Here is a 144,179-nt window from a genome sequence, read left to right on the forward strand (position 1 = left end):
TACAGTGTTCTGCAGTGAAACAAATAAAGGAGCTTTCTGCACAAAGTATTTTATACTTCATAAAGAAAGTCCCCCTTATTTGTTCCAATGGTCAATCCTAGTGTTTCACAAATGCTAGGATTGACTTTCGGCTAGATTTGGAGTTTTGTCGGTAACGACCCAAAAAACTAACGCCGGCTTTTTTCTGGCCGCACCATAAAAATAACTCTGGTATTGAGAGTCCACATAAAGGCTGCGTTAGGCTCCAAAAAAGGAGCGTAGAGCATTTTTAACGCAGCTTCAACTCTCGATACCAGAGTTGCTTACGGACGCGGCCAGCCTCAAAAACGTGCTCGTGCACGATTCTCCCATAGGAAACAATGGGGCTGTTTGAGCTGAAAAAAAACCTAACACCTGCAAAAAAGCCGCGTTCAGCTCCTAACGCAGCCCCATTGTTTGCTATGCGGTAACACTTCCTACGTCTGCACCTAACACTCTAACATGTACCCCGAGTCTAAACACCCCTAACCTTACACTTATTAACCCCTAATCTGCCACCCCCACTATCGCCGACCCCTGCATATTATTATTAACCCCTAATCTGCCGCTCCGTAAACCGCCGCTACTTACATTATCCCTATGTACCCCTAATCTGCTGCCCTAACATCGCCGACCCCTATATTATATTTATTAACCCCTAATCTGCCCCCCACAACGTCGCCTCCACCTGCCTACACTTATTAACCCCTAATCTGCCGACCGGACCTGAGCGCTACTATAATAAAGTTATTAACCCCTAATCCGCCTCACTAACCGTATAATAAATAGTATTACCCCTAATCTGCCCTCCCTAACATCGCCGACACCTAACTTCAATTATTAACCCCTAATCTGCCGACTAGAGCTCACCGCTATTCTAATAAATGTATTAACCCCTAAAGCTAAGTCTAACCCTAACACTAACACCCCCCTAAATTAAATATAATTTTAATCTAACGAAATTAATTAACTCTTATTAAATAAATTATTCCTAATTAAAGCTAAATACTTACCTGTAAAATAAATCCTAATATAGCCACAATATAAATTATAATTATATTATAGCTATTTTAGGATTAATATTTATTTTACAGGTAACTTTGTATTTATTTTAACCAGGTACAATAGCTAAAATAGTTAAAATAATTACAAATTTACCTGTAAAAGAAATCCTAACCTAAGTTACAATTAAACCTAACACTATACTATCAATAAATTAATTAAATAAACTACCTACAATTAACCTAACACTACACTATCAATAAATTAATTAAATACAATTCCTACAAATAAATACAATTAAATAAACTTGCTAAAGTACAAAAAATAAAAAAGAACTAAGTTACAAAAAAAAAAAAATATTTACAAACATAAGAAAAATATTACAACAATTTTAAACTAATTACACCTACTCTAAGCCCCCTAATAAAATAACAAATCCCCCCAAAATAAAAAAATGCCCTACCCTATTCTAAAAAACTAAAGTTCAAAGCTCTTTTACCTTACCAGCCCTGAACAGGGCCCTTTGCGGGGCATGCCCCAAGAAGTTCAGCTCTTTTGCCTGTAAAAAAAACCATACAAGACCCAAGCCCCCCAACATTACAACCCACCACCCACATACCCCTAATCTAACCCAAACCCCCCTTAAATAAACCTAACACTAAGCCCCCGAAGATCTTCCTACCTTATCTTCACCATACCAGGTTCACCGATCCGTCCTGAAGAGCTCCTCCGATGTCCTGATCCAAGCCCAAGCGGGGGGCTGAAGAGGTCCATGATCCGGATGAAGTCTTCATCCAAGCGGGAGCTGAAGAGGTCCATGATCCGGATGAAGTCTTCTATCAACGGCATCTTCAATCTTTTTTCTTTTTAATCCATCTTGCAGACCTCCGACGCGGAACATCCTGCTGGCCCGACGGACTAACGACGAATTACGGTTCCTTTAAGGGAAGTCATCCAAGATGGCGTCCCTCGAATTCCGATTGGCTGATAGGATTCTATCAGCCAATCGGAATTAAGGTAGGAAAATTCTGATTGGCTGATGGAATCAGCCAATCAGATTCAAGTTCAATCCGATTGACTGATTCAATCAGCCAATCAGATTGAGCTCGCAATCTATTGGCTGTTCCGATCAGCCAATAGAATGTGAGCTCAATCTGATTGGCTGATTGGATCAGCCAATCGGATTGAACTTGATTCTGATTGGCTGATTCCATCAGCCAATCAGAATATTCCTACCTTAATTCCGATTGGCTGAGGTCTGCAAGATGGATCCGGAAGAAAGAAGATTGAAGATGCCGTTGATAGAAGACTTAATCCGGATCATGGACCTCTTCAGCTCCCGCTTGGATGAAGACTTCATCCGGATCATGGACCTCTTCAGCCCCCCGCTTGGGCTTGGATCAGTACATCGGAGGAGCTCTTCAGGACGGATCTGTGAACCTGGTATGGTGAAGATAAGGTAGGAAGATCTTCAGGGGCTTAGTGTTAGGTTTATTTAAGGGGGGTTTGGGTTAGATTAGGGGTATGTGGGTGGTGGGTTGTAATGTTGGGGGGCTTGGGTATTGTATGTTCTTTTTTACAGGCAAAAGAGCTGAACTTCTTGGGGCATGCCCCGCAAAGGGCCCTGTTCAGGGCTGGTAAGGTAAAAGAGCTTTGAACTTTAGTTATTTAGAATAGGGTAGGGCATTTTTTTATTTTGGGGGGCTTTGTTATTTTATTAGGGGGCTTAGAGTAGGTGTAATTAGTTTAAAATTGTTGTAATATTTTTCTTATGTTTGTAAATATTTTTTTATTTTTTGTAACTTAGTTCTTTTTTATTTTTTGTACTTTAGCAAGTTTATTTAATTGTATTTATTTGTAGGAATTGTATTTAATTAATTTATTGATAGTGTAGTGTTAGGTTAATTGTAGGTAATTGTAGGTAGTTTATTTAATTAATTTATTGATAGTATAGTGTTAGGTTTAATTGTAACTTAGGTTAGGATTTCTTTTACAGGTAAATTTGTAATTATTTTAACTATTTTAGCTATTGTACCTGGTTAAAATAAATACAAAGTTACCTGTAAAATAAATATTAATCCTAAAATAGCTATAATATAATTATAATTTATATTGTAGCTATATTAGGATTTATTTTACAGGTAAGTATTTAGCTTTAATTAGGAATAATTTATTTAATGAGTTAATTAATTTCGTTAGATTAAAATTATATTTAACTTAGGGGGGTGTTAGTGTTAGGGTTAGACTTAGCTTTAGGGGTTAATACATTTATTAGAATAGCGGTGAGCTGTAGTCGGCAGATTAGGGGTTAATAATTGAAGTTAGGTGTCGGCGATGTTAGGGAGGGCAGATTAGGGGTTAATACTATTTATTATAGGGTTAGTGAGGCGGATTAGGGGTTAATAACTTTATTATAGTAGCGCTCAGGTCCGGTCGGCAGATTAGGGGTTAATAAGTGTAGGCAGGTGGAGGCGACGTTGAGGGGGGCAGATTAGGGGTTAATAAATATAATACAGGGGTCGGCGGTGTTAGGGGCAGCAGATTAGGGGTACATAAGGATAACGTAGGTGGCGGCGCTTTGCGGTCAGCAGATTAGGGGTTAATAAGTGTAGGTAGGTGGAGGCGACGTTGTGGGGGGCAGGTTAGGGGTTAATAAATATAATACAGGGGTCGGCGGTGTTAGGGGCAGCAGATTAGGGGTATATAAGGATAACGTAGGTGGCGGTCGGCAGATTAGGGGTTAAAAAAAATATTCGAGTGTCGGCGATGTGGGGGGACCTTGGTTTAGGGGTACATAGGTAGTTTATGGGTGTTAGTGTACTTTAGAGCACAGTAGTTAAGAGCTTTATAAACCGGCGTTAGCCAGAAAGCTACAGACTTTTTTCCTGCGGCTGGAGTTTTGTCGTTAGATGTCTAACGCTCACTTCAGAAACGACTCTAAATACCGGAGTTAGAAAAATCTCATTGAAAAGATAGGATACGCAATTGACGTAAGGGGATCTGCGGTATGGAAAAGTCGCGGCTAAAAAGTGAGCGTTAGACCCTATTTTGAGTGACTCCAAATACCGGCGGTAGCCTAAAACCAGCATTAGGAGCCTCTAACGCTGGTTTTCACGGCTAACGCCAAACTCCAAATCTAGGCCTTTAACTTTAATACAATAGTTTTTGGCTTTATATAAAATCCTGATTTAAATACATAAATATTATATGTAAAATATATGTTTATTATTGAAATAAATGTATAAAAAAGTGTTTTAAAACAATATGGTATATGACAAAGTGTTTGACTGGGAAGGGTTCAAAGGTGAGTATAATATGTGTGTATATTTTTTGTGTATAATGTATATATGTGTATGCATGTGCACGCATCCATACATACACGTACATACTCATAAAAAGAGACACTAAAGTCAAAATTAAAGTTTCATGATTCAAAAAATACTTTCCAATATACTTTCATTATTAAAATGTGCACATTCTTTTTAATTTGCACACTTTTTGAGGCTCCAGCTTCTATTGAGTATTTGCAAAAGTGCACAGTATAAATATATATGTATTTTGTGATTGGCTAATTGCTGTCACATGCACAGGGGATGGGAAAATTGGTAAATAAGTGCCATTGCATTGTCTGTTTATTATGTATCTGTCAATTAGTAACTGCAACTGTATTTAGTGGTCATTTAATTTCCCTGTAACTGGCCATTCTAAATTAACTTAACATTTAAAAGGGGCTCTTCACTGGGCAAGATGACAACTAGTTTTGAAAGTTTTATAATTACGCACACACGATAAATATCATTTGTATTTCATTCCCACAATAAAAACAGCTGCACTTCTTTCAGATAATTTTCCTCCCAGTACACAGAACACAGAAATAACTCAGTGAAAAGGTAGAAAGCTCTTACTTGTTTTTACGTAAGTTTATAAAGCCTAATTTCTGCTTCTATACAATAATACACTAATTAATAAAGTAATAATTTCTAGATTAATTTGAGCAGGTATTTCTGCAATATAAGAAAACTCATGAATCAATGCATTACTGCTAGACATTATTTTGACAATCCTGTGATTGATGAAAGATTCAAAGCAGAGACATGAGTTCAATATCTGAACGATAAAGGAGCTAGCGCACTTGTACAATTTAGAACATATAAATTTGTACAGAAAATGTACACACCAACTGATTGGTCAATTTATCACTTCCTTATGACAGCTGACTCATACTAACTAAAAGTTAACTTTTAGAAATAAAAATTTTTTTTATATGTATAGGTCTACCAAATGGTTTTGTTATTTAAAAAGATATATATATATATATAAGTTTTCTTCTGTGAAAAGCACACTGGTCTAAAAGAGGCTGCTTCCGGGTGGTAAATCGCCATAGAACAAGCCACTGAGCTGTTGTTCGTTCCTGGTAGAGCGCTTCTCTCTTTGTATGCATATATATATATATATAAATTTTTTATTAACAATATGGTTAATATGAAACCTTTTATTTTTTATGACATCATCATTATGTAAATTAATTAAATAAAATAATATTTGTATGCTATATATTTTAGATTATAAATTGCTAACCTTGTGTTTTAATGGTTTTCACTATTCTTTTTTTTCCAGGTAAGAACATGCCAATTCTGAAAAATCTGTTCTTTTGTTACCGCCAAAGCTGTCAGACAAACATTACATTTACTAAATAAACATTCTTTTATATGTATTACATTGATGAGACAAAAGCAAAGATTTTCATGTTACATATTTTTTTGACAATTCTTAAATCGATATGTTGAAAAAGCTGGAAAGAAAAGCGGTACACAAAGACAATGTAGGGCTTTGTAGCTAAAATGTTCCTGTTTTATTACCTATTCAATAAAAATGCAGGTTTTTTTCAAAGTAACAGAAAATAAACATTTTATTTAAACATTGCACAAAAATTTCATTGATTTATTCAAAATTTTATTTGCTTTGTAAAAGATTTAAAATGTGTTCTACAAAACATTTGCAATCAAAATGTATATAATTAATTTTTATAAATTAATATTTATATCACTATTATGTGGCAAGCAACCTTGTAAACTTTTCCTGACAGAGCTGTCATTATGAAAGAAACAATGGACTGTGTGATTATGATTGGAAAAGGAAGAAGGGGTGTACTCAGTTACCTCAGCTTCGACACGTAAAAAAAAAAGGTCATCTAATTCAGGGCTAGATTACAAGTGGAGCGCTAATTTATCGCACACACGCAGACAAATGCGACCCTTTACAGGCGCGCGATAAATAACTAGCGCTCCTAAAATTTACCAGAGGTCAGATTTCTGGTTAATTTCCTAAATGTCCCCCAATTGCCCCCAAATTTCAGTGTAGTGTTCTTTATTAAAAAAAAAAATAGTAGCATCTTTATTTTTTTAATAAAGTAACTGCACAAAGCAGTTATAAAGGGTTAAATAAAACATGCCTTTACATTGCGGTCTATGGGAACCTGAGCGTTCTCTATAAATATGTATGCATATGCTTATATATTTATGTGCTAATATGTATATATACACATATAAACAAATAAATATACATGTATATAAGCATAAACATATATATTAAAAATTGCTGCCCATTGCTGTGCGACTTACCACCTTTGCTGAGCTAGGTTCTCATGAAACCGAGGCATGGAAGCGCACCCTCGCGAAAGCAATATTTTGCACTCCACTTGTAATCTGGCCCTAAATTGGGAAGACTGAGGCACCAATCTGTGTGTGGAAACAAAAGATTTATTAGGATGGCGCTAAAAAGCTAAGGAAACCACATCAGTATATATATACAGATGTAGCCTCCTCCCTTTTTTGCAAGTTAGGGAAACATTTATTAATTATTATTTATACTTACAAGTAAAAATTAACACAAAATTAAAAGTTTGTTTATTGATATGACTATTACAAATGTAAGAAAATAGATATTACTCACATTAGTTTATGTGTACCAACTATTTTGAAGGAGATATATTAGCACAATTAGTAACAAAAATGCTAAAAATATTTGTAGAAGATTATCTATCTATCTATCTATCTATCATCTATCTATCTATCTATCTATTCTAACAATTTTCTAAATAGATACACTGGATAATATAAGGCTTTGCTGTCAAAATGGAGGGCATTACATAGCATTTTTATGATCTGGGGGTCTCTATTTAGTTTTTTTGTTTTTTAAATGCTGGAGCTGTTGAGAATTACTTGACCCCACATTGTCAAGTCCTTCTTAACCTAACAATAATTACACAACTCTAAAATTGGGTATGAAAAGGCCGTAGCTCAATTTATTAAATACAACATTAACCAACATAGCACATTAACTCAACCAACCATGGTGCTTGCCCATATCCACTGCATAAACCCCGCCCCCCCGTCCTGGGAGGGGGGTGTCCCATCTTCCATAAATCCTCCCCTTTTTACCAACCGGGGGGTACCACAATTCCTCCCAGGCGTAAGCCTCTAGAGGTTAAACACAAGCACCCCGCCAAGCTACGACTTCGAACCACCTCCAAACCAATCTCTTTTAGGGAGAGAGGGCGGGAACTTATCCTGCTGTGCTGTCCTGATCCTAAGAGGCCACCTGACTTCCTGTCTAGGGCTTATAAGCCCCCCTTCTAACCCCACCTCTTGCCCTGAGTTTCACCCTCATCCCTTCATAATGGGGTCAATTGCTCCTCCCTTCCATTATGTCATCCGGATCTTCCTTGACCCCACATTGTCAAGTCCTTCTTAACCTAACAATAAATACACAACTCCAAAATTGGGTATGAAAAGGCCGTAGCTCAATTTATTAAATACAAAATTAACCAACATAGCACATTAATTTAACCAACCATGGTGCTTGCCCATATACACTGTATAATCCCCACCCCCCCGTCCTGGGGGGGGTTGTCCCATCTTCCATAACTCCTCCCCTTTTAACCAACCGGGGGTACCACAATTCCTCCCAGGCGTAAGCCTCTAGAGGTGAAACACAAGCACCCCGCCATAGCTCGGCCCCCAGCCGAGCACCGCCCCAGGCCTTTTCGATACCCTCCTTCAACGTATAGTTAAACAAGTGCAGCCCCACTTCATTGAGGTGCACCCCGTCCTGTAAGTAAAAACACCTCCCCGACTCACCCTCAAATTCTACATGCCGGAGCCCATAACCCCCTAGTCTCCTCACATATCCTGATATTGTCCTGTTTATCTTCCGTCTGGAAGCCTCCAATTTCTTCGAATCCCAAGCCGCCCTCCAAACCAATCTACACTCGATCTCTGACCATATTATCAACAACTCTGGGAATAGCTGCTTTAGTCTCTCCAGACCCCCTTTAATCCTGTCGACTAGCTCTTTTTGTGACACATATCCCAAATCATTGCCCCCTGCATGAATCAACAATATGTGAGGCGGGGAGAAAAACCTTGCATAATCCACAACCTTACCCACAACTTGGTCCCACTCCAGGCCTCCTGATACCCAACCATGTCAGTGCAATCTTGTCCCTAGGCAACCCCAACTGAATGCCATTCTTCTTCACCATTGCCCCCTTTCTCGCCCAGTAAATATAGGAGTGTCCCAAAATCCAACATCTAACAGGACCTGCCAAGACAAAACAAATTACCTAGTACCCTTCATACTCTCAATTCAGGCCGCACATACCCCTTAAACCGGTCAGACCTCCACCTCCCGATCCTCTTTATCACCCCCACATCCAGCCCCAAGCATGCCGCCTCAGTCGCTGCCCCAATGCAGAATGAATAGGACCCAAATTCCGCTCCCCGCAGACCCAGCCTCTCCACCGCCTTCCTAAACACTGCCACAAATTGGAATTTTGACAAGATCGATCTGTCCCTATGGGTCAGGAACTGCCCCTCGCCCCCTGGCCTAACCTGCATGAACTCCCGCACTGCCGTTACCGGGCAGCAAGACCCCGATATCGCCCTTATCCAGATCACCGTCCCTCTGCCCCCCTGATCCGTTTTGGATCTCCTTAGCCATACCTCCAACTCATCCCTCTTTACCAACACATCCATACTCAATAGACCTCCCGCCACTCGTTTACTCTGACCCACCAACTCCGATATTTGAAAAGCCCCAAAGAAGGCCAGCACAAAAGCCACTCGGAACAACAAGCCCTCATACTCCGAAAGGCATATCCTCGGCAAACACCTCACCACCTCTTCCAGCAGCAAGAACGTGACCGGCCTTCTACTATCCCCTTGCCTCTTCCCTCTGCATAAGCCCCTCACTGCCATTCGTATTAAAAATACTTTTGTCACATCCTCCCAGCCTATGAGCTGGAACAAAAAAGCTAACGCTGCCATCCTTTTCCTCACCTCTGATGGCGAAAGCCCCTGCCTACCCCATGAACCAACCCACTGCACCAATTTGTCCAAGTTCTCCCCAGTGTCTCCCAGCTGCCCCGTCCCTCTCCAATGAAACCATTGCTTCCAGACCCGGGCGTACGCCCGCCACGTGTTCGGAGCCACCGCTCCTTGTACCAGACTGATTATCCTTGACAAGTGTTGGGAAGGATAAGACTCTTAAGCGCTACTGCTTAATTACCCGATATGGAAAGATAGTCTTACTATGTAATTTGAATCAATAAATTCTGTTTATTTTGAACAAATATAAATACATACAGTTAGATATAAAAGTTTGAATAAAAAATACAGTCTAAATCACTGTTAGTTAAAACAAATAGGTTGGCCAACCTAAAAACATAAGTGGAATGAGATAATGTAATATGCTATAATCTCATAGATGTACTGAATAAGCAAGTTAATATATTTATATATATTTGGATATATTTGAGCCTAGGTGAAGATTGCAGATATTTTTTATGGATCTGATGTAGAGCAATTTATGATATAATATAGTATTCACAAAGAATATTTGCAATATCAGTTGGTATTAGCGATATTCATTTCAGTATAAAAAACTATACAAGCAATATCCATCAATAGTATCAGCCTTATTGAGAATATACACGTCTAAAAAATGACATAGAATAAAATAATCTAGTAAAATACTTGATACATATTAAAAGAATGAAAATATTTTTGTAGGGATCCTAGAAGTAACAGTATACTGCTTTAGTTGATTATCCTTGACACCCTAGCTGCCACAGCTCCTTTGGGCATGCTGCACCCTCCGCTTCCGCGTCCGGGGCCACCTCGCGGAATTGCTGCCACTGGAAACAGGATAAAGACTCAGCTATTACGTTAAGCGTCCCTGGAACGTGAACTGCCCGAAAAGAGATATTGTTGCGCAAACATTCCAATACAAACACTCTCAATAGGCGGATGACCGGGGGGGAGGATGCCGTCAGCTTGTTGATGGCCCATACCACACCGAGGTTGTCTGAGTGAAAACACACTCTCTTATTTCTCAACACATCCGGCCAAATATGCAACGCCACCATCAGGGGAAAAAAATCCAAAAATGTTAAATTTTTTGTCAGGCCCACAGCCATCCAATCCCCTGGCCATGCCTCCGTGCACCACATACCCTGCAAATATGCCCTGAAGCCATGGGCCCCCGACGCATCAGTAAATAGGCATAAACTGTCGTCCGACCAGTTTACCTCCTGGAACAATAGCCTGCCGTTGAATTGGGCCAGGAAGATCTCCTATACCCTGAGATCATCTTTGAGATCCGCCAGGATCCGCACATGATGATGCGGCCCAGGGATTCCTGCCATAGCTAACGACAGCCTCCTACAAAAAACCCACCCTATTGGAATGATTTTGCAGGCAAAATTCAGTTTGCCAATCAGTGACTGCAGCTTCCTTAGCGTGATCTTCGGTTTTGCTAGAGTCTCCTGTATGATCGTCCTCAAATCAACCAACTTGTCCTCGGGTAACCTGTACTATATCCTCTCTGTATCCAACTGGATCCCCAAAAAACATAAAGACGTTATTGGCCCTTCTGACTTCTCCTCCGCCACTGGGATCCCAAACTCCATTGCCACCTCCCTGAACGTTCTTACTAATTTTTCACAGACTCCAGACCCGGCCAGGCCCACGAACAGGAAGTTTTCCAGGTAATGCACCAGGGACGCCACTCCCACTTTCTGCTTAACAACCCAGTCCACGAAATATGCACATGAGATGGAGCATCCCATGGGGAGGCATAGATCCACAAAGAAGGAACCTTCGAAAACGCAGCCCAAGAGATGGTGGCATGTATGGTGGACAGGCAACAGCCTGAATGCTGATTCCACATCTGCCTTAGGCAACAGGGCCCCCCGCCCCGTGAGCCGGATCACCGCTACCGCCCTATCAAAAGATGCATATTTCACTGATACCAACCCCGGATCAATTCCGTCATTAACCGAAGAGCCCTTCGGATATGACAAATGGTGGATCAACCGAAATTGCCCTTTTGCCTTCTTGGGGACCACCCCCAAGGGGGAAACCCTCAAGTTCTCAAAAGGGGGGGGGGGAACTCCCTTGCCGATTTCAAGTTTCCCCCGAAACGCCCCACTTCCTGCTCCCTGAACGGAATCCGAAAACCCGAACTAAACCCCGTCAAAAGCAGCTCCACGTTCCCCCCATGCCCTTTCTTATGGCCATACAACTCTAGCCATGGGACCATCTTTACAACCCTTACTGGTGTCTTGGCCCGCAGTACCCACCTCACCTGGCTTCCTCCCGGCCTTACCCTTCTTGAAATATCTCGCCCCTGAATAAGCTCCCCCACAGTGGGAACACTCGTGCTTATATTTACACCCCTCTCCAAAACGGCACTGTCCCTCGTTAAACTGGAAAGAGAGGACTTTCTGTATTGCCGTTGCTGTACCAACTCCGGTCCCTGCACTAGCTCCGGCGTTGGCTGCCGAAAGGACTGACCCCCACGTAGGGGGGTCATGATTTCGAGCCATATTCCCATGTCTCTATCATCCCACCGCATCTCGGGCCTAACCGCCATCTGCTGACAGGACCTCTCATCGTACCGCCACCACACCATGCCCCATATGTGCGATACACACTCGAAATCTCTTCCGCATAGCAAAACAGGGCCGAACATTGCTCTGGGAATTTTTCCCCTATTACGCTGGCCATAATGTAAAACGCCTTTGCCCAATTCCCAAAAGTTTTGGGTATTTTCCGATACCGCTTCTTCCTCTCTTCCTCCTCTTTTTTCCCCTTATCTTTCTCATCTTCTTTCAGTTCCATCACCTGCTCCAAAGGTAGCAACGCGAATATTTCCATGAACTCCCTCTTCCAGATCTTCTCTTTCATCTCCATCGCAAGATGAATACCCAGTGGACCCACCAAGCACAGGCACGGCTGCCTGAGAGCATCCTCTGGGACTTTCAGCACTTCCCCGGCTCTTCCCGGAGCAGTCTCTGACCCGCCAACTCCCACTGCCATTGCTAGTCCAGTCCTCGCCTGGCTCCATGCCCCCGCCACCCCCGTTACCTGGTCCTTTCCCTCCAACGCAGCAATCAAACCCCTCAGCCCATTCAACAATGTCTCCCTCTCACCACTCACAACTCCACCTGTACCAGCCCCTGCCGCAGCAGTAATCTCATCTGAGGGCTGTACCGCCATAACCGGTCCTTCAATAGGTCCCGCTTGCACTGCCACCTCGTTCCTCAGCGGTCCTCCGACTGTCCTAGTGTTTCCCCTGCTCCTTGCTTGGTCCCTCCTGTCATCGACTGTGTCCCTCCTGTCTCCTCTCCTCCTGCTGGGCGACTGCCCTCTGTCCATTCTGCTCCTGGGTGCCGATCGTTCCACCCAAGCCCAGGTGGGCGAGATAGCCTCCCGTCCTCTGGGCCCTCTCCTCAAGGGCGAATGTGATCTCCTGACCCCGCCTGCCAGCCCAGGCCCCGTGATAGGGGCCCGGCCGTTGTCCCGACCTGCTCCAGATTCTGTAGTCTGCAGAGAAGGGGAAGAGGTGAAAACCCGTCCCCTCACCCTATCCCCCCTGCCTGGCTGTGCTAGCTCCATCCCCCTTCTTCCTTCCTCTCCCTGCTCCTCACTTCCTCCTCCCCATTGAGGTGTCAACAACTGTAATAGCTGAGTCAAGGCAGACATATCCCCTACCTGTTTCAAAAAAAGAAAAAGGGTATTTCGATCCCAGGATTGAAAATATTGTACACATAAAAAGCACATAAGGAAAAGAGGTTCTGGGTCGGAACAGGGATTCTCAGGAAGGGGAGACGGTCTTAACCATGACAAATTTAAAATTTAACCTTTATTAAGATTCTCTTTAAAATGATAGTCCACAAACAAACATATATACTACTATTAAAAACACAGATGAAGTAGGGGATTTCAAGTGCAGCGTGTGTAGTAGGGAATTACTGATGGAATAAATTCGTAAATTTAGAATGAACCATCCCTGGTTAGGGATTTATTCCCTTTGTAATAAGGTATTGTACTTTGAATACATATTAATAAAGACTATTAAGGTGTATTACCAGGAGTAGCAAGCAGAACAGTTTGCTCAGTTGCACCAAATACTTTCATTCACACCTAATAGTACTGCATAGTCTCTATCTTATTCATAGAACTTCAACAGTCTAACTCATCCACTGTATGATATGAATAAGTATCTCTATTATCCAAAATCTTACATTACTGTGTGCAAATAATCAGCCGCACAATATAAAAAAATAAAAATATAAGTATACCTAAATGTTTTTCAATCATAGAAGTCAACCTGGTATGGGGAAACATTGAGAGCATTATTATAAGTCTCAAAGAGATATTCATATAATCTAATTGCATGAGTGTGGTTATTAGCCCTAACACGTGGAATACCTACATGATGAATTACAATCTATAAGGAATACTGAATTATTCTTTTCATACAATGTAACATAAGTACAAGGAAGAATAACAGCAATTAATATATAGAATATATAGTAGCAAGAGTGACAACACAGTCACATAATAATAATTTAATCTTTACCCCAATAATACTGAGCTACCTATGCAGACTTGAACATTAATTTAAACCATATTAACTTCTTCAGTTACACATTAAGAAGTCTAATTTGATGTTCAGTCTTATTAAACACGTGTACTAATACCCTACAATACCGTATTACCAAGGGAATAAATCCCTAACCAGGGATGGTTCATTCTAAATGTACGAATTTATTCCATCAGTAATTCCCTACTACACACGCTGCACTTGATATCCCCTACTTCATCTGTGTTTTTAATAGTAGTATATATGTTTGTTTGTGGACTATCATTTTAAAGAGAATCTTAATAAAGGTTACATTTTAAATTTGTCACGGTTAAGACCGTCTCCCCTTCCTGAGAATCCCTGTTCTGACCCAGAGCCTCTTTTCTTTAAATAAGAGTGCTTTTTATGTGTACAATATTTTCAATCCTGGGATTGAAATACCCTTTTTCTTTTTTTGAAACAAAAACGTACACAGCACCTGACTCTGCTAACTATTTGTGAAGAGATATATAATCTCAATCACTAAACAGAGAATCCTAAGTATAATTCATAGTAGTGCCATTAGTTTTGTTTTTTTCTTGTATTGAATATCCCCTACCTGACTAGCCATCACCGGTCCCGCAGATGTCCCCTCCATTGGGTCCTCCTCCTCATCGAAGGTGCCGCTGGCCTCCAAGACCAGAACCGGCTCTGCCAGCTGCTCCTGAGCCACATCCCTTGAAGCCGTCCCGGCCTCCAATACCTGGCGCCCCTCCTCTTGCTCCCCTGGAAAAAATAAAAGATTAAAATCCCATTCCAATTGTCCCGCCCCCCCCCCCTCCACTGCTGCCCCCACTTGCTCCCCCCATCCCCGCTACCCCTTTTTTGCATGGGCCCCCCCTGCTATAAATAAACAGCACCCATGGGTAGATTCAAAACTTTGGCCCTCTACTTGCAAGTCAGGCATGCTAACCACTACGCTATGACCGGACATAGGGAAACCCCCCCAGAGCCCCTTCCCCCTTACTTGGCACTAACAACATACAGGGCCCTGCGCCTAGCTACCGGACCCCCTACCTGCCATTCATGCCAGGGCCCCTGCGCAGTGCCTCCACAATAGCCTGTCCCAGGGTCATAGACCCCACTTTAATTACCATTCATTTATTCCCCTTTTTTTTTTTACCTAAAGCTTCCTGCCCTTTTCCTTACCTTTTTTCTTTCTTTTTCTTTTTTATTTTATGCCCCCCCCACCTGCCATACCCTGTCTTAGCCACAGCCTTCCCTTCTAACAGACTCCCCTATATTGCATCTCCCCCCCGGCACCCCCCCTTCATGCAGGGCGACAGCCAAAACCCTCCCCCCTTCTGTGTACCTAGCTGTCTCATACTGTCCTCCTGCCGCCTATCTCACAAAATTCTTATACCGCACATCCCCTGAGCTGCGGCTGTTCAACTGCTGCAGCCGCAGCCACTCTTTGCAGGCATCCCTCCCCCCCACCTCCCGCCACTACCAGATCAACCAGGAGCTACCCCTTTGCCCCTCTCATCCACTCGCTGCCCAGCACTGTGTGTGCCCCCCCCTCAACCCCTAACACCTTAGCAGTCTCTCCCCCCCACCCCTATCACCTTTTCCCAGATGTGACATGTCCCCCCGCCTGCTCCCTGTGTTAACTCCTACCGCCACACGCTCAGCCGTCAGCTGGTCCTCCCCCTCTCTCCTCCGACACTTACTGCCATCCCCTCTCACAGGCCTGCTGCTGTGCCCGGTTCTTCTGCCTCTTCCTGCGCCCGGCCGTTCCGGATGATGCCTCCCGATGACATGATCAGCCGGGGCCGTAGTAGGCCTTGCATCCTCCTTGTTTCGATGCCGCTCTCCACCACTTGTGCCTCCACGACCCAGGGGCCCAGCCAAAGATCTCCTGGTCCTGCCTGACGGATCGCCCGGGCTGAGCCTTTCTGGGGGCCTGGACCTCCTCACAGGCCATTCCCTGGTACTGGGCCCTGCAACCGCCCCTTCTCCTGACACTGAGGGCTGCACCTGCTCTGGAATGTGTTGTTGAACTCCAGCTATGCAGTCCCTGGTCCAGGCAATGCCGTTGGTCCTGGCAGCCTGCAGCACCTGCTCTAACAACTCCTCCATGCTGAATCTGGACTGCTGGCAAGGTAAGTCAGATACTGAGACTAACTTATCCTGCCTTGCTGTCCTGATCCTAAGAGGCCACCTGAATTCCTGTCTAGGGCTTATAAGCCCCCCTTCTAACCCCACCTCTCGCCCTGAGTTTCACCCTCATCCCTTCCTAGTGGGGTCAATTGCTCCTCCCTTCCATTATGTCATCCGGATCTTCCTACAGTTGAATAATTTATATGTGAAGTTATTAAAAATAATACTTTAGTCTCTCTGTATACAATATTTTTAAATAAAATGATAATAAATATATATAAATATTTAAGTGTGAAAGAGTCTGGCCAGATGGGACAATAATTGTGGTTTCCTTGGAACTTATCATTTGTACAGTGCACATATTTCTTTCTATTCACATGTTGGATTATGTTAGAATGTGTCTATTGAGATTATTATTAATCAATATTTATACAGTAATATAATAAGGCACCAATCTGTGTGTGGAAACAGAAGATTTATTAGGAAGATGCTAAAAAGCTAAGGAAACCACATTGTAGCCTATAAAACATCACATTAAAAACATTATAGTCATAATGGGAAGTCTCCCCAATTTTGCTGCAGCATAAAAGTTGGTGATAAAATGTTCTCTCTTGTTCACCACCTTTAATGTTCAAAAAATATCTAAAAGCCTCAGTTTGTCCACCTTAAAAATCTAAACAGAAGTATACCCCAGCGGCAACTAAACCTTATATGCCCAGGGCAGTGATACCTAGCTATCACTAACGTTAAGTCAAAGGATAGAGAAAGATACCCAGGCGCCAGACAAACGGAGGCTAAGGTAAATTTAAAAGGTATATTTAATACTCAATGAATACAATAAGATTAAAACAAATCTAGGCCTAGAGAGGGCCGAAACGCGTAGACCTGCACTGGTAAGCCTTATTTCAGTTGAAGGATTCATTTTTGATTGTTCTACACATTTGTTGTATCTTTTTTTCACAGGTTTTCCCTCACAGCATTTATTATTTGGCCAAGCACCCTGTCAGTATCGCCATCACAAGGGGCAGCCATTATCTGCATTGGACACATTAACATCATATAATCCACATTTTTTGGATTTCACTTCATTTGTTTTTTGTTTTTTGATATTGTTTTTCCACACTACACTTCTTCACAGGATTGACATTATTTGTGGACACTTTGGTAATTTTTGGAAGTTTGGACTTATTTTTGGACTGTTTTTAAGCCATTGTTTTGGTTATATAATTATTATTTTTTCACCGTTATTCACACAAGCTACACGCACTCAGACACGCTTCCTTGGATTGTCACATTTGTTTTTATTGGTATCCAGCGTTGCAGAATTTATGTTACTGTCGTAAATTTTACATTTTAATTTTTTATTGTCAAGTTTTATGCCATTCTGTATTAATTTTTATGCCATTCTGTGATAATTTGTGCGTGGATCCACTGCTGTTTGTCATTTATAATTGTTATTATTGTTTTAATCTTATTGTATTCATTGAGTATTAAATATACCTTAGCCTCCATTTGTCTGGCACCTGGGTATCTTTCTCTATCCCACCTTAAAAATCTACTGCATTATGGTTGTAGATATTAGCCTTAAAGATATATTAAACAATGCTCTTTTGGTAAAAAGAAAAATGTTAAATCAAAGTAAATATATATAAAAAAAAAGATAAAGCAAATATCTTACTTGTTTTCTTTCAAAATTAGCACTTAGAAATTCTCAGTGTAGCGCCGCCCCCAGTGTTTTAAAAAAAAGATGATTTTTAAAACCTATGTATTTATTCTGTCTATCTGGGCATGAGCAAATCTGACTCCCTGTTATCTAGTCTATTCATTAGCCTAGAAGTTTTATGACATCAGGCTAAAATAAAACTTACTGCAAAGGCCTTCTCCTCTATGATGGGCTGTAACAGGAAGTAAAAATGAAGTGTAAAAAAACAAAATAAAAAGTAAAATCCATTTAAATAGATGAACAATACATATTGCAATAATTTATATTCAGTATAAGCATCTGCTTAGTGCTTTTTTATTACAACAATGAAACAGACTGTTTAACATCCCTTTAAAACTGTTCTTCTTTGGTGCACACTTAATTATGCAGAAATACAGAAGGTCATATGTAGTAAGGTACGTTACATTTTAAAGTATTCTCCTTCCCTGTCTTTAGACTCTTTCAGAACTTATTTCACTAGTACTACTGCAAGCCATGGCATTCTCCTCCTTTTCTCCGAGCAAAAATCATGTGGCACTCTCTTGCTCTCATTTGTATTATTAAGCAAAATCTTGTCTTTCTGCTCTCCATCTCATATACAGTGAATACAATGCTGGGATTTATGGATAATGGAACATTATTCAGAGCCTCTATTAGATAAGACTCCACAGTCAGCGGATTTTGTATCCAAACTTGGTAAAGTGATTTTCTGATAAGAAAGCTAATAATTAGGGGAATCAATATGTTTTAAATCAAGAGCATCCAAACAAAAATGTTTCAACATCACATTAAGGTGGTGTTCTTTAATCTTACCCACAGGTTTTTTCCTAAGGTGGTAATGAGAGAATATTTATTTAAAAAAAAATATTTATACAGACTTAACAAATTTAATTTTGAACACTATACTGTTCCACACAAAAAAGTGCAATATTTAAAAATTCCTTTTTACAATTTCAGACATCAAAATTCCAAATCTTCAGTTCACCAGCACTACAGAATTATGTGGCACTATACAAATAAATAAAAATATCTATTTTCTAATTCAGACCTAGTTTACACATGGGGGCCGAATTATCAAATGGCGGGTGGACATGATTTGCTGTAGCGAATCATGTCCGCCCAACATCGATGAATGCCGACAGCATACGCTGTTGGCATTTAACATTGCACAAGCAGTTCTGCTTTTTAACTCCTGTGGAAACAGGGGTATTCAGGGTCATTCGGCTCTTGATAATTTGGCCCCCTGGTATTCTCTGTTTATATATATAAAAGATCATTTTCTCTGCATAGAAGATTCTTTTACAAAATGACCCCCTCTCCAGCCTGGTTTTATTTTACTGATTTCCCAAAACACCAAGTTTATTGTTGTGCACCTCTCAAAAGTGTGTGTACACATGAGTATCTAGGTCTACTTTGTCTGTATTGCATAGGTGTTCTCTAATCCTATCCCTTAGGAATCTAGTCATCTCATCTAGATACTGCTGTTTACCTAAGCATTCTATCAAGTATACAAAGCCTTAACCTGTGCATTTTGTTATGTCTTTTATTTTAAAAAATCTCACTAATTCATTGGGAAGCAAATTGCTTAATTTTAGTGCTAAATTAGCACACTATACTGCAAAAAAGGGAAATAAACCACATAGTTAATTTACCTTCCAAGCAATTTATTTTGCAAGATATTTCTTACTTTCAAATTCACTCTTGGTCAAAATAAATGTTCAATTTTTCTCTCTTTTAAAAACCATTATGGGGGTAAGGTGTTATTGGATTATTTTGAACTAGATGTCAGTATTTCTTCAAAATGTTGTTTGTAGATCTGTGTTCATCATTATAATCAGTTATAAAGGGAACATCTAGTAAATCTACAGATTCTATAAATTCATTATCTTTTTTCTTTTCTACCAACAATAGATCTCTATCTTCTCGCTCTTTCCATTGCCTCCTTGGTTTCCTCAAACCACCTTTCATTGAATAGCTGTTCAGGGTTTTTAGCTTGCTCTTCATAATCAGCAACCCTGGTACATTTTTTTCTTATCCTGATACATTGTCCAAGGGCAATATTATCTTTCCAACTTAGAATGTGGTAGCTTGAAGGATTAATATAGTTTTTTGTTTCAGTATCTTTAATAGATGTTCGTTTGAAAATTCTTTATCTGTGTGTGAGCAACTGACAAATAATTTTCTTTTTTGCCATATTGTTATATATATCGGTGTATTTTGTCAAAAGGTTTGTGGATTCATGGAATAAACTTCCAATAGAGGTGGTAAACACAGGCACTGTAAAATAAATACAAAAATGTAGATTTATCAATCTTCTGAACCATTAAAAGTAATCTGAAAAAAATATATAGTAAAAAAAATGTTTTTTTTTTTAATATTGGTACAAATATGTATAGCTATTCTGTTGCAGGGTGTAAATTGATTACCTTTTTTCATTTTTGGCTAGCTTTTCTGTATTATAAGATCATTTTTTCTTAGCTTTCAGATGAAGAGCTTAAAGGATTACTTTCTGTCAAATTTTTAAGCCAAACAACTAACATATTAAAGTTAATAAACATTAATTAAAACCTACTGACCTATATTTTCTCCAAAACGAAGTTTCATAACGTTATAAAAGTTATATCTTTTATTCGTCGATGATGTTACGTTATCCTGCCCACTATTTTTGGCACTATGTGTTCAAAATACTTAAACCAATGAAATTGTTTTTATTTGCATCTCATTATCTACCTATACGTTCCCAATACGTATGCGTTTAAATGCGGCTCTAATGCGCATGCACAATATGACCTGTTGAAGACGAAGTTGCACAAACTTTTTAAAGCGCCATTTTGAAACCTAAGTATTGTAAACGGATTGGTACAGAGCAAAGGATACCCACGGAGTGGGTTTGGAAAACAATTAAATTTGCAGACAAGATTTCTGATATACGGTAGAGATATGTTAATGGAATGCTATTGATAAAAAGTGTATTTGGGGTAGTTTGTTAGTAACAGGCATAGAAAATATTTACTTACAGTGTCCCTTTAATTCCCTCCAAAAATGGATAATTCTAGAAATGTTGCACACATCTTTCGAACATCCTCTGATAAATCATTTTAGTGAAAATGTTTATGGATATCTTTTTAACTATGTTTAAGGGACATCAACTTTACTCTGGGAAACTTAAAATGTAATTCATACAAACTACAGAATAAGAAGGATAATATACCATGGACTTCTGCTAAATCAGAAATTTTGGAATCCAGTGAATATTGGAAAATCTAGTATCTTTCTTTAGGAAACAGGTTACTTTCCTGAGCATTTAAAAATAATTGTACTTTTACTGAGGTTATGAAATGTGAGTGGCATTCCATTTATCTTTATATGTGTTTTATGATTGATATTAGAATTTCTTATTACACTTTGTAATTCTCTTGCTTCTGGCACTTAGTTCTGTTTTCCAAATACATTATATATTGCTACTCAAATGGCAACAGTTCAAGTCATAACTTCCAGATAATAGAGGATATTAAAGAAATACAATGCATTTACTGTATATATCCTTTCTCTCTTTGCATTAACCACCCAATATTTTCCAATGTTGGGACATAATTCATATAATTATTCTTTATATATAAATGGTAACTATTTTACACACTCCTGTAAAAGATTGTAGTATATGTTTGAGACTATGTTAACATAGTTGTCAACATATAAAAACAAGGACACTTTGCAGCTGAGAAATTAAGTAAGATACACTAGTGGCTTTATATATCTCTGTCCATTCTGTTCTGCACCAAAACATCCAATGTAAACTGAACACATTATGCTTTATGGAAACACGGTAGTGTTACCATAGTTTAAGCTGAGAATGGCTTTCATTAAAAATTCAATTTCTAAAATGCTCATATCTTTGGAGTGGAATGACATATCTTGGCAGTTATATCTGGACTGGGAATCACTACACACGTAAATTTCAAATTATTCAGTTAAGTAGTTTTGAGATATTTGAGATTGAAAAAACAGGGGTATGAGTTTAAAATCCCATAGACTTAACATTGGAGATTTAGACTTTAGGTTTATTGGAGAATGCTGCATGGATTTGTCTGAAACTTGGTATTTGAATAGATTATGTGGTTAGGGTCTGATTAGTAGTTTTTCAGATACTTTGGGGTAGATTTATTAAAAGTCGAGCAGACATGATTCGCTGTCGGCATTTGACATTGCTCAAGAATTTCTGGTGAAATGCTTGTGCAATGATGCCCCCCCTGCTCACTGGTGACCAGCAGGGGCTGTCAATCATCCCAAGAAGATCGGATCAGGATGATTTCAGTTTATTATGACCGCTGCTTCTTAACTTCCGTTTCAGGCGAGTCTGAAATGATGGGGCTCTGAAGTAGCATCCGTTGGTTAATAATTGGAGCCCTTTGAGTTATTTTAAACTAAAATTCAAGTTACCGCCATAAGCACATTTTTGCACGTGCATGCTTTTTTGCTTTTGTGAACGCTGATTCTGTGTGCCTGGCAAGTGTAAGGTGAGAGTCGGTTTGTATTCGAAATTCAAATTTCAAAATGCTCATATCTTTGACATATAATGCTGAAATTTGACATTTTTGTACATGCATGTTTTATTGTTTTTGTAAATGATCTTCACTGTTATTACTGAATGCTGCATACAGCTCCCTGTCACTTTCTTAACCATGGCAACTTGATCTAGGAGAAGGGTGAGTGATAAGAATATAACAGTATAGTAAAAGGAATTATTAGAGTAGGATCTTACAATATAATTATTTTGTGAGAGAGGTGGGTAGGGTGATGCTAGATTATTATAGTAACAAATATATTTCTTTTTAAATTGTTTAACAAAATAAATATGTAGTGGGTATTTGTGATATTTCTGATAGAAAATTGTTTAAAGGTATGTTTAATATATTTTTTTCATTGTTACTATATTTGAAGCTCTAAACAGTGGTATATTGCTATAAAAATGACTGCAAAATTATTATTTTAATTGATTTGTTCTTTTATTTATCTAAACTTTACTTGTTGTGTTAATTATTTCCTGTTATAGATGCACAATAGGTACGACATTTCTACTGGAAGGATCTATGAAGATTTGGAGTTGGATTATTACAAAGGGAACAGACTGGTTAACAGATAACATGTATCAGCAATTCTAAGTTTTAAATGTATAATTTTTTTCAATAGAATGCTAATAGAGTGGTTTTGTGAAATTATAGAAGTTTTTTTTTAACAAAATCTTTTTCTTTTTGTCTAGTTTTTTTTTATTTCTTTTTTTATCAACACAGAATGGTTAATTATAAAAATATCTATGATAAATATGGTTTAAATATTTTTTTCAAAAATATAAAAAAAACTAGGAAATAAATTAGCAAACAACTTATATTAATGCCAAGAGTTTAAGTTGGTAATCAAACATTAAAAAGCAACAAAATTTCCAACTTAAGCTGCCCCCGCACTGGGTGCTTTGCATGACAAAAACATCACTGATTGCATCACACATGACATTGGTGATGACATCATCAATTACGTCACAAATGAAATCACCTATGACATCATAAATGGCATCAGTAGTGACATAAACCATGACATCATCCTACAGATTAGAGAATTTTAAAAGAAATCAATAATGACATTAAAAATCATCAATGCCATGTAAATAGTGTGAGCAGATTGCGTTTGAGCAATCGCATTTACTTTCAACTTGTAAAATGAGCGGACATTGCCACTCAACGGGGCCCATGTAAAATATGGAGAGCAGAAATTACTGCGTGTTTGCACAAACAAATTTAAATAGCATGCCACTTGTGATTTGGATTCTAGTGTAAAGAACATTGCATTTAAAAGCTACTCACACTAACAATAGTGCACCACTCATTATCTAGCCATTTATCTGTACTCATTTGTTCTTTTAAAGTGAATTGTATATATTTTTATATTTAGCTATTAGAGATTAGAAAGGAACATGTGGCTGTTTGTTCAAATACATTGTAACTATATTATTGCTAAGTAACTAAGACAAATCAGTGCTAAACCCCATTAAGTAAAGAGAAAAGGACAGGCTACCCCGGTCTCTTTCCTTAACAGCACATGTGCAGAGTTCATGTTATATCTGTGTATTAGTTTGTGATTGGTTAGCAATAATTTTTTTGTTCTGGGGGGCAGGGAAATTTAGTGAAATGAAAAAACATAAAACAATATGTTAATTTGACCAAATATAACTGCATTATTCATTGTAAAATTCTACTCAGATATGAAGTTACATTATCATGAAGTTTACAATTTGTGTTTAAAGCCACATCATCCTTTAAATGTGGTCTGCTAACTGTATATATAAAACATACTTTCAAAGACACAATGCTGTTATTACATCTTAAGTTTCTCAAACAGAATAAAGAGAATACATTTCATGGCATTCTTAAAATAATAAATATTTAACATGCAAAGAATAAAGACTGTCCTTGGGAAAATCTATACAGCACATTAAAGAGAGAACATCTTTATTGTTATGGTGCATTATGCCTAAGAGAATTGCACTATAGTTTGATGATTTGAAAACATTATTTTTTTAAAACTCTTCTGATTTTGTTGGAGGAACTAAGGATATGTGTAGTGATATCCTTGGGTTCACGTTTGCCTAATATAAAAATATTTCTAACAGTTGCTTTTTTTCTATTTTATGATGTGGGATTTTATAACTGCCATTTGTATCAACATGATTAAGTAATTGTGTAATTTAATTTGGTTAATGTATTATTTTCTCACTTTATCATTTTTTGAAAAACGGGCAGACAAAATAAGAGATAATAATGATGTGAAATCAATAGAGATGTAATTAGGCCTATCAAAGGCAGATGGGAGACATTTTAAAGAAACTCCACTGGACACAAAATATTTAAAAGATCAAGGTTCGCAAGTACTTGAAGATATTAAAAGCATATGATGCCAAGCAAGTATAAAATTAATGGAAATCTTTATTCACTCATGCATCTACTAAAGAAAAGGAACAAGTCAAGACCAAGGTGGAATAAAAGATTGACATAGCTTGAAGTAATTGTGCTAAGCATTGCCAAAAAAAATGTATTTGAAGATTGGAAACCCAAATTTGTGAAGATAAGCATTAAACTGTACTGTAAAATACTAAAACATTATTATTATTTTGCTTTTTTGTGCATTGTCTAGATGATATGAATATCTTTTGCGAAGATAAATGAGGTGAGCAGAATATAAATATAATTCTAATATTGGTCCCATTTATGAAATACCAGGCAGACGAGGTTCACTCCTGGGAACTTGTCAGCTCAGCATTGCAGTTATCATTGCACAAGCAAACTGTAATCCAAATGTGACACCTGCTCTCGCACAACCAAATAGGTGAGAGCAGGGCTTGTCAATCATCTTGATCAGATCTGATTGGGATGATTTAACTATGGCACCTTAGAGGCGGTGGAGAGGATAAGTAGCACTAATCTTAAAGGGATATAAACTCCATTTTTTTCATGATTCAGATAGAGCATTCAGTTTTAAACAGCCCTCCAATATATATCTATTATTACATTTTCTAATTTTCTTAGTATACTTTGTTTAAAAGCATAAAGGTAGGAATAGGAGTGTGCATGTGTGGCAGCACAATTTCCTGTTATTTTGCTAGACATGTGCACCCTACCCATCTAGATAATTATTTAACAAAGAATAACATGAGAAAAAAGCAAATTTGATAATAGAAGTAATTTGGAATTTTATTTTAAATTGTTTTCTCTATCTGAATCTAAGTGCTGCGGAATCTGTTGGTGCTCTACAAATAACCAATAATAATAATAATAATAATAATCATGAACGTAACATTTTGGGTTTCATGTCCCTTTAAGACTGCAACTACTTAACCTATGTTTTAGACTTGCTTGAGCAAGCCTTAAACATTCAGGGCTAGATTACAAGTAGAGTGCTAAATTATTGCGCTCATTTGCCCATTTGCGGGAGCGAGATAATTAACTAGCCATTACAAGTGGCTGGTTATTGCTCGCGGTAGCATTTAGTGTTTATAAAATTATATCAGATAGCTGGTTAACTTTATAAATCTGCCCCAAAAATACTGTCTAGTGTAGTTTATTAAAAAATAAAGATGGCAGCCTCTTTATTTTTTAATAAAATTACTGCACTAGGCAGTATTTTGGAGCTAAAGAAGGTAGGAGAGTTAGAATAAAAATGGCACTGAAAAGTGCCTTTACAGTGTGGTCTATAGGAACTGTGTGTTCCCAGTAAATATATATGTATATGCTTATATACATATATATTCAGGGGTCAAGTCCTTCAAAAAAAGTGTGGGAACTCACCAAGACTTTCACCCCCTCCCTTCACAATTAATATTGTTTTCTAAATATATTTACACACATACACACACTGTATTTATATGCATATAATCTATACACTTTGGTTAATGAAAGAAAATTAAATCCTATGAAGGGTTGTGTGGATGCCTTTGGACCTGAGAATCCTCCTCTGTCACAGAGTCTCACCGACTTAAAGGGACACTGAACCCAAATTTTTTCTTTTGTGATTCAGATAGAGCATGCAATTTTAAGCAACTTTCTAATTTACTCCTATTATCAAATGTTCTTCATTCTCTTTGTATCTTTATTTGAAATGCAAGAATATAAGTTTAAATGCCGGCCCATTTTTGGTGAACAACCTGGGTTGTTCTTGCTGATTGGTGGATAAATTCATCCACCAATAAAAAAGCTCTGTCCAGAGTTCTGAACAAAAAAAAAGCTTAGATGCCTTATTTTTCAAATGAAGATAGCAAGAGAATGAAGAAACATTGATAATATGAGTAAATTAGAAAGTTGCTTAAAATTGCATGCTCTATCTGAATCACAAAAGAAAAAATTTGGGTTCAGTGTCCCTTTAATATGCAATAGTCCTATTTCTGCTGAGGGGTGCTAAATAAACCCAGAGCAAGCCACACAGAAATGTAAGCACCATGTGTTACACACATTGTGGAGTGATAACACAGCAGGGCCACTGACAGTCTTACATTTAGTGTATTGTAGGAAGTGTTACTGCCCATTACTAGATGATCTCACTATCCCTCTAACCAGACTGTGATCCAGCTCCTCCCACCAGCAGCAGCAGTATTTACTGAAGTGTTTCTGTTCTCTGTCCAGAGGGAACTTAGTTTCTCCTGTAAAAATAGTGCAGGAACTCCGCTCCAATGCGTTCACGCTCGACTTGACCCCTGTATATATTTGTGTTAATATGTGTATAAACACATATTAACAAATTATTATATATATATATATATATATATATATATATATAAATCAGCATATCTATATATTTAAATTTTCTGCCATCCCTGCCGACTCACCCCCTTTAATGGTGCTGAAGTTCTGAGGGTGTCTCTGACGGCATCAACAAAGATACCATAGGAGCCTATGGAAAATCGCTCTTGTGAGCGCAATACTTCCCAGATTTAATAAAATCCAATAAAAAGCTCAAAGTATGAATATAAAAGCTCAACTTGTTTCAGCAGACACAGTTACCTTTTTCAAGAGTGGTTAACCTACCTCTTTCTTTTGCCACCTGCCGCCACCTACATTATACTTATTAACCCCTAATCTACCGCCCGACACTGCCAACACCTACATAAAGTTATTAACCCCTGTTCCGCTGCTCCTGGACCCCGCCGCCAAATACATAATGTTATGAAACCCTATCTCACCACTCCCGGAGCCCACCGCAACTAAATAAATGTATTAACCCCTAAACCCCTAGCCTCCCACATCACTAGCACTTACTAAACCTATTAACCCCTAAACCCCACATCGCCATAAACTAAATTAACCTATTAACCCCTAAACCTAACAACCTGCTAACTTTGTATTAAATATTAACTCATCCCTATCTTATAATAAATTAAAACTTACCTTTAGATTTAAATTCAACTATATTAAACTAATAATTAACCTACCCTAACTGTTATACTAAAATTACAATAAACTATATTAAATTAATAATTAATCTACCCTAACTGTTATACTAAAATTACAATAAACTACAAATTAAATTAAATATATTACATATTTAAACACCTAACCCTACTCAAATAATTTAAATCTACAATAAAAATGTACAAAGTTCCAAAAAACTAATAGCTAAGTTACAAAAAATAACAAACACTAAGTTACAAAAAAATAAACACTAAGTTGCAAAAAATAAAAAATAATTTATTAAATATTTAAACTAATTACACCTAATCTAAGAGCCCGATGAAAATAAAAAAGCCCCACCAAAATAACCCCCCCAGCCTACTACCAATGGCCCTTAAAAGGGCCTTTTGCGGGGCATTGCCCCAAAGAAATAAGCTCTTTCACCTGTAAATAAAAAATACAAATCCCCCCCAACAGTAAAACCCACCACCCACACAACCAAACCCCCCAAATAAAAACCTAACTAAAAAAACCTAAGCTCCCCATTGCCATAAAAAGGGCATTTGTATGGGCATTGCCCTTAAAAGGGCATTTAGCTCTTTTTCAAAAGTCAAAACCCTAATCTAAAATTAAAACCCACCCAATAAACCCTTAACAAAGCCTAACACTAACCCCCGAAGATCCACTTACAGTTTCTGAAGAGCCGACATCCATCCTCAACGAAGCAGCAGAAGTCCTCATCGAAGCCAGCAAAAGTCTTCATCCAAGAGGCCGAAGTCTTCATCCAGATGGCATCTTCTATCTTCATCCACCCGGCATGGAGAGGTTTATCTTCAAGACATCCGGCGTGGAGCATCCTCTTCTTCTGACATCTTCTTCCGAATGAAGGTTCCTTTAAATGACGTCATCCAAGATGGCGTCCGTTAGATTCCGATTGGCTGATAGAATTCTATCAGCCAATCGGAATTAAGGTTGAAAAAATCTTATTGGCTGTTGCAATCAGCCAATAGGATTGAGCTTTCATCCTATTGGCTGATCCAATCAGTCAATAGGATTGAGCTTGCATTCTATTGGCTGATTGGAATAGCCAATAGAATGCAAGCTCAATCCTATTGGCTGATTGGACGCCAATCAGAATCTAAGGGACGCCATCTTGGATGATGTCATTTAAAGGAACCTTCATTCGGAAGAAGACGTCAGAGGAAGAGGATGCTCTGCCCGGATGTCTTGAAGATGGAGCCGCTCCGCACCTGATGGATGAAGATAGAAGATGCTGTCTGGATGAAGACTTCTGCAGGCTTGGAAGAAGACTTCGGCCGCTTGGATGAAGACTTCTGCTGGCTTCGATGAGGACTTCTGCCGCGTCATTGAGGATGGATGTCGGCTCTTCAGAAACTGTAAGTGGATCTTCGGGGGTTAGTGTTAGGCTTTTTTAAGGGTTTATTGGGTGGGTTTTAATTTTAGGTTAGGGTTTGGGCTTTTGAAAAAGAGCTAAATGCCCTTTTAAAGGTAATGCCCATGCAAATGCCCTTTTCAGGGCAATGGGGTGCTTAGGTTTTTTTAGTTAGGTTTTTATTTGGGGGGGTTTGGTTGTGTGGGTGGTGGGTTTTACTGTTGGGGTGGTATTTGTATTTTTTATTTACAGGTAAAAGAGCTGATTTCTTTGGGGCAATGCTCCACAAAAGGCCCTTTTAAGGGCCATTGGTAGTTTATTGTAGGTTAGGGTGGGTATTTTGGAGGGGCTTTTTATTTTCATAGGGCTCTTAGATTAGGTGTAATTAGTTTAAATATTTGATAATTTCTTTTTTATTTTGTGTAACAGTGTTTATTTTTTTTGCAACTTAGTGTTTGTTATTTTTTGTAACTTAGTTGTTAGTTTTTTGTAACTTTGTAATTTTTTATTGTAGATTTAAATTATTTGAGTAGGGTTAAGTGTTTAAATATGTAATATATTTAATTTAATTTGTAGTTTACTGTAATTTTAGTATAACAGTTAGGGTAGGTTAATTATTAGTTTAATATAGTTTATTGTAATTTTAGTCTAATAGTTAGGGTAGATTAATTATTAGTTTAATATAGTTTAATATAATTTTAGTATAATAGTTAGGGTAGGTTAATTATTAGTTTAATATAGTTTAATGTAATTTTAGTATAATAGTTAGGGTAGGTTAATTATTAGTTTAATATAGTTTAATGTAATTTTAGTATAATAGTTAGGGTAGGTTAATTATTAGTTTATTATAGTTTAATTTAAATCTAAAGGTAAGTTTAAATTTATTATAAGATAGGGATGAGTCAATATTTAATATAAAGTTAGCGGGTTGTTAGGTTTAGGGGTTAATAGGTTACTTTAGTTTATGGCAATGTGGGGGGCTGGCAGTTTAGGGGTTAATAGGTTTAGTATGTGCTAGTGATGTGGGAGGCCAGAGGTTCAGGGGTTAATACAGTTAGTAAGTTGCGGCGGGGTCCGGGAGCGGCGGAATAGGGGTTAATAAGTTTATTAGAGTTGCGGTGGGCTCCTGGAGAGGCAGGATAGGGGTTAATAACTTTATTTAGTTGCGGCGGGGTCGGGTAGTGGCGGAATAGGGGTTAAACATTTTAGTATAGTGGCGGCGTTTAGTGACAGTATACAAATAAAGCTGGGAAAAAGCTGAATAAGAGCAAGATCGATGACTGTTAGTTAACAATGGTCCGCTGCTCATCACCCCGTACTTGGTGCGCGGGTTTTTGACAGTTTTTTGTTAAATTTGGAGAGTGTATTCAGGTTCACGGCCGCAATGTTAGGCGATCTTAGGTGAGCGTATTGTATGTATTGGGTACTTGTAAAGCGCGGCTAATCACCCGTAAGGGTTCAAGGCGCTGCTCATTTTATCGACCTCGAAAGGATGAAAGGCTGAGTGAACCTCGCCGGGGATCGAAACTGCAACCCTTGGGTTGCTACAGAGCTCAGCCACACTGCCTTAGCATACTGAGCTATCTGTCCTGTATTGGTGCCATCGAATGCAAGAAAGTTGACGGCTTGATAAGTAGGCCTCAATGAGTTTCTAAAACCTCTCTACTGGAATTATGGACCGCTCTTCTTTCGCCAACTGCTCCAGGTCTCTCAGATTGGAAGGGTTAATTTTCCCAACTGCTGTTTTAAGATCTCTTCACAGGTGTACTATGGGATTAAGTACTTTGTATTAAATCATTTCTGGGTGCTTTTTTGACAAGTGCTTTGGGTCATTGTCCTGCTGTAAGACACATGACCTCTGACGGAGACCCAACTTTCTGACACTGGGCCCTACATTGCACCACAAAATTCTTTGGTAGTCTTCAGATTTTGAAGCAGCAAAGCAGCCCCAAAACATCAGTGAATCTCCACAATGTTTGACAGTAGGGACTGTATTCTTTTTTCTAAAAGCCTCATTTCTTTTTCTGAAAACAGTAGAATAATGGGCTTTACCAAAAAGCTTTAATTTTGTTTTGTCTGTGCACAGCACATTCTCCCAAAATGATTTTGGCTTCCTCAGGTAAGTTTTGGCAAACTATAATCTGTTTTTTTTATGTTTCTGAGACAGCAGTAGGGTTCTCCTGGGTCTCCTACCATAGCTTTCCTTTTCATTCAGATGGCAAAGTATAGTGCAAGCTGACACATTTGTACCCTGTGCCTGAAGGTCAGTTTGAATTTGTCTGGAAGTTGTCAAGGTTCTTTATCCACCATTCGCACAATCCTTTGTTGCAATCTTTGATCCATTTTTCTCTTTCGTCCATGTCCAGGAAGATTATCTACAGTGCCATGGGCTGTAAACTTCTTGACAATGTTGCACACAGTGGACACAGGAACATTAAGATCTCTGGAGATGGACTTGTAACCTTGGGATTGTCCATGCTTTTCCACAATTTTTGTTCTCAAATCCTCAGACAGTTCTTTGCTGCTCTTTTTCTTCTCCATGCTCAGTGTGCCACACAGAGAACAACAACAGAAAGGTTGAGTCAATTTTTTTTTTTTTTTTTTAAATAATTTTTTTATTGAAGTTAAAGCATATATCATAACAACAAGGACTCGCCCTTAGGCCAAAGTTACAACAGAGAGAGTAATACATTGTCTATAGAAACGCATTATTGAGAAAGCGATATGCGCAATAAAGCAATAGAAAATACATTTCAAATCTGATTATGAAGATAGACAGTATCTTAGGCGAGATGAAACAGAACTTCATTTTATATTATAATGTCAGCGTATGAACTCCACATTCTAATAATATTTAATCTAAGACCAAAATAACAGCCTGTGGAGGGATAGCATAGATATCAGCCACTCTTGGGCCGAGATATATAGGGGGGGGGATATTCAGCGGGTAAGCACCGCTATACGCATATGGAAAGGGGGTGGGGGGACGGAGCCATATATAAATGTAAATAGCATATGGTACTTGGTGTGGACTCATAAGTGTCCAGTCGTAGGGACCATAGGCCTGGTAGCTGGGTTACCAAAAAGCTAAATGAGATATGCCTTGGATAGTTAGTCTACTTAGGAGTATATAGTGGAGTAAAGTGCCATTCCAACACAAAAATGGAGTAACTAGGTAGGGGCTAAAGGCCACTCTGCTGATTCATTCAGGGAGACCCAAACATTACAAACATAACCTACAAAAGAATGTATACATGTCACGATAGTAGCAATTTACTTAGGTGCTCAGGACTGATCTAAAGAGTAATTAAACAGGCAAAATGTGAGCTTATCTAAACATTGCGTAGCAAACTTGCCCACTAGTTAAAGTGGAGTATGATAGAAAATATACATTTCCATATAACATTTGAGAAGATAGTAAACTGTTTAGGGACGATGAGATACATTTGATCATATAATAAACACATTACATAAGTAGTACACATCATAACCTGCAAGGAGGTAAGGCAATTTATAGAATCCCTTTAGCATTAATATATAATAGAACTAAATAGGTTATCTTCTGGGCCTATATTATAAGAGTGTGATGCAATGGTGTCTGAGCATTTATAAGCACCAGCGAGTGTATGAAGACATATTATATAACTTGAGTTAAGATAAGCAGTAAGAAATGTCCTCATATCATAATCATGAAAGCTATTCAACCTCACTGAGAATATGTCTGGGTGAACCTGTAAAAGGGCAAACAATATACATATATATACATATACATACATATATAGGTGCCATAAGAGTTAGATATCTAGAGAAGGTAATATAAGACAGACATACCAGTGCAGTGTAATATGTATGTGTCATAATAGCTAGTGATCTAGAGGAGGCAATATAAAACCTATATATACTATCACTGTGCCATAAAAATGTGCCATGAAAGCTACACATCTAGAGGAGGTGATATAAAACACAGACATACTAGTGTAGAATGCCATAAGAGCTAAATATCTAGATGGGGTAATATAAAACACAGACATATTAGCGTAATGTAGTGTACTTGTGCCATGAGAGCTAACTATCTAGAATCTATGTATCTCACATGTACCGACTTATATCAATCTATAGCTTAGACATAAAATATATAGCAGTGATTAGGGTAAATCATAGATTTCCCAAAAACTGACAAGCAAATTATAAATTGTAAATGGGAGCATCTGTCTTGCCTTGCCAAAGGCAGTAGTATGTCTAAACATCTATACTATCCCCTGTACATATCAAAGCCTTGGCCCACAACAACATTTGGCAGGGAAAATGAGAAAAAGGGTTTTTAGATAGTGATCAGGTTTCTTACATCTACTGAGAGCACAATATTAAAGTAGGAGTTAAAGGTGTGTAGGGGGGATTTCAGCTCTGACATAGAAAGGGATCACAAACTGGAATCCAGACCAAAAGAACTATATCTTAGTGTCTCTGAGCTCTGCCACAATACCACTGTATATAATGATAATTAAACATGGAATATAGGTCCAGGCAGCTCAACAAATATTTAAACCGTAAAGCAGATTGTAGCCCTATCGTGTAATATTAAGGATCCTCTGACAAACTGAAGTGGTGGGAGATTAGAGTAATATGGCGCACAATGCCAATATTTTGGAGCACTAGGATAATTAGGCTTATGAAGTGAACGAAAACAGCACTCAGTAAGCAGTCAACCATACCTAACTATTAAAATACTGAGCAATAACATGTGAGCACTAAACCAGCTCTACAGTCTAGGCATACGTAACTGATAATGCAGTAAAACTTTAAGCTTTTAAAGGATTGCATATATATAGGTGAAAAAAGAAGACAACACACACTTCACACATCATGTCGCTGGAATAGATACACCTGTGAGAGAAGCTATACAGTAATCAAATAGCATATCTAGGAAAATCAACCAGTCAGTGTGGGGTTAAATTGCGTGACATGTAAATAGCATCATAATGTCCATAAAGATATTTATGTAAAAGTTGTCACTTCCACTTAGAACTAGAGAAAGAACCCTAGGGGGTAAATATATCATATTATTAGCCTACTCGGATCAGGGGTATTAAGTCATGTGTCTCAGATAAGGAATCTCTGCATGGGTATAGCAAAGACCGGTAGTGGCAATCCTTAGCGGGTGCGAGCGTGGCTGGGAAAGAAAAACAACAAAGATATCTCTGCAGTTCAATTCTGAAGAGGTAATAGTTATCGTCAGTACGTGCCTACACACGCATATATATAAGTGTCATCTTGACTACCGTGTGTGTGGGCTCAATCTAAGTCACGCTTTCACCTTACCCGATCCCAGTTCTCCCAACTCTGGCCACAGTGTTATGAGAATAATTGCTGAGAGCAAGGTGAAAGCACAGATTATGGAGCCATTTTAGCTCAGGGGATCTTCGACTTTTCCATGCTGGAACAATCTGGCTGACAGCCTTCCGTGCTGTAGTGATGGTGCTGTGAAATGCCTGGAGTTCGAGGGTTCCTTCCTGAGCGTCTACCAAAAAAAAGACAGCGTGAGGGTTGATTTTGGATGGTGTGACATCTTCTTGGAGCCAGGCTGTAAAACTGTGTGGAGCCGGTGGTGCAGCTGCTAGCTTGTCATCCTGTATGCTCACTCCGTTAAAATGCAGCGCCACTCCGGCTCCCAGGTCCAGCTGTTTAGTCACCTCAGTGAGTATGTCGGAGACTCGGGAAGTTGATGAGGGTTCACTAGCGGGTGTCTCTATTATTTCCTCCTGAGGCCTGATCACAGGAGAGGCGTGGATCCTGCTATGCTGCACCGAGTCAGTATCGGCAGAAAGGCAATCTGGCGGTATCGTGCAGGCAGTGAGTATAGAGAAGAGGTCCTCTTTCAAGCTCTGATAATGATTCCTCAAGAGTTGTTGGGTATTTTGTTCCCATCGATCTAGGGCCTCCATACTAACCACGTCCTTGAGGGAAAGTAGCTCCTTAAAAAAGTCCACGTGGCGCTGTTTCAGGAAAAATATCATATACACTTAGCTGCTAGCTTATCTCCGGGTTCTATGATGGTACAATAGTCAGGAGCTGATCCTTGGCATAGAAAAACAGAAGTTTAAGCCCTTAATGAATAGAGTAAATCACATAAATATATCTAGAAGCCAGGAGCTCATAGAAAACGTGTCTGGTGCCCTCAGTAGTCAGCTCCGCCCCCAGGTTGAGTCAATTTTTAACCATTTTAACTGGTTGCCTGCTTGATTTCTATATTGTCAGCACCTGTTAATTGATACAGATGAGTTTAATTACAAATTACAGGAGCATCACAAACTTGGAATGCAATTATTTCTTACAATTTTGAGAAGGTGGCAATAATTTTGTCCAGTCTATTTTTGGAATTTTGTGTGAAATGTATTAGATTGGCTTTTTTTTCTCCCCTTTTTTGTGTCATACCAATACAAACAAAATAAATAAACATAAGAATGCCTAAACATTTGTAATTGCAACAATTTTGGGGGGAATTGGTGCATTATCCGAAAGAAATGCAGGGGTGGGAATTTTTTTGGCCATGACTGTATATCAGGACTTGATAAATGTGTTCAAAATCTAGGATCCAGACTAAGGGCCAGATTATGAGGCTTACTTATCAAGCCTTCAACTTACTTGCATTCAACGGCACCAATACGCTCGTCTGACATCGCCTAACATCACGGCAGCGGACCTGAATACGATCTCCATATTTATATGAAAAGCTGTCAAAAAGCCACACACCAAGGATGGGGAGATGAGCAGCGGACTGTTGTTAACTAGCAATCATCGATCTCGCTGCTCTTCGGCTTTTTCACAGCTTTATTTGTATACAGTCACTAAGCACCGCCACTATACTAAACTGTTTAACCACTATCCCGCCACTCCCGGAACCCGCCGCAACTAAATAAAGTTATTAACCCCTATCCCGCTGCTCCCGGAAGCCCACCGCAACTCTAATAAAGTTATTAACCCCTATCCCGCTGCTCCCGGAGCCCACCGCAACTCTAATAAAGTTATTAACCCCTATCCCACTGCTCCCGGACCCCGCCACAACTAACTAAAGGTATTAACCCCTAAACCTCTGGCCTCCCACATCACTACCACTTACTAAACCTATTAACCCCTAAACCACCAGCCCCCCACATCGCCATAAACTAAATTAAGCTATTAACCCCTAAACCTAACAACCCGCTAACTTTATATTAAATATTTACTCATCCCTATCTTATAATAAATTTAAACTTACCTTTAGATTTAAATTAACCTATATTTAACTATTAATTAATCTACCCTAACTATTATACTACAATTACATTAAACTAAATTAAACTATTAATTAATCTACACTATTATACTAAAATTGCATTAAACTATATTAAACTATTAATTAACCTACCCTAACTGTTATATTAAAATTACATTAAACTATATTAAACTAATAATTAATCTATCCTAACTATTACACTACAATTACATTAAACTACAAATTAAATTAACTATATTATATATTTAAACACCTAACCCTAATCAAATAATTTAAATCTACAATAAAAAATTACTACTAACAACTAAGTTACACAAATGTAATTTTAGTATAATAGTTAGGGTAGGTTAATGAATAGTTTAATATAGTTTAATGTAATCTTAGTATAATAGTTAGGGTAGGTTCATTAGAAGTTTAATATAGTTTAAATTAAATCTAAAGGTAAGTTTAAATGTTTTATAAGATAGGGATGAGTTAATATTTAATATAAAGTTAGCGGGTTGTTAGGTTTAGGGGTTAATTGTTTAATTTAGTTTATGGCAATGTGGGGGGCTGGCGGTTTAGGGGTTAATAGGTTTAGTTAGTGCTAGTGATATGGGAAGGCCAGGGGTTTAGGGGTTAATACATTTATTTAGTTGCAGCGGGATAGGGGTTCATAACATTATGTAGGTTGCGACGGTGTAGGGGGCAGCGGATTAGGGGTTAATAAGAATAATGTAGGTGGCGGCGGTGTAGGGGGCGGCAGATTAGGGGTTAATAAGTATAATGTAGGTGGCGGCGGTGTAGGGGGCGGCAAATTAGGGGTGTTTAAACTCAGGGTATATGTTAGGTGTAAACATAACTTTTATTCTCCTATAGGAATCAATGGGGCATTGGACAGCAGTGAACATGAGCTTTCGCTGCTTTCAGACTCCCATTGATTCCTATGGCATTCACCACCTCCAGGGTGGCGGATTGAAAAGCAGGTACGCTGGGCTGGAATAGTGGCGAGCGTACCTGGTAGAAAGTTGGTAACTAGCATAAGTAGTCAGATATTGCCGAATTTGCATTCGGAACATCTGTAAAGACGTAAGCATCGATCTGTGTCGGACTGAGACCGGCGGATCGTATGTTACGTCACAGATTTCAACTTTTGCCGGTCTTTAGGGTTTGATAACTAAGGGGAATCAGGCTCACCACAATTACGCTGTGGAATTCCAGCATATTTGCGGTTGAAGGCTTGATAAGTAGGCCTCTATGAGCGGAATAGCAATTATCGCTCAAGCGTTAACTCTGCTTGAAGTAAGCTTTTTGTGCACATTGGATACCGCACATGTTACAATCCCATAGACTTCAATGGATCATAAAAAGTTGAAAAAAAACTAACACTACTTGCGCGTAAACCTGATCACGTTTAACCAAGTGTGCTAACACGACATAAAAAATGAATATTTCGCATTCCAATATTCTTTACTTAGCAGAATATGTTCTATTTATTCCTAAGGTAAAATATATATTTATACCTATATATTTATATCTTAGAAGCTGGACATACGGTCACAGACATGAGGTTTCGGATTATCGACCATGTCCCAAAGCTGAACAGAGGAGGTGACAGGGCGACAATTCTCCTAAAGAAAGAAGCCAGATGGATGTTTGAATTGGGGACATTACAACCAAGAGGCCTCAACGTCCACTCGGGGTGGCAGTGCAATCTCTGATGAGAAGACTTTGAGCCATTTTCAACAATGAGAGTCCTTGATTCACAGTTATTGGTGAGAGTCCATGATCCCTTGTGAAATAGATTTTGCTTGTATATCAATAAGGTTACTTCATACACTACCATTATGATCCTCGGATGTCAATATGTCACCAACGGGTATATTTTAACACTTGGTATCATTATCACAATAGGTTACTATTGTTTTTAATTTTGTCCGTGTTCGTATAGTTTTTTTAATCTTGCAGAGTATCTTGGTCAGCAAATGGTTATGTTGGAGCGATGAGAGCTCGGGGCTGTGGGGGCAGTGAATTACACATCGATAAACAATCCTATCTTTCACCAGAAATACCTGGTTTAAAGCTCACCATAGATGCAATTTGTGTGATTCAGTTGATACGATTCGGAACCAATATGAAATAGTTTTTTTCGAATAATAGGGTTGTTTCTCCTAGGATCTATATATTTATTTTTCTTATGGGTTATTTTGATACTGTGGGTACTAAATTGTTTTTATGGTTGTTTACAGTTTATGTCCACATTGCCATATGTTTCTTTAATTTTGATTTATACTTGCTAGCCGTTCCATTGATTCATGATGGATAAGGTAGATGATGGGCTGTGACCTATGTCTTTTATGGTTAGATAGGGTGGTGATGTACATGGGACTTTGAGGCTAGACATGATGCCAAGGAAGAGGCAGGCTTGAATGGCATGTCAGTGAGCGCATTTGGCAGGTGGTTTAGATTCAATATAGGCACTTTTGGGCTTCAGAAATATATACCATGTAGATTGAGTTATGATACAGAGAATTAGTCGCAGTGACGGTATAATAATAGGGGTGTTTCCCCCAAGATTTATATATTTATTTGTTTTATGGGTTATCGTGACACTGTGGGTACCTAATTTTTATAATTTTTTTATAGTTTTTTTCACAGTTTATTTTTTCACAGTTTATTATTTATGTCTACATGGCTATATGTTTCTCTTTCACTTTGATTTATACTTGCCAGCCGGTCCATTGATTCATGATGGATACGATAGATAACAGGCTGTGACCTATGCCTTGTATGGTGAGATAGGGTGATGAATACATGGAACTTTGAGGCCAGACATGATGCCAAGGCAGAGGCAGACTTGGATTGGCATGTTAGTGAGCGCTTTTGACAGGTGGTTCAGAGCCTATAGAGGCACTTTCGGGCTTTAGAAATATACACTATGTAGGTCGATTTATGATACAGATTGGATTAATCGTAGTGACGGCATTACAAGTGGCGTAGATGATTGGTGTGACCGTAAGTTGTATCTATGCGTTATCTTCCTATGAACATTATTTGATTAGTGTTGTTGTTAACACATTGTGGTTGTGGGGTGTCTTTCGCACTTTTTTGACAGGTAGTGCAGTCCATGAGAATATGTATTGTGGGCGGATGTGTGGGCTTGAATTCACACTTTGACTCACGTGATTGGCTGCTTAAGGGTGTGTGGCTCCATACTATAACAGTATTGGATGATGTCGTGTGACTACATCAGCTAGTCAACAAAGCGTGAGATTGGGGAATCAGGGGTGTGTGGTTACACACTGACACGCCATTGGTTAGTAACACACTTGCCAAATATGGATTTCATTTCTCCGTGCAATTACTACTTGACATCGGATGCACGGTATTTAGACTGAGTGATGTATAGGTGCTGGTGATAAGTGTGGAATACATGTAAAGCCCTATATATGTCTTAGATGGATGTGATGGTCTGATTAACAGACATGATCTGATGGAATTAGTATGTTTTGACACTGACAACTTCGGAGGCGGAGCCGGATGCATCATGACTCATTTTACCCTCCGGCTGTCAATGTACGCGATTGGCTGCTTGAGTCAGTACTTTTTGTGTTGATCAATTTCATTGGTTAGGTGCATTGAGACACATTCTTGCCCTAAGAGCCTCATTCGACTTTTTATTGACACCTTTTGTTGTCTACATATGCTGACCTAGTACTTTGCTTTTTAACACACTTTAGTTCACTTTTTTAACACACTTTAGTTCACTTTTGAACATTTATATGAACACACACTGTTGATGGACAGTTTTGTTATCCTATCAATTGAATTGACCTTTGGTCCTTAACCTATCAGGAGACTTGGTTCTTCGGATGCCACACGCAGATCACAGTGATTGGTTTTTCACAGAGGGGAGGGTTTTGTTCACCTTTAAAAGTTTGATATTTTGTGCTGCTGTTTGTCAGAGGAAGGGACTGTTTTTGTCCCGAAACGTCACCAATAAAAATTGTTATTACACAGACGACTGAAGTCCAGTGAGTGCTTAACTTTTCTGAAATTATATATATATATATATATATATATATATATATATATATATATATATATATATATATATAGTACTATATACTTTATAAGTATAGATATACACAGATATATATATATAGGAATATCTATTTAAAAATAAAAGAACATATTCCCTTATTTGAAGAACATTGGAATATGACATATTTACAGTAAATAAACAGTTAAACACTTTATTAAAAAAATAATATTGCATAAAAATGTTTTTACATTTTTTCAGCTACTTAACTGCAAAGGGCTCCAATGCACTTATATATGTGTATACACATGTATTTATGTGTTTATACGTGTTTTACTGTCCACATTATTCTGTAAGTGAAGAACTGTTCACATTCCAATGTTTTTCACTTACAGAATAATGTACTTTTTATTCTTAAATACATATTTCTATATATGTGTGTATATACCTGCATATATATTCCTATAGAAATATAGGTATAGATATGTATTTTACATAACTAGTATCAAATATATATAAAAATATATATTTAATAATAAAAGGTACATTATTTTATATGTGAAGAACATAGGAATGAAAAATACGTGTTTTGCACATAGCGTTTCTAAATTTAGATCTTAACAATGTCGTGTAAGAATATCTGAGAATTTAAGGTGTTTTAGTAAAAAAAAAAAAATATATATATATATATATATATATATATATATATATTTATTTATTTAACAGATACACAGAGGCATTCCTCCTAATCAGTGAAACCGTGTAATTTAATATCTGTGGGACAGATTACGAATGGAGCACTATAATTATGTGTAAGCAATAAGGGGTTTATCGCTGGTGTTTGCGTGCATTGTTTTTCTTTGCTCGTATTACAAGTTGAAAGTAAACATGCAGCTTGAGCGCTATTCAAGTTAAAAGTACATTAGAATGTACATTCATAATAACACCATCTCTAAAGAATTATTTTAAAAACAATTTACACAAAAGGTTTTAAGGACTCAAATATATGAGGTCTCAGGCAGGCAAAATAACATAGAGATACATACATATACATTTCTAAAAAGGTATATGTATGTATATATATATGTGTATATATATATATATATATATATATATATATATATATATATATATATATATATATATACAGTATATGTCTTTATATGTGTTCATATGTGTTTATGAGAAATAGATCATGTCAAACTAAGCTAATTAGATTCTACGAAGAAGTAAGTAAAAATATAGATAAAGGGGAATCAGTTGTTGTGATATACTTGGATTTTGCAAAAGCTTTGATGCCACATAAGAGACCAATGTACAAAGTTAAGGCACTGGGAATAGCTGAAAATATTAGCTCATGGATAAATAACTGGATAAAAGACAGGGATTAACGAGTAGTAGTAAATAGATCATACTCAGATAGGAAAAAGTTAATCCGTGGAGTCCCCCAGGGATCAGTTCTGGGCTATGTTCTTTTTAATATTTTTATTAATGACTTGTAGCAAGGATTCAATTACAACATATGTATTTTTGCAGATGATATAAAGTTGTGTACGGTCATTAGGTCAGAGCAGGATGAACTTGCATTACAAGGGGATCTGCAAAAATTAGAAGTATGGGCAGGTAAATGGAAAATAAGATTTAATACGGGAAAATGCAAGGTTCTACATATTGGAAGTAAAAATAAGCAGGCAATGTATAATTTAAATGGGACTAGACTTAGCAAGCCAAACAGGGATTTTGGAGTAGTAATAGTTTACAAAGATGGGCGTACAATGCAGCAGCTTCTAATGCTAATATGATACCAGCATGTATTTAAAGAATCATTGTTGCAAGGGAGGAAAGCAAAATTCTGTTACTTTATAAATCCCTGGTAAAACCTCACCTTGAGTATGGAGTGCGATTCTGGGGACCGATCTCAGAAAAAGACATTGCAGACCCAGAAAAAGTTCAGAGAAAGGCCACAAAGCTAACATAGGGAGAGTGAGTTGATAGGGCTGTTACCACATGATACAATTTGTATGCACTTGTAAAATGGAATGATGAATTGCATTAACCTGTAGCAAAAAGGAATGATTTATACCATTCAAATTTCATGGGCTCCTATTTCTTAACATGTGGGCTTACAGGGTGCCTAGGCAGAGAACTTGTCCATTCATGTTTGCAGGGTGTGAGACAGCATGTACTGCCAGAATTTACTGTGCAATGAGAATGATTGATAAGTCCTGCTCTATCTCAAATGGTTGTGCAATTTCAGCATTTGTCAATCATCCTAGATAACAACACAAGGGCTCATAACTAGAGGCTGGACTGTTAAATAAATAGAGGCTGGACTGTTAAATAAATAGAGGCTGGACTGTTAAATAAATAGAGACTGGAATGCTTGCACACTGTGTCACCATGTGTTGCTTGATATTCTTCTGGGTCTATTTTAAATTGTATGGAGCTCCCCCCCACCACACACACACACACACTAATGGCCACATTGTATTTATTCAACCTGTTTTAAATGCTATAAGCAATTTCATGTAAACCTACCTCATCTCACACTTCACATGAACAGCTCAGCCAGTACAATTAACATATTTTAATATCAACATGGGAAATGTTCAGTTTAATATTTTTAAACGTTGTCTTGTTCTTTTTCTATTTTGTAAAGTGTCTGCTTGCTGTGAAGTAAATGCACTTATGCAAAACACTTTTATGACTATAAATTATTCGGATGACACTTTCTTTTAGAAGCTGACATAAGCAGCATTACAATTTTGTACTGACCTTTCCAAATTCGTAGTAAAAATTAATGACAGTTAGTGCTCAAAGCAATGACACATTTTGAAAAAAATAAAAAGTTTATTTTTTAGAGGCTTTTATGATATCTAAAACACTGACTATTTTACATAAAACCTTAATAACCCACAAAAGAGGTATTATACTCAACATGTTATTATCAAAACATATTTAATTATGCCAAGCAAAAGATTATCAAATATTTTAAATGAAATGCATTTATTTTATCCACTTCATGTAATTCCACTTAATTTAATTATGATAATTGCGTTTTTTCCCACATCCTGTAAGATTTACAACTTTGACCCTACAACATTTTATATAATGATTGGTCAATTCAGGAATTTATTGATATATGTCCCCAACTGGCCACAGGAAAGTACATACGATAAGCAATGTTTAAATGTTGCGTTTAGTAAGTATATTACTGGTCTTGCAATACATTCAGAAATAAGTTTTTTTCCGATATATAGTACCATAGTATGCAGGCAAAATAATAGTTAAAGCACATTGCACAGTTATTTTATAGAGAGGTGGGAGAATAGGAGAAGCGGTCAGACATTTTTAATCACTTTCACTAGAACTATTGGAACATATATATCTCTATCGATCTATCTATCATCTATCTATCTATCTATCTATCTATCTATCTATCTATCTATCATCTATCTATCAATCTATCATCTGTTCCCATCCCAAACTCTCATGGAAGCAAATCCTCATAGCTTCCTGAATTGTAAATATTTCACTTTATGTAAGACATACTGGGGCCAGCTCAACATAGAAACTCCCTTATATTTTCAGTAAAAGGACATTTCTTAAGAGATTAGACATATAAAGAAGACAAAGTCCCCTACTTATCAAGCCGTCAACTATGCTGCATTCGCCGGCACCAATACGCTCGCCTAAGATCGCTTAACATCGCTGCCGCAAACCTGAATACGCTCTCCAAAGTTACCAAAAAAGCTGTCAAAATGCCACGCATCAAGTACGGGGCTATGAGCAGTGGACTGTTGTTAACTAACAGTCATCGATCTCGCTGCTCTTCAGCTTTTTCCCAACTTTATTGGTATACTGTCACTAAACACCCACAGTATACTACACTGTTTTACCCCTATCCCAACGCTCCTGGACCCCGCCGCAACTAAATAAAGTTATGAACTCCTAAACTACCACTCCCAGAGCCCACCGCCACTCTAATAAAGTAATTAACCCCTATTCTTCTGCTTCCGGAGCCAACCGCCACTCTAATAAAGTTATTAACCCCTATCCTGCCGCTCCCAGAGCCCACCGCCACTCTAATAAAGTTATTAACCCCTATCCTGCCGCTCCTGGAGCCCACCACCACATTATGTTATTAACCCCTAATCTGCCCCCCCTACACCGCTGCCACGTACATTATACTTATTAACCCCTAATCTGCCATCCCCAACGTCGCTGCCACTATATTAAATTTATTAACTCCTAAACCTAAGTCTAACCCTAACCCCCCCTAACTTAAATATAATTGAAATAAATCTAATTAAAACCTACAATTAATAACTAAATAATTCCTATTTAAAACTAAATACTTACCTATAAAATAAACCCTAAGATAGCTACAATATAACTAATAGTTACATTGTATCTAGCTTAGAGTTTATTTTTATTTTACAGGCAAGCTTGTATTTATTTTAACTAGGTAGAATAGTTATTAAATAGTTATTAACTATGTAATAACTACCTAGCTAAAATAAATACAAAAGTACCTGTAAAATAAAACCTAACCTAAGTTACACTAACACTACACTATAATTAAATAAATTAATTAAATTAAATACAATTAAATAAATTAAATTAAATTAGCTAAAGTACAAAAAAACCCACTAAATTACAGAAAATAAAAAACAAATTACAGATATTTAAACTAATTACACCTAATCTAATAGCCCTATCAAAATAAAAAAAGCCCCCCAAAATAAAAAAAACCCTAACCTAAACTAAACTGCCAATAGCCCTTAAAAGGGCCTTTTGCGGGGCATTGCCCCAAAGTAATAGCTCTTTTACCTTTTAAAAAAATTACAAACAAACCCCCAACAGTAAAACCCACCACCTACACAACCAACCCCCCAAATAAATTACTAACTAAAAAAACCTAAGCTCCCCATTGCCCTGAAAATGGCATTTGGATGGGCTTTGCCCTTAAAATGGCAGTTAACTTTTTTGCGGCCCGATGCCCTAACCTAAAGATAAAACCCACCCAATAAACCCTTAACAAAACCTAACACTAACCCCCTGAAGATCGACTTACTGGGAAAAGTCTTCATCCAAGCAGGTTCCATAGTCCTCAACAAAGCCGGGAGAAGTCTTCATGCAAGCCGGGCGAAGTGGTCCTCCAGACGGGCAGAAGTCTTCATCCAGACGGCATCTTCTATCTTCATCCATCCGACGCTGAGCGTGTCCATCTTCAAGACATCCGACGCAGAGCAGCCTCTTCATGAAGGTTCTTTTAAGTGACGTCATCCAAGATGGCGTCCCTTAGATTCCGATTGGCTGAAAGAATTCTATCAGCCAATCAGAATTAAGGTAGAAAAAATAGTATTGGCTGATGCAATCAGCCAATAGGATTGAACTTCAATCCTATTGGCTGATCCAATCAGCCAATAGGATTGAGCTTGCATTCCATTGGCTGATTGGAACAGCTAATAGAATGCCAGCTCAATCCTATTGACTGATTGCATCAGCCAATAGGATTTTTTCTACCTTAATTCAGATTGGCTGATAGAATTCTATCAGCCAATCGGAATCTAAGGGACGCCATCTTGGATGACGTCACTTAAAGGAACCTTCATTCGTCGGATAGTCGTCGGATGAAGAGGATGCTCCGCGTCGGATGTCTTGAAGATGGACCTGCTCTGCGTCGGATGGATGAATATAGAAGATGCCGTCTGAATGAAGACTTCTGCCCATCTGGAGGACCACTTCGCCTAGCTTGGATGAAGACTTCTCCCGGCTTCGTTGAGGACTTCAGACCGGCTTGGATGAAGACTTCTCCCGGTAAGTCGATCTTCAGGTGGTTAATGTTAGGTTTTGTTAAGGGTGTATTGGGTGGGTTTTATTTTTAGGTTAGGGCTTTGGGCCGCAAAAGAGCTAACTGCCCTTTTAAGGGCAATGCCCATCCAAATGCCCTTTTCAGGGCAATGGGGAGCTTAGGTTTTTTTAGTTAGTAATTTATTTGGGGGGTTGGTTGTGTGGGTGGTGGGTTTTACTGTTGGGGGTTTGTTTGTAATTTTTTTAAAAGGTAAAAGAGCTGATTACTTTGGGGCAATGCCCCACAAAAGGCCCTTTTAAGGGCTATTGGCAGTTTAGTTTAGGTTAGGGTTTTTTTTTCATTTTGATAGGGCTATTAGATTAGGTGTAATTAGTTTAAATATCTGTAATTTGTTTTTTATTTTCTGTAATTTAGTGTTTGTTTTATTTGTACTTTAGCTAATTTAATTTAATTTATTTAATTGTATTTAATTTAGTTAATTTATTTAATTATAGTGTAGTGTTAGGTGTTAGTGTAACTTATATTAGGTTTTATTTTACAGGTACTTTTGTATTTATTTTAGACAGGTAGTTATTAAATAGTTAATAACTATTTAGTAACTATTCTACCTAGTTAAAATAAATACAAACTTGCATGTAAAATAAAAATAAACCCTAAGATAGATACAATGTAACTATTAGTTATATTGTAGCTAGCTTAGGGTTTATTTTATAGGTAAGTATTTAGTTTTAAATAGGATTTATTTAGTTATTAATTGTAGGTTTTAATTAGATTTATTTTAATTATATTTAAGTTAGGTGGGTGTTAGGGTTAGGGTTAGACTTAGGTTTAGGGGTTAATAAATTTAATATAGTGGCTACGACGTTGGGGATGGCAGAATAAGTGTTAATAAGTATAATGTAGGTGGCAGTGATGTAAGGGGCAGCATATTAGGGGTGTTTAGACTCGGGGTACATGTTAGGGTGTTAGGTGTAAACATAACTTTTATTCTTCCATAGGAATCAATGGGATATTGGGCAGCAGCGAACATGAGCTGTCGCTGCTTTCAGACTCCCATTAATTCCTATGGCATTCGCTGCCTCCAGGGCGGCGGATTGAAAACAAGGTACGCTGGCCCGGAATAGTGCCGAGCGTACCTGGTAGAAATTTGATAAGTAGCAAAAGTAGTCAGATAGTGCTGAATTTGCATTCAGAACATCTGTAGTGACGTAAGCATCGATCTGTGTTGGACTGAGATCAGCGGATCGTATGTTACATCACAAAATTCTACTTTTGCCGGTCTGTAGGCTTTGATAAATAAGGAGAATCAGGCTCGCCACAAATACGCTGCGGAATTCCAGCGTATTTGCAGTTGACGGCTTGATAAATAGAGGCCAATGGCTTAGCATAACACAAATCTTAATTTATAACAAAGAACTTAGTATGAAGTCCAGTAAAATTCCAGAATTACACATTTTTATAATATGACAGAAACTAGCACATATAAGTAGTAATAACATAATATGCAGTTTTAAAACCATGGGAATGATAAATAGTTTATAGATGTCCATACACAAAATGGATTTTACAATTAAACATTGACACAATAGATTATACACTAACCTAATACATAGGAATACTGAGATCTTTAATTAACTTCCTTTTATTTAATAATGATTAAATAGCATTAACAAAAAAAATGTGTATATCCTTTTGCCACCAAACTGAAACAATAAAAACAAGAAGAAAATGCTCTTTGTTATATAATTTTATTATTGCACTAATACTTGAATAACAATCACCTAGATTACGAGTTTTGCGGTAACAGGGGTGCGGTGCTAACGAGCAGTTTATGCTCACTGCTCACCTACAGACAACGCTGGTATTACGGGTTTTTAGAAACCCGGCGTTAGCCGCAGAAAAGTGAGCGAAGAGCAAAATTTAGCTTGACATCTCACCTCAATACCAGTGCTGCTTATTGTAGAGGTGAGCTGGCAAAACGCGCTCGTGCACAATTTCCCCATAGAAATCAATGGGGGAGAGCCGGCTGAAAAAAAACCTAACACCTGCAAAAAAGCAGCGTTCAGCTCTTAACACAGCCCCATTGATTCCTATGAAGAAATAGATTTTATGTCTACACCTAACACCCTAACATGAACCCCGAGTCTAAACACCCCAAATATTACACGTATTAACCCCTAATCCACTGCCCCCAACATCGCCGACACCTACATTATATTATTAACCCCTAATTTGCCGCTCCGGACACCACCGCCATCTACATTATACTTATTAACCCCTAATGTGCTGCCCCCAACATCGCCGACACCTACATTATATTTATTAACCCCTAATCTGCCACCCCCAATGTCGCCGCCACCTACCTACACTTATTAACCCCTAATCTGCCGCCCCCCAACGCCGTCACCACTATATTAAAGTTCTTAATCCCTAAACCTAAGTCTAACCCTAACACCCCCTAACTTAAATATAATTTAAATAAATCTAAATAAAATAACTACAATTAAATAAATTATTCCTATTTAAAACTAAATACTTACCTATAAAATAAACCCTAAGATAGCTGTAATATATTTAATAATTACATTGTAGCAAGTTTAGGATTTATTTTTATTTTACAGGCAACTTTGTATTTATTTTAACTAGTATAAATAGTTATCAAATAGTTATTAATGATTTAATAACTACCTAGTTAAAATAAAGACAAATTTACCTGTAAAATAAAACCTAACCTAAGTTACAATTACACCTAACACTACAGTATTATTAAATTAATTCCCTAAACTAAATACAATTAAATACAATTATCTAAAGTACGAAAAAAACAAACACTAAATTACAGAAAATAATAAAATAATTACAAGTTTTTTAAACTAATTACACCTAATCTAATCCCCCTAATAAAATAAAAAAGCCCCCCAAAATAATAAAAAGCCCTACCCTATACTAAATTACAAATAGCCCTTAAAAGGGCCTTTTGCGGGGCATTGCCCCAAAGTAATCAGCTCTTTAACCTGTAAAATAAAGTACAATACCCCCCCAACATTAAAACCCACCACCCACACACCCAACCCTACTCTAAAACCCACCCAATACCCTCTTAATAAAACCTAACACTAACCTAGGGGGTATTGGGTGGGTTTTAGAGTAGGGTTAGTATAAAAAACTTGTAATTATTTTATTATTTTCTGTAATTTAGTGTTTGTTTGTTTTTCCGTAATTTAGATAATTGTATTTAATTGTAGTTAAGTAATTAATTTAATTATAGTGTAGTGTTAGGTGTAATTGTAACTTAGGTTAGGTTTTATTTTACAGGTAAATTTGACTTTATTTTAACTAGGTAGCTATTAAATAGTTAATAACTATTTAATAAATATGCTACCTAGTTAAAATAAATACAAAGTTGCCTGTAAAATAAAAATAAAACCTAAGCTAGATACAATGTAACTATTAGTTATATAGGTAAGTATTTAGTTTTAAATAGGAATTATTTAAGTAATTGTAGTTATTTTATTTAGATTTATTGTAATTATATTTAAGTTAGGGGGTGTTAGGTTTAGGGTTAGACTTAGGTTTAGGGGTTAATACATTTAATATAGTTGCGGCGACGTTGGGGGCGGCAGAATAGGGGTTAATAAATGTAGGTAGGTTTCGGCAATGTTAGGGACGGCAGTTTAGGGGTTAATAACATTTAACGAGTGTTTGCGATGTGGGAGTGCGGCGGTTTAGGGATTACTATATTTTTTATAGTGGCGGCGATGTCCGGTTCGGCGGATTAGGGGTTAAAATTTTTATTTTAGTGTTTGCAATATGAGGGGGCCTCGGTTTAGGGGTTAATAGGTAGTTTATGGGTGTTAGTGTACTTTTTAGCACTTTAGTTAAGAGTTTTATGCTACGGCGTTAGCCCAAAAAACTCTTAACTACTGACTTTTAAATGAGGTACCAGTCTTGACAGGAGAGGGTGTACCGCTCACTTTTTGGAAGACTCGTTATGCAAGTCCCATTGAAAATATAGGATACGCAATTGACGTAAGTGGATTTGCGGTATTTTCGAGTCTGGCCAAAAAAGTGAGCGGTACACCTGTACCTGCAAGACTTGTAATACCAGCGGGCGTTAAAAAGCAGCGTTGGGACCTCTCAACGCTGCTTTTTAACCCTAACGCACAACTCGTAATCTAGCCGTATGTGTTTAACCCTTGGAAAGTAATTCAAGTCAGCTACAGAGCAGCAATGCACTACTGGGACCTAGCTGAACACATATGGAGGCCTACTTATCAAGCCATCAACTTACTTGCATTCGACGGCACCAATGGTTCTCCGAAGTTAACAAAAAAGCTGTCAAAAAGCTGAGCACCAAGTACGGGGCGATAAGCAGCAGACTGTTGTTATGAGCAGCAGACTGTTGTTAACTGACAGTCATCAATCTCGCTACTATTCGGCTTTTTCACAGCTTTATTTGTATACTGTCGCTAAACACCGCCACTATATTAAACTGTTTAACCCCTAAACTGCCGCTCCCGGACCCCACCGCAACGCTAATAAAGTTATTAACCCCTAAACCACCACTCCCGGACCCCGCCGCCACCTACATTATGTTCTTATCCCCTAATCTGCCACCCCCTACACCGCCGCCACCTACATTATGTTATTAACCCCTATCCCTCTGCTCACGGAGCCCACCGCAACTAAATAAAGTTATTAACCCCTAAACCGCCAGCCCCCCACATCGCCATAAACTAAATTAACCTATTAACCCCTAAGCCTAACAACCCGCTAACTTTATATGAAATATTAACTCATCCCTATCTTATAATAAATTAAAACTTACCTTTAGATTTAAATTAAACTATATTAAACTATTTATTAACCTACCCTAAATATTATACTAAAATTACATTAAACTATATTAAACTATTAATTAACCTACCCTAACTGTTATCAGCCAATCAGAATTAAGGTAAGAAAAATCTGATTGGCTGATTGAATCAGCCAATCAGATTCAAGTTCAATCGGATTGGCTGATCCAATCAGCCACTCAGATTGAGCTTGCATTCTATTGACTGTTCCGATCAGCCAATAGAATGCGAGCTAAATCTGATTGGCTGATTGGATCAGCCAATCCGATTGAACTTGAATCTGATTGGCTGATTCAATCAGCCAATCAGATTTTTCTTACCTTAATTCCGATTGGCTGATAGAATCCTATCAGCCAATCGGAATTTGAGGGACACCATCTTGGATGACGTCCCTTAAAGGAACCTTCATTCGTCGTCTAGTCGTCGTTGAAGAAGGATGTTCCGAGCCGGAGGTCTTGAAGATGGAGCCGCTCCTCGTCGGATGGATGAAGATAGAAGATGCCGCTTGGATGAAGATGTCTGCTGGTCCAGATGTCCTCTTCTGCCCGGATAGGATGAAGACTTCTGCCGCTCCGGATGTCTTCTTTTGGTCCATCGGTGCCCGGCTGGGTGAACACGACTCAAGGTAGGGAGATCTTCAGGGGAGTAGTGTTAGGTTTATTTAAGGGGGGTTTGGGTTAGAGTAGGGGTATGTGGGTGGTGGGTTGTAATGTTGGGGGGTGGTATTGTGATTTTTTTTACAGGCAAAAGAGTTGTTTACTTTGGGGCATGCCCCGCAAAAAGCCCTTTTAAAGGCTGGTAAAAGAGCTGGTTACTTTTTAATTTAGAATAGGGTAGGGACCTTTATTATTTTGGGGGGCTTTGTTATTTTATTAGGGGGTTTAGAGTAGGTGTAATTAGCTTAAAATTCTTGTAATCTTTTTTTATTTTTTGTAATTTAGTGTTTGTTTGTTTTTGTAATTTAGTTTAGTTTATTTAATTGTAGGTAATTGTAGGTACTTGTAGTTAATTGATTTAATTTATTTATTGATAGTGTAGTGTTAGGTTTAATTGTAACTTAGGTTAGGATTTATTTTACAGGTAATTTTTTAATTATTTTAACTAGGTAGCTATTAAATAGTAAATAACTATTTAATAGCTATTGTACCTAGTTAAAATAAATACAAAGTTGCCTGTAAAATAAATATAAATCCTAAAATAGCTAAAATATAATTATTTGTTATATTGTAGCTATATAAGGGTTTATTTTACAGGTAAGTATTTAGATTTAAATAGGAATACTTTAGTTAATAATATTTAATTTATTTCGTTAGATTAAAATTATATTTAATTTAGGGGGGTGTTAGGGTTAGACTTAGCTTTAGGGGTTAATACATTTATTATAGTAGCGGCGAGGTCCGGTCGGCAGATTAGGGGTTAATACTTGAAGTTAGGTGGCGGCGATGTTAGGGAGGGCAGATTAGGGGTTAATACTATTTATTATAGTGTTTGCGAGGCGGGAGTCCAGCAGTTTAGGGGTTAATAACTTTATTAGAGTAGCGGCGAGGACCGGTCGGCAGATTTGGGGTTAATAAGTGTAGGTAAGGTAGCGGCGACATTGGGGGGGGGGCAGATTAGGGGTTAATAAATATAATATAGGGGTCGGCGATGTTAGGGGCAGCAGATTAGGGGTTCATAGGGATAATGTAGGTGGCGGCGGTGTGCGGTTGGAAGATTAGGGGTTAAAAATATTTAATATAGTGGCAGCGATGTGGGGGGACCTCGGTTTAGGGGTACATAGGTAGTTTATGGGTGTTAGTGTACTTTATAGCACAGTAGTTAAGAGCTTTATAAACCCGCGTTAGCCAAGAAAGCTCTTAACTACTGACTTTTTTCTGCGGCTGGAGTCTTGTCAGTAGATGCTCTACCGCTCACTTCAGCCAAGACTCTAAATACCAGCGTTAGGAAGATCCCATTGAAAAGATAGGATACGCAATTGACGTAAGGGGATCTGCGGTATAGAAAAGTCGCGGCTGGAAAGTGAGCGTTAGACCCTTACCTACAAGACTCTAAATACCAGCGGCCGGCCAAAACCAGCGTTAGGACCCCTTAACGCTGCTTTTGACGGCTAACGCGGAACTCTAAATCTAGGCCTTAGTGTTTGTTATTTTTTGTAACTTAGTTGTTAGTTTTTTGTAACTTTGTAATTTTTTTATTGTAGATTTAAATTATTTGAGTAGGGTTAGGTGTTTAAATATGTAATATATTTAATTTATTTTGTAGTTTATTGTAATTTTAGTATAACAGTTAGGGTAGGTTAATTATTAGTTTAATATAGTTTATTGTACTTTTTGTCTAATAGTTAGGGTAGATTAATTATTAGTTTAATATAGTTTAATGTAATTTTAGTATAATAGTTAGGGTAGGTTAATTATTAGTTTAATATAGTTTAATTTAATTCTAAAGGTAAGTTTAAATTTATTATAAGATAGGGATGAGTTAATATTTAATGTAAAGTTAAGGGGTTGTTAGGTTTAGGGGTTAATAGGTTAATTTAGGCGGTGTCGGGCAGCAGATTAGGGGTTAATAAGTATAATGTAGGTGGCGGCGGTGTAGGGGGTGGCAGATTAGGGGTTAATAAGTATAATGTAGGTGGCGGTGGTGTAGGGGGTTGCAGATTAGGGGTTAATATGTGTAATGTAGTTGGCGGCGGTGTCGGGCGGCAGATTAGGGGTTAATAAGTATAATGTAGGTGGTGGCGGTGTAGGGGGCGGCAGATTAGGGGTTAATAAGTATAACGTATGTGGCAGCGGTGTAGGGGGGGGCAGATTAGGGGTGTTTAGACTCGGGCTACATGTTAGGGTGTTAGGTGTAAACATAATTTATATTCTCCCATAGGAATCAATGGGATATCGGGCAGCAGCGAACATGAGCTTTCACTGCTTTTAGACTCCCATTGATTCCTATGGCATCCGCCGCCTCTAGGGCGGCGGATTGAAAACCAGGTACGCTGGGCCAGAATAGTGGCGAGCGTACCTGGTAGGCATTTGCTAACTAGCAAAAGTAGTCAGATAGTTCCGAATTTGCATTCGGAACATCTGTAGTGACATAAGAATCAATCTGTGTCGGACTGAGACTGGCGGATCGTATACTACGTAACAAATGCCTACTTTTGCCGGTCTGTAGGTTTTAATAACTAAGGGGAATCAAGCTCGCCACAATTACGCTACGGAATTCCAGCGTATCTGTGGTTGACGGCTTGATAAGTAGGGGCCATGGTGAGCCAATGACAAGTGGCATGAGATAACCTATCAATCATCATCTAGCTCCCAGTAGTGCATTGCTGCTCCTGATACTACTTGGGTTTGCTTTTCAACAAAGGACACCAAGAGAACAAACTATACTTGATTGTGGGAGTAAATTGAAAAGGTATAAAAAAACAAACTGCATGCTCTATGTAAACCAGGAAAGTAATTCATTTTGATTTTCATGTCCTTTCAACATCTCATTTACCTTGCATAGAACATCAGCAGTATTCATTTTCACTGAGTTTTTTTGACTATTCTAATCCAGAATATTTTGTAAAGAATTTTGTTTTTGCCAATTGGAATCCAATAGAAAGCTAATTTTAACAAAAAACTTATATTATGGAATGCCAAGGATTCAATTAACTTATTTTTCTATGATAACAGAGAAAGGAAAACAGAGAACTACAATAATTTTTCTAAAAAGAATTCAAAGAATAAAATTAAAGCATGTGATGAATAATTAAATTAATATCAATTAATCATCCACAAACATTCTCTTTTTTTAACCAACCTATTGTCTCACCTCATCTAACCTATTACTTCTAAGCGACACAATATTTCTGTTTTATTTTCTGTACTTCCATATACAGCCTTCCACACTCTGTGCTGTCATATTTTTATCTTTGTGCTCCATATATAGAATGTAGTGGAATGTGTGGCACAGCAAAGCAAGGCTACAGAAGTGAAGAAAAAGAAGTATGGGTGAGAAGAAATACATTTCTTACATTACTCACTTTCCTACACACCTGCTCCATAACAAGTTTGAAGTCATTCTTTATCCTTGAGGACTCAATCCAGAGACATGTTTACAAAGACCTTATGAAATTCCTTCAACATAAGAAAGAGTAGTTTTTCTCAGAATTCTAACTTAAATGAAAGTAAGAGATACTTTGATAATAATGCCTTGGAGATGGGAACTTCAAAAGATGCACAATGGTGAGGAATGGGCATTAGTATTGCAGCTACCACATTCTTGTCCATTTCTTTTTCCTGGATCTTATGTAATCTTATGTATTTTCAAAGCATATTTTCTGACTTCCAGGCCTGTCTCCAGCTTGATGTTGTCATCAGGAACTCTTACCTCTAAGACATCACAGGTATGACCTGAAATAAATGGAGGAATAAAAGACCAAGCAACCAAGAACGTCTGTTGGACATATTGGCTAGCTTTTTCCTAAAGATTTGGGCATTGACTCACAATGACCACCACAGAGCAGAAAGGGCATGAGCAGCAGCAGCAGTGTTACAGAAGTAGGCCTTTAGATTATAGTACACAAACACCAAAAATACACCTCCAAGGAAGTCTCAGAAAGATGTGCAAAAACTGTTTGAAACACATTAGCTAACTTTTTTCTAAGGATTTGACATTAACTGATGATGACCACCACAAAGCAGAAAGTAGCAGTAGCAACAGTGTCACTCAATTAGGCCTCTATAATATAGTACACAAACACCAAGAATACACCTCCAAGGAAGGCTCACAAAGATGTGCCAAAACTCCCTTGGACAAAGGGTTTGGCACTGACTGATGACCGCCACTGAGCAGGAAGGTCAGGAGCATGAGTGGCAGAAGCAGCAACATGCAGAAGCAGCACTATTGAAGTAGGCCTACAGATTATAGTACATAAACCCCAAGTACATACCCCCAAGGAATGTGAACAAACATGTGACTATACTTGAACACAGTGGCTAGCTGTTTATTAAAGGTTTGGTATTGACTGATGACCATCACATAGCAGGAAGTGCAAAATTAAGAGCAGTAGCAAGCATTACTGAAGTAGGCCCCTAGATTATAGTACACAAACACCAAGAAAAAACCTCCAAGAAAGGTGAAGAAAAGGATTGCGTAAGGATTTGACATTGACCGATGACCACCACAGAGCAGGGATGGCAGGAGCAGCAGAAGCAGTAGCAGGCAGCAGCATAACTGAAGTAGGTCTCTGATTAAAGTACACAAACCCCAAGAAAAAACCCACACAGTAGGGAAACAAACATGTTCCAAAACACTGTTAAACAAAGGGGTTAGCTGTTCCTAAGGATTTGGCATATACTAATAACCCCCAGAGAGAAGGAAGGACAGGAGCAGGACTGGCAGCAGGAGAGCTACTGAAGTAGGCCTCTGATTATAGCACAAAAGCCCCAAAAATTCACCGCCAAGGACAAAAATGAACCTAGAGCCCCTTAGACACTGCAGCTAGCAGTTCCCTAAGGATTTGGCATTTACTGGTGACCAACACAGAGCAGCAAGGTCAGGAGCAGGAGTGGCAGCAGCAGGCAGCAGAATTACTGAAGTATGTAGAACCTTTATTATAGAACACAAACCCCAACATTACACCTCCAAGAAGGCGAAAAAAATGTGCCTATAGTCACTTGGACACAGCAGCTAGCAGTTCTCTAATGATTTGGTATTGACTGATGACCGCTACAGAGCAGGTAGATCAGGAGCAACAGCAGGCAGCAGCATTGTAACTGAAGGCAGCAACAATCAATGCACCCAGTGAGGCAAGCAGATAAAAAGTCTTTATTTTTCAATTCCATCATAAACGGCATGTACTTGAGAAAATACAGGCAGCGGTCAGGTCTGACGCGTTTCATATATCACAATATAACTTCCTCAATGACCATGCTATCACCCATAATACACTGCTATTTAACGACCAGGAGAACACCTCCCATATATTGATAGTCCAATCACAACATGTAAATCACTAAAGCAGGTTAAGATGGATGATTGGTGGGATGTTTAACAATGCACTACTTACAAAGTTATAAAGTATATATAAGTGTCAAAACCAAATCTGCCATAGATGCATAACTAAATAACATATGTAACACAAATACTATGGTAAACATGTAAGAAATAAGTATACTCATAATACCACTGTCTGATAAAAATTATTCAAACAAAATATTGCACAAAAAAGTTATAAGGGCTCAAAGATATGAGATCTCAGTTAGAAAAAAAAGGTAGAGAAAGGACTTTAACATTGAGATACATACATATACATGTGTAAATATGTATATGTATACAGGGAGTGCAGAATTATTAGGCAAGTTGTATTTTTGAGGATTAATTTTATTATTGAACAACAACCATGTTCTCAATGAACCCAAAAAACTCATTAATATCAAAGCTGAATAGTTTTGGAAGTAGTTTTTAGTTTGTTTTTAGTTTTAGCTATTTTAGGGGGATATCTGTGTGTGCAGGTGACTATTACTGTGCATAATTATTAGGCAACTTAACAAAAAACAAATATATACCCATTTCAATTATTTATTTTTACCAGTGAAACCAATATAACATCTCAACATTCACAAATATACATTTCTGACATTCAAAAACAAAACAAAAACAAATCAGTGACCAATATAGCCACCTTTCTTTGCAAGGACACTCAAAAGCCTGCCATCCATGGATTCTGTCAGTGTTTTGATCTGTTCACCATCAACATTGCGTGCAGCAGCAACCACAGCCTCCCAGACACTGTTCAGAGAGGTGTACTGTTTTCCCTCCTTGTAAATCTCACATTTGATGATGGACCACAGGTTCTCAATGGGGTTCAGATCAGGTGAACAAGGAGGCCATGTCATTAGATTTTCTTCTTTTATACCCTTTCTTGCCAGCCACGCTGTGGAGTACTTGGACGCGTGTGATGGAGCATTGTCCTGCATGAAAATCATGTTTTTCTTGAAGGATGCAGACTTCTTCCTGTACCACTGCTTGAAGAAGGTGTCTTCCAGAAACTGGCAGTAGGACTGGGAGTTGAGCTTGACTCCATCCTCAACCCAAAATGACCCCACAAGCTCATCTTTGATGATACCAGCCCAAACCAGTACTCCACCTCCACCTTGCTGGCGTCTGAGTCGGACTGGAGCTCTCTGCCCTTTACCAATCCAGCCACGGGCCCATCCATCTGGCCCATCAAGACTCACTCTCATTTCATCAGTCCATAAAACCTTAGAAAAATCAGTCTTGAGATATTTCTTGGCCCAGTCTTGACGTTTCAGCTTGTGTGTCTTGTTCAGTGGTGTTCGTCTTTCAGCCTTTCTTACCTTGGCCATGTCTCTGAGTATTGCACACCTTGTGCTTTTGGGCCCTCCAGTGATGTTGCAGCTCTGAAATATGGCCAAACTGGTGGCAAGTGGCATCTTGGCAGCTGCACGCTTGACTTTTCTCAGTTCATGGGCAGTTATTTTGCGCCTTGGTTTTTCCACACGCTTCTTGCGACCCTGTTGACTATTTTGAATGAAACGCTTGATTGTTCGATGATCACGCTTCAGAAGCTTTGCAATTTTAAGAGTGCTGCATCCCTCTGCAAGATATCTCCCTATTTTTGACTTTTCTGAGCCTGTCAAGTCCTTCTTTTGACCCATTTTGCCAAAGGAAAGGAAGTTGCCTAATAATTATGCACACCTGATATAGGGTGTTGATGTCATTAGACCACACCCCTTCTCATTACAGAGATGCACATCACCTAATATGCTTAATTGGTAGTAGGCTTTCGAGCCTATACAGCTTGGAGTAAGACAACATGCATAAAGAGGATGATGTGGTCAAAATACTCATTTGCCTAATAATTCTGCACTCCCTGTATATATATATATATATTTATATGTGTGTGTGTGTGTGTACATATGTATTTATATATTTATATGTGTAAATATTTATTTACAGACATATATACGTATAGACACACACCAATTTATGTATATATATATTTATGTATATATATATATATATATATATATATATATACATATAAGAGCATTGGAGCCCTTTGCAGTTAAGTTAATGCAAATATGTAAAACCATATTTATGCAATATTGATATTTAATAACGTGTTATACTGTATATTTACTGTAAATATTTCACATTCCAATGTTCTACACATAGCAGAATATTTTCTATGTATTTATAAATAGATATTCCTATATTTATCTGTATATATCTACACCTATATATTCATGTATAGATACATATTGTACAAAAATAACATCAGATATATTGTATATAGAAATATTTATTTATGAATAAATAGAACATATTCTGCTATGTGAAGAACATTGGAATGTGACATATTCATATTTTCATGTCAGATTAGCTCATATTAGAATATGAGTTTGGTTTAGCGAGCGCAAGTTGGGTATTAGGTTTTTTTCAACTTTTTTTCTTCATTGACTTTTAAGGGGGATGAGGTTATCTTTTGCACAGCAGTCTAATTGTGCTAGAAGTGACCTGTTTGCATGCATCGAGTTAGCACAGCACAATAAATATTTACTTTCAACGCATAATACCAGCACAACCCGAAGCGCTAAAAAATATTACTTATAGCGCAATTAGCACTATAGTGGAAGCGGTAAATAAAAGTAATGGTACCGCTTGAAGAATAAAAAGTCACCTTTATTAGTAAAAAAAAAAAATATTTAAAAACACAGAAGCATCCAAAGTTACATAGAAATACGAAGAGCGTAGAACCTGTAACGGCTTACATGTTTCAGGAGAGGGAGGATATTAAGCATATGGTGTTTGTTACACAATTCAGTCCACTTAGTCAGTAAATTCAGGTGATAATGAACAAATATTGGAATATTCTACGAGACTGTCATGTAGACATCCCTGAATTTAAAGTACCTCCACTCTCAGTGCACAGAAGGGTTAAAATTTTGAGGGATCATCTAGTTAGTACTGATATAGGATCTAAGCGAAAACCAGAACAGACCCATATAGGTAAAAAAGTGACAGGCAGTTACCTCTGCCTCAGTTGCTTGAGCTGTAGCTCCATTATCAATTCAGTCCACTTAGTCAGTAAATTCAGGTGATAATGAACAAATATTGGAATATTCTACGAGACTGTCATGTAGACATCCCTGAATTTAAAGTACCTCCACTCTCAGCGCACAGAAGGGTTAAAATTTTGAGGGATCATCTAGTTAGTACTGATATAGGATCTAAGCGAAAACCAGAACAGACCCATATAGGTAAAAAAGTGACAGGCAGTTACCTCTGCCTCAGTTGCTTGAGCTGTAGCTCCATTATCAAAGGTGATTCCTTTTACCATCCACACAATGGAAAAAAGTACACCATCAATAATTTCTTTACATGTGATTCAAAATGCTGCATATGAAGTATTCTTGAGATGACAGCTGGCAGCATTAATTAATTAATTTTTTGTATCTATGTTTGGTTGGAAATGAGGATGGTAATATCAACACCAAGGTGTTTCATAAACCAATTTCCGGAAACACTTTGCTCCATGCTGCCAGCTGTCATCCCAAGAATACTTCATATGCAGTAGCAAAGGGTCAAATTACCCGGCTTAAAAGGAACTGCCGTAGACAGCAGGATTTTATGCATGAAGATAAACTGTTGGAGAAAAAGCTCAAAGAAAGGAAATATACTTCTAGTCACATTAAAGAAGCTAAAAGTAAAGTTGAGAAGTTATCTAGGGATACTTTGTTACAGGATAATACCAACAAGTCTAAGCGAAAGACCTTCAAAGGGGTTCACTTTGTAACAGGCTATAGTGCCTAATATTCTAAGATCTGTGGCATTATAAGGAAACATTTGCCTATTTTAGCCGCTGACGATAAGTTGACAGGTGTAGAACAGGAAGGTGTATGCTTTTCCTACAAAAGATGCCATACAATTGGTTCCATACTGTCCCCCACACAATTGATACAGAATGACAGCACTGAAAGCTCTTGGCTTACACATACTGGCATGCTCAAATGTGGCCACAGGAAATATAAGCCCTGTGAATTTGTTCAGGTTACTAATACCTTTACCTCAGCAGTTAGTGGACAATCTTATACCATTTAAACATGCTTGAACTGTACCTGCACGTACATCATATATCTCATCACTTGTATCAAGTGTAACATTCGATACATTGGCCTCACCTCCAGAGACATCAATTCACGAGTCAGGGAGCATATCTCCACCATCAGTAGAGGAAAATCCACCACTCCTTTGGTCCAACAATTTGCCACCCAACACAATAGTAAGTTAAATACCTTTAGGTGGGTGGCCATCAAAAAGGTGGTGGTACCTAAGAGAGGAGGTGATATTGAACAACTATTAGCTAAACGAGAGGTGTTCTGGATCTTTCACCTTAAAACCAGAACTCCTCAAGGCTTACACAATCGGCCCCACTGTGGCTATATACTGTAATCTTTACCATTTTGACATTGATTGTGTATTTCATTTCTCCATCTATTCATGGTTCTATTCACCTCACTCTTACCATTAAACTCTATACGATCTGTGTGCTTGTATTATGGAGTTTGTGTTATGTTATGCTTTGTACAACTTTTAAGAATTGGTCACAGTAGAAAGCTCATGTATGGGTCCATATTATTGTATAGTGCGCAGAATATACACAGCTTTTCTTGCACTTACAGGGGCCGGCTCCAGTGCATACATTTGTTTAGCAATCTACTGTAGAGTATTTGTTACAAGCATCTTACATGTGTATTCTTTATATACACTTTCCATATTTATTTTATTTTATATTTACATATCCTTGACTACGTTTTTTTAGCATTGTGTATCCAGTTGTATGTGTGGGGATGAGAAAATCTTAGATGTATTCTTGAAATATTTTTATATTAATATGTTATAATATACATATTAAAGGGAAATAATACTCATATGCTAAATCGCTTGAAACTGATGCAGTATAACTGTAAAAAGCTGACAGGAAAATATCACCTGAGCATCTCTATGTAAAAAAGGAAGATATTTTACCTCACAATCTCCTCAGCTCAGCAGAGTAAGTTTTGTGTAAAACGTTATACTTCACCTGCTCCCAGCTGCAGGTAAAAAAATAAAAATAAATGAAGAAATGAACAGCAGCCAATCAGCATCAGCAGTGCTGAGGTCATGAACTCTTACTGTGATCTCATGAGATTTGAATTAACTCTCATGAGATTTCATAGTAAGCTTCCTTTACCTGATTGGTGAAATAATATGAGAGTTCATGAGGCTCATCCTTTCAGATGTCCCAGGACAGACACACTAAAATGCTGCTTAGAAATCCTTTACAATGGGAGGTGGCTACTGAGGAACTTTTGAGGTAAAATATCTTTATTTTTTACATAGAGATGCTCAGGTGATATTTTCTAGTCAGCTTTTTACAGCTATACTGCATCACTTTCAAGTGTTTAAACATTTGGGTATTATGGCCCTTTAAGCTAAGATCCACATTCTAGCTGTCACAGGGTTAATATTGAGGCTATCCTTAGTGTGTAGTAGGTCATATGTGAACACACTTATGAAGCACCTTACGCTATGATTACGGCTCAGTGCCAAAACATGTACGCCGTTACAGGTGCTACGCTCTTCGTATTTCTATGCAACTTTGGATGCTTCTGTGTTTTTAAATATTTTGTTTTTGCTAATAAAGGTGACTTTTTATTCTTCAAGTGCTACCATTACTTTTTTATTCTTTGGAGGACAGGGGACACATGAATGATCAGACCACTATACATCACTGCAAACAAATTAACTGATTAGCTCAGCAATAGCAGCTCATTCACCTTTTCATCAGTTCCTCACCTGTTTCGTTAATAAAATATTAGTAATCCATTTATCTCTTTTTGATGAACAAATCCCTAACGTTTAATATAATCTAATGTTTTTTACTTTGAGCCTGGCTTTTACCATTAGGAATATTGTATATCACCTACAACTCCCTAAATATCCTGCAATGTCAAACATCTTTTGTAGCTATATTTAATCATTTAAGACATTCTTAAGTCAAATGAATAAATGGCATGGTGTATTTTGTTTCTTGATACGTTTCCAAGGGCAGCATTATTATAATCAAATGTAAGCATTAGTTCTTTATTTAAAGAAACATTGTAGTCAAAATGTTTCTCTGTTTCTTTTTTGAAAAAAAAAAAAAAGAATGTTTCTGTGCTAAATAAACCTTTCGTCTGAAGGAGGTACCCCTATAAGCTAGTGAGCAATGATATCTGATATACACAAATACACTTTGGACACTTCAGAAATAGAAAAAAATTAAGAGAAGGGCCACAAAGCCTATAAGGTGGATAGATGGTTTAAACTATGACGAGAAAAACAAATTGGGTCTGTTTACTATAGAAAAAAGGCACTTGAGAGGTGATAAGATTACTTTATACAACCCCAATTCCAAAAAAGTTAAAAAGTTGGGACAGTATGGAAACTGCAAAAAAACAAACAAAAAGAGTAATTTGAAAATCCATTTCACCCTGAATTAGATTGAAAACACATTATTAACACATTATTTGATTTTTACTTGGTGAACTTAATGGCCTCTATTTAACAAAGGTCTTGCAGACCTGATCCGACAGTGCGGATCAGGTCTGCAAGACCTCGCTGAATGCGGAGAGCAATACGCACTCCGTATTCAGCATTGCACCAGCAGCTAACAAGAGCTGCTGGTGCAACACCGCCCCCTGCTGACTTGCGGTCAATCGGCCGCTAGCAGGGAGGTGTCAATAAATCCGATCGTACTCGATCGGGTTGAATTCCGGCGATGTCTGTCCGCCTGCTCAGAGCAGACGGACAGGGTTATGGAGCAGCGGTCTTTGTGACCGCTGCTTCATAACTGCTGAAACACAGGGGCACAGGGCATCAAGCTCCATTCGGATCTTGATAGATAGGCCCCAATGTATTTTTGAAAATATACACTCATTTCAAATCTGATGACTGTAACACGCTCCAAAAAAGTTGGGACAGTCAACTGTTTACCACTGTGTAACATCACCTTTTCTTTTAATAACACTTAAGCGTTTGGGCACTGAAGACACCAGTTGGTTAAGTTTAGTTAGCGTAATTTTCCCCTTTCATTCATTATGCATGTCTTCAGCTGTGCAACTGTACAGGGCCTTTGTTGCCTTATTTTGCGCTTCATAATACGCCACACATTCTCATTTGGAGACAAATTAGGACTGCAGTTAGTACTGCAGGCAGGGTGTGCTAGCACCCACACTCTCTGCTTACGCACTGTGCTACTGTCCATCCCTGATGAGACTGAGCCCAGAGAAGTCAGCGGTGCTTCTGGACAGTGCTTATTCTCTTGATATTCTTAGTTTAAAGATAAACCTAGGAGGTTAATATGCTAATTTATTAGACATTGAAGACTGCCTCCAATCTGAATGCATTTTGACCACTAGAGTGCATTAATTCATGTGTTTCGTATAGATAGCATTGAGCTCATGCACGTGAAGTTACCTAGGAGTGAACACTGATTAGCTAAAATGCAAGTCTGTCAAAAGAACTGAGATAAGGGGGCAGTCTGCAGAGGCTTAGACATCCCCATTGATGTTGATGGGGAAAGCGTGCATGAGCAATTGAGCACGTCAAAACAGCGCTTGTATTTTAAGCAGTATGGAGCTCAATGCAACTATATCGCATGCACAAGCTGGCTGTTTGAAAACTCATAATGGCAGCACTATGGAGGGTGAAATAACACTTTTGTTGCGTTCGTTTTGCACCCTGTTGCGCCCATAACTTGTAATCTACCTGATTGTACACTCTAGAAGGTGAAATGCCCCAAATCCTACTGATTTGTCTTTGGGTAATATTGTTCTCAAAGTGTTGGATTATTCGCTGACACATCTGTTGGCGGATCGGCAAGCCTCAACCCATCCTTGTTCTTGAAGGACAAGGCCTTTTTTGGAGGCTCCGTATATACAATGATTACACGATTGCCTCACCTGTTTCACATCACCTTCTTATTTCAACTTATTACATTACTATTAGTCCTAAATTGCCCCTGTTACAACTTTTTTGGAATGTGTTGCAGTTATCAGATTTGAAATGAGTGTATATTTTAAAAAATACATTAAAAGAATATGAAACCCAAATTTTTTCTTTCATGATTTAGAAAGAGCATACAATTATAAACAACTTTCTAATTTACTTCTATTATCTATTTTGCTTAATTCTCTTGAAATTCTTTGCTGAAAAGCATATCTAGATATGCTTAGTAGCTGCTGATTGGTAGCTGCACATAGATGCCTCCTGTGATTGGTTCACCTTGTGCATTGCTATTTCTTCATTAAAGTATATCTAAAGAATGAAGCAACTTAGGTAATAGAAGTCAATTGGAATATTGTTTAAAGTTGTATTCTCTACCTTAATCATGAATGAAAATGTTTGGGTATAGTGTCCCTTTAAATTCTCAAACTTAAATATCAAATAATGTGTTAATAATGCGTTTTCAATATAGTACAGGGTGAATTGAATTTTCAAAGGACTATTTTAGTTGTTGTTTTTTTTTGCATTTCCCATACTGTCTTAACTTTTTCAGAGTTTGGGTTTTACAAATATACTCAAGGTCCATGTACAGAGTTTGCAGAAGTGCTGTTTATGCCAAGGTAATTGTTTGTTACAAGAGATCACAATTGAATGTTAGAGGAAAGGAAATTTAATCTCCAGCAATGTAATTTGTTTTCCCAGTAAGAGCAATTACATTGTGTACTCCTTGCCTAAAGAGCTAGCAAATTATAATACCTTAGATACATTTAAAAATGGCTTAGATACATTTATAGCTACAAACAGAATTTAGGGATATGATTGCTTGTGTTAAACTTATTGCCATCTATTTCCATTCATTTTAGTTCAGTTGGCAGCTTCTTTGTTGTAAACCAGGTAGGATCTAATTAGGTTGAACTCAATAGACTTCTGTCTTCTTTCAACCTCATCTACTATGTTACTATTTTACACTTCCTCTTAGATTCCATTTCAATTAAAACATAGTATATTTTTTTAACATTTGCAACTATTCATTTGCATAATAGAACAATTTTTAGTACAATTGTTAGACTACCTGAGTAAGTTACTAGTAGAGGAATCCAGAAGCAGGTATTGAGAACATCCTTATGTATACCCCTTACTGATAAAGGCCTGGTTTGGGGAACAAGTCTGTCAGAAGGGAGATAGGCATGGGGGCCAAAGGAGAGTCAAAAGCCAATGTCAGAAAGTATCCTTGGGTCAGCCATAAGATCAGTCCGCCAGTATATCAAGCCAAAGGGATTAGAGAAAAGAGAGATTCCAGTGCCAAAGTTAAAGGTCGAAATTATTATTATTATCAATAATTTGTATAGTGCCGCAAAATTCACTAGCACTGGGTTACAGAGATAGGGGTATACAATGAAAAGGATTTGTGATAAGACACAAAAACATAGACTAAAAAATCTAGTTTAGGAGGAAGAGGGCCCTGCTCTGGAGAGCTTACAGTTGACAGGTTTAGTGTGCAGAAACATAAGGTTTGGTAGCTTGTCACATAGATTGTAGTTGCAGCAGAATCGAGGCAGTTCAAGATTTATTTTGGGTAGGATGAAAAAGAGAGAAGAGATGGTAAACCTCTCTGAATGGGTGTGTTTTCAATGAGCATTTGAAGCTATACAAGGTTGCAGACATTTTGATGGAGCGGGGTAGAGAGGTCAGAATACAGGAGCAGCATGTGAGAAGTCTTGGAGGAAGGAGAGGGATGTAGAGAGATAATAGAAGTAGAGAGACGTAGATCAGAGGTTGATCAAAGAGGGCTGGGCTTATTTGGAGAGAGGAAATATAGTTGAAGTAAGGCTGTTAAAGGGCCATGATACCCAAATGTTGAAACACTTGAAAGTGATTCAGCATAGCTGTAAAAAGCTGACTAGAAAATACCACCTGAAAATCTCTATGTAAAAAAGAAAGATATTTTACCTCAAAAATTCCTCAGTAGTCACATCCCATTGTAAAGGACTTTTAAGCAGCAAATCAGTATGTATGTCCTGGGACAGCTAAGGGAGTGAGCTTACGTGCACACATCTTATTTCCCTATTCAGTTTAAGGAAGTTTACTATGAAATCTCATGAGAGTTAAGTGAAATCTCATGAGATCACAGTAAAATAGTTCATGACCTCAGCACTGTTGATGCTGATTGGCTGCTGTTCATTTCTTCATTTTGTTTTTACCTGCAGCTGGGCAGCAGCTGAAGTAATTTTTTTATACAGAACTTACTCTGCTGAGCTGAGGAACTTGTGAGGTAAAATATCTTCTTTTTTTACATAGAGATGCTCAGGTGATATTTTCCTGTTAGCTTTTTACAGTTATACTGCATCAGTTTCAAGTGAGTTAGCATATGAAAATTATGTCCCTTTAAGTGCTTTATAGGTTAGGGTTCATACTTTTTGGTAGATTTAACAACTGTCCGCCAGACATCGATAAATGCTGACAGTATATGCTGTCGGCATTTAACATTGCACAAGCATTTCTAACATTGCACAAGCATTTCAGTTGTGAGATAATACAGTGTTAAAAGTCCCTTATTTCTTATATTTTGGGTCCATAAGCATAGTACAACATTTCAGGCCTGCAATAGGCCCTTAGTCATGACTAAGGGCCTATTGCAGGCCTGAAACATTGTGCTATGCTGATGGAGCCAACATTTAAGAAATAAAGGACTTTTAACACTTTGGAGGCTGGAAAATATATTGATATTTCATTTGGTCTGAACTTAGCAAGTCTTTTTCCCGTGCCCCATACATGTAAGTGTGCTGTTTTCCAGTTTTTTGGATTTGATGCACTAGAGCAATGTCAGCTTTGCTAAACCTTCTCTGCAAGTTTAAACACCTAGCACCCTCGCTAAAGTCCACGCAGCAGGTGTTCTGCCAACACCATACATGAATGTCCCAGAAACAAACAAAATTGCAGCAGCCCAATTTAACAAAGTTTTCTGCAACTTATTATAAAGACATGTTGCTTACAAAATGCAACAATGGGGTATATTTAACAAGGGCTGAATGGCCTTAGTTCCCCTTGTTTCCGGGTGAGCCTTCAGACTACTACTTCATAACTTGTCCGCTGCCTCTGAGGCTGCGGCCTTCAATCCACCTGATCCTTATACGATCGGGCTGATTGACACCCCCTGCTAGCGGTCGATTGGCCGCAAATCTGCAGGGGGCAGCCGCAGCATTGCACAAGCAGTTTTGGTGATAAATGTCAACAGCGTATGCTGTCGGCATTCAGCGAATGTCTGTCGAACATGTCGGACAGACATTGGTAAATCTACCTCATAGTCTCTTGTAAATCTGATTTACCATGGACTTGTAGTATCAAGTTGTGCACTAATATTACACTTGACACTTGTTATTTGGCCCTTAATCTGACAAATGTTATAATATTTATACTGTATAAATGTGTTTGTAAGCATATATGTGAAAAGTTTAACATTTTATATATGTAACCTATACAGAGTAAATTAAGTATGTGTAGTTAGCGGTATTAGTTTAAACCATCTCAAATAAAAAGAGAGACATTTAATTTTAGCACAATTTGTTCAATGGAAACTAGAACATACTGTATAGAGATTCCATTATTAACATTTTTTTTCCTTTTAATTAAATGAGACATAAAGCACCATTACATTTCCTCTCCACCTAATCAAGCACACAACACATTATTTATTTACTTTTGATTTGCAGTAATTTTTCTTGCAAAGTTGTTTAATTTAAAAAAGGACTGTAGACCACAAAGGAAAGATGTGATTAATAGTTCATTATTAACATTCAAGTCATATTTAGAATACATAATTGTCTGAAGAGTTTTAGTAATGAGAAAAAATAACTAATGTCAATACGCAAATATGATAGATTTCATTTCATTTAAGACTGCAATAAAAATTAAACAAGAACATTATTTTTATGTTTAAAAGAAAACTGCTGTATTGTATGACATTAAGACAAATACTCAATATATATATAATGTAACAATGAATCACAGGTGAAAAAAGCCTTGGAGAAAAACTCAGTGAAGGACATGGAATGTTAGCAACAAGGCTATAACATCAATTCAAACCATTTAATATACAGGTGGCCCTCGTTTTACAACTGTTCAATTTGCACCGTTTCAGAATAACAACTTTTTTTCCAGTCATGTGACTACTATTGCTATATATATTTCCTGTCTATAGTGGAGCTCCAGTGTTTTGTTCTGTTGTTCCCCTCCCATTTACTTCCTGTGCAGCTCCTGCTGGACACGGCCAGAGCACTGAGAGATATCAGGTATTGATGTAACTGGAGTGAATAAGGTAACCTTCTTCCTGAGCACAGACATTGGAGCCTGTTATCAGCATTAACTCATTTGTATTAGGGTTACCGGAGCTGAGAGTCTTCTGCCCACACATAAAGTACTGGACCTTGGAGTATCCACACGGAGCTTGGTTATAATTTCTGTGACAAGATTCAGCATATGACCAGAGATCTACTACATACCTGATCCATACTACAGGAGGCGCCTAGCCCATTTGTGAATTCTGCTACATCCTTACCTCATTTGATTGAGGGTTCTAGAAGTAAGTGCACATCCATTAGAGGAAACAGCGATGAAGAACTGCTGATTTTGTGCATTGTTTATATATATATATGTGGAATCTCATATATATACATTTATTCTGACGTTTATGCATCTGGAACTGTGACACTTACTTGTTTTAGGATTTCATTTATATTATTTATTTTAAATTTCCACCCATTTGTTCTTTTGTTTTTTTGTGATATTGAATCTTTTTTCTATACTATAGTGCTTAGAGTTACATTGTTGGGGGAATATTCCTCTCCTTTCTGGCACTTTTTATGATACAATATCCAATATTGTATTGATGTATATATACTAGCTGATTTCTTGCGCCATCTCATATTCTTTGTTTTATGTGTAGTGTATTGGAAGGGTTAAAGGACGCTTCTTTTTCTTCGGGACCAGGCTGCTAGGTACCTTCAGCTAGTGCGAAGTATATAGGGGTCCTGTAGTAATTTCAGGGCGGCATTATATCTGTATAATTACGCTATAGGGTGAATTGGGGACTGCTGCCCTCAATTCATATCTCTTTTTTTTCTCTCTATATATATATACCTAGAAATGTGTAATATATTTAATATGTTTTTAATATGGGGGTTTTAATAGAGAAACTTGTAATTCCTATGCTCTTCACTTAAAAAAAAATAATTTTTAAAAAATGTAAAGGAATAAGAAACCCCAGATTTTTCTTTCATGATTCAGATAGAGTATGCGATTGTAAACAACTATTCAATTTAATTCTATTATCAATTTTTAGTCGTTTTCTTGGTATCTTTTGTTGAAAGTTAGACATACGCTTAGAAGCCTGTCCAATTCTGGAGCACTAAATGGCAGCAAGAATGTTATCTATTTGGAAGAGCACTAGATTGTAGTGCTCCAGATGCCTACCTTTTTTGACAGTGTCCATGTCTATATATATATATAGTAGTTAGCGGGGTCACAACATTGTTTATCTAATGTAAAGTATCCCACCCGTTGGCAATATTGTGAGAGTATTTATATAATTATTGTGCAAATTATCTAGTAGGTTAGGTGAGGATGGCTACTGAAATATCTCACTGCTTAGTGTGTTTACGGCAATCAAAGGTTAACATACCACTGCATGTGTATTTCAATCAAATAATGAATTAAGTTGCTGCTGAAAACTATACAACAGTAATTTAACACCTTGATAGCCCATAGCACATACATTCAGCAGTGATTTAATTCACTTGGCAGGTTAATTGCAGAGTAACCAGGGGTCAAGTCGGGCGGGAACGCATGGGTACAGAGTTCCTACACTATTTTATGCAGCGGGAACTAAGTTCCCCCTGGACTGAGAACAGGAACACTTTACTAAACACTGCTGCTGCTAGTGGGAGGAGCTGGAGCACAGTCTGGTTAGAGGGATAGTGAGATCATCTAGTAATGGGCAGTAACACTTCCTAAAATACACTAATTGTAAGCCTGTTAGCAGTCCTCATCCTGCACAGTGTGGAACTTATGGTGCTTACATTTCTGTGTGGCTTGCTCTGGGGTTATTTAGCTCCCCTCAGCAGAAATTGGACCGTTGCACCTTAAAGGGACATAAACCAATTTTTTTTTCATGATTCAGATAGAAGATATAATTTTAAACAACTTTCCAATTTACTTCTGTTATCAAATATTCTTAGTTTTCTTGTTATCCTTTGTTGAAAAGCAGTAAAGTAAGCTTATTAGTGTGCACGTGTCTGCAGCTCTATATGGCAGCAGTTTTGCAACAATGTTATACATTATCAGGAGCACTAGATGGCAACACAATTTCCTGTCATGAAGTGCTTCAGGCATGTGCACCCTACCTACCTAGGTATCCCTTCAACAAAGAATAACATAAGAACAAAGCAAATTTGATAATAGAAGTAAATTGAAAACTTTTTACAAATTGTTTTCTCTTTCTGAATAATGAAATAATTTTTTGGGGTTTAATGTCCCTTTAAGTGGGTGAGACTTTGTGACAGAGGCGGAGTCTCAGGCCCAAAAGCAACCATTCAACACTTCATTGGTTTTAATTTGCTTTCATAAACCAAAGTGCATAGATGATATACATATAAATACAGCGTGAGTGTAGGTGTGTTTGTGTATATATGCATGTATGTCTAAAACAATATTAATTGTTAGGGGGGTGGAAGTCTTAGTGAATTCCCACACTTTTTTTTGTAGGACTTGACCCCTGCGAGTAACACACACAGCAGTGATTGAATGTTGCTTATCCCTGTTAGTGCTGCAAAGGGATTAGAAGAAAGCTTAATTGTCATGCTGTTGTGCCAGTTCAGGAGCAGATTAAACTTTTATTTAATAGTTAAATATATAGATATATAGAGGCCTAGTTATCAAGCCGTCAACCTCAAATACGCTGGAATTCCGCAGCGTATTTGTGGCGAGGCTGATTCGCCTTAGTTATCAAAGGCTAGAGACCGGCAAAAGTAGAATTTTGTGACGTAAACTTCGATCCGCCGGACTCAGTCCGACACAGATCGATTCTTACGTCACTCCAGATGTTCCGCACACAAGTGCGGCACAATCTGACTACTTTTGCTAGTTATCAAAAAACTAGCAGGTACGCTCTGCACTTTTACGGCCCAGCGTACCTGGTTTTCAATCCGCCACCCTGGAGGCGGCGGATCCTATAGGAATCAATGGGAGTCTGATCATAGCGAAAGCTCATGTTCGCTGCTGCCTGACATCCCATTGATTCCTGCGGGAGCTGTCTACACCTAACACCCTAACATGTACCCCGAGTCTAAACACCCCTAATCTGTCCCCCCTACACCGCCGCAACTAAATAAAGTTATTACCCCCCTAAACCGCCGCTCCCGGAGCCCACCGCAAGCTACTCTATACATATTAACCCCTAAACTGCCGCTCCCGGAGCCCACCGCAACTATAATAAATGTATTAACCCCTAAACCGCCGCTCCCGGAGCCCACCGCAACTATAATATATGTATTAACCCCTAAATCGCTGCTCCCTGACCCTGCCGCAGCCTATATTAAATTTATTAACCCTTAATCTGCCCCCCCTACACCATCGCCACCTATAATAAATTTATTAAACCCTATCCTGCCCCCCACTACACCGCCGCCACTGTAATAAATTTATTAACCCCTAAACCTAAGTCTAACACTAACCCTAACACCCCCCTAACTTAAATATTAATTAAATAAATCTAAATAATATTTCTATTATGAACTAAATTAATCCTATTTAAAACTAAATACTTACCTTTAAAATAAACCCTAATATAGCTACAATATAAATAATAATTATATTGTAGCTATCTTAGGATTTATTTTTATTTTACAGGCATCTTTCAATTTATTTTAACTAGGTACAATAGCTATTAAATAGTTATTAACTATTTAATAGTTTACCTAGCTAAAATAAAGAGAAATGTACCTGTAAAATAAAAACTAACCTAAGTTACAATTACACCTAACACTACACTATACTTTAATAAATTATTCCTATTCAAAACTAAATACTTACCTGTAAAATAAACCCTAATATAGCTACAATATAAATAATAATTATATTGTAGCTATCTTCGGATTTATATTTATTTTACAGGTAACTTTGTATTTATTTTAGCTAGTTAGAATAGTTATTAAATAGTTATTAACTATTTAATAACTACCTAGCTAAAAGAAATACAAAATCACCTGTAAAATAAATCCTAACCTAAGTTACAATTAAACCTAACACTACACTATCATTAAATAAATTAAATAAATTACCTACAAATAACTACAATTAAATACAATTACATAAACTAACTAAAGTACAAAAAATAAAAAAGCTAAGTTACAAAAAATAAAAAAAAATAGGTTACAAACATTTTAAAAATATTACAACAATTTTAAGCTACTTAAACCTAATCTAAGCCCCCTAATAAAATAACAACCCCCCCCAAAATAAAAAAATGCCCTACCCTATTCTAAATTAAAAAAGTTCAAAGCTCTTTTACCTTACCAGCCCTTAAAAGGGCCATTTGTGGGGCATGCCCCAAAGAATTCAGCTCTTTTGCCTGTAAAAGAAAAATACAACCCCCCCCAACATTAAAACCCACCACCCACATACCCCTAATCTAACCCAAACCCCCTTTAAAATAACCTAACACTAATCCCCTGAAGATCATCCTACCTTTAGTAGTCTTCACTCAGCTGAGCCACCGATGGAACTGAAGAGGAGACCCGGACCGGCAGAAGTGATCCTCCAAGCGGCGCTGAAGAAATCTTCCATCCGATGAAGTGATCCTCCAAGCGGCGCTGAAAAAGTCTTCCCTCCGGGCGATGTCATCTTCCAAGAGGCGTTGAAGAAGTCTTCTATCCGGGCGATGTCATCTTCCAAGCCGGGTCTTGAATCTTCATCCCGCCGACGCGGAACATCCTTCTTTACCAACAGACTACCGACGAATGAAGGCTCCTTTAAGGGACGTCATCCAAGATGGCGTCCCTTCAATTCCGATTGGCTGATAGGATTCTATCAGCCAATCGGAATTAAGGTAGGAAAAATCTGATTGGCTGATTGAATCAGCCAATCAGATTCAAGTTCAATCCGATTGGCTGATCCAATCAGCCAATCAGATTGAGCTTGCATTCTATTGGCTGATCGCAACAGCCAATAGAATGCAAGCTCAATCTGATTGGCTGATTGAGCTCGCTAGGCACGCTTGGCTGCATGCTGCCGGGATTTAAAGGGGCCATGTCCTAATTACAGGAACTCGGACATGGAGGACTAAGGTGTAGGAGTTCCTATAAAAGCTTTATCTGCTCTTCACTCTGGGCTGAGTTATTGCCTTTCAATCTTGTTCCTGGTTCCTATAAAGCTAAAGCATACTTACCAGATACCTGTGTATGCTGACCTTGTTCTAGAGACTCAAGCATGCTTACCTTGTACCTGCGTATGGCCCCTTGTTCCAGAGACCAAACATACTTACCTGATACCTGTGTATGCTCACCATGTTCCAGAGACCAAGCATACTTACCTTGCACTTGTGTATGTTCACCTAATTACTGAAAGCTAAGCAGATGTGTCTGGTACCTTTGTATGTTCATCTTGTTCCTGAATCTATACCTATCTAGTATCCTGTGACAGTCTCACGAACAGTACTGCTGGGTATCCTGTGCCTACTGAGAAACCTGTGTCTACTATACCAGTAACAGCCTTCCTCCAACCATCAGCGCCTGCTGTACCTATCTGGTATCCTGTGACTGTTTCACCAACAGTACCTGCTGGTTACCCTGTGCCTGTTTAGAAACATGTGCCTATAATACCAGTGACAGCCTTCCTTAAAGGGACAGTATACACCAATTTCATATAACTGCATGTAATAGACACTACTATAAAGAATAATATGCACAGATACTAATATAAAAATTCAGTATAAAAACATTTAGAAACTTACTTAGAAGCTTCCTGTTTAGCTCTGTTTAAAAGGTTACTGGAACACCCCTGCAATTGGGAAACAGCAAACACTCCCCCCATCCCCCTTCCTTTGCATATGAAAAGAATACTTTGGGGCTTGGTTAGGAGTCTGAAAATAAGAGCAATGTTATTTAAAAATAAGCAAAACTATCCATTGAAAAAAAACAAACAAACAAACCTGTATGGGCTTTATAAATGGATCATCTACAAAACATTTATGCAAATAAAAATCTAGTGTATAATGTCCCTTTAAACCAAGCTGTGCCTGCTGTACCTATCTGGCATCCTGTGACAGTTTTATCAACAGTACCCACTGAGTATCCTTTGCCTGCTGAGAAACCAGTGTCTACTCTTCCAGGGACATCCTTTCTCAAACAAGCTGCGCCTGCTGTACCTATCTGGTATACCATGATAGTTTCACCAACAGTACCCGCTGGGTACCCTGTGCCTGTTTAGAAACCTGTGTCTACCATACCAGAGACAGCCTTCCTCAATCCAGTTGTGCCTGCTATACCTATCTGGTATTCCATTAAAGTCTCACCCACAGTAAAATCCTGAAAATCCTCTGTATACTTTCCTTTTACTAGCTGTGCCTGCAGTACCTACCAGGTATTCTGTGACAGCCTCACTCATTACTGTTAAATTCAAGCATTAGTGCCCATTGGACTATGTTACTGCAACCTACTTGAATTATTCATAACATTGTATCGGACTATTAAGCATATGTTCAAACTTGCTGTTTCTGTGATCTTCAATTTGAACTACCAACTGTTCTTTGTCTTATCAATTAGTAAAGCTTTTAAAAAATAATTTAATTGTTCTGTGTATCTGTTCTTGCATATGAGTTCCACACACCCTAACCCTTCACACTAATACTCATATTGCATTTACAGTCCTGTTCTAATGGAGATTCAGTGGATACCTGTGTCAGTGGCTCTAGAGTCAACTTGCAATGCCTATAGATATGTAAAAAGAGCATATTATTTCCCACAGCTGCAGATCTGATGGACAAGCTTACAGGGTGTGGGGTCCCTGTGCTAATTGTTCCAGAGGCTGGTTCTAAATCCCTCCTATAGACCTTGCCTATAGCAATGGAGCAGGTGAAGCCATGGTAAAACATTCATTTAATGGCTTAAGTGACATATAAGGGTTAAAAAACACCTGCTCTGCTATTGTATTAGTGCTATAGGCTGACCATATTGCCGCTTTAAAAGGGAAACATATGAAAAATACATATGTCAGGGCCGTTTTCAGGGCTGTTTAAAGAAATGTTTTGTATAAGAACCCTGACATATGTATTTTTCATATGTGTTCCTTCTTAAAGCAGCAATATGGTCAGCCTATCATTGCATCATCTGATTATATACAGCACATCTAGTGAAATAAGTTACAAAACAAAATGATTGTAGACATTTTGCACACTTCAAAATCTCAAAACTTCCCCCCGTTGCATCATATGTCTCACTCCTTCACCAGTATCACATTCATTTAGTATTCCAATGCTAGACAGTAAGTGAATTACACGTGCATGATATCATAAGAGACTTCATTAATTAATGCTATTTTTTTAATCAAACACATTAACTAGAAATACAGTTTTAATAGGTAAAGGAATGGGGCAGGTATTAACCACTGTGGGTGTCATATTTCTTCTCTGTAGACTGTTCCCCTAGGCATGTGTGTCTGTCACCACTAAACCTGTCACTTGGTGTGTTTTATGGCCATATACTGGTTATGTATTGTTGCACTGTTAATGCTGATCCTTGTCACACCACTGTATATGCACCCAATCACATTTATGTCACTGTTCTGTGTCTCAAAACAACACCCTGTGTTATGTATCATTATGTACATCAATACTGAGTCACGTGTATGATCTGTCTATAGGTTTATACTTCCTACTCAATAATGCATGCCTTACCAAATAATGCTTTGTTATTGTATTCCCTGAATCCTTTTGGTAAACATCACCTGAGCTTGAGTTTAGTGTATTAGAAGTCACAATACTTTCTCACTGTGCCATGTTCCTCCTTTCTATCTGTGTATCATTTAGTAAGGCCTATTCATTTGCTCCAATCTCCCCAGTTCCTGATATTCTAAAAACCCCAAAGATTAAAGATCACATATCTATTAATTCTGTAATAAACACATCTACAGAATAACATAGGCAGCATAAGGCAGCAGAAAGACTGCAGAGATTGGAGAAGACTGTAGGTGAATCTCCCCACACATTTGTGTAATTGTCTTTGTGCAGATGTGCATGTTACAGCAAGCCTGCATTGGCTCTCAGGGTAATGTCTTATGGGAAATGGTTTATTTTGTGTATTGTTTAATCCCTTGCTGTATTATCTATGTATTTGTGGGCTGTATTACTTTCTCTTTTATTCTACACAGTTATGATATGTGCATATCTTCTACTTCTGATATTAGCATCACGATCACGTCTAAGTGTGACATATATTTAATTGCACATTGGCTTATCAGTAAACATTGCTGATTTCTAAAGATCTGATCCTGCAGGTGTGTTTATCCCATTGCACATAATTTACACCGGTAAAAAAGTAACAGCAATTAAACTGCAGATTAACCCTCTTGGCGACCGTTTAAAGGTCTGTCTTGTGGCAAAGGGTTTAACTAAATGAACTTCACTGGTCCCAAAGTCTGACACACATAACTGAATTTAAATTATTTTGCAAATATTCTCCTACTGATGTTTAGTTACTGGTTAGCTTATCAGATCTGTCTTTTTATGCCCACTTTCTGCAATATGACACTTTATATAGGGGTGCCTGTCAGTAACAATGGATATGCTTGTTTCTTCTGATTTATGTTAGAGCATTGTTACTAGTTACTAGGTCTCGTTCTATAGATCCTATTAATGTCTGTTGTCACTAATGCCATAAAATCTCTACTGCACAGCACTAGCAACTAATTACCTTATATGAACTAACTGTAAAATGTATTCTAAGTATTGGTATACTGTGCTGGTGTCCATTGTATGAACTATCGGCTAGATTATGAGTTTTGCGTTAGGCTTAAAAAGCAGCGTTGGCCGGTCCCAACGCTGCTTTTTAACGCCCACTGGTATTACGAGTCTTGCAGGTACAGGTGTACCGCTCACTTTTTTTGCCAGACTTGGAAATACCGCAAATCCACTTACGTAAATTGCGTATCCTCTGTTTTCAATGGGACTTGCATAGCACCGGTATTACGAGTCTGACAAAAAGTGAGCGGTACACCCTCTCCTGTCAAGACTGGTACCACATTTAAAAGTCAGTAGTTAAGAGTTTTACACTACAACGCCGTAGCATAAAACTCTTAACTAAAGTGCTAAAAAGTACACTAAACACCCATAAAAACTACCTATTAACCCCTAAACCGAGGCCCTCCCACATCGCAAACACTATAATACAATTTTTAACCCCTAATCTGCCGAACCGGACATCACCACAATATAATAAACAAATTAACCCCTAAACTGCTGCACTCCCGCCTCGCAAACACTAGTTAAATTTTATTAACCCTAATCTGCCGACTCCAACATTGCTGCCACTATGTTAAATTTATTAACCCCTAAATCTGTCTAACCCTAACCCTAACACTCCCTGACAAATATAATTTAAATAAATCTACATAAAATTACTATTATTACCTAAATTATTCCTATTTAAAAATAAATACTTACCTATAAAATAAACCCTAAGCTAGCTACAATATAACTAATAGTTACATTGTATCTAGCTTAGGGTTTATTTTTATTTTACAGGCAAGTTTGTATTTATTTTAACTAGGTAGAATAGTTACTAAATAGTTATTAACTATTTAATAACTACCTATTTAAAATAAATACAAAAGTACCTGTAAATTAAAACCTAACATAAGTTACAATTACACCTAACACTACACTATAATTAAATAAATTAAATACAATTAAATAAAATTATCTAAAGTACAAAAAAACCAAAACACTAAATTACAGAAAATAATTAACAAATTACAAGATTTTTAAACTAATTACACCTAATCTAATCCCCCTAACAAAATAAAAAAGCCCCCCCAAAATAAAAAAGCCCTACCCTACACTAAATTACAAATAGCCCTTAAAAGGGCCTTTTATGGGGCATTGCCCCAAAGTAATCAGCTCTTTTACCTGTAAAAAAAAAGTACAAATCCCCCCCCCCAACATTAAAACCCACCACCCACACAACCAACCCTACTCTAAAACCCACCCAATACCCCCTTAAAAAACCTAACACTAACCCCTTGAAGATCATCTTACCGGGAGAAGTCTTCACCAGTGTTCCCTCTAAGGACAGTTTTGTGTGCAGCCCAGCAGTGAAACAGTTAACAAGAAAACCATATCTTGCCATCTGCATTGTGCAGTGTTTGCTAATTGCAGGGTGTGGTTACCTAATTAACTGTTTCACTGCTGGGCTGGACACAAAATTGACCTTAGAGAGAACACTGGTCTTCACCCAACCAAGCCGAAGTCCTCAACAAAGCCGGAAGAAGTCTTCATCCAAGCCGGGTGAAGTGGTCCTCCAGACGGGCAGAAGTCTTCATCCAGATGGCATCTTCTATCTTCATCCATCCGGCGTGGAGCGGGTCCATCTTCAAGACATCCGGCGCGGAGCATCCTCTTCCATCAAAGTCTTCTTACTAAATGACAGTAAATCCCCCCCAACATTAAAACCTACCACCCACACAATCAATCCTACTCTAAAACCCACCCATTTTCCCCCTTTAAAAAACCTAACACTAACCCCTTGAAGAACACCCTACCATGAGACATCTTTACCCAACGGGGCAGAAGTGGTCCTCCAGATGGGCAGAAGTCTTCATCCAAGCCGGGCAGAAGAGGTTCTCCAGACGGGCAGAAGTCTTCATCCAGATGTAGGCTGACCATATTGCCGCTTTAAAAAGGGACACATATGAAAAATACATATGTCAGGGCTGTTTTCAGGGCTGTTTAAATAAATGATTTTTATAAGAACCCTCACATATGTATTTTTCATATGTGTTCCTTCTTAAAGCGGCAATATGGTCAGCCTATCCATATGGCATCTTCTATCTTCATCCATCCGGCGCGGAGCGGGTCCATCTTCAAGACACCCGACGTGGAGCATCCACTTCTTTCTTTGCCCGATGACTGAATGAAGATTCCTTTAAATGACATTATCCAAGATGGCGTCCCTTCAATTCCGATTGGCTGATAGAATTCTATCAGTCAATCGAATTAAGGTAGAAAAAAATCCTATTGGCTGATGCAATCAGTCAATAGGATTGAGCTCGCATTCTATTGGCTGATTGGAACAGCCAATAGAATGCCAGCTCAATCCTATTGGCTGATTGGATCAGCCAATAGTATTGAAGTTCAATCCTATTGGCTGATTGCATCAGCCCAATAGGATTTGTTCTACCTTAATTCCGATTGGCTGATAGAATTCTATCAGCCAATCAGAATTGAAGGGACTCCATCTTGGATGACATCACTTAAAGGAGCCGTCATTTAGTAAGAAGACTTCGATGGAAGAGGATGCTCCATGCCAGATGTCTTGAAGATGGAGCCGCTCTGCACCAGATGGATGAAGATAGAAGATGTCGTCTGGATGAAGGCTTCTGCCCAACTGGAGGACCACTTCGCCCAGCTTGGATGAAGACTTCTCCCGGCTTCGTTGAGGACTTCGGCCCAGTTGGGTGAAGACTTCTCCCCAGTAAGGTGATCTTCAAGAGGTTAGTGTTAGTTTTTTTTAAGGGGGTATTGGGTGGGTTTTAGAGTAGGGTTGGTTGTGTGGATGGTGGGTTTTAATGTTGGGGGGATTTGTAATTTTTTTTACAGGTAAACAGAGCTGATTACTTTGGGGCAATGCCCCGCAAAAGGCCCTTTTAAGGGTTATTTGTAATTTAGTGTAGGGTAGGGCTTTTTTATTTTGGGGGGGCTTTTCTAATTTTTTAGGGGGATTAGATTAGGTGTAATTAGTTTAAAAATCTTGTAATTTGTTTATTATTTTCTGTAATTTAGTGTTTTTTTTTTGTACTTTAGATAATTTTATTTAATTGTATTTAATTTACTTAATTTATTTAATTATAGTGTAGTGTTAGGTGTAATTGTAACTTAGGTTAGGTTTTATTTTACAGGTACATTTGTATTTATTTTAACTAGGAAGTTATTAAATAGTTAATAACTATTTAGTAACTATTCTACCTAGTTAAAATAAATACAACTTGCCTGTAAAATAAAAATAAACCCTAAGCTAGATACAATGTAACTATTAGTTATATTGTAGCTAGCTTAGGGTTTATTTTATAGGTAAGTATTTATTTTTAAATAGGAATAATTTAGGTAATAATAGTAATTTTATTTCGATTTATTAAAATTATATTTAAGTTAGGGGGTGTTAGGGTTAAGGTTAGACTTAGGGGTTAATAAATTTAATATAGATTTAGGGGTTAATAAATTTAATATAGTGGCGGCGACGTTGGGGGTGGCAGATTAGGGGTTAATACAATTTAACTAGTGTTTGCGATGCTGGAGTGTGGTGGTTTAGGGGTTAATATGTTTATTAGAGTGGTGGTGGTGTCCGGAGTGGCAGATTAGGGGTTAATAAGTATAAGGTAGGTGTCGGCGATGTCGGGGGCGGCAGATTAGGGGTTAATAAGTGTAAGATTAGGGGTGTTTAGACTCGGGGTTCATGTTAGGGTGTTAGGTGTAGACATAAATTGGGGCTGTGTTACTCAGTTTTATTCTGCTTTTTTGCAGGTGTTAGACTTTTTTTCAGCTGGCTCTTCCCGTTGAATCCTATGGGGAAATCGTGCACGAGCACGTTACACCAGCTCACCGCTGACTTAAGCAGCGCTGGTATTGAAGTGAGATTTGGAGCAAAATTTTGCTCAATGCTCACTTTTTGTCTTTTAACGCCAGGTTTGTAAAAACCCGTAATACCAGCGCTGTATGTAAGTGATCGGTGAGACAAAACTGCTCATTAGCACCGCATAGCCTCTAACGCAAAACTCATAATTGAGGTGTATGTTTGTTATTATTATTTTTATTGTATTTCTAATCGGGCAATATACTCCCTGCACCAGCCTGGACAACAAATAATAATAATCGTTTTTAAGTTAATTTAAATTGCTGAGAGTATTCTCACCTTTTTAAATTTGCTACTGCTATTGTGAGATTATTTCAAACATGAAAAATGTGTAATTGAATTAAGTACTTAATAACGATATTCATTTCATTCAACTGTTTCTCAACCATTGCGATACAGGTGTAAAAGGTGATAAAATGTGGTAAAAGGTGGTAAAAAAAGTCTTAAGAGATAACAAAAAGTTCTATTCTTAAAATATTATAATTTCATTCTTTTAGGGTTTAAAATATGTTATTTTATTTGTGATTTAAACATTTAAATATATTTAACATTTCTCTATTGTAGTGATGTGTTTTAAAAAACAGCATTACAATGGAAATATATTCAATATACCATGCAGTAGAATATCACTGTTAACACATCACAGTATTTAAAGGGATATGAAACCCATTTTTTTTCTTTCATTATTCAGATAGAGCATTCAATTTTAAAGCAAATTTCTAAATTTACTCCCATTATCAATTTTTTTTAGTTCTCTTGGTATCATTATTTGAAAAAGCAGGAATGGAAGCTTAGGAGACATCCCATTGTTGGTTCAGCACCCTCGGTAGGGCTTGTTGTTTGTGGCTACATTCAGCCTGGTATTTCAGCGCTGGGCTAAACATAATTGGTTGAATTAGCCTGATATCCTACAGCAAAGTTCTAATCTAGTTGTTCATTCCTGTGAGTGTGCTTCTCTCTGTATGTATTAAGTCTCCCTAAAGGAAAAAAGGGGAAATCTCCCTAAAGGAAAAAAAGGGGAAACAGTCATGTACTCCTTGCTCAGTGTGCTTAGAGGAATATGGCTACACGTCACTGACAAGGCCCATGAAGGCCGAATCAATTGTCTGGGGTTGCTGTGTTCCTTGTTCAGAGAGGAATCACCTGGTATTTTGTCACTGGATTGGCTATAGTAAGCGGGATCAGACTGATATACTACGGGAAAGTTCTTCTCTGTGAAAGGCATTACTGGGCTAAAAAGAAGCTGCACCCAGGTGGTAAATCGCCATAGAACATGCAAACAATGTTATTGAGCTGGTTGTTCGTTCCTGTGAGTGTGCTTCTCTCTGTGTGTATTAAGTCTTCCTAAAGGAAAAAAAAGGGGCAACCAGACGTGGACTCCTTGCAGAGTGTGCTTAGAGGTATATAGCTACACCTCGCTGATGAGGCCCAAGGGAGGAAGAAATGATTGTCTTGGGTTGCTGTGTTCCTTGTTCAGAGAGGAATTGCCTGGTATTTTGGTGCTGGACTGACTGTAATAGGCAGAGTCAGACTGATATACTACAGGAAAGTTATACTTTGTGAAAAGCATTACTGGGCTTAAAAGACGCTGCACCCAAGTGGTAAATCACTATAAAACAGGCTAACAATGTTGATGAGCTGGATGTTCATACTTGTTTAGTGTACTTCTCTGTAAATATATATATATATATATATATATATATATATATACAGGGAGTGCAGAATTATTAGGCAAATGAGTATTTTGACCACATCATCCTCTTTATGCATGTTGTCTTACTCCAAGCTGTATAGGCTCGAAAGCCTACTACCAATTAAGCATATTAGGTGATGTGCATCTCTGTAATGAGAAGGGGTGTGGTCTAATGACATCAACACCCTATATCAGGTGTGCATAATTATTAGGCAACTTCCTTTCCTTTGGCAAAATGGGTCAAAAGAAGGACTTGACAGGCTCAGAAAAGTCAAAAATAGTGAGATATCTTGCAGAGGGATGCAGAACTCTTAAAATTGCAAAGCTTCTGAAGCGTGATCATCGAACAATCAAGCGTTTCATTCAAAATAGTCAACAGGGTCGCAAGAAGCGTGTGGAAAAACCAAGGCGCAAAATAACTGCCCATGAACTGAGAAAAGTCAAGCGTGCAGCTGCCAAGATGCCACTTGCCACCAGTTTGGCCATATTTCAGAGCTGCAACATCACTGGAGTGCCCAAAAGCACAAGGTGTCCAATACTCAGAGACATGGCCAAGGTAAGAAAGGCTGAAAGACGACCACCACTGAACAAGGACACACAAGCTGAAACGTCAAGACTGGGCCAAGAAATATCTCAAGACTGATTTTTCTAAGGTTTTATGGACTGATGAAATGAGAGTGAGTCTTGATGGGCCAGATGGATGGGCCCGTGGCTGGATTGGTAAAGGGCAGAGAGCTCCAGTCCAACTCAGATGCCAGCAAGGTGGAGGTGGAGTACTGGTTTGGGCCTGGTATCATCAAAGATGAGCTTGTGGGGGCTTTTCGGGTTGAGGATGGAGTCAAGCTCAACTCCCAGTCCTACTGCCAGTTTCTGGAAGGACCCCTTCTTCAAGCAGTGGTACAGGAAGAAGTCTGCATCCTTCAAGAAAAAACATGATTTTCATGCAGGACAATGCTCCATCACACGCGTCCAAGTACTCCACAGCGTGGCTGGCAAGAAAGGGTATAAAAGAAGAAAATCTAATGACATGGCCTCCTTGTTCACCGGATCTGAACCCCATTGAGAACCTGTGGTCCATCATCAAATGTGAGATTTACAAGAAGGGAAAAGAGTACACCTCTCTGAACAGTGTCTGGGAGGCTGTGGTTGCTGCTGCACGCAATGTTGATGGTGAACAGATCAAAACATTGACAGAATCCATGGATGGCAGGCTTTTGAGTGTCCCTTGCAAAGAAAGGTGGCTATATTGGTCACTGATTTGTTTTTGTTTTGTTTTTTGAATGTCAGAAATGTATAGTTGTGAATGTTGAGATGTTATATTGGTTTCACTGGTAAAAATAAATATATATATAAAAGAAAAAAAAGAAACTCTATTGAAGTCTATGGGACAATACATTAACGCGGTCACAATATTACAAGTCCCACTTTTTGTGCACATCTGTTTTTTGTTTACATGCTAAGGGCGCAATCTGATATAAATTGTCGCCCGCAAAAGCCGGCGATGCCAAAATTTGCGCTGGTTTGGTATCACATATACGGCGTAACATAGAAGTTACGCTCGTATATTTCTGCCTTGGGCCGTAGTTTTTTGGCCCATAGACAGGTATACCAAATCAGCACAGTTTGGTATCCAATATACAGCATAAGGACTTACGTGGCGAAAATGGAGAAATCTTACTCCATTTTCACCTCGCCACAAATTGCAGGCGTAGTAAGCCTTACGCTGTGTATTGGAGCCCCGTAACTCCCTAAACTAGCTGCAAAATAAAACCTAACACCTAACGCATGCGTAATGTCTATCTTCCTGTCAACCGCGATTCCCTGCCGCAATCCCTAATAAAGTGTTTAACCCCTAAACCACCACTCCCGGACCCCGCCGCCACCTACATTAAATGTCTAACCCCCTAATGTGAGCCCCCTACACCGTCGCCACCTACATTCAAATTATTAACCCCTAATCTAATCCCCTACACCGCTGCCACCTAAATTAAATATATTAACCCCTAATCTAATCCCCCTACACCGCCGCCACCTATAATAAATGTATTACCCCCTAAAATGTCCCTACCCTAAACTAAATTAAAAATAGCCCTGAAAAGGGCTTTTTGCATGGCATTGCCCCAAAGTAACATGCTCTATTACCAGCCCTTTAAATGGCCTTTTGTGGGGCATTGCCCCAAAGTAACCAGCTCTTTTACCAGCCCTTAAAAGGGCTTTTTGCGGGGCATTGTCACAAAGTAATCAGCTCTTTTGCCTGTAATCTAAATCCCCCTACACTGCCACCACCTATAATAAATGTATTACCCCTTAATCTAATCCCCCTACCCCGCTGCCACCTATATTAAATATATTACCCCCTAATCTAATCCCCCTACACCGCCGCCACCTATATTAGAATTATTAACCCCTAATCTAATCCCCTATACCGCCGCCACCTATATTAAATTTATTATCCCCTAAAATACTAAAATTTCATTATCACTAAACCTAAGTCTAACCCTACAAATAGCCCTGAAAAGGGCCTTTGCGTTGCATTGCCCCAAAGTAACCAGCTCTATTACCAGCCCTTAAAAGGGTCTTTTGCTGGGCATTGCCCCAAAGTAACCAGCTCTTTTACCAGCCTTTAAAAGGGCTTTTTGCGGGGCATTGTCACAAAGTAATCAGATATTTTTCCTGTAATGTAATCTAATCCCCCTACACCGCAGCCACCTATATTAAATATATTAACCCCTAATCTGACCCCCCTACACCGCCACCACCTATATTAAATATATTAACCCCTAATCTCACCCCCCTACACAGCCGCCACTTATATTTACTATATTAACACTAATTATATTAGGGTTAATATAGTTAATATAGTTATTATATTATATATATATATATATTAACTATATTAACCCTATCTAACGCTAACACCCCTAACTTAATTATTATTAAATTAAATCTAAATAATATTAATAATATTAACTAAATTATTCCTATTTAAAACTAAATACTTACCTATAAAATAAACCCTAAGATAGCTACAATATAATTAATCATTACATTGTAGCTATTTTAGGGTTTATATTTATTTTACAGGTAACTTGGTATTTATTTTAACTAGGTACAATAGCTATTAAATAGTTAATAACTATTTAATAACTACCTAGTTAAAATAATTACCAATTTACCTGTAAAATAAATCATAAACTAAGTTACAAATACACCTAGACTATCAATAAATTAATTAAATAAAACTACAAATATCTAAACTAAAATACAATTAAATACTTAAACCTATTTATATATACAATAAAAATACTAAAACTAAATTACAAAAAAAACCAAAACACCTAAATTACAAAAATAAAAATAGATTACAAGATTTTTAAGCTAATTACATCTATTCTAAGCCCCCTAATAAAATATCAAAGCCGCCCAAAATAAAAAAATGTCCCTACCCTAATCTAAATTACAAAAGTAATCAGCTCTATTACCAGCCCTTAAAATGGCCTTTTGTGGGGCATTGCCCCAAAGTAATCAGTTCTTTTACCTGTAAAAAAACCAACAACCCCCCCCCTTACAATCCACCACCCACATACCCCTACTCTAACCCACCCAATCCCCCGTTAAAAAACCTAAGTCTAACCCCCAAGTGCTCCTTACCTGTCCTGAAGACCGGCGGAGAAGGTCCTGTTCCAGGCGGAGAAGTCTTCTTCCAGGCGGCGACCTCTTCTTCTACCAGGATCTAGCCGGCGCAGAGCGGAGGAGTAGAAGACTGATGACCGCGGAGCTGAAGACTGTCCATCTGGAAATGAAGACCGGCGATGCTGGAACTAAAGATCGGCGACGCTGGAACTGAAGACCGGAGCCGGAGCGTGGAGTATCCTCTTCATACGATCGCCGCCGTACACTGAATAGGCGTCCTTGAATTCCTATTGGCTGATTTGAGACTTCAAATTCAAATCAGCCAATCGGATGTGAACTACTTTAATTCTATTGGCTGATTTGAATAGCCAATAGAATAAGAGCTACTGTAATTCTATTGGCTAGTCTAATCAGCCAATAGAATTACAGTAGCTCTTATTCTATTGGCTATTCAAATCAGCCAATAGAATTAAAGTAGCTCGCATCCGATTGGTTGATTTGAAATTGAAGGCTCAAATCAGCCAATAGGAATTCAAGGGACGCCATTTTTAATCGCATACCTTGAATTCCTATTCAGTGTACGGTGGCGATCATATGAAGAGGATCCTCCACGCTCCGGCTCCGGTCTCTAGTTCCAGCGGTCTTCAGTTCCAGCGGTCTTCAGTTCCAGATGGACGGTCTTCAGCTCCGCGGTCATCGGTCTCCGCTCCGGCTGGATCCTGGTAGAAGAAGAGGTCGCCAACTGGAAGAAGACTTCTCTGCCTGGAACAGGACCTTCTCTGCCGGTCTTCAGGAGAGGTAAGGAGAACTTGGGGGTTAGACATAGGTTTTTTTAAGGGGGGATTGGGTGGGTTAGAGTAGGGGTATAAGGGTGGTGGGTTGTAATGAGGGGGTGTTGTTTTTTTACAGGTAAAAGAGCTGATTACTTTGGGGCAGTGCCCCACAAAAGGCCCTTTTTAAGGGCTGGTAATAGAGCTGATTACTTTTGTAATTTAGATTAGGGTAGGGACATTTTTTTATTTTGGGGGGCTTTGTTATTTTATTAGGGGGCTTAGAATAGGTGTAATTATCTTAAAAATCTTGTAATCTTTTTTTATTTTTTGTAATTTAGTGGGTTTTTTTTTGTAATTTAGTTTAGTGTAGTTAATTGTATTTTAGTTTAGATATTTGTAGTTTATTTAATTTATTGATAGTGTAGGTGTATTTGCAACTTAGGTTTTATAGGTAAATTGGTAATTATTTTAACTAGTTAGCTATTAAATAGTTATTAACTATTTAATAGCTATTGTACCTAGTTAAAATAAATACCAAGTTACCTGTAAAATAAATATAAACCCTAAAATAGCTACAATGTAATTATTAATTATATTGTAGCTATCTTAAGGTTTATTTTATAGGTAAGTATTTAGTTTTAAATAGGAATAATTTAGTTAATATTATTAATATTATTTAGATTTAATTTAATAATAATTAAGTTAGGGGTGTTAGAGTTAGATAGGGTTAATATAGTTAATATATATAATATGATTACTATATTAACTATCGGCTAGATTTAGAGTTTTGTCGGTAAGGACCCGCGTATCTAACGCTGGCTTTTCTCTGGCCGCACCTGTAAAATAACTCTGGTATTGAGAGTCCACAGAATGGCTGCGTTAGGCTCCAAAAAAGGAACGTAGAGCATATTTAACGCAACTTCAACTCTCGATACCAGAGTTGCTTACGGACGCGGCCAGCCTCAAAAACGTGCTCGTGCACGATTCCCCCATAGGAAACAATGGGGCTGTTTGAGCTGAAAAAAAAACCTAACACCTGCAAAAAAGCCGCGTTCAGCTCCTAACGCAGCCCCATTGTTTGCTATGGGGAAACACTTCCTACGTCTGCACCTAACACCCTAACATGTACCCCGAATCTAAACACCCCTAACCTTACACTTATTAACCCCTATTCTGCTGCCCCCACTATCGCTGCCCCCTGCATATTATTATTAACCCCTAATCTGCCACTTCGTAACCGCCGCTACTTACATTATCCCTATGTACCCCTAATCTGCTGCCCCTAACACCGCAGACCCCTATATTATATTTATTAACCCCTAATCTGCCCCCCACAAAGTCGCCTCCACCTGCCTACACTTATTAACCCCTAATCTGCCGAGCGGACCGCACCGCTATTATTATAAAGTTATTAACCCCTAATCCGCCTCACTAACCCTATAATAAATAGTATTAACCCCTAATCTGCCCTCCCTAACATCGCCGACACCTAACTTCAATTATTAACCCCTAATCTGCCGACTGGAGCTCACCGCTATTCTAATAAATGTATTAACCCCTAAAGCTAAGTCTAACCCTAACACTAACACCCCCCTAAGTTAAATATAATTTTAATCTAACGAAATTAATTAACTCTTATTAAATAAATTATTCCTATTTAAAGCTAAATACTTACCTGTAAAATAAATCCTAATATAGCTACAATATAAATTATAATTATATTATAGCTATTTTAGGATTAATATTTATTTTACAGGTAACTTTGTATTTATTTTAACCAGGTACAATAGCTATTAAATAGTTAAGAACTATTTAATAGCTAAAATAGTTAAAATAATTACAAATTTACCTGTAAAATTAAATCCTAACCTAAGTTACAATTAAACCTAACACTACACTATCAATAAATAAATTAAATAAAAAACCTATAATTATCTACCAATTAAACCTAACACTACACTATCAATAAATAAATTAAATACAATTCCTACAAATAAATACAATGAATAAACTAACTAAAGTACAAAAAATAAAAAAGAACTAAGTTACAAAAAATAAAAAATATTTACAAACATTAGAAAAATATTACAACAATTTTAAACTAATTACACCTTCTCTAAGCCCCCTAATAAAATAACAAAGCCCCCCAAAATAAAAAAATGCCCTACCCTATTCTAAATTACTAAAGTTCAAAGCTCTTTTACCTTACCAGCCCTTTACAATACCCCCCCAACATTACAACCCACCACCCACATACCCCTAATTTAACCCAAACCCCCCTTAAATAAACCTAACACTAAGCCCCTGAAGATCTTCGTACCTTATCTTCACCATGTTCCGATCAGCCAATAGAATGCAAGCTCAATCTGATTGGCTGATCGGATCAGCCAATCGGATTGAACTTGATTCTGATTGGCTGATTCCATCAGCCAATCAGAATTTTCCTACCTTAATTCCGATTGGCTGATAGAATCCTATCAGCCAATCGGAATTCGAGGGACGCCATCTTGGATGACGTCATTTAAAGGAACCGTCATTCGGCTAGTAGGCGTCGGGAGAAGAGGATGTTCCGCGTCGGATGGAAGATGATGGCTCCTGAAGAAAGAAGATTGAAGATGCCGTTGATAGAAGACTTCATCCGGATCATGGACCTCTTCAGCTCCCGCTTGGATGAAGACTTCAGCCGGATCATGGACCTCTTCAGCTCCCGCTTGGATTGATGACTTCAGCCGGATCATGGACCTCTTCAGCCCCCGCTTGGGCTTGGATCAGGACATCGGAGGAGCTCTTCTGGATCGATCGGTGAACCTGGTATGGTGAAGATAAGGTAGGAAGATCTTTAGGGGCTTAGTGTTAGGTTTATTTAAGGGGGGTTTGGGTTAGATTAGGGGTATGTGGGTGGTGGGGTTGTAATGTTGGGGGGGTATTGTATGTGTTTTTTACAGGCAAAAGAGCTGAATTTCTTGGGGCATGCCCCGCAAAGGGCCCTGTTCAGGGCTGGTAAGGTAAAAGAGCTTTGAACTTTAGTAATTTAGAATAGGGTAGGGCATTTTTTTATTTCGGGGGGCTTTGTTATTTTATTAGGGGGCTTAGAGTAGGTGTAATTAGTTTAAAATTGTTGTAATATTTTTCTTATGTTTGTAAATATTTTTTTATTTTTTTGTAACTTAATTCTTTTTTATTTTTTGTACTTTAGTTAGTTTATTTCATTGTAGTTATTTGTAGGTATTGTATTTAATTAATTTATTGATAGTGTAGTGTTAGGTTTAATTGTAGGTAATTGTAGGTATTGTATTTAATTTATTTATTGATAGTGTAGTGTTAGCTTTAATTGTAACTTAGGTTAGGATTTATTTTACAGGTAATTTTGTAATTATTTTAACTAGGTAGCTATTAAATAGTTCTTAACTATTTTATAGCTATTGTACCTGGTTAAAATAAATACAAAGTTAACTGTAAAATAAATATAAATCCTAAAATAGCTATAATATAATTATAATTTATATTGTAGCTATATTAGGATTTATTTTACAGGTAAGTATTTAGCTTTAAATAGGAATAATTTATTTAATAAGAGTTAATTAATTTAGTTAGATTTAAATTATATTTAACTTAGGGGGGGTGTTAGTGTTAGGGTTAGACTTAGCTTTAGGGGTTAATACATTTATTAGAATAGCGGTGAGCTCCGGTCGGCAGATTAGGGGTTAATGTTTGAAGTTAGGTGTCGGCGATGTTAGGGAGGGCAGATTAGGGGTTAATACTATTTATTATAGGGTTAGTGAGGCGGATTAGGGGTTAATAACTTTATTAAATTAGCGGTGCGGTCCGGTCGGCAGATTAGGGGTTAATAAGTGTAGGCAGGTGGAGGCGACGTTGAGGGCGGCAGATTAGGGGTTAATAAATATAATATAGAGGTCGGCGGTGTTAGGGGCAGCAGATTAGGGGTACATAGCTATAATGTAGGTGGCGGCGCTTTGCGGTCGGCAGATTAGGGGTTAATTATTGTAGGTAGCTGGCGGCGACGTTGTGGGGGCAGGTTAGGGGTTAATAAATATAATATAGGGGTCGGCGGTGTTAGGGGCAGCAGATTAGGGGTACATAAGGATAACGTAGGTGGCGGTCGGCAGATTAGGGATTAAAAAAATGTAATCGAGTGGCGGCGATGTGGGGGGACCTCGGTTTAGGGGTACATAGGTAGTTTATGGGTGTTAGTGTACTTTAGAGCACAGTAGTTAAGAGCTTTATGAACCGCCGTTAGCCCAGAAAGCTCTTAACTACTGACTTTTTTCTGCGGCTGGAGTTTTGTCGTTAGATTTCTAACGCTCACTTCAGACACAACTCTAAATACCGGAGTTAGAAAGATCCCATTGAAAAGATAGGATACGCAAATAACGTAAGGGGATCTGCGGTATGGAAAAGTCGCGGCTGAAAAGTGAGCGTTAGACCCTTTTTTGACTGACTCCAAATACCGGCGGTAGCCTAAAACCAGCGTTAGGAGCCTCTAACGCTGGTTTTCACTTCTACCGCCAAACTCCAAATCTAGGCCTAAATTAACCCTAATATAATTAGGGTTAATATAGTTAATATAGGTGGCGGCAGTGTAGGGGGATTAGATTAGGGGTTAATATATTTAATATAGGTGGCGGCGGTGTAGGGGGATTAGATTAGGGGGTAATACATTTATTATAGGTGGCGGCGGTGTAGGGGGATTTAGATTACAGGCAAAAAGCTGATTACTTTGTGACAATTCCCTGCAAAAAGCCCTTTTAAGGGCTAGTAAAAGAGCTGGTTACTTTGGGGCAATGCCCCGCAAAAGGCCCTTTTAAGGGTTGGTAATAGAGCTGGTTACTTTGGGGCAATGCCACGCAAAAAGCCCTTTTCAGGGCTATTTGTAGGGTTAGACTTAGGTTTAGTGGTAGGGAAATTTTAGTATTTTAGGGGTTAATAAATTTAATATAGGTGGCGGAGGTATAAGGGGATTAGATTAGGGGTTAATAATTTTAATATAGGTGGCGGCGGTGTAAGGGGGATTAGATTAGGGGTTAATAATTTTAATATAGGTGACGGCGGTGTAAGGGGGTCAGAGTAGGGGGTAGTACATATAATATAGGTGGCGGCGATGTAGGGGGCTCACATTAGGGGTTAATATAGTTTAAATAGGTGACGGCGGTGTAGGTGGATCATATTAGGGGTTAATATAGTTTAAATAGGTGGCGGCAGTGTAGGGGGATCATAATAGGGGTTAATATAGTTTAAATAGGTGGCGGCGGTGTAGGGGGATCATATTAAGGGGTAACATAGTTAATGTAGGTGGCAGTGGGGTAGGGGGCTCACATTAGGGGGTAAAACATTTAATGCAGCTAGCGGCGGTGTAGGGGGCTCAGATTATGGGGTAATATAGATAATGTAGCTGGTGGCGGGGTCCGGGAGCGACGGTTTAGGAGTTAATATATTTATTGTTAGGAGTGAGAGGGGGGATTGTGGATAGAGGGGTATACGTGTCGGGCTATGTTTGGGAGGCGTGTTAGACAGTTACGTGTTATTTTATAACTTAGTCAGTTTTTTTTATGCGGCGGCAGTTTCTAAAGTGGCGTAAGTCACTGGCGACTCCAGAAATTTGTACTTACACAGATTTCTGGACATCGCTGGTTTGTCAGACTTACGGCACTTTAGCATCTGACAGCACCGTATATAAGATAGCTCGAATTGCGAGCTGAAACTACGGGTGGCGCAGGTTTCCACGCTTGCGCCAAAACCTGCGCCGTATATCGGATCGCGCCCTAACTTTTTAATATTAACTCATAATACAAGCTCAGCTTGGTGCTCAAAAAAAGCCTCCATCTAGCGATGTTAACATGCAAGTGGGAGCGCCAAACAGCGCTCTACTTGTAATCTAGCACATTATTGGTCATTTTACACACTAGCAATAGAAGGGAGGTGCTGATAGTAGCAGCGCTGTTCCCTGCTAGCAGCAACCTATTTAGTTTAGAGTAAATAAAAAAAAACAGAAGCAGCAGTTTACTGCAAGTAAAAATCTTATGCTCATATAGACTACATCTATGATAAGGAGTGGGTTGGCAACTGTGGGCCTAGGGGCAAAGTGCAACCCAGTGTCACACAGTAATTCTGCTACCTTGCAAATTGTATTTTGATAAATAAGAAAATAGGAGAAACGAGTAAAACTATAGTTAATTCATAATTCATATTTTAAAATACATTTTTCACCTAAAATATGGGAAATGTTATTTCATTTTAGTAGCTATTCTCTAATGAATTATATAAATTCTTCACTAGTTACACAATACATGAATACAATGTATCTACACTACCTGCTCAATGATACATGCACACCCTGCTTTCTGGTGCACACATTACATACATGAGTACAGATGAAACCAAAGCAGAAACAATGTATACATATCAAATACTGCTAGTGTTAAAGTTATGAGGAACGACAGAAAACACCTTGAAATACTGCTGTAATATGGCTTAGATAAAGGCTCCTACAAAGGTGAATTAATACAAGCTGCACCCCTACCCTTTAAACATTACCATAAGCGGTATCTTTACAGCAGCCCGGAATGTCCATTCACTTGCTGACAACCCACATAATTGTACTTAATGTGCCTAAGATGATTGGTGTTAAAGGGACAGTCAACACCAGAATTTTTGTTGTTTAAAAAGATAGATAATTAATTTATTACCCATTCCCCAGTTTTGCATAACCAACACAGTTATAATAATACACATTTTACCTCTGTAATTACCTTGTAACTAAGCCTCTGCAGACTGCCCCTTATTCAGTTCTTTTGACAGACTTACATTTTAGTGAACCAGTGCTCACTCCTTGGTAAATTCACGTGCGTGAGCTCAATGTTATCTATTTGAAACACATGAACTAACGCCCTCTAGTGGTGAAAAACTGTCAAATGCATTCAGATTAGAGGTGGCTTTCAAGGCCTAAGAAATGAGCATATGAACCTCCTAGGTTTAGCTTTAAACTAAGAATACCAAGAGAGCAAAGCAAAATTGGCAATAAAAGTAAGTTTGAAAGATGTTTAAAATGACATGCTCTATTTAAATCATAAAAGTTTTTTAGGGCTTGACTGCCCCTTTAAGCTCATATGCTGCCAGGAGACTACTATTTACCAAAGCCAGCAGGCTTCCCTCCTTCGACACAGAGCCTGCGCTCAGCTTCTCTACTTTCAAGCCTGCCCTCCCTCTGTACAGCACAATACATCTCAGTGACAGAGGCGTTGCTAGTAGTGATGTCTCAAATTGTACGCCGGCGAATAGTTCCCGGCGAACATAGCTTGTTCGCGTTCGCAACGGCGGGTGAACACATGCGATGTTCGATCCGCCCCCTATTCGTCATCATTGAGTAAACTTTGACCCTGTATCTCAGTCTGCAGACACATTCCAGCCAATCAGCAGCAGACCCTCCCTCCCAGACCCTCCCAGCTCCTGGACAGCAGCCATTTTAGATTCATTCGGAAGCTGCTTTCTTAGTGAGAGGAGGGACAGTGTAGCTACTGCTGATTTAATAGGGAAATTGATAGCTAGGCTAGTGTATTCAGTGTCCACTACAGTCCTGAAGGACTCATCTGATCTCTGCTGTAAGGACAGCACCCCAAAAAGCCCTTTTTAGGGCTAGAATATCAGTCTGGTTTTTTTTTTCCCTGTGTAATCTAATTGCAGTTGCCTGCCTGTCAGCGTGTGTGTCAGTCTCACAGCGTATACTGTGCCCACTTGCCCAGTGCCGCCACTCATATCTGTTGTAACAGTAGTGTAAATTTTTTTTAAAAAAAAACTTTTTTGACTGTGAAACATCAGTCTGCTAGTGTAATCTAATTGCAGTTGCCTGCCTGCCAGCATGTGTGCCAGGACCACTTGCCCAGTGCCACCACTCATATCTGGTGTAACAGTAGTGTAAATTTTAAAAAAAAATTTTTGACTGTGAAACATCAGTCTGCTAGTGTTATCTAATTGCAGTTGCCTGCCTGCCAGTGTGTGTGCCAGGCCCACTTGCCCAGTGCCACCACTCATATCTGTTGTAACAAACAGTAGTGTAAATTTAAAAAAAAAACTTTTTTGACTGTGAAACATCAGTCTGCTAGTGTAATCTAATTGCAGTTGCCTGCCTGCCAGCGTGTGTGCCAGGCCCACTTGCCCAGTGCCACCACTCATATCTGGTGTAACAGTAGTGTAAATTTAAAAAAAAAAAAACTTTTTTGACTGTGAAACATCAGTCTGCTAGTGTAATCTAATTGCAGTTGCCTGCCTGCCAGCATGTGTGCCAGGCTCACAGCGTATACTGTGACCACTTGCCCAGTGCCACCACTCATATCTGGTGTAACAGTAGTGTAAATTAAAAAAAAAAAAAACTTTTTTGACTGTGAAACATCAGTCTGCTTGTGTAATCTAATTGCAGTTGCCTGCCTGCCTGTCAGCGTGAGTGCCAGGCCCACTTGCCCAGTGCCACCACTCATATCTGTTGTAACAGTAGTGTAAATTTAAAAAAAAAAAAACTTTTTTGACTGTGAAACATCAGTCTGCTAGTGTAATCTAATTGCAGTTGCCTGCCAGCGTATGTGCCTGGCACACTTGCCCAGTGCCACCACTCATATCTGGTGTAACAGTAGTGAAAATTTAAAAAAAAATAAACTTTTTGACTGTGAAACATCAGTCTGCTTGTGTAATCTAATCGCAGTTGCCTGCCTGCCAGCGTGTGTGCCAGACTCACAGCGTATACTGTGCCCACTTGCCCAGTGCCACCACTCATATCTGTTGTAACAGTAGTGTAAATTTAAAAAAAAAAACTTTTTTGACTGTGAAACATCAGTCTGCTAGTGTAATCTAATTGCAGTTGCCTGCCTGCCTGCCAGCGTGTGTGCCAGGCTTACAGCGTATACTGTGCGCACTTGCCCAGTGCCACCACTCATATCTGTTGTAACAGTAGTGTAAATTTAAAAAAAAAAACTTTTTTGACTGTGAAACATCAGTCTGCTAGTGTAATCTAATTGCAGTTGCCTGCCTGCCAGCGTGTGTGCCAGGCTCACAGCGTATACTGTGCCCACTTGCCCAGTGCCACCACTCATATCTGTTGTAACAGTAGTGTAAAAATTTTTTTAAAAAACTTTTTTGACTGTGAAACATCAGTCTGCTAGTGTAATCTAATTGCAGTTGCCTGCCTGCCAGCGTGTATGCCAGGCCCACTTGCCCAGGGCCACCACTCATATCTGTTGTAACAGTAGTGTAAATTTAAAAAAAAAAACTTTTTTTACTGTGAAACATCAGTCTGCTAGTGTAATCTAATTGCAGTTGCTTGCCTGCCAGCGTGTATGCCAGGCCCACTTGCCCAGTGCCACCACTCATATCTGGTGTAACAGTAGAGTAAATTAAAAAAAAAAAAAAATTTTGACTGTGAAACATCAGTCTGCTAGTGTAATCTAATTGCAGTTGCCTGCCTGCCAGCATGTGTGCCAGGCTCACTTGCCCAGTGCCACCACTCATATCTGGTGTAACAGTAGTGTAAATTTAAAAAAAAAAAACTTTTTTGACTGTGAAACATCAGTCTGCTAGTGTGATCTAACTGCAGTTGCCTGCCAGCGTATGTGCCTGGCGCACTTGCCCAGTGCCACCACTCATATCTGGTGTAACAGTAGTGTAAATAAAAAAAAATAAAAAACTTTTTTGACTGTGAAACATCAGTCTGCTTGTGTAATCTAATTGCAGTTGCCTGCCTGCCAGCGTGTGTGCCAGGCTCAAAGCGTATACTGTGCCCACTTGCCCAGTGCCACCACTCATATCTGTTGTAACAGTAGTGTAAATTTAAAAAAAAAACTTTTTTGACTGTGAAACATCAGTCTGCTAGTGTAATCTAATTGCAGTTGCCTGCCTGCCAGCGTGTGTGCCAGGCTCACAGCGTATACTGTGCGCACTTGCCCAGTGCCACCACTCATATCTGTTGTAACAGTAGTGTAAATTTAAAAAAAAAAAAACTTTTTTGACTGTGAAACATCAGTCTGCTAGTGTAATCTAATTGCAGCTGCCTGCCTGCCAGCGTGTGTGCCAGGCTCACAGCGTATACTGTGCCCACTTGCCCAGTGCCACCACTCATATCTGTTGTAACAGTAGTGTAAATTTAAAAAAAAAAACTTTTTTGACTGTGAAACATCAGTCTGCTAGTGTAATCTAATTGCAGTTGCCTGACTGCCAGCATGTGTGCCAGGCTCACTTGCCCAGTGCCACCACTCATATCTGGTGTAACAGTAGTGTAAATTAAAAGAAAAAACTTTTTTGACTGTGGAACATCAGTCTGCTTGTGTAATCTAATTGCAGTTGCCTGCCTGCCAGTGTGTGTGCCAGGCTCACAGCGTATACTGTGCCCACTTGCCCAGCGCCACCACTCATATCTTGTTTAATAGTAGTGTAAGTGTACAATTAAAACAAAAAAAAAAACTTTTTGGACTGTGAAACATCAGTCTGCTTTTTTGTGTCAGGCTCACAGCGTATACTGTGCCCACTTGCCCAGTGCCACCACTCATATCTTGTTTAATAGTAGTGTAAGTGTAAATTTAAAAAAAATTAAACTTTTTGGACTGTGAAACATCAGTCTGCTTTTTTGTGTCAGGCTCACAGCGTATACTGTGCCCACTTGCCCAGTGGCACCACTCATATATCTTGTTTAATAGTATTGTAAGTCTACATTTAAAAAAAATGACAGGCAGAGGCAGGCCACCCCGCAGGTGCTGTCGTGGTCGTGCTGCTGTGATTCCCTTTGGCCCTAGAATAATGCCCAGTGTTCAGAGGCCACGTACCATGAACTCGAAAAGGTCTAAGGATATAGTTGACTTTTTAACACAGGACACCCAATCTTCTATAGCTTCCGCTCCGAACCTTGACGCACCATCCTCCTCCAGCTTATCTACGGGCACCTCTCAAGTTACCACTCGCCCGCCTGCAGCCACCACCAACACTAGCACCACATCCGCTTCACTTGATCTGTCAGAGGAGTTATTTACACATCATTTGGAAGAAATGAGTGATGCGCAACCATCATTGACAGAGGATGTAGATAACAGTGATATGTCTCAGTCAGGCAGCATTACAGACATGGACGTACGGTGTGATTATGATGATGTTGTACCCGCTGCTACTTCCTTTGTTGATTTTTCAGATACAAGTGAAGCGGTTGATGATGGTGATGCGTCTGTGGATGTCCCGTGGGTGCCCGCTAGAAGAGAAGAAGAACAGGGGGAAAGTTCAGATGGGGAGACAGAGAGGAGGAGGAGACGAGTTGGAAGCAGGGGGAGGTCATCGCAAGTAGCTAGTGGCACAGTCAGACAGCATGCATCGGCCCCCAGGGTCAGCCAGAAAGCACGCCAATCAACGCATGCTGTTGCCACCACCAGAATGCCGTCATCGCAGAGCTCAGCAGTGTGGCATTTTTTTGTGTGTCTGCCTCTGACAACAGTGATGCCATTTGCAACCTGTGTCAAAAGAAACTGAGTCGTGGGAAGTCCAACACCCACCTAGGTACAACTGCTTTGCGAAGGCACATGATCGCACATCACAAACACCTATGGGATCAACACATGAGTACAAGCAGCACACAAACTCAAAGTCGCCATCCTCCTCCTGGTCCAGCATCTTCAGCCACGTCAACCACTGCTGTCCTCCTTGCCCCCTCTCAACCATCCGCCACTCCGTGTCTCGCCTTGAGCAGTTCCTGCTCATCTGCCCACAGTCAGATGTCTGTCAAGGACATGTTTGAGCGTAAGAAGCCAATTTCACAAAGTCACCCCCTTGCCCGGCGTCTGACAGCTGGCTTGTCTGAACTCTTAGCCCGCCAGCTTTTACCATACAAGCTGGTGGAGTCTGAGGCGTTCCAAAAATTTGTAGCTATTGGGACACCGCAGTAGAAGGTACCCAGCCGAAATTTCTTTTCACAAAAGGCAATCCCCAATCTGTACTCGATTGTGCGAAAGGAAGTAATGGCATGTCTGGCACACAGTGTTGGGGCAAGGGTCCATCTGACCACTGATAGCTAATCTGCAAAGCATGGTCAGGGCAGGTATATCACCTACACTGCGCATTGGGTAAACCTGCTGACGGCTGACAACCATGGAATGCGTGGCTCTGCAGAGTTGGTGACACCGCCACTACTTGCGGGCAGGCCTGCTGCCACCTCCTCTACTCTTCCTACTCCATCCTCTTCCATAACCTCCTCGACTGAGTCCTCTTCTGCTGCTGCATCTTGCTCCACATCAACGGCACCCCCCCCTGCTCCCCAGGTACTATTCCACATCCCGGATACGGCAGTGTTACGCCGTCTTGGGGTTGACTTGCCTGAAAGCAGAGAGTCACACCGGATCAGCACTCCTGTCCGCCCTGAACGCACAGGTGGATCAGTGGCTGACTCCGCACCAACTGGCTATCGGCAAAGTTGTTTCTGACAATGGAAGTAATTTGGTGGCGGCATTGAAATTGGGCAAGTTGACCCATGTGCCGTGCATGGCACATGTGTGTAATCTGATCGTACAACGCTTTGTGCATAAGTACCCAGGCTTACAGGACGTCCTGAAGCAGGCCAGGAAGGTGTGTGGCCATTTCAGGCGTTCCTACACGGCCATGGTGCACTTTTCAGATATCCAGTGGCGAAACAACATGCCAGTGAGGCGCTTGATTTGCGACAGCCCGACACTTTGGAATTCAACACTCCTAATGTTCGACCGCCTGCTCCAACAAGAAAAAGCCGTTAACAAGTATTTGTATGACCGGGGTGCTAGGACAGCCTCTGGGGAGCTGGGAATTTTTTTGCCACGTTACTGCACACTCATGCGCAATGCCTGTAGGCTCATGCGTCCTTTTGAGGAGGTGACAAACCTAGTCAGTCGCACCGAAGGCACCATCAGCGACATCATACCATTTGTTTTCTTCCTGGAGCGTGCCCTGCGAAGAGTGCTGGATCAGGCCGTAGATGAGCGTGAAGAGGAAGAGGAAGAGTTGTGGTCACTATCACCACCAGAAACAGCCTTATCAGCATCGCTTGCTGGACCAGCGGCAATGCTGGAAGAGGATTGTGAGGAAGAGGAGTCAAAGGAGGAATGTGGCTTTAAGGAGGAGGAGGAAGACCAACCACAACAGGCATCCCAGGGTGCTCATTGTCACCTATCTGGTACCCGTGGTGTTTTACGTGGCTGGGGGGAAGAAGATACCTTCAGTGAGATCACTGAGGACGAGGAACGGACATGAGTAGCTCGGCATCCAACCTTGTGCAAATGGGGTCTTTCATGCTGTTGTGTCTGTTGAGGGACCCTCGTATAAAAAAGCTGAAGGAGAACGACCTGTACTGGGTGTCCACGCTACTAGACCCCCCAGTATAAGCATAAAGTGCCTGAAATGTTACAGAATTACTGCATGTTGGAAAGGATGCAGCAATTCCAAAATAAATTAAAAAGTATGCTTTACACAGCGTATAAGGGTGATGTCACAGCACAACAGGAGTCTAACAGGGGAAGAGGTGAAAGTAATCCTCCGACTCCCATGACCACGCCGGCAAGGACAGGATGCTTTACAGACGTGTTGTTGATGGAGGACATGCGGTGCTTTTTAAGTCCTATGCCTCGCCACAGCCCTTTGGGGTCCACCCTCAGAGAATGACTCGACCGACAGGTAGCAGACTACCTCGCCTTAACTGCAGATCTCGACACTCTGAGGAGCGATGAACCCCTTGACTACTGGATGTACAGGCTTGACCTGTGGCCTGAGCTATCCCAATTTGCAATAGAACTTCTGGCCTGCCCCGCTTCAAGTTTCCTGTCAGAAAGGACCTTCAGTGCAGCAGGAGGTATTGTCACTGAGAAGAGAAGTCGCCTAGGTCAAAAAAGTCTAGATTACCTCACCTTTATTAAGATGAATGAGGGATGGATCCCGAAGGGACTGACATTGGGCGATACATTAGAGTAAAAAAGGCCTGATGAGATGAGCTGCCTTGGGCTAAAAATGGTTCACACGCTGCTGTATTTTATCTTCGAATGCCGGATGACTTGTGTGACTTATCCGCCACCAACTAGGGTTCAAGCCGCAATGTTTTAGGGCACTTTCTGCCTGGGAAACAAACATCAATTTTTCTGGCCGCTGCTACAGCAGCGGCTGCAACAATACCTGACAGGGGACGTAACAGGGATTAAACTGATCAGAATAGTACTACTGAACACACCACTCATATCTGGTGGCACAGTAGATTGCACGCGCAGTGCCCCAAATTTGAAGTAGGAGGACCAACCAAGCATCTTTTTCCATCTCCCGGGTTCCTAAAATCCATGCCATATACACATCCCCTGGCGCCGCAACTGCCTCTGGATAACCTTACCATGGGTCTCAGACCGCACGTCTTGTAATTCTCTGTCTGGGAAATTATCTATCTATCAAATCTATCTATTTATCTATCAAATCTATTTATCGTATCTATCAAATGTATATTGCATCTATCTCGTGGCCGGACTGTTTTGTGACAGCCACTTGTGTTTCGGCCAAATGTCCATCGGCTAAAAGTCCGGCCACGATTGCACGCGCAATGCCCCAAATTTGAAGTAGGAGGACCGACCAAGCATCTTTTTCCATCTCCCGGTTCCTAAAATCCATACCATATACACGTCCCCTGGCGCCGCAACTGCCTCTGGGAACCTTACCATGGGTCCCAGACCGCACGTCTTGTAATTCTCTGTCTGGGAAATTATATATCTATCAAATCTATCTATTTATCTATCAAATCTATCTATCTATCGTATCTATCAAATATATATTGCATTTATTGATCTATCTATCTAATCTATGTATCTATGTATCTATCAAATCTATCTCGTGGTTGTGCAAATGGACTGTTTGCGGTGGTTTGCGGTGCGTTAAACGGGGAGTTTGGTCTGTCACTGTGAAGCGGGCGTAACCCTTACACTACCTGATCAATACAACATCATACCTGATGTTTTAAAGCACGTTATTCCAAACAATTTAGGAATGTTAGGTGATTTATGCCCTTTATGGATTAAAACCAGACTCTGCATCAACTATGTAATTTTTACGTGGGAGTTTTGCCATGGATCCCCCTCCGGCATGCCACAGTCCAGGTGTTAGTCCCCTTGAAACAACTTTTCCATCACTATTGTGGTCAGAAAGAGTCCCTGTGGGTTTTAAAATTCGCCTGCCTATAGAAGTCAATGGCGGTTCGCCCGGTTCGCCCGTTCGCGAACAGTTGTGGATGTTCGCGTTCGCCGTTCGCAAATGGAAAATTATCAATTCGCGACATCACTAGTTGCTCGTTGTAAAAAAACCTAGTGACATCAGCCCAAGAGTATATGTGATACTTGCTCCCCAACCTACCATTATAGAAAATAAAAAAAACTACTGTTACAGATTTTTTTTTTACTAAGAGATACATAAATATACAGTATATATATATATATATATATATATATATATATATGTATGTATTTATGTGGTTATATGTGTATTTACAGACATATATACACATATAAACACACAAATACATATTGACACACACATAAATATATATACATATACAGGGAGTGCAGAATTATTAGGCAAGTTTTATTTTTGAGGATTAATTTTATTATTGAACAACAACCATGTTCTCAATGAACCCAAAAAACTCATTAATATCAAAGCTGAATAGTTTTGGAAATAGTTTTTAGTTTGTTTTTAGTTATAGCTATTTTAGGGTGATATCTGTGTGTGCAGGTGACTATTACTGTGCATAATTATTAGGCAACTTAACAAAAAACAAATATATACCCATTTCAATTATTTATTTTTACCAGTGAAACCAATATAACATCTCAACATTCACTAATATGCATTTCTGACATTCAAAAACAAAACAAAAACAAATCAGTGACCAATATAGCTACCTTTCTTTGCAAGGACACTCAAAAGCCTGCCATCCATGGATTCTGTCAGTGTTTTGATCTGTTCACCATCAACATTGCGTGCAGCAGCAACCACAGCCTCCCAGACACTGTTCAGATAGGTGTACTGTTTTCCCTCCTTGTAAATCTCACATTTGATGATGGACCACAGGTTCTCAATGGGGTTCAGATCAGGTGAACAAGGAGGCCATGTCATTATATTTTCTTGTTTTATACCCTTTCTTGCCAGCCACGCTGTGGAGTACTTGGACGCGTGTGATGGAGCATTGTCCTGCATGAAAATCATGTTTTTCTTGAAGGATGCAGACTTCTTCCTGTACCACTGCTTGAAGAAGGTGTCTTCCAGAAACTGGCAGTAGGACTGGGAGTTGAGCTTGACTCCATCCTCAACGCAAAAAGGCCCCACAAGCTCATCTTTGATGATACCAGCCCAAACCAGTACTCCACCTCCACCTTGCTGGCGTCTGAGTCGGACTGGAGCTCTCTGCCCTTTACCAATCTAGCCACGGGCCCATCCATCTGGCCCATCAAGACTCACTCTCATTTTATCAGTCCATAAAACCTTAGAAAAATCAGTCTTGAGATATTTCTTGGCCCAGTCTTGACGTTTCAGCTTGTGTGTCTTGTTCAGTGGTGGTCGTCTTTCAACCTTTCTTACCTTGGCCATGCCTCTGAGTATTGCACACCTTGTGCTTTTGGGCACTCCAGTGATGTTGCAGCTCTGAAATATGGCCAAACTGGTGGCAAGTGGCATCTTGGCAGCTGCACGCTTGACTTTTCTCAGTTCATGGGCAGTTATTTTGCGCCTTGGTTTTTACACACACTTCTTGCGACCCTGTTGACTATTTTGAATGAAACGCTTGATTGTTCGATGATCACGCTTCAGAAGCTTTGCAATTTTAAGAGTGCTGCATCCCTCTGCAAGATATCTCACTATTTTTGACTTTTCTGAGCCTGTCAAGTCCTTCTTTTGACCCATTTTGCCAAAGGAAAGGAAGTTGCCTAATAATTATGCACACCTGATATAGGGTGTTGATGTCATTAGACCATCACCTAATATGCTTAATTGGTAGTAGGCTTTCGAGCCTATACAGCTTGGAGTAAGACAACATGCATAAAGAGGATGATGTGGTCGAAATACTCATTTGCCTAATAATTCTGCACTCCCTGTATATATTACCAATAAAAATCATATATATATATTATATTTAAATGAAGGAAAAGAATCAATCGCACTACTAAATAAGTTGTAATCTCCTTATTTTTTAATCTAATTCAGCATTGATTGAGTAGGTGCTGTAAACAGAAAAGAACAAACTAGAATGAGTAAGAACCACTGAACAAAAAGAGAACACATTCTAGCTCAATTACAACAATTGGACTAACATCATGTTAAACTGGAAAAAAAAAATATAATGAGAAATATATTGTGATAATGCCCTACCATATTACTGAGAGGTTGCTGTAAAACATAACTTTTATTAAAATCTAATAAAAAAATAAAATAATAGGTAAAACAATAATAATATATGGCTAGATTACGAGTTTTTGTCGGTAAGGCTTGCGGGGGTAACAAGCAGTTTCAGCTCACCACTCACCTATAGACAACGCTGGTATTACGGGCTTTTTTAAACCAGTCGTTAGCCGCAAAAAAGTGTGCGGAGAGCAAAATATAGCTCAACATCTCACCTCAATACCAGCGCTGCTTACGGTAGCGGTGAGCTGGCAAAATGTGCAAGTGCACGATTTCCCCATAGGAATCAATGGGGCAGATTCAGCTGCAAAAAGCAGCGTTCAGCTCCTAACGCAGCCCCATTGATTCCTATGGGAAAATACATTTATGTTTACACCTAACACCCTAATATGAACCCCGAGTCTAAACACCCCTAATCTTACACTTATTAACCCCTAATCTGATGCCCCCGACATCGTCGCCACCTGCATAATATTATTAACCCCTAATCTGCCACTCCAGACACCGCCGCCACCTACATTATACTTATTAACCCCTAATCTGATGCCCCCAGCATCGCCAAACCCTACATTATATTTATTAACCCCTAATCTGCCGCCCCCAATGTCGCCGCAACCTAACTACATTTATTAACCCCTAATCTGCCACCCACAATGTCGCTGCCACTATAATAAATATATTAACCCCTAAACCTAAGTCTAACCCTAACCCTAACACCCCCCTAACTTAAATATATTTTAAAATAATCTAAATAAAATTACTACAATTAACTAAATTATTCCTATTTAAAACTAAATACTTACCTATAAAATAAACCCTAAGATAGCTACAATATAACCAATAGTTACATTTGTATCTAGCTTAGGGTTTACATTTATTTTACAGGCAACTTTGTGTTTATTTTAACTAGGTACAATAGTTATTAAATAGTTATTAACTATTTAATAGCTACTTAGCTAAAATAAGTACAAATATACCTGTAAAATAAAACCTAACCTATGTTGTAATTACACCTAACACTACACTATCATTAAATAAATTAACTAAATTAACTAAAATTAATTACAATTAAATTAAATAAACTAAAGTACGAAAAAAACAAACACTAAATTACAGAAAATAATAAAATAATTACAATTTTTTAAACTAATTACACCTAATCTAATCCCAATAATAAAATAAGAAAGCCCCCCAAAATAAAAAAAATCGCTACCCTATACTAAATTAAATAGCCCTTAAAAGGACTTTTTGAGGGGCATTGCCCCAAAGTAATCAGCTCTTTTACCTGTAAAAAAAATACAATACCCCCCCAACATTAAAACCCACCACCCACACACCCAACCCTAATCTAAAACCCACCCAATCCCCCCTTAATGAAACATAACAGTTACCCCCTGAAGATCACCCTACCTTGAGAGGTCTTCACCCAGCCGGGCAGAAGTGGTCCTCCAAACAGTCCGAAGTCTTCATCCTATCCAGGCAGAAGAGGTCCTCCAGACGGGCAGAAGTCTTCATCCAGGCGGCCTCTTCTATCTTCATCCATCCGGAGCGGAGAGGGTCCATCTTCAAGACATCCGACGTGGAGCATCCTCTTCTTTCCAACGACTAACACTAAATGATAGCACCTTTAAGTGACGTCATCCAAGATGGCGTCAATTTAATTCCGATTGGCTGATAGAATTCTATAGGTAGAAAAAATCCTATTGGCTGATCCAATCAGACAATAGGATTGAGCTTGCATTCTATTGGCTGTTCCAATCAGACAATAGAATGTGAGCTCAATCCTATTGGCTGATTGGATCAGCCAATAGAATTTTTTCTACCTTAATTCTGATTGGCTGATAGAATTCTATCAGCCAATCAGAATTGAAGGGACGCCATCTTGAATGACGTCACTTAAAGGTACTGTCATTTAGTGTTAGTCGTCGGAAAGAAGAGGATGCTCCGCGTCAGATGTCTTGAAGATGGACCTGCTCCGCTCCGGAAGGATGAAGATAGAAGATGCCGCCTGGATGAAGACTTCTGGTCGTCTGGAGGACCTCTTCTGCCCGGATAGGGTGAAGACTTCACACCATCTGGAGGACCACTGCTGCCTGGCTGGGTGAAGACTTTTCAAGGTAGGGTGAATGGGTATTGTATTTTTTTTACAGGTAAAAGAGCTGATTACTTTGGGGCAATGCCCCGCAAAAAGTCATTTTAAGGGCTATTTGTAATTTAGTATAGGGTAGGGATTTTTTTTTTTTTTAGGGGGATTAGATTAGGTGTAATTAGTTTAAAAAAATTGTAATTATTTTATTATTTTCTTTAATTTAGTGTTTTTTTCTGTACTTTAGTTTATTTAATTTAATTGTAATTAATTGTAGTTAGTTTAGTTAATTTATTTAATGATAGTGTAGTGTTAGGTGTAATTGTAACATAGGTTAGGTTTTATTTTACAGGTATATTTGTATTTATTTTAGCTAGGTAGCTATTAAATAGTTAATAACTATTTCATAACTATTGTACCTAGTTAAAATAAATAAAAACTTGCCTGTAAAATAAAAATAAACCCTAAGCTAGATACAATGTAATTATTAGTTATATTGTAGCTAGCTTAGGGTTTATTTTATAGGTAAGTATTTATTTTTAAATAGGAATAATTTAGTTAATTGTAGTAATTTTATTTAGATTATTTAAAATTATATTTAAGTTGGGGGGTGATAGGGTTTGGGTTAGACTTAGGTTTAGGGGTTAATACATTTTATATAGTTGCGGTGACGTTGGGGGCGGCAGATTAGGGGTCAATAAATGTAGGTAGGTGTTGGCGATGTTAGGGACGGCAGATTAGGGGTTAATAAAATTTAACTAATGTTTGCAAGGCAGGAGGGCGGCGGTTTAGGGGTTAATATATTTATTGAAGTGGCGGCGATGTCCAGTCGGCAGATTAGGGGTTAAAAATTTTATTTAAGTGTTTGCGATGTGGGGGGGGGGAGCCTCGGTTTAGGGGTTAATAGGTAGTTTATGGGTGTTATTGTACTTTTTAGCACTTTAGTTAAGAGTTTTATGTTACGGCGTTAGCCCATAAAACTCTTAACTACTGACTTTTAAATGCGGTAGGAGTCTTGACAGGAGAGGCTGTACCGCTCACTTTTTCCAAGACTCGTAATACCGGCATTAGGATAATCCCATTAAAAAGATAGGATACACAATTTACGTAAGTGGATTTGCGGTATGCTCGAGTCACGGAGAAAAAGTGAGCGGTACACCTGTACCTGCCAGACTCGTAATACCAGCGGGCGTTAAAAAGCAGCGTTGGGACATCTCAACACTGCTTTTTAAGGCTAACACAAAACTCGGAATCTAGCCGATACACTTTAAATTCATCAGAATCTTGTGTGGTGCTTGATGCACCAGTCTACACCAGAATTTTTATTGTTTTAAAACATTACCCATTCCCTATTTTTGCATAACCAACACAGTTATATAAATACAATTTTTATCTCTGTCATTATCTTGTATCTAAGCCTCTGCAAACTGCTCCCTTATTTCAGTTCTTTTGACAGACATGCATTTTAGCCAATCAGTGCTGGTTCCTATGAACTCCACGTGCGTGAGCACAGTGTTATCTATATGACACACATGAACTAACACCCTCTAGTAGTGAAAAACTGTCAAAATTTCCTGAGAGAAGAGGCGGCCTTCAAGGGCTTAGAAATTAGCAAATAAACCTCCTAGTTTAGCTTTCAACTAAGAATACCAAGAGAACAAAGCAAAATTGGTGATAAAAGTAAAATGGAAAATTGTTTAAAATGACACGCCCTATCTGAATAATTAAAGTTTATTCTGGACTGGACTGTCCCATTAAGTACATTTACGTGTCTTTATATAAATGGTGTCAGTGAATTTACAAACAATTTCCCAAAGAGCCATCTCATGTAATAGTGTTTGCAAACAATAGCAAGTTGAACTAATGAAAAAGTCACAGGCAACACATCCATAGTATCACAGTTAATAATAATGTGGGAGCTGTGGGTTAGAAGTACTAGTTCTTAAAGCAAAACCAAAAACTGTGTCTGTTAATTCAGCGATACAGATAGCAAAAACATTTTTTTTAGGTACATTTACTAAACTAAATTCTCTGAGTGAATAAAAAAACAAAACCTGAACTAAAGGAGAAGCAATAAATGTTGCATTATAAGACAAATTGTTGTTAAGTGCAAGAAAAACTCACATGGATCTATTTAGTATTTGGAATTCCTAACTGTACAATGTGGTGAATATGTGTAAATGTAAATCCTTGCCTAAGGCAAACAGTATGTCACTAAGAGATTGTATTGCAAGGAAAGCGCAAATAAAACCGCTACTAGCAATCTCTACTAATGATTCCACAAATTATACTAGTGTGATACGTAAGATATATGCATGGCCTAAAGCCAAAGTGCCCTAGTACAGTAAGGCTTTATAATTATAGCAGTCATAGAACGGCTTTCCAAAAATGATAAGGTAATGCAATATGAGAGCAATACTCCCCGTGGCGTTTACGCCAATGTGAATGAAGCATCAAAAGGACTCTATTATTTAAAAAAGGATCCCATTACATCCCCTTTCCACCCCCTGACATGTTTTGCCAGAAAGGTTTATTAAAGGCCGATAAGAGGAAGACACCACCAACCCTACACTATATAATTCCTTAGATTACCAGACGCCCTCCTCTCAGCAAGAGAAGATAATGACTTGAGTCTGACATGAGTGCAGCTGCAGCAAAAATAAATCTTTAGCATTTATCAAGTAATCCAATGTAACTAAAATTGAATACAACACTGAGAAATTGTTTTATAATAATTTAAAATTAATCCAGCAGTGTTGATTAAAAAACACAATATATTTCACTAGATGTATCAAGTTCCTAAACCACATACTGAATAGTATAGATATTAGAACAGCCACATGTAAAATATACTAATTCATAAAACACACTCTAAATCAGAAAGTGGAAACTTTAAAAACATAATTTATACTTACCTGATAAATTCTTTTCTTTCCTGGCATGAAGAGTCCACAAATCCATTCAATGACTAGTGGGAATTCAACTCCTGGCCACTAGGTGGAGGCAAAAAACACCCCAGCAAAGCTTCAAGTATCCTTCCATTACCAACAATCCCCAGTCATTCAGCCGAGGAGTTATGGAAAGAGAAGAAGACACTAAGGATAAAGAGGTGCCTGAGGTTTAGAAAAATGATAAAAAGCCATCTTAAAAATAAGTCAGACTCTCCATGCCAGGAAAGAAAAGAATTTATCAGGTAAGTATAAATTATGTTTTCTTTCCAATGGCATGGATAGTCCACAAATAAAATTTAATTACTAGTGGGAACAAATACCAAAGCTAGAGTCCACAGAATGGAAGGGAGGGATACACAAGACATGTGAACCTAAACAGAAGGCACCATCACTTGAATAACTTTCCTCCTAAAAGAAACCTTAACTGAGGCAAAAACATAACAATTTGAAAATTTTGAAAAAGTATGCAATGATGACCAAATGTCCGCCTTGCAAATCTGTTCCATAGAAGCATCATTTTTAGAGGCCCAAGATGAAGTGATAGCCCTAGTGGAGTGAGACGTAATTTTCTCTGGAGGCTGCTGTCCAGCTGTCTCATAAGACAATCGAATAACACTTCTCAACCAGAAGGAGAGAGTAGTAGAAGTGGCCTTCTGACCCCTCTGTCTACCTGAAAATAAAAGACTATGCGTTTAATCTCCACGCAGTCAGCTTAAGAGAGACTAAGTACAGATGGAGGAAGGGACCCTGAAGTAGAAGATCCTCACTAGGTCCGCAAACCAAGTTCTGTGAGGACATGCGGGAGCTATTAGAATCACCAAAGCCTGCTCCTGTTTGATACAAGCTATCACCCGAGGAAGAAGGGCAACTGGAGGAAACAGATAAATTAGACCAAAATCCCATGGTACTGCCAGGGCATCTACCAGGACTGCTTGAGGATCTCTTGACCTTGCTCCGTATCTTGGAAGCTTGGCGTTTAGACAAGATGCCATCAGCTCCAGCTCCGGAACTCCCCACTTGAGGGTTAACATTGAGAAAACTTCCAGATGGAGAGCCCATTCCCCCAGATGAAACATCTGCCTATTTAGATAATCCACTTCCCAGTACCTGGTTTACAGATAATCGTGATAATAGGAAGCTGTCCCTGGGGGGGGGGGGACAAGACTTGAATCCTATCCTGTATCCCTGGGAGACTACATCCACTGCCCAAGGATCTGAAACATTGCGAATCCAAGCCTGCTGAAAAAAGGAAAGCCTGCCCCCTACCTGTTCCAAAACTGGATCGGGGGCGGCCCCTTCATGCTGACTTAGCCTCAGCAGAAGACTTTCTGGATTGCTTACCCTTGTTCCAGGGCTGGCTAGCTCTCCAAAAAGTCTTGGCCTGCTCAGATTTAGAAGACAAGGAAAATCTCTGTCCCTTGAAGTTATGAAAGGACTGAAAATTAGAAGTCTGATGACCCTTGGGTCTATTCTTCTTATCCTGTGGTAAAAAAACAACTTTCTTTCCACCAGTAACCATGGAAATAATCTCTGCAAGACCAGGACCAAATAAAGTCTTACCCTTAAAAAGTAGAGACAGAAGCTTGGATTTAGAAGTTACATCCGCAGACCAAGACTTTAACCAAAGGGCTCTGCGGGCTATTATCGCAAAACTAGAAATCTTGGCTCCCAGCCTAACAACTTGAATACTAACATCACAGATAAAAGTATTAGCCAGCTTTAGAGCCTTGATCCTATCCTGATCTCCTCTATAGTAGTCTCCTCTGAAATTAGATCAGACAAAGAGTCACACCAATAAGAGGCTGCACCAGCAACTGTCGCAATACTAGCAACTGGTTGCCACTGCGATCCCTGATGAAGAAACATCTTTCTTAAAAAAACCTCCGTTATTTTTATCCATAGGGTCTCTAAAAGAAGAACTATCCTCAAGAGGAATAGTAATTCTCTTGGCTAAGGTAGATATGCAACTCTACTCTAGGAACAGTGCGCCACAGACCTCGCACTGAATCAGCTACAGGAAACATCTTTTTAAACACAGGAGAGGGGTTAAAAGTAACACCTGGCTTCTCCTATTCCTAAGATATAATGTCAGAAATGCGATCTGGAACAGGAAAAACCTCCACAGATTTAGGTTTGACATCCAAAACTCTTTTTAGTTTATTAGCTTTTTTAGGAGCCTCTGCAACAGTTTCAGAGTCATCCAAAGTAGCTAAAACCTCCTTCAAAACAGAGATGCTCCAGTTTAAACCTAAAATTAACCTCCTCAGAATCTATTGTACTAGGAACTGCATATTCCGAATCAGAGGTCTCGCCCTCAGAAGCTACAGAAGAATGACCCTCACTAGATAACTGAGAAAGACTAACCAAATCAGTCTTGGCGGAATCAGAACCCATAGAAATGTTTTTAGATTTCCTCTTCCTTTTACCAATACTAGGTAAAGCACTTAGGGCTGCAGAAACTGCAGAAGTAAACAGCGCAGAGGAACCACAGGACACTGCATGTGAATCTGTCAAAGACTGGGACATGTTAGCAGCAGGCTGAGACAACCCCTGAACAGCATTATCCTGAGAAAAAGAAGGCTCAGATAAGGAATCCTTATCCATAGATAATAAAACCTTATTAAGGCAAGCGGAACAAAATTGCACAGGTGGTATAACCTGGGCATCTGCACAATAAAGACATTTATCAAATGACAGAGAAAGATTGGGATTGTCTTCCATAGTAAATAAAATAGCTCTTTATTTCCCTTATACTCTAATTTCAATATAAAAAATTAGAGTAAAATTTTAAGCATAGATAAATAAATATTAAAACCGGCACCTCTACACCCCAGCCATGCTGGAGAGACTTACCCAACCAGTAACCAGGAATCCAATCCACACCAGCAGATAAATCCTGTTCAAACTGCAGATCCTACAAAGTTGCAAACATCAGAGAGAAGCGACAGGCAGAAAAAAGATCTAATGCCATAAAATTCGGTCTGTCTCCTAGAAAATCCCGCTTCCATACAGTCGGCTAGAAACAAACTGTTCAGCACTCAGGAAGTAACATGATCGCACATTCAAAAGTAAGGTGCTGTCCAACAACTTTCTTAAAGAGATATTACCCAAACTAAATAAAAGGTAAACTTGTGCAAACAAATCCCCATAGCCAAAATAAAAAAAATGCCTTCACATGACAGAACAGTGCTCTGAACTGCTGCCCAATTAATCTGAGGGCTTCCACTTAGCTCTCAAAAATGATCCGCCACTGTGCGCTTTACATTGGTTGATGCTTTAAATTCATTTTGATGGGAGTGGGACATTGTGGCAAGTGGGAGGATACTTGAAGCTTTGCTGGGTGTTCTTTGCCTTCTCCTTGTGGCCAGGAGTTGAATTCCCACTAGTAATTGAATGGATTTGTGGACTCTCCATGCCATTGGAAAGAAAAAACACATTTTGTCTTTGGGGTAATTTAAGGCTTTCCTAGTACACAAATATCAATATTATTTCAAGTCTTATATCAATTTTCCCAAAATACAGGGATAGCTAATTTACATAATCCTACCCTAGGGAAATATAGATAACGTATCCCCACCTTTAAATAATCTTTTAATTTTTTTTTACAGAAGAAATGAGGAATTTACCAGGCCTTACTACTAATACCTTTTTTTAGAATAATATTTAAATGTAATAATGTCAGGGTGCCAGGAATCAGACTGAGAAGAGAAGTGCAAAAATAATCACACCTTCATTAATAGCAAAAAATAATAAAAAGTCCACAAGTCAAATAACAAGCCAGGAGTCAAAACTAGACATGTGCACGGCTAAAAAATTCGGTTCGTTTTCGGTTCGGATCGATTCGGACTTTTCGAATTTCGTTTCGGATCGAATCGGATTCGGCAAAATTTGAATAAATTCGTTTCGGATTTATTCGGATCCGAATAAATTCGTTTCGGATTTATTCGGATTCGGCTGAATTCGGTTCTATTCCGTTCCGAAATTCGGTATGTTTTTAGTACACTAACACCCATTTAGTACACTAAGTCACTAACACCCATAAACTACCTATGAACCACTAAACCGAGGCCCCCCCACATCGCAAACCCTATAATAACATTATTTAACCCCTAATCTGCCGATCGGATATCGCCGCAACCTACATTATAGCTATTAACCCCTAATCTGCTGTCCCTAACACCGCCGACCCCTACATTATAGTTATTAACCCCTAATCTGCCCCCCCAACGTCGCCGCAATCTAACTACAAGTATTAACCCCTAATCTGCCGACCCGATATCGCCGCCGCCTACATTATAGCTATTAACCCCTAATCTGCTGTCCCTAACACCGCCGACCCCTACATTATAGTTATTAACCCCTAATCTGCCCCCCCCAACGTCGCCGCAATCTAACTACAAGTATTAACCCCTAATCTGCCGACCGCAAATCGCCGCCACTATAATAAATGTATTAACCCCTAAACCGCCGCACTCCCGCCTCGCAAACACTATAATACATTTTATTAACCCCTAATCTGCCCTCCCTAACATCGCCGCCACCTACCTACAATTATTAACCCCTAATCTCCCGCCCCCAACGTCGCCGCTACTATAATAAGGTTATTAACCCCTAAACCTAAGTCTAACCCTAACACTAACACCCCCTAACTTAAATATAATTTAAATAAAACGAAATAAGTTTACTATAGTTAAATAAATGAATCCTATTTAAAGCTAAATACTTACCTGTAAAATAAACCCTAATATAGCTACAATATAACTAATAGTTACATTGTAGCTATTTTAGGATTTATTTTTATTTTACAGGCAACTTTGTATTTATTTTAACTAGGTACAATAGTTATTAAATAGTTAATAACTATTTAATAACTACCTAGCTAAAATAAATACAAATTTACCTGTAAAATAAATCCTAACCTAAGTTACAATTACACCTAACACTACACTATCATTAAATTAACTAAATAAATGAATCATATTTAAAACAAAATACTTACCTGTAAAATAAACCCTAAGATAGCTGCAATATAACTAATAGTTACATTGTAGCTATTTTAGCATTTATATTTATTTTACAGGCAACTTTGTATTTATTTTAACTAGGTACAAAAGCTATTAAATAGTTATTGACTAATTAATAGCTACCTAGTTAAAATAATTACAAAATTACCTGTAAAATAAATCCTAACCTAAGTTACAATTAAACCTAACACTACACTGTCATTAAATAAATTAACTACAAGTACCTACAATTATCTACAATTAAATAAACTAAAGTACAAAAACCCCCCACTAAATTACAAAAAAAAACAAACACTAAATTACAAAAAATAAAAAAATATTACAAGAATTTTAAACTAATTACACCTAATCTAAGCCCCCTAATAAAATAACAAAGCCCCCCAAAATAAAAAAAAATGCCCTACCCTATACTAAATTACAAAAGTTAACAGCTCTATTACCTTACCAGCCCTGAACATGGCCCTTTGCGGGGCATGCCCCAAAGAAAACAGCTCTTTTGCCTGTAAAAAAAAAACACAATCCCCCCCCCACATTACAACCCACCACCCACATACCCCTACTCTAACCTAAACCCCCCTTAAATAAACCTAACACTACCCCCCTGAAGATCTCCCTACCTTGAGTCGTGTTCACCCAGCCGGGCCGAAGTCTTCATCCGATGGGGCAGAAGAGGACATCCAGACCGGCAGAAGTCTTCATCCAAGCGGGGCAAGAAGAGGTCTTCCATCCATCATACAAGTACCAAAATACAAACAAACACTAAATTACCAAAAATAATAAAATATTACAATAATTTTAAACTAATTACACCTAATCTAAGCCCCCATTGTAGCTATTACTAATAGTTACATTGTAGCTATTTTAGGATTTATATTTATTTTACAGGCAACTTTGTATTTATTTTAACTAGGTACAATAGCTATTAAATAGTTAATAACTATTTAATAACTACCTAGCTAAAATAAATACAAATTTACCTGTAAAATAAATCATAACCTAAGTTACAATTACACCTAACACTACACTATCATTAAATTAACTAAATAAATGAATCCTATATAAAACTAAAGACTTACCTGTAAAATAAACCCTAATATAGCTGCAATATAACTAATAGTTACATTGTAGCTATTTTAGCATTTATATTTATTGTACAGGCAACTTTGTATTTATTTTAACTAGGTTCAATAGCTATTAAATAGATATTGACTATTTAATAGCTACCTAGTTAAAATAATTACAAAATTACCTGTAAAATAAATCCTAACCTAAGTTACAATTAAACCTAACACTACACTATCATTAAATAAATTAACTACAAGTACCTACAATTAAATACAATTAAAAAAACTAAACTAAAGTACAAAAACCCCCCACTAAATTACAAAAATTAAAAAAATATTACAAGAATTTTAAACTAATTACACCTAATCTAAGCCCCCTAATAAAATAACAAAGCCCCCCAAAATAAAAAAAAAATGCCCTACCCTATACTAAATTACAAAAGTTAACAGCTCTATTACCTTACCAGCCCTGAACAGGGCCTTTTGCGGGGCATGCCCCAAAGAAAACAGCTCTTTTGCCTGTAAAAAAAAAACACAATACCCCCCCCCCCACATTACAACCCACCACCCACATACCCCTACTCTAACCCAAACCCCCCTTAAATAAACCTAACACTACCCCCCTGAAGATCTCCCTACCTTGAGTCGTGTTCACCCAGCCGGGCCGAAGTCTTCATCCGATGGGGCAGAAGAGGACATCCAGACCGGCAGAAGTCTTCATCCAAGCGGGGCAAGAAGAGGTCTTCCATCCATCATACAAGTACCAAAATACAAACAAACACTAAATTAGCAAGAATAATAAAATATTACAATAATTTTAAACTAATTACACCTAATCTAAGCCCCCTACTAGCTATTAATATAGCTACAATATAACTAATAGTTACATTGTAGCTATTTTAGGATTTATATTTATTTTACAGGCAACTTTGTATTTATTTTAACTAGGTACAATAGCTATTAAATAGTTAATAACTATTTAATAACTACCTAGCTAAAATAAATACAAATTTACCTGTAAAATAAACCCTAACCTAAGTTACAATTACACCTAACACTACACTGTCATTAAATTAACTAAATAAATTAATCCTATATAAAACTAAATACTTACCTGTAAAATAAACCCTAATATAGCTACAATATAACTAATAGTTACATTGTAGCTATTTTAGCATTTATATTTATTGTACAGGCAACTTTGTATTTATTTTAACTAGGTTCAATAGCTATTAAATAGATATTGACTATTTAATAGATACCTAGTTAAAATAATTACAAAATTACCTGTAAAATAAATCCTAACCTAAGTTACAATTAAACCTAACACTACACTATCATTAAATAAATTAACTACAAGTACCTACAATTAAATACAATTAAAAAAACTAAACTAAAGTACAAAAACCCCCCCACTAAATTACAAAAATTAAAAAAATATTACAAGAATTTTAAACTAATTACACCTAATCTAAGCCCCCTAATAAAATAACAAAGCCCCCCAAAATAAAAAAAAAATGCCCTACCCTATACTAAATTACAAAAGTTAACAGCTCTATTACCTTACCAGCCCTGAACAGGGCCTTTTGCGGGGCATGCCCCAAAGAAAACAGCTCTTTTGCCTGTAAAAAAAAAACACAATACCCCCCCCCCACATTACAACCCACCACCCACATACCCCTACTCTAACCCAAACCCCCCTTAAATAAACCTAACACTACCCCCCTGAAGATCTCCCTACCTTGAGTCGTGTTCACCCAGCCGGGCCGAAGTCTTCATCCAATGGGGCAGAAGAGGACATCCAGACCGGCAGAAGTCTTCATCCAAGCGGGGCAAGAAGAGGTCTTCCATCCATCATACAAGTACCAAAATACAAACAAACACTAAATTAGCAAGAATAATAAAATATTACAATAATTTTAAAATAATTACACCTAATCTAAGCCCCCTACTAGCTATTAATATAGCTACAATATAACTAATAGTTACATTGTAGCTATTTTAGGATTTATATTTATTTTACAGGCAACTTTGTATTTATTTTAACTAGGTACAATAGCTATTAAATAGTTAATAACTATTTAATAACTACCTAGCTAAAATAAATACAAATTTACCTGTAAAATAAACCCTAACCTAAGTTACAATTACACCTAACACTACACTGTCATTAAATTAACTAAATAAATTAATCCTATATAAAACTAAATACTTACCTGTAAAATAAACCCTAATATAGCTACAATATAACTAATAGTTACATTGTAGCTATTTTAGGATTTATATTTATTTTACAGGCAACTTTGTATTTATTTTAACTAGGTACAATAGCTATTAAATAGTTAATAACTATTTAATAACTACCTAGCTAAAATAAATACAAATTTACCTGTAAAATAAACCCTAACCTAAGTTACAATTACACCTAACACTACACTGTCATTAAATTAACTAAATAAATTAATCCTATATAAAACTAAATACTTACCTGTAAAATAAACCCTAATATAGCTACAATATAACTAATAGTTACATTGTAGCTATTTTAGCATTTATATTTATTTTACAGGCAACTTTGTATTTATTTTAACTAGGTACAATAGCTATTAAATAGATATTTACTGTTTAATAGCTACCTAGTTAAAATAATTACAAAATTACCTGTAAAATAAATCCTAACCTAAGTTACTATTAAACCTAACACTACACTATCATTAAATAAATTAACTACAAGTACCTACAATTAAATACAATGAAATAAACTAAACTAAAGTACAAAAAAAACAAACACTAAATTACAAAAAATAAAAAAAATTACAAGAATTTTAAACTAATTACACCTAATCTAAGCCCCCTAATAAAATAACAAAGCCCCCCAAAATAAAAAAATGCCCTACCCTATACTAAATTACAAAAGTAATCAGCGCTATTACCTTACCAGCCCTGAACAGGGCCTTTTGCGGGGCATGGCCCAAAGAAAACAGCTCTTTTGCCTGTAAAAAAACACACAATACCCCCCCCCCCACATTACAACCCACCACCCACATACCCCTACTCTAACCCAAACCCCCCTTAAATAAACCTAACACTACCCCCCTGAAGATCTCTCTACCGTCTCTTCACCCAGCGGGCCGAAGTCTTCATCCGATCGGGCAGAAGAGGACATCCAGACCGGCAGAAGTCTTCATCCAAGCGGGGCAAGAAGAGGTCTTCCATCCATCAGAAGTCTTGATCCAGGCGGCATCTTCTCTGTTCATCCATCGGGAGCGGAGCGGCAGCATCCTGAAGACATCCCACGCAGAGCATCCTCTTCTTTCTTGATCCGACGACTAGGTGACTGTACCTTTAAGTGACGTCATCCAAGATGGCGTCCCTTGAATTCCGATTGGCTGATAGGATTCTATCAGCCAATCGGAATTAAGGTAGGAAAAATCTGATTGGCTGATTCAATCAGCCAATCAGATTCAAGTTCAATCCGATTGGCTGATCCAATCAGCCAATCAGATTGAGCTCGCATTCTATTGGCTGATCGGAACAGCCAATAGAATGCGAGGTCAATCTGATTGGCTGATTCCATCAGCCAATCGGATTGAACTTGAATCTGTAAGTTGCCTGTAAAATAAATATAAATGCTAAAATAGCTACAATGTAACTATTAGTTATATTGTAGCTATATTAGGGTTTATTTTACAGGTAAGTATTTAGTTTTATATAGGATTAATTTATTTAGTTAATTTAATGACAGTGTAGTGTTAGGTGTAATTGTAACTTAGGTTAGGGTTTATTTTACAGGTAAATTTGTATTTATTTTAGCTAGGTAGTTATTAAATAGTTATTAACTATTTAATAGCTATTGTACCTAGTTAAAATAAATACAAAGTTGCCTGTAAAATAAATATAAATCCTAAAATAGCTACAATGTAACTATTAGTTATATTGTAGCTATATTAATAGCTAGTAGGGGGCTTAGATTAGGTGTAATTAGTTTAAAATTATTGTAATATTTTATTATTTTTGCTAATTTAGTGTTTGTTTGTTTTTTTGTACTTTTCTGATGGATGGAAGACCTCTTCTTGCCCCGCTTGGATGAAGACTTCTGCCGGTCTGGATGTCCTCTTCTGCCCCATCGGATGAAGACTTCGGCCCGGCTGGGTGAACACGACTCAAGGTAGGGAGATCTTCAGGGGGGTAGTGTTAGGTTTATTTAAGGGGGGTTTGGGTTAGAGTAGGGGTATGTGGGTGGTGGGTTGTAATGTGGGGGGGGGATTGTGTTTTTTTTTACAGGCAAAAGAGCTGTTTTCTTTGGGGCATGCCCCGCAAAAGGCCCTGTTCAGGGCTGGTAAGGTAATAGAGCTGTTAACTTTTGTAATTTAGTATAGGGTAGGGCATTTTTTTTTATTTTGGGGGGCTTTGTTATTTTATTAGGGGGCTTAGATTAGGTGTAATTAGTTTAAAATTCTTGTAATATTTTTTTATTTTTTGTAATTTAGTGGTTTTTTATTTTTTGTAATTTAGTGGGGGGGTTTTGTACTTTAGTTTATTTAATTGTAGATAATTGTAGGTACTTGTAGTTAATTTATTTAATGATAGTGTAGTGTTAGGTTTTATTGTAACTTAGGTTAGGATTTATTTTACAGGTAATTTTGTAATTATTTTAACTAGGTAGCTATTAATTAGTCAATAACTATTTAATAGCTATTGTACCTAGTTAAAATAAATACAAAGTTGCCTGTAAAATAAATATAAATGCTAAAATAGCTACAATGTAACTATTAGTTATATTGCAGCTATATTAGGGTTTATTTTACAGGTAAGTATTTAGTTTTAAATATGAGTCATTTATTTAATTAATTAAATGATAGTGTAGTGTTAGGTGTAATTGTAACTTAGGTTAGGATTTATTTTACAGGTAAATTTGTATTTATTTTAGCTAGGTAGTTATTAAATAGTTATTAACTATTTAATAACTATTGTACCTAGTTAAAATAAATACAAAGTTGCCTGTAAAATAAAAATAAATCCTAAAATAGCTACAATGTAACTATTAGTTATATTGCAGCTATCTTAGGGTTTATTTTACAGGTAAGTCTTTAGTTTTAAATAGGATTCATTTATTTAACTATAGTAAATTTATTTCGTTTTATTTAAATTATATTTAAGTTAGGGGGTGTTAGTGTTAGGGTTAGACTTAGGTTTAGGGGTTAATAACCTTATTATAGTAGCGGCGACGTTGGGGGCGGGAGATTAGGGGTTAATAATTGTAGGTAGGTGGCGGCGATGTTAGGGAGGGCAGATTAGGGGTTAATAAAATGTATTATAGTGTTTGCGAGGCGGGAGTGCGGCGGTTTAGGGGTTAATACGTTTATTATAGTTGCGGCGATTTGCGGTTGGCAGATTAGGGGTTAATACTTGTAGTTAGATTGTGGCGACGTTGGGGGGGGCAGATTAGGGGTTAATAACTATAATGTAGGGGTCGGCGGTGTTAGGGACAGCAGATTAGGGGTTAATAGCTATAATGTAGGCGGCGGCGATATCGGGTCGGCAGATTAGGGGTTAATACTTGTAGTTAGAATGCGGCGACGTTGGGGGGGCAGATTAGGGGTTAATAACTATAATGTAGGGGTCGGCGGTGTTAGGGACAGCAGATTAGGGGTTAATAGTTATAATGTAGGTGGCGGCGATATTCGGTCGGCAGATTAGGGGTTAATAAAATAATGCAGGTGTCAGCGATAGCGGGGGCGGCAGATTAGGGGTTAATAAGTGTTAGATTAGGGGTGTTTAGAGACTCGGGGTACATGTTAGGGTGTTAGGTGCAGACTTAGTGTTTCCCCATAGGAAACAATGGGGCTGCGGTGTTAGTTTTTTTTCAGCCGAAACTCCTATTGTTTCCTATGGGGAAATGCCGAATTTTAACGAGCTAATTCGGATTTATTCGGAGATACGGCAGCTATTTCGGATTCATTCGGTAGATTCGGAAGTATTTTAATTCGGAAATCCGAATCGATCCGAATCTCCGAATTTACCGAATTTACAGAATTTCCGAATTAATCCGAAACGAACCGCACATGTCTAGTCAAAACCTGAGCTGGTAGTCAGACAAGCCGAGTCAGGAGCCAAAGCAAATAGTCAAAAGAGCCGGAATCAAGAACAAGGAAAACAGCAGAGTCAGGAACAAGCCAGGGATCAGAAACCAGGAAGGACGTCAGGCAGCCAGGTAATACACATGAACTCTCACAAACAGGTCTGAGACAAAGCAAAGGCAAAGCATACTGAACAGATGCCCTTTAAATAATAAGTGATGATATCACAATTCTATGACTGCATCCTGTCTCACATGGATGATGCACACCAGTCTGGCCATAAAAGGAAGTGCAGGAAGTGAGCAGCATCCCCCACAATGCACCATAGTCAGGAAGAGAGGTGAGTAAAATGGCTGCCAGCAGCACATGGCAAAATCAACAGGGAAAAAACCCTGACAGTACCCTCCCCTCAATGACCCCTCCCCCGCGGGAGGACAAAAGGCTTATTGGGGAAACGGGCATGGAAGGCACGGAGGAGGTCGGGAGCATGAACATCAGAGGGGGGAACCCAAGAACGCTCCTCCGGACCGTAGCCCCTCCAGTGAACCAAATACTGTACACAGCCCCTGGACATACGAGAGTAAATAATGCTGCTGACCTCATACTCCTCATGGTCGTCAACAAAGATAGGATGGGGACGAGGCAACACAGTGGTAAACCGATTACAAACCAATGGTTTCAAGAGGGAGACATGAAAAACATTGGAGATGTGCATAGCAGGAGGAAGGTCAAGTGCGTAGGCCACAGGATTAACCCGTCGGAGTATTCGAAAAGGACCAACATAACGGGGAGCCAATTTATTGGAAGACACATGAAGGTTCAAGTTGCGGGAGGATAGCCAAACTCTCTCACCAACCTGATAGGAAGGTGCGGGCAGACGCCTACGATCAGCCTGGAACTTTTGGCGCTGCATAGAACGATGAAGGCAATCCTGAATCTGCACCCACGTGGAACGGAGTTGCCGGAGATGCTCCTCCAAAGCCGGAATACCCTTAGACATGAATGAATCGGGCAACAAGGATGGTTGAAACCCATAATTTGCCATGAACGGGGATAACTTGGAGGAAGCATTAATAGCACTATTATGAGCAAACTCTGCCCAAGGTAACAGTTCAGACCAATTATTGTGGTGATCTGAGACATAGCAACGGAGGAACAGTTCCAGAGCTTGATTAGACCATTCTGCAGCCCCATTGGATTGAGGGTGATGTGCCGAGGAGAAGGAAAGCTGGATCCCCATTTGAACACAAAAGGAACGCCAAAATCTGGAGACAAACTGGCTACCCCGGTCCAACACTATCTCCTTGGGTAACCCATGTAAATGGAAGACCTCCCGGGCAACAATTGAAGCAAGCTCCTGAGCGGTACGCAGCTTCATCAAGGGAATGCAAAGTGACATTTTAGAAAAACGGTCAACCAACATAAGGATAACAGTATTGCCATTGAAAATAGGGAGCTCGACAATGAAGTCCATGGAAAGATGTGTCCAAGGACGCTCACCATTAGCAATAGGTTGAAGAAGACCCACAGGAAGACGTCGAGGAGTCTTGTTCTGTGCACAAACATACGCAGCAACATCAGAACAAAGACCTGGCCACCAGAATTGCAGAGTGACAGACCAAATCATTTGGTTCTTGCCTGGGTGACCTGTGGCTTTAGGATAGTGGTAAGTGTGCAAAAGTTTAGTTTGAAGATTCTCAGGAACAAAACACTTACCATTAGGTTTCTCAGGAGGTGCATTGGTTTGTGCAGCCAGGATCTCCTCCCCCAAGGGAGAAGTCAAATTACTACGTATGGTAGCCAAAATATGGTCAGGAGGTATAACAGGAGTAGGTACAGACTCCTCCTTGGACAGAGACAAAAATTGTCGAGAGAGGGCATCAGCCCTAACATTCTTACTACCAGGCAGGTAGGAGACCACATAATTAAACCAAGACAAAAATAGCGCCCATCTGGCCTGTCAGGGCGACAAACATTTTGCTTCAGATAGATAAGTTAAATTCTTGTGTTCAGTAAGAATGAGCACTTCGCTGGAGACAATTTCTTAGAGAAGAAACCACACAGATGCAAGGAACCTTCAGGCGTGGGACGTTGAGACAAGAGGGCACCTACTCCAGTCTCAGATGCATCAACCTCAAGAACGAAAGGCAGGACAGGGTTAGGATGAACCAGAACTGGAGTGGCAGCAAAGGCAGTTTTAAGACTATCAAAGGCCTTAATAGCAGTAGGTGACCAATAGAGTGGATTATTCTCTATACTGGTCATGTCTGTGATAGGTTTAACCAAGGAAGAAAAGTTTTTAATAAACTTTCTATAGTAATTGGCAAACCCCAAAAACGTTGAATAGACCGAAGACCAACTGGGAGAGGCCACTGCAGAACTGCAGATAACTTTTCAGGATCCATGGAGAACTCTGTAACGGAGATAGCATAAACTAGGAAGGTTACTTGAGTCTGATGGAACTCACATTTCTCGAGTTTACAAAACAGGCCGTTCTCACGTAGTCTCTGAAGAACCTGTGTAGCATCAGAATGATGAGCCTCAAGTGTGGGTGAGTGTATGAGGATGTCGTCTAAGTACACCACAACATACTGTTGCAACATCTCGTAGGACATCATTAATAAATTCCTGAAAAAAAGCAGGAGCATTACATAGGCCAAAGGGCATTACAAGATAGTCATAATGCCCGCTCCTGGTGTTAAATGCTGTTTTCCATTTGTGGCCCTCCTTAATCCTAACGAGATTGTACGCTCCTCTCAAATCAAGTTTAGTAAAGACCATAGCTCCCTTGAGGAGGTCAAAGAGTTCCGTAATAAGCGGAATAGGTTAAGAATTATTAATAGTAAGATGATTAAGACCCCTATAATCGATACATGGTCTTAACTCATAACCCTTTTTCTTCACAAAGAAGAAGCCAGCCCCTGCAAGAGAGCAGGATTTGCGGATGATCCCCCGCGGCAGAGCATCGTCAACATACTCCTCCATAGCACAATTCTCTGCAACATACAGAGGGTACACCCAGCCCCGAGGAGGAATCGCTCCGGGTTGCAGGTCTATGGTACATTCGTAAGACCGGTGAGGAGGCAACGTACTGGCATGCACCTTGTCAAACACGTCTAGAAATTCTCGGTACTCCTCTGGCAATTGAGATACCGAAGAAGTGCACAAGACTTTAACTGTTTCCGAAGACAAGTGGAATACATTGCGGGGACCACAACAAAATTTTGGACCTGCACCAGTTGAGACTGGTATTGTGCTTTTGGAGCCAGGGATTACTCAGAACAACTGTAAAATGCGGAGATTTTATCACCTGGAACTGGAGGGTTTCAAAATGGAGAGCCCCAACAGCCATGGACAACGGAGCAGTTTTGTGAGTAACGAGTGCGGGCTGAAGGGGCCTGCCATCAATGGCTTCAGTAGCAAGCGATACGGACCTAGGCAAAACAGGAATGGAGTACTTTGGTACAAAAGCACTGTCAATGAAATAGCCCGCAGCACCGGAGTCAACAAGAGCCTGAGTGACTATGGAGGAGTCCACCCAGGAAAGGACTACCATGACCAAAGGTTTCTCCTTAAGCGGTTCCGGGGACGAGGATAAACCACCCAAGGTCTGCCCCCGACAGGACCTTAGGTGTGAGCGTTTCCCGGCCGTGTAGGACAAGACTTCAAAATGTGACCCTGTAACCCACAATAGAGGCAGAGCCCCTCCCTCCTCCTAAAGGCCCTCTCCGCCGTGGAGAGACGCATGAATCCCAGCTGCATCGGCTCAGCAGTACCTGGTGACTCGGGACCAGGAGGCATGGGAGGAGAGGGAGGCATGGGTGGGAATGAACACGTAGGAGACAATGGAACAGGAGGCTTCCACAAGCGCTCCTTGAAAGAGGGCCTCTCTCTGAGTCTAATGTCAATTAGGATAAAAAAAGACACCAATGCCTCGAGATCCTCTGGTAAATCTCTGGCAGCAACTTTGTCTTTAATCCCATCAGAGAGCCCATGAAAGAAGGCGGCAACAAGGGCTTCATTGTTCCAACCTACCTCTGCGGCAAGCGTACGGAACTTAATAACATACTGAGCAACAGATATTGTACCTTGCTGAATGGACATGAGTCGTTTAGCAGCAGAGGAGGAGCGAGCCGGAACATCAAATACCCTTCAAAAAGAGGCCACAAATTCACAGCAAGAGCTGTGTCAGAGAGTAACGAGATGAGAAATCCCACCTTAGTCTGTCAGAGGGAAACGCCTGACGTAACATTTCAAAGTAAATGCCCACCTGGTTCAAAAACCCACTGCACTGAATAGGATCGCCTCCATATCGCTGAGGTAAAGGTGCAGAACCGGACATGCTCCTGGTAGGCATAGGTGCAGTAACGGAAACAGGAGCAGCCATAACTTGTGGAACACTTTAGTCCAAATGTGCAGTGCAAGAGAAGGCTGAGAATGGGGTGTACACTTGCACTGGGGTTCGTGGTAGTATCTCAGAAACATCATGTACAGTGTTGTGCTTAGGAAGTACCTGCGTGTGAACATGAGGCTCTGAGTGTTCTCTTACCGCCACATCAGACATCTCCTCATTCTCCAGGCCACTCCTTAAATAGATCTTAAACTTTAAAAGTGGCACTCCATTCGGTGTAATAAGTTCTCAATCTGCCGCTCTCAATTCGCTATATGAATCCTCCATGATGAGTTATCGGCGCTGGTGCTTCGTGGCTGGTTAATCTGGTTTGATGTTGTGTAGAGGATGAAGCCTGCAGAATGGAGTATGAGACCTCATGGCCTCACTAAAGGGTACTTGTCATATCTCCGCCTGCAGAGCTAGTTAGTTTCAGCTTCTTGTAAGGTCCCAGACCGATGTTATATGTCTTTAGGAAGTTATTGAAGAGAATAAATGTATTTTAGGGTACATCTCCAATATTTTATCCATATAATGTAGGACCAAAATCAGGAGCTGCAGTGGAACACGTCTGATCTCCACGGTAGTCGGCTCCGCCCCCCAAATGTGTCACTTTAATGTGAACGTTTTCATTTTTTAATAATTGTATGCACCATATATATATATATATATATATATATATATATATAATCTACATATAACTAAATGTATTTTAGAATGAATGATGAAATTTAATTAAAATGCCAAGGATTAATTGCATTTGAAGAACAGATTATTTAACTACACTATGAGTTAGTCAATTCCTATTCCTACATCCTTTTGTTTTCATCCCCAAAGATGGGCTGATTGCTTTTCAAGAGCTCTGTATTGTACTTATGTAGATTGCAAAGGAAATTAACTAGTGAAGCTGTCAGCAGAAAAGCAAAAGTGGATCATTCAGCCTTTGATTGCAAGCAATGTTAAATTAATAATAAAGAGCTAGTTCTCTTTGGATATTGTATAGTTTTAACTTCAATTTGTATTTTTGCTGGCTAAATTATATACATACATATAGAAATCAAGAGACTCAATGTGAGGCAAACCTGCCCAACAAAATATAATCATTACAAATGGATTTTTTTTTTAAATATTCCTTAAATAATCTTCACAAAAATTATAGTTAAAAGATGGTGCCTACTAGAAAAATGCAATCAAAATATCATTAACCATTTGGCTGCTAAGCCATTTCCCACCTGGGTGCTAATATTTTCTTTTTCTTTTTTTCTTTTTGAAATTTTTTTTTTTTTTTTTTAAAAAACCCCAAGACTTACACTGTTGGAAAGGTTACCTTTCCAACAGTGGGTCTTGGGGGTCTGTAGCTGCTTAGATGCCTGAGATACAGGCTTCGAAGCAGCATGCCCCCTCCTCCTGTATTTAACATTGTTAAGTATAAATAAAGTTGCGCTGGACGTTATCACGTAATTGAGCGTGACGTCAACACGCATCATGTGAAGCCCCGGGTAGCAGCATTAAGGAGCCCCCAGATCTCCCTCAAGGTGGGAGAGTGCTCATGACGGCTCTGAGACGTCATTAGCACCAGAGTGAGAAACTCTGTGACGGCTCAGAGCAGTCATTAGCACTCAAAGGGTTAAAGAAAGTGAGCAAGGGGGGGCATGTCTAACTAGCAGCAGAGATGGCTGCTATTTTACATGGCTGAGCAATAGAGTTTATAAATCCGCTATTTATCACTCAGAAGATTGGTATTCTTAGGCACTTCTTGGCATTAAAACGGAGTCCAAGATTTGCTGAGCAGATCACACTACTTTTTTAAGAGAGATTTCAGCCCGGAACACCTTAATTGATGAAGTGCATAGCAGAGGTCATTTAGTGGCCTAGGCCTTCATTTCGCCCCCCCTATATTCCTATGGATTTAGGATCAACAGTACCAGTAAACCGCAAGACGCAGCAAGCACCACAAACTTTCAATAACTAATGGAGCTGAGACACGTATCCCTTCTGGGGGAGGTAGACTGTCTATTTCACTATCTCCTTCTAAGTCTTACAGAGACCCTGCATTTTGAATGGGGGAGTGCTTGCAAAAAAAGTGACACCGAGATTGCTTACCTCAGAGGAAAAATCGACCCTACAAGAGGATTCCCACTGCATCAAACCGGAGGTTGATGAGATAATATGTCAGGTAGACTATGCAGCGACAAACTTACAGGGCAGTGAAAGCTAAATAGCGACACATAACTCAGATGGCAGTTGTGTGCAGGAGGCAGAAGTAGCTAAGATAAGTCATGAGGTTGTGCCCTGGGCTCCACCTTTCAGCCCCGCTCCAGGACCCCAAACCTGAATTGCAGACATAACAAGAGGAGAGATTGTTTGGTGGGAATGCTGTTTGCTCAGAGCCTTAACTCCCAGATGATAGGAGCCGTTTCAGGCGAGTGGACGCAGTACACCCATGGTGGACTATTAAATCCCATCTTGAAGCAGCGGTCACACGAATTTGAGGGAGCCCTCTACACACTATATGAGCCGAGGTCAGGGCCACATCCACACTTGAGATGTACCTAAGCGAACTTATCGATCTGTTTTTGTGCCCCAGATCAGGAGTGGGGTAATATGTTATTCGGCTAACTAGGAGTCAAATAAACACTTGGTGAGACTTTTCTATTGACTCTGACACCCCGGGACATATTGTTTTTAGGCCTATGTCTCAAATTTACTTATCCCTGTCACTATGTTTATAAGCTCTCTTTGTTGGTTGCACAAGTTTGACTGCATTTGCCTCAAGCCTATGATATGAGAACTTTATTTTGGACTCAACTTTATACATAATCATTTATGTATTACACTTACCGGTATGTTATCATGTGTGAGATGCTCAAAAGATCTGCCCGGAATTCTACGGCTATAGTTATTAATAGGGACGATCAGCTATTTTTGATACCTGTAAGGGGAATGTTCATTATGTTACACTAGAGAGCTAAGTGTACCTTCCTTTAAAATACTTGTTTAGTCTGTATTAATTTAATGTTCATATAAGTTGTCAGCCATCCTGTATTACGTTCCACTTCTGCTAGACTCAGGGCTGGTTTTGATACTGCTGATATTCTATATGTTATTCATACCGGCTATAGGAAAGTAAAAGGGGTTAATACCATACATTTTTTTTGCCATGCTCCTATGTGAATTTGTCTTTTACCCTTAATGACAGATGATTATAGCACAGGGGGTCTTAATGAGCAACCTATATACACCATAACCCACTGATATAAAATGTAAAACCCTGAGGTTTCATCATATGCTTCATATATCACAAATATGTAAAAATATTGCAAAATAATTTGGTGATTTAGTTGGGCCCGACTGACATTGTAGTTAGCTTTTATAGTGCTCACAGTTGAGTTTTAAAATCTGAGGCTTCCTTTCTTTTACAGTCCTTTTCCAAATGTGTTTATAATTGACCATGTTCTCACAACTTTATTGGATTGGGGTTATAGAATAAATTTTACAAATACACACTAATCAGATTTATACCCTCTTTTGCCATAAGTAAATATTGACACACTCCCTTGAGTTAAGTTGGGGGTTCACATGCCCATACATCCCTCTTCCCCTTTATTTTAATAATCAATATATATATATATATATATATATATATATATATATATATATATATATATATATATATATATTTAGCATAAGATCCAGAAGGTCAAAAAGCGGCCTATAGATAGATATTAAATGGTTCCCTATTTTAATGTTGTACCATATGCATTATTATTGCAAATAAGTTATTGCAGACTGCCCTCTGCTGATCTGAATTTTTAAAACCTATTTGGTTGTAAATACCTATTTGAGTTGCACTTATAGTTCTCTCCAGTTTCGGTTACTCATATATAAATGTTATAACCAGAGTTGATAAATCTATTTCCATGTTTGCTGTGTTAGCGGTTGATAAGTTTTATGGCCCATAAATGGCCTAATAATACTATAAACCTCCTTCTATAGATCCTACTGACTACATGAGAGTTCCAAAAGTGGACCCATCTGTTTGGCGGAGGTAGAAAACTGAGGGTTCAAGTTTTATATGTTTTACACTCCTATTCAGGTATTAATTGGACAGCTTTCAATATTATAATATAGATTTATACATTACCTTATTGTCATATAGATTGCTGATTGTATGACTTTATATCTATCCACTGTACCTTTACGTGTATGCATCTTTTACCCTCAATAAAAATTAAATGAAAAAAATAAAAAAGAAAGTGGGCAATCCCAAAATAAGGGTTCCCAAAAGTCTAGTAAACTAGCACTACAGCTGAATATCAAAAATAAATATAAGAAAAAGGACACATAATATGGCTCCAAATACCACATAAATTTATTATAAAAATATCAAAACACACCATTAAATCATTCTAATAAAAAAATCTAAATAATGTCCCTACAGAAACCCCACTCTAGAGGAGTAGTAGCCGGCTACTTGCAATGCAAAATCAGGTACTTTTAATGTTCTTCAAGCCTGTAATAACAAGGGCGGCTTTGGAAGTAGGGCTGCTCACTCTACAACAAACTTGTAGATCCAAAGTATCCAGCTAGGAAAGAGTGTTCTTTACTACTCTGTAGAATCCATAGGAAGTATAATAGGAGCTGTCCACAGAAACTGCCCTCAGGGTATTCCTAACTCTACCAGTCTTCAACTCGAAATCCTCAGGTATATAACCGTCCCAGACACGCCAAGGCTCAGTTCAGCAATTCACCCTGTCAGATAGAATCAGTGGGGGTTCCCACTCTGTGCCGCTGCTGAACCAATGCGTCATCATGCACGTTTTGCTCCTCCTCCAATGCACCCGGGATCTTATTTTGGGTATATATGAAAAAAGTGGATCATTTATCCTTTCATTGCAAGCAAGTTTAGTTACTAATTAAGAGCCCCTTGTCTTTGGATATTGTATAGCTTTTACCCCAATTTGTATTTCTGCTGGCTAAATTATATAGATTTAGAAGTCCAGAGACTTTTTACAGTTGAGGGAAAGCTGGCCAACAAAATATTATCATCGACATGATGTACAGCAAACTACTCTACACATCAGTTTAAAAATAGTAGCCAGGAGGGAAATTTCAGGAGGGAAATTTCATGCCCTGTTACAGCTCATGGACATAAATTATTACTCAAGTAAAAACTAATGAATACAAAATATATTTTTTGAAATGCTCTGAGCAGGCGGACAGACATCGCCGGAAATCAACCCGATCGAGTATGATCGGGTTGTTTGACACCCCCCTGCTGGCGGCCTATTGGCCGCGAGTCTGCAGGGGGCGGCGTTGCACCAGCAGCTCTTGTGAGCTGCTGCTGTAATGCTGAATACGGCAAGCGTATTGCTCGCCATATTCAGCGAGGTCTGTCGGACCTGATCCGCACTGTCGGATCAGGTCTGACAGACCTTGATAAATATGGGCCCTAAAGTGAGATATTAAAAAAAAAAGTGAATGGTCCTTGTGGTACGTACATGATTGCTCATATGAACCTGCAACCTAACATTAAGAAGCAGCAGTCTACATTGCTCCTTTATAACACTGATGCCATAAAAGAGTTGGCAGATAAAAGTTACCCTGGAAGGATCAGACTAGAGCACTGGTTTTCAAACCTGTCCTCAGGCCTCCCTAACAGGCGAGAATATCAGGATTACCTTGGTTAAGGGCAGGCAAAATAATCATGTTTACTAATCGGCTGATTATTTTACCTGTGCTCTAGTTAAAAAAAAAAAAAGAGTTGAAAACCAGTGTACTAGAGTGATAGACATGCCCTGCTCTTGCTCGATTGGTTGCTTGATAGCAGCGGAGACAGCTTGTGTGGTGATACATATGACCAGTGAGTGCTGCACAGTTTTTTGCAATTCTAGGTGAACAGAATAGAATTATAAATCTGGCCCTATGCATTTATAATTGTCTGTATTATGCTAATATGTTGATTTAGCCTCACCTCCATGTTTAACAAGTTAAATAAGTGTCTTGTGGGCCATTAAGATCCTTTGGGGTGCATCAGATATTATTATGTATGTTTATTCATTTTAGTTACTTATCCCTGCATATATGGGTCTATAATTTGTTTTTTGGACTTCAACCACTTGTGTCAGAAATGTGGCTTTGCTAGTCCAGAAATTCATTAAGCAAATCAAAATTGCCCTAAGTTAAACAGCTCTTTTGCTCTAAAACAAACACCCCCTAACACTATACAACCCCCACACAAACTACAAAGGGCCCTTAAAAGAGCTTTTTGTAGGGCATTGCCCTAAGTTAAACCCCCTAAAAAAATAAATTACACAAAATAACAAATTATATAAAAAAAAAAATATTCCTATTCTAATACACATAAAAAACACCCCAAAATAAGAAACCTAAATAGAATAAACTATTAATGGCCCTTAAAGGGGACTTTTGTAGGACATTGCCTTAAAGATAGCAGCTCTTTTAGTGAAAAAAAGTTACAAAGACCCACTAACATTACAAACCCCCACCCCCAAACCCACAAAATAAAAAAAAATAAAAACTATCTAAAAAACCTAAGCTACCCATTGCCCTGAAAAGGTCATTTGTATGTGCATTGCCCTTAAAAGGGCATTTAGCTCTTTTACTGCCCAGACCCTAAACAAAAAAGAAACACCCAAAAAACCCTTAAAAAAGCCTAACACTAACCCCCTGATGCTCCACTTACAGTTTTTGAAGTCCCGCTTGAACGATCTTCATCCCGGCGTTGAAGTCCTCATCCAGGAGCGAGAAGTCTTCATCCTGACGGCCTCTTCAATCATCCTCTTCATATGGTCGCCAGCATACACTGAATCTTAAATGTAAGGTACGTGATTCAAGATGGCGTCCCTTGCATTCCTATTAGCTGAAAAAAATTGAATCAGCCAATAGAATGAGAGCTGCTAAAATCCTATTGGCTGTTCAATTCTATTGGCTGTAATGTGAGCTGCTTAATTCCTATTGGCTGATTTGAATACCCAATAGGATTTTAGCAGCTCTCATTCTATTGGCTGATTCAAATTTTTCAGCCAATAGGAATGCAAGGGACGTCATCTTGAATTGCATACCTTGCATTCTTGAATTGCATACCTTGCATTGAAGATTCAGTATACGGCGGCGACCGTATGAAGAGGATGCTCCGTGCCGGATGTCTTCAGGATGGACCCACTCTGCGCTGCTGGGATCAAGATAGATGATGTCGCCTGGATGAAGATTGAAGAGGCCGCCTGGATGAAGACTTATAACCGCCAGGATGAGGACTTCAATGCCGGGATGAAGATCGTTCAAGCGGGACTTCAAAAACTGTAAGTTTTTATTTTGGGTGAGCTTTTTTATTTTGATAGGACTATTATATTAGGTGTAATTATTTTTTATTTTTGGATAATTTCGTTATTTTCCGTAATTTAGTGTTTGTTATTTTCTGTAACTTAGTATTTTTTATTTTTTTTGTAATTAGATACTTTGTAATTTTGTGTAATTAGTGTTAGGATTTTTTTAATGTGTAGTTTAGTTTATTTTGATTGGTAGTTAGTTTAATTTCAGTTTAATAGTTAAATTAGTTTAATTGTTAGTTTAAACTTAGTTTTTTTAATTTGACAGGTAAGTTTTAATTTAATTTAAGATAAGGAAATTGTAATTTTAATTTAAAGTTAGGGCTGCGTTAGGTTTATGAGTTACTAGTTTAACTTAGTTTATTGCGATGTGGGGGGCTTTCGGTTTAGGGGTTAATAGTTTAATTTATTATATTTCGTTGTGGGGGACTTTAAGTTTAGGGGTTAATAGGTTTATTGTAGTGGCTTGCTGTTTAGGGCTTAATAACTTTAGTATAGCGAGAGCGATGTGGGCGGACGGCAGATTAGGGGTTAATATTATTTAAATAGTGTTTGTGATGCGGGTTTAGGGGTTTATGGGTGGCAGTATAGGGGTTAATGAGTTTATTATAGTGGCAACGATGTCAGGGAGCGGTGGAATAGGGGTTAGTAATTTTTTTTAGTGGCGGTGATGACCGGGAGAGGCAGATTAGGGGTTAAAACTTTAATATAGTATTTGCGATGTGGGAAGGCCTCGGTTTAGGGGTTAATAGGTAGTTTATGGGTGTTAGTGTACTGTTTAACACTTTAATTATGAGTTTTATGTAACAGATTTGTAGCGTAAAACTCATAACTACTGACTTTAGCTGGCGGTATGGATCTTGTCATTTTAGGGTGTAACACTCGCTTTTTAGCCATACTGCAAAACTCATAATACCAGCGCTATGAGAATCCCATTAAAAAACATAATTTTTAGGAGTGCGGTACTGATGTTGTGTTACAGGGTAAAAGGCTTGCGGTACACCTATACCGACAAGACTTGTAATGGCTGCGTTAGGGAAAATTATGCATTATGGGCCACAACGCTGCTATTTGACTCATAACGCTCAACTCGTAATCTAGCTGATAGGGGAATATTTAACATAGTGTGAGCTGACATGATACAATGTAGCCTATCATGTCCGCTGCACATCGATAAATGCCGACAGCATACGCTGTCGGCATTTAGCATTGCACCAGCAGTTCACCAGAACTGCTTGTGCAATACGGCCCCCTGCAGATTCGCGGCCAATCAGCCGCTAGCAGGGGTGTCAATTAACCCGATCATATTCAATTGGGTTGATTTCTGTCTGCCGCCTTAGGGCGGGCGGACAAGTTATGGAGCAGCGGCCTTCAGGCTCACTGGAAACAAGGGGCATCAAGCTCCATTTGGAGTTTGAAAAATCGGCACCATTGGCATGTTCAAAACTATATTCCTTTTTGCGGTTTAAATTACCATCATATGACTGTTTAAAAGACTGTTAAAATATGAATTCCATATTGGCTCATTAAACTCAGTCCTGTAAAAAACATACTTTTTTTCTTACAAACCTCTAGGTTATTGTGACAGGGTAAATCTGTCACTAATAATGTTCAAATATCTATGTTTAAAGTGTTGAATGTTAGCACTGAATGGGTTAAGTTGTATCTGTTTAGCAAACTGTGGAATAGTTACAGGTGCCGGTGATTAAACACTCCAGAAAGGAATATGTAACAGAGAAGAGATCAAAAGGAAGATGATTTTGCTAGCTGAAAACTGGATTATTATCACTGGGACCTGATTGCTGGGAGGCTAAAATCCGCACCATGAGTCCCAAGAGACTTTAATTTCTTTCTGCCTCAGGCACAGTTTACTAATGATCTGTGAGGATGTTTTAAAGGTATTGTTTCAGTTGTTTGCTGAAATAAGTTGTTTTGCATTCCAGTTTTCTGAGCAATCTGTTTAAAGGGACGGTAAAGTCAAAATTAAACTTTCATCATTCAGACAGGGCATGCAATTTTAAACAACTTTCCAAAATAATTTTATTATAAAATTTGCTTTGTTCACTTGATAATCTTTGTTGAAGGCTAAATGTAGGTAGGCTCATAGGTTGATTTCTAAACCCTTGAAGGCCGCCTCTTATCTAAGTGCATTTCATTAGCTATTCACACAGGCGTCAAGTCCTACAAAAAAAAGTGTGGGAACTCACCAAAACTTCCACCCCCCCTCACAATTAATGTTGTTTTATACACACACTTACATACACACACACACACTGTATTTATATGTATATAATCTATACGTATATAATCTATACACTTTGGTTAATGAAAGCAAATTAAATCTAATGAAGGGTTGAATGGTTGCCTTTGGTCCTGAGACTCCTCCTCACACTTAAAGTGAATGTAAATTTGAATGAACAAGTTCCGTTTTTAAAAATACTATTAAAAACAGAGGCACTTTCATTCATTAAAATTTACATTGAAGCGTTTTTTTAAATATTTACCTTTTTCTTTAGGAAAACCAGACCGGGGATCCTCCACCGTACTTAGCACTGCAATGACGAAACTAGCTTCCTCCAGTCATTGCGAGCTCCCCAAGGTGTCCAGCTCGTGAGTCCATGCAGCGATTGGAGGAAGCCGGTTTTGTCATTGATGTGCTAAGTACAGCAGGAGAAGCAGACGGAGGATCGCCGGTCCTGTTTTCCTTAAAAAAAACCAGTAAGTATTAAAAAAAAAAAAAAAAAAAGCATCAATTCAAATTTTAATGAATGAAAGTTCCCCTGATTTTAATAGTGTTTTTTAAAACTGGGCACTAGTGATGTCGCGAACATAAAAATTTGGGTTTGGGAACGGCGAACACGAACTTCCGCAAAAGTTTGCGAACCGGCGAACCGCCATTGACTTCAATGGGCAGGCGAATTTTAAAACACACAGGGACTCTTTCTGGCCACAATATTAATGGGAAAGTTGTTTCAAGGGGACTAACACCTGGACTGTGGTGTGCCGGAGGGGGATCCATGGCAAAACTCCCATGGAGCATTACATAGTTGATGCAGAGTCTGGTTTTAATCCATAAAGGGCATAAATCACCTAACATTCCTAAATTGTTTGGAATAACGTGCTTTAAAACATCAGGTATGATGTTGTATCGATCAGGTAGTGTAAGGGTTACGCCCTCTTCACAGTGACAGACCAAACTCCTGCAGCGGGTACAACATCATCATCATCACACCGTACGTCCATGTGTGTAATGCTGCCTGACTGAGACATATCCCTGTTATCTACATCCTCTGGCAATAATGGTTGCGCATCACTCATTTCTTCCAACTGATGTGAAAATAACTCCTCTGACAGATCAAGTGAAGCGGCTGTGGTGCTAGTGTTGGTGGTGGCGGCAGGCGGGCGAGTGGTAACTTGAGAGGTGCCCGAAGCTAAGCTGGAGGAGGATGGTGCATCAAGGTTCCGAGCGGAAGCTGTAGAATATTGGGTGTCCTGTGTTAGCCAGTCAACTATGTCCTCAGAACTTTTCGAGTTCAGGGTGCGTGGCCTCTGAACACTGGGCATTATTCTAGGGCCAAAGGGAATCACAGCATCAATGACGGCCCCTGCGGGGTGGCTTGCCTCTGCCTGTCATTTTTTTTTGATTAGTGGTACTATGCATGCAAGCTACTGTGACAACAGAAGTTGGCAGAGTAGACGCTGTAGGCCTGACACACACGCTTGCAGACAACTAACTGCTATTCAATCTATTACAGTCAAAATTGTATTTTTTTTTTTAATGTACACTACTGTTACACCAGATATGAGTTGCACTGGTGTGACACTGTGCCCTGGCAGGCCCTGAAAAATCTGTTACACATCTACAACCACCAAAAAACAACCATGCTGAATAGTTTCTAAATTTTGTTCTGAGTTTAGAAATACCCAATGTTAACATGTTCTTTGCTTTTTTTTCAAGTTATAGGGAAATAAATACAAGAAGCAGTTTGCTATTTCAAAACTACTTTTTTTCAACATAAGCGCTAGTTACATTGGAACCCTGATATCTGTCAGGAATACCTGAATATCCCTTGACATGTATATATTTTTTTTTAGAAGACATCCCAAAGTATTGATCTAGGCCCATTTTGGTATATTTCATGCCACCATTTCACCGCCAAATGCGATCAAATAAAAAAAAATTGTTCACTTTTTCACAAACTTTAGGTTTCTCACAGAAATTATTTACAAACAACTTATGCAATTATGGCATAAATGCTTCTCTGGGATCCCCTTTGTTCAGAAATAGCAGACATATATGACTTTGGCGTTGCTTTCTGGTAATTAGAAGGCCGCTAAATGCTGCTGCGCATCACCCATGTATTATGGCTAGCAGTGAAGGGTTTAATTAGGTAGTTTGTAGGGAGCTTGCAGGGTTAATTTTAGCTTTAGTGTAGAGATCAACCTCCCACCTGACACATCAGACCCCTGATCCCTCCCAAACAGCTCCCTTCCCTCCCCCACCCCACAATTGTCCCCGCCATCTTAAGTACTGGCAGAAAGTCTGCCAGTACTAAAATAAAAGATTTTTAATTTTTTTTTTATTTTTTAGCATATTTACATATGCTGTGGTGTAGCATCCCCCCCTTAGCCCCCAACTTCCATGATCCCCCCCAAAACAGCTCTCTAACCCTCCCCATCTGCCTTATTGGCGGCCACCTTGGGTACTGGCAGCTGTCTGCTATTATTTCACAGTCAAAAAAGTGTTGTTTTTTTTTAAATGTACACTACTGTTACACCAGATATGAGTGGTGACACTGAGCAAGTGGGCACAGTATACGCTGTGAGCCTGACACACACGCTGGCAGGCAGGCAACTGCAATTAGATTACACAGGAAAAAAAACAAAAAACAGACTGATGTTCTAGCCCTAAAAAGGGCTTTTTGGGGTGCTGTCCTTACAGCAGAGATCAGATGAGTCCTTCAGGACTGTAGTGGACACTGAATACACTAGCCTAGCTATCAATTTCCCTATTAAATCAGCAGCAGCTACACTGTCCCTCCTCTCACTAAGAATGCAGCTTCCAAATGAATCTAAAATGGATGCTGTCCAGGAGGTGGGATGGTCTGGGAGGGAGTGTCTGCCGCTGATTGGCTGTAATGTGTCTGCTGACTGTGAGGTAAAGGGTCAAAGTTTACTCAATGATGACGAATAGGGGGCTATGTTCGCCGGCGAACTATTCGCAACATCACTACTGGGCACTTATTGATTCAAATTTACATTCACTTTTAGGTGCGATAGTCCTATTTCTACTAGGGAAGCTACTGTAAATAACCCCAAGCAAGCCACACAGAAATGTAAGCACCATGTGTTCCACACATTGCAGAGAGATTACACAGCAGGACCGCTAGCAGGCTTTCATTTAGTGTATTGTAGGAAGTGTTATTGCCCATTACTAGATGCTCTCACTATCCCTCTAGCCAGTGTGCTCCAGCTCCTCCCACCAGCAGCAGCATTGTTTACTGAAGCATTTCTGTTCTCTATCCAGAGGGAACTCAGTTCCTATGCGTTCCCGCTTGACTTGACCCCTGTATTCACAGCTAGAAAGTGCTGTTTCCTTTGGAGTTATTAATGAGTCAGCACTAATTAGCTGAAATACAAGTTTGTAAAAAGCACTGAGTTAAGGGGAAGGTCTGCAGAGGCTTAGATACAAGGTAATCACAGAGGTAGAAAGTGTTAATATAACAGTGTTGGGTATGCAAAACTGGGGAATCTGTAATAAAGTAATTAATCCCACGTTTGCTTATTATTAAACTCAAGTAAAAACATATACTTTTTTCTTACAAATATCTAGGATGTTGTGACAGGGTATATCTGTCACTAATAATGTTTAAATACCTATGCATTCCAGTTTTCAGTGCAACAATCTGTTTAAAGGGACAATAAAGTAAAAATTAAATAAACTTTCATGATTCAGATAGGGCAGGCAATTTTAAGCAGCTTTCCAAATTATTTTTATCATCAAATCTACTTTGATATTTTTAATATTCTTTGTTGAAGGCTAAACCTAGATAGGCTCATTGGCTGATTTCTAAGCCCTTGAAGGCTGCCTCTTATTTCAGTGCATTTTATTATCTATTTACAGCTAGACGGTGCTAGTTCATGTGTGCCATATAGATAACATTGTGCCCTCTCCTGTGGAGTTATGCATGAGTCAGCACTAATTGGTTGAAATGCAAGTTTGTAAAAAGCACTGAGGTAAGTGGGCAGTCTGCAGAGTCTTAGATACAAGGTAAACACAGAGGTAAAAAGTGTATTAATATAACTGTGTTGGTTATGCAGAACTGGGGAATAGGTAATAAAGGGATTTTCTATCTTTATAGACTATTGTGCCTATTTCAATACATTAGAAGGCCTGGTTAAAATGCTGTAGATAGGTTTTTTTTGTGACAATTCTAGTCCATTAGAAAACCTGGTTATTGCATGGTTTTCTAGATAATTTAACAGTGGTTTTCCAATAAAATTCCAATCTATGGGGAACAGAGCCAACTTCTGAAGCTGCAGGACACGTCTCAGTGAAGTTTTATTTTAATATATCTAACCTATTATTATATTTGTGGCAGACTAATTCTGAGATTCAGAATCCATAAGCGTAGTTTATCACGTGTCTGGGGCTACCACATGAATAGAATACCCCCCCCCCTTGGATATCTGGGTTACAAAGTAGTGTGATAATACTACAAATGTACTTATATTTAATACGGGCAATTAAGTTGGGACTACCTATACTAGCAGAAGACATTGGAGCTATATATCTACAAATCGGAAGCTACATAAAGCTTACCTTGAAATCCTTAGTTGCAACTGGCAGAACTAAATTCTCTCTCCACCTGCTATTAGATTATGCTTATAACTGCCATGGAAAGTAATCACATCTTGACCAAGTTGTGTAGACTCTTGGATAACTACCACAGTGTACTTGTTGACACTCTGCGTTCCACCTTTGCCCCGCTGACGCTGCCTAATAGACCAACACCAGATGTTTATATGGTGGCTAACATCAGCTATGAGGATTCCCTGGAGTTTCAACAATTACCACATACCTCTGACGGCTTCGAACAAGAGGAGATGACTATGTGCAAGTCGCACTTTGAGAGTGGAGGGACTGTTGAGGAGTCTCTAGGGGGCAGCGAGATGGAGATGAGCTATACTGGAAAAATGAGCAACTAGTGAACTCTAGTTCTAAAGTAATGCTTTTTTGAAATCAACACTTTCATAGTTAATGTGCTATCTATCTATACTCCACTGTTCTGTTTTTATTTCATATTTTTGACAACTTCTTTGGTGGTTAATAGGCTTCCTTTTTATTACTTACAGTTGTATATAATGTAGATGTTATTCCTTAACTGTAATGTTAGTGGGATATTTCCCTATCAGACCAATGATGGCCAGTGGTCTTCTTATCCCAGTGTCAAGTGGCAATATAAGGAAATATCCCAGATCAAAATATAAAAGTTAGAAAATGAGGAGGCAATCCAATATTTACAGAATGAATGGAGAAACAGGAGAATGGTCACTTGGCAATGCAGGGTTCAATAACAGGCAGACAGTCCAACCCTTCACGGTAACAAAGGGGTTAAGCAGAGAATGGTCAGAGACAAGCAGAGTTTAATACCAGCAAGACAGTCCAATCCTTCACGGTACCAAAGGGGTTAAGCAGAGATTGGTCAGAGACAAGCAGAGTTCAATGACAGGCAGACAGTCCAATCCTTCACAGTATCAAAGGGGTTAAGCAGAGTAAGCAGAGAGTAGTCAATAGCAGGCAGAATTCAATACCAGGCAGACAGTCAAATCCTTCATGGTACCAAAGGGGTTAAGCAGAGAATAATCAGATACAAGCAAAGTTCAATACCAGGGAGAGAGTCAAATCCTTCACAGTAGCAAGGGGTTAAGCAGAGAGTAGTCATGGCGATAGGGAGCGGCGTGACACAACCGCCTTCCTAAAGGGTATCTCTAGGACCCAAAAACAGCTTGGAGGGGTGAGTGGCATGAAACCTGGAGGCCAAATATGGAGCATGCACATCACGGGCAGGAACCCAGGAACGATCCGCCAAAGAGTAACCCTTCCAGTGCACGAGATATTGAAGTTGCCTGCATCTGTATCTGGAGTCCAGAATCTTAGCAACCTCATACTCTGGCTCACCATGAATCAAGAGTGGAGGATGAGGTCTGAGTCGAGTATATCTATTGGTGATGTAGGGCTTGAGCAGTGAGATGTGGAAGACTGGATGGATGTGCAAGACCACTTTATAGACAACAGGAGAAAGTCTTTTGAGTACTTTATAAGGACCAATATACCAAGCCCCAGACACACTCACCTAGTGAAAAGGCACGAATGGTACCTCGATGATGGTCAGCAAACCTCTTGTATCTGGAGACAGTTGAGCATAACTGAGAGCGTATAAATTGCAGATGGGTTGTGAGGTTAGTAAAGCAATGTTCTGTAACAGGAACCCCTGTAGACTGAGCAGAAAGAGGAAATACACAAGGTTGATAGCCTGCTATGGCTTCAAATGGAGAGCCTCATAGAGAAGAGCGCCAATGACTGTTCTTTGTCAGTTCAGCTGGGGGCAAAAATCCAGACCAATTGGTATGCTTAGAATTGACATAGGCTCTGAGATAGGCTTTGAGATCTTAAAGGGACAGTCAACCATAGAATTGTTATTGTTTTAAAAGATAGATAATCCCTTTATTACTCATTCCCCAGTTTTGCATAACCAACACAGTTATATTAATGTACTTTTTACCTTTGTGATTACCTTGTATCTAGGAACCTTCTTCCAGCCCCCTGATTACATGACTGTGACTGTTTATTATCTATTGTCTTAAATTTAGCATTGTATTGTGCTAGATCTTAAATAACTTTCTGTGCCTGAACACAGTGTTATCTATATAGCCCACGTGTACTTTCTGTCTCTTTGTGTTGAAAAGAGATTCAAAAAGCATGTGATAAGAGGCAGCCCTCAAAGGCTTAGAAATTAGCATATGATCCTACCTATGTTTAGTTTAAACTAAGAATACCAAGAGAAAAAAGCAAATTTGATGATAAAAGTAAATTGGAAAGTCAATTAAAATTAAAAGTTCTATCTGAATAATGAAAGTTTAATTTATACTTGACTGTCCCTTTAATTCATTCTCTCCATCTGCCCATTAGTTTAGCAGAGATATCCAGAAGACAAAGAAACAGTGGTTCTAATCAATTTGCAAAAATATCCAAAAAGTAGAAACAAATTGAGGTCCTCTGTCAGAGACACTATTTACAGGTATACCTTGAAGTCTTACAACATGTAAAAGAAAAATACTTGACAATTCTTGGGCAGTAGGTAGCTTGGTTAAGGGTATAAAATGAGCAAGGCTAGAGAATCGATCCACCACAACCCAGATAAATGTATGATGGTCAGAAGGAGGGGGGTCCACAATAAAATCCATGGCAACGTGTGTCCTAGGTTGTTTTGGTATGGACAATGGTTGAAGTAAGCCATGAGGTAAGGATCGGGGAGTCTTATTAACAGCACAGGTGTGGCAAGCCTTGACATACTATTGAGAGTCATACTTTATGGAAGTCCACCAAACATGTTGAGAAAGGAAGTTTAAAGGTTCTTGTCGAACCAGGATGAACCGATAGTTTTCTATAATGAGCCCAGGATAGCACAGGAGTCCACA

Source organism: Bombina bombina, chromosome 6 (assembly GCF_027579735.1).
Source record: "Bombina bombina isolate aBomBom1 chromosome 6, aBomBom1.pri, whole genome shotgun sequence".
NCBI lineage: Eukaryota > Metazoa > Chordata > Amphibia > Anura > Bombinatoridae > Bombina > Bombina bombina.